The 133,119-nt window shown below is 40.1% G+C and overlaps 11 protein-coding genes, 1 long non-coding RNA gene and 1 other non-coding gene across 16 annotated transcripts; 10 read left to right on the top strand and 3 right to left on the bottom strand.

The window, feature by feature from the left end:
- Window positions 1–24,587: 24,587 nt before the first annotated feature.
- LOC142962474 (uncharacterized) lies at window positions 24,588–25,334 on the top strand. The gene is made up of 3 exons (XR_012957321.1): window positions 24,588–24,712; window positions 24,804–24,862; window positions 24,964–25,334. It is a non-coding gene; the product is annotated as an uncharacterized LOC142962474 (long non-coding RNA).
- Window positions 25,335–28,104: 2,770 nt separating this feature from the next.
- LOC142962817 (uncharacterized) lies at window positions 28,105–31,293 on the bottom strand. Of its 2 annotated transcripts, none has more exons than XM_076103468.1 (5): window positions 31,079–31,293; window positions 30,660–30,995; window positions 29,156–29,272; window positions 28,883–28,938; window positions 28,105–28,530 (listed from the first exon to the last, which is right to left on the bottom strand). In XM_076103468.1, the coding sequence occupies exons 1-5, from the start codon at window positions 31,284–31,286 to the stop codon at window positions 28,408–28,410; spliced, it is 840 nt and encodes a 279-aa protein (XP_075959583.1). In that variant the 5' UTR covers window positions 31,287–31,293; the 3' UTR covers window positions 28,105–28,407. The 2 variants fall into 2 exon arrangements, with proteins under 2 accessions (XP_075959583.1, XP_075959582.1); XM_076103467.1 differs by having other exon boundaries at window positions 28,880–28,938.
- Window positions 31,294–37,582: 6,289 nt separating this feature from the next.
- LOC142962818 (integrin alpha-6-like) lies at window positions 37,583–39,340 on the top strand. Its single transcript, XM_076103469.1, has 6 exons — window positions 37,583–37,807; window positions 37,903–38,025; window positions 38,138–38,248; window positions 38,442–38,546; window positions 38,712–38,837; window positions 39,107–39,340. Exons 3-6 carry the CDS (start codon window positions 38,207–38,209, stop codon window positions 39,191–39,193), a joined length of 360 nt encoding a protein of 119 aa, XP_075959584.1. The 5' UTR covers window positions 37,583–37,807; window positions 37,903–38,025; window positions 38,138–38,206; the 3' UTR covers window positions 39,194–39,340.
- Window positions 39,341–41,846: 2,506 nt separating this feature from the next.
- gpc2 (glypican 2) lies at window positions 41,847–54,931 on the bottom strand. The gene is made up of 11 exons (XM_076103475.1): window positions 54,742–54,931; window positions 52,843–53,001; window positions 51,490–51,624; window positions 49,821–49,996; window positions 49,624–49,704; window positions 48,491–48,656; window positions 47,635–47,765; window positions 46,391–46,537; window positions 45,441–45,577; window positions 42,261–42,433; window positions 41,847–42,124 (listed from the first exon to the last, which is right to left on the bottom strand). The coding sequence occupies exons 1-11, from the start codon at window positions 54,917–54,919 to the stop codon at window positions 41,847–41,849; spliced, it is 1,761 nt and encodes a 586-aa protein (XP_075959590.1). The 5' UTR covers window positions 54,920–54,931.
- A 2,035-nt stretch (window positions 54,932–56,966) lies between these two features.
- stag3 (STAG3 cohesin complex component) lies at window positions 56,967–72,853 on the top strand. Its single transcript, XM_076103444.1, has 31 exons — window positions 56,967–56,995; window positions 57,590–57,686; window positions 57,955–58,143; window positions 58,994–59,090; window positions 59,398–59,474; window positions 59,857–60,061; window positions 60,995–61,146; window positions 61,354–61,551; window positions 61,796–61,894; window positions 62,419–62,498; window positions 63,104–63,211; window positions 64,148–64,244; window positions 64,638–64,740; window positions 64,929–65,032; window positions 65,489–65,581; window positions 65,829–65,921; window positions 66,095–66,295; window positions 66,861–66,928; window positions 67,052–67,139; window positions 67,284–67,364; window positions 67,812–67,904; window positions 68,116–68,284; window positions 69,279–69,412; window positions 69,745–69,846; window positions 70,405–70,538; window positions 70,771–70,893; window positions 71,123–71,301; window positions 71,995–72,181; window positions 72,315–72,416; window positions 72,549–72,645; window positions 72,803–72,853. The coding sequence occupies exons 1-31, from the start codon at window positions 56,967–56,969 to the stop codon at window positions 72,851–72,853; spliced, it is 3,630 nt and encodes a 1,209-aa protein (XP_075959559.1).
- Window positions 72,854–74,093: 1,240 nt separating this feature from the next.
- On the top strand, window positions 74,094–82,842 carry mcm7 (minichromosome maintenance complex component 7). Of its 2 annotated transcripts, none has more exons than XM_076103688.1 (15): window positions 74,094–74,285; window positions 76,428–76,507; window positions 77,096–77,260; window positions 77,405–77,529; window positions 77,616–77,796; window positions 77,883–78,020; window positions 78,127–78,276; window positions 78,434–78,548; window positions 78,673–78,804; window positions 79,035–79,118; window positions 79,430–79,641; window positions 79,730–79,995; window positions 80,118–80,286; window positions 81,479–81,588; window positions 82,244–82,842. In XM_076103688.1, exons 1-15 carry the CDS (start codon window positions 74,255–74,257, stop codon window positions 82,467–82,469), a joined length of 2,184 nt encoding a protein of 727 aa, XP_075959803.1. In that variant the 5' UTR covers window positions 74,094–74,254; the 3' UTR covers window positions 82,470–82,842. The 2 variants fall into 2 exon arrangements, with proteins under 2 accessions (XP_075959803.1, XP_075959804.1); XM_076103689.1 differs by lacking the exon at window positions 74,094–74,285 and adding an exon at window positions 75,742–75,867.
- Window positions 82,843–84,506: 1,664 nt separating this feature from the next.
- and4 (actinodin4) lies at window positions 84,507–86,391 on the top strand. The gene is given in 5 exon segments (XM_076103606.1): window positions 84,507–84,561; window positions 84,657–84,701; window positions 84,793–84,953; window positions 85,458–86,033; window positions 86,035–86,391. Coding segments are annotated over 5 exon segments (1,047 nt in total). The 3' UTR covers window positions 86,245–86,391.
- Window positions 86,392–88,095: 1,704 nt separating this feature from the next.
- On the bottom strand, window positions 88,096–94,432 carry cops6 (COP9 signalosome subunit 6). Its single transcript, XM_076103178.1, has 10 exons — window positions 94,353–94,432; window positions 92,566–92,691; window positions 92,299–92,430; window positions 91,810–91,898; window positions 91,364–91,426; window positions 91,221–91,268; window positions 90,993–91,107; window positions 89,796–89,888; window positions 89,473–89,573; window positions 88,096–88,549 (listed from the first exon to the last, which is right to left on the bottom strand). Exons 1-10 carry the CDS (start codon window positions 94,393–94,395, stop codon window positions 88,409–88,411), a joined length of 951 nt encoding a protein of 316 aa, XP_075959293.1. The 5' UTR covers window positions 94,396–94,432; the 3' UTR covers window positions 88,096–88,408.
- Window positions 94,433–94,537: 105 nt separating this feature from the next.
- On the top strand, window positions 94,538–97,560 carry LOC142962596 (uncharacterized). Its single transcript, XM_076103175.1, has 3 exons — window positions 94,538–94,711; window positions 94,855–94,930; window positions 95,347–97,560. Exons 1-3 carry the CDS (start codon window positions 94,611–94,613, stop codon window positions 96,388–96,390), a joined length of 1,221 nt encoding a protein of 406 aa, XP_075959290.1. The 5' UTR covers window positions 94,538–94,610; the 3' UTR covers window positions 96,391–97,560.
- A 144-nt stretch (window positions 97,561–97,704) lies between these two features.
- Window positions 97,705–102,818, top strand: aurkb (aurora kinase B). Of its 2 annotated transcripts, XM_076103177.1 has the most exons (9): window positions 97,705–98,541; window positions 99,334–99,372; window positions 99,560–99,641; window positions 99,723–99,768; window positions 100,392–100,580; window positions 100,915–101,053; window positions 101,277–101,425; window positions 101,570–101,744; window positions 102,221–102,818. In XM_076103177.1, exons 1-9 carry the CDS (start codon window positions 98,536–98,538, stop codon window positions 102,392–102,394), a joined length of 999 nt encoding a protein of 332 aa, XP_075959292.1. In that variant the 5' UTR covers window positions 97,705–98,535; the 3' UTR covers window positions 102,395–102,818. The 2 variants fall into 2 exon arrangements, with proteins under 2 accessions (XP_075959292.1, XP_075959291.1); XM_076103176.1 differs by having other exon boundaries at window positions 97,705–99,372.
- A 342-nt stretch (window positions 102,819–103,160) lies between these two features.
- trnal-aag (transfer RNA leucine (anticodon AAG)) lies at window positions 103,161–103,242 on the top strand. The gene has a single exon. It is a non-coding gene; the product is annotated as a tRNA-Leu (tRNA).
- A 632-nt stretch (window positions 103,243–103,874) lies between these two features.
- Window positions 103,875–116,195, top strand: bod1l1 (biorientation of chromosomes in cell division 1-like 1). Its single transcript, XM_076103228.1, has 28 exons — window positions 103,875–104,118; window positions 104,854–104,978; window positions 105,113–105,303; window positions 105,392–105,868; window positions 106,506–106,655; window positions 106,813–106,973; window positions 107,159–107,255; window positions 107,430–107,556; window positions 107,655–107,709; window positions 107,817–109,638; window positions 109,730–109,800; window positions 109,941–110,070; window positions 110,224–110,337; window positions 110,421–110,464; window positions 110,552–110,603; window positions 110,691–110,755; window positions 110,908–110,989; window positions 111,194–111,252; window positions 111,357–111,432; window positions 111,660–111,703; window positions 111,881–112,049; window positions 112,555–112,604; window positions 112,814–112,940; window positions 113,318–113,370; window positions 113,486–113,552; window positions 113,768–113,897; window positions 114,374–114,445; window positions 115,264–116,195. The coding sequence occupies exons 1-28, from the start codon at window positions 104,002–104,004 to the stop codon at window positions 115,391–115,393; spliced, it is 4,857 nt and encodes a 1,618-aa protein (XP_075959343.1). The 5' UTR covers window positions 103,875–104,001; the 3' UTR covers window positions 115,394–116,195.
- Window positions 116,196–126,857: 10,662 nt separating this feature from the next.
- Window positions 126,858–128,586, top strand: nkx3-2 (NK3 homeobox 2). Its single transcript, XM_076103894.1, has 2 exons — window positions 126,858–127,469; window positions 128,162–128,586. Exons 1-2 carry the CDS (start codon window positions 127,097–127,099, stop codon window positions 128,584–128,586), a joined length of 798 nt encoding a protein of 265 aa, XP_075960009.1. The 5' UTR covers window positions 126,858–127,096.
- Window positions 128,587–133,119: the final 4,533 nt, after the last annotated feature.

A 133,119-nucleotide genomic window follows, 5' to 3' on the forward strand; every position in this document is an offset into this window, starting at 1 on the left:
TATCTTCAGTAGACTGGACTACTGTAACGGTGTGTTTACAGGTCTCTGTAAAAAGTCTGTCAGGAAGCTGCAGCTGATTCAGAACGCTGCAGCTCGAGTCCTCACTAAGACCAGGAGGGTGGATCACATCACTCCAGTTCTGAGGTCTTTGCACTGGCTTCCTGTCAAACAAAGAATTGACTTAAAATCCTGCTGTTGGTTTACAAAGCACTGAATGGTTTAGGGCCAAAATACATCTCTGATCTGCTGCTACCTTATGAACCATCCCGACCCCTTAGGTCGTCTGGGACCGGTCTGCTTTCTGTTCCCAGAGTCTAGTTCCCAGAACTAAACATGGAGAAGCAGCGTTCAGTTTTTCTGCTCCACATATCTGGAACAAAGTCCCAGAAAGCTGCAGGTCTGCTGAGACCCTCAGCTCCTTTAAATCAAGATTGAAGACTTTTCTGTTTACTGCTGCCTTTAATTGAACCAGATTCAATTAATATATTAATCAATTTCCTGCATTTTATTACTGTATTTTATTTCTTACACTGTTTTTTAATGTTGTAATGACTGTTTTTAATGTTTCAATGAATGTTTTAATTGTTTTTAAATCTCCTTTTCTTTTGCCTTATGTTTTGATGCTTTTAGTGGTTTTATGTGAAGCACTTTGAATTACCTTGTTGTTGAAATGTGCTATACAAATAAACTTGCCTTGCCTTGCCTTGCCTTACCAGAGGGGAGGAGTTGGAACAGTCTAACACAGAGGAGCCATTCACTGCAGAAAAGAGAGGACATGTAATAGGACTTATTACTGCGCTGTGGCCACATGTGGAGAGATATTATTTGGAAACGGAACAAAACGGGAAATTGAAGGTAACGGCAGAACATTTCCATCTAAATCAAGATTAATTTAGATCATGTACAAGGGTGTCAAACTCATTTTCACTCCGGGCCACATCAGCATCATGGTTTCCCTCAAAGGGCCGGTTGTAACTGTAAGACTGTATAACTGTAACTACTCCTAACATATTGTTAAATAACTGTCTCTGCTTTTGATTATTGTTTATTCAAGTGTAAAAATATTGTACATGCAGTTATATAAATGTAAAATGATATTTAAGCACATTTCTGTTATTATAACATAAATCATTTTAATTTAGGGTTAAGAAACCCACATTACTCTATCAAAGATCAAACTTTTAAAGAAAATAACAATCATCAAACACAAGTTATTACATTAACTTTGTTCAAAGCTATTTTTGTCACCTCTCTGCATCACTAATGTCCCTCCCTGCCGTTGTCCCGTGCATGGCAGCTACATCCAAGAGCTCCTCACTGACAGTCAAGTCTGCCTTGAGCCTCTTACAAACATTGATAGATGATGTATCTCGTCTCTTAGCTAGCTGTGTTGTTAGATTGCCTGCTAGTTCCTGAACTCGGTCTGCGATGGTGTTTCTTCACAAACTGACATTTGTAAAAGTCTGTATCTGGTCGGAGCTCACCTGCTCACATACCTTTAGCATGCACTGGGCTGTAACTTTTGTAAATATATTCTGCTGTGATTGCAGTCTGCCTTTTAATTCTTGGACAATTTTATGTTTTTCTTGGAGGCTAAATTTAGCTCCGTGTTTGGTGTCAAAATGCCGACGTGAATTGTATCCTTCATCACCGACACGCATCATAACACAGAAGACAGACCCGTTTTTCTCCCTGAAGCACAGACATGTATTCGCTTTCCCATCTTAAATTACATTTTCTTCCCTCTGCATCAATTTTTCTCTTCGTGGACATTTTGGGATTATTTGTCGATCTTTTTCAACTCAATCACTTGTTGGAAAACCGCTTTACGGGCTGTTCCCTCTCCTGTCCACCTGTTGTGATAGTTTTAATGTCGGTACACAGACAACATGCTATCTCATAATTTCAACTTTCTATCTCATAATTTCGACCATGGGGATATTTTTATTTTCAAGTCTAACTTAAATTTTTTTTTCCAAAATTAAAATTTTATTTTTTTTTATTTTTTTTGCTGGTGGATTCGCGGGCCACATAAAATGACATGGCGGGCCGGATTCGGCCTGCAGGCCTTGAGTTTGACACGTGTGATGTATCACAAAGCAATTGTACCATATGCCTTATATCATCTTGTCAAAATAGTTGTTAACTTCAATTATTTGCTCATTTTCATATACTTTCAGAACTCAACATGGGGGATTTGCAGAAGACCTACACAGTTCTGATTCTGCTATTTGTAGTTCTGGCTATGAGTCTGATTGTTATTGCCTTCCTGATTTATACCATCAAGATGAAAACGTGTGATCGTTGCAACGGTAATATAAGTTTCTAACAGTATCTTGTAAAAGCTAACTTTCCAGAATTAACACAACTGATATGTGTAAATTAACCTTCAGGGTCTTTCATCCTAAATCTCTGTTTTTATTTTATAATACAGCTCGGCAAACAAATGCTGCAACAGCCAGCGGTGACCACCAAGGTCAGCAGGTAAGGTTTATAAAGAAAAGTTCACAATGGAAAAGTTATTGGCATTTTTTTTCCACTCTACATATATAGAAATTAAAATATGCTGTTTTCATATTTATTCAGAGAAATGAGGACATGTTGGTTTATTCTGCACCAACCTTCACCAAGAGGAAAACTGGCAGAGCAGAGAGAAAGAATGTAACAACAGCAGAGGGAGAGACCGTCTACACTGATGTCAGGACTTTAGTGAAAGATTAACAATCTACTGGATTTGCTAATTAAAGCTAGTATAAACTGTTGTTAATATGCTGCTACACATCTGATATCGGTTACAGTCTTTTACTTTTATAACCTTGAAAAATGTTTTACGTTTCATTTTGACATGTTTTAATGGCTTTTGTTGATATTCTACAGCATCTCATATCTCTTAATTCTTGTTTAATTTTATGCATTGTTTATTAAATCTTTGACGAAGTTTCCTCAAATATTTGACCATATTCTACTACCGACCTTAAAAGAGTCAGAGGGTTGAGGAAGGTTTCCATCTGTGTTTCGTCTGATGTGCAGTTTTAAGGCTGTAAACTTCTCCTATGTATCAATGCTAAGATGTACCGTTTTCAGTCTGTTCAAAAGTTTTCTCTTTTCTTTTATAATGGCATAATTTCATTGATAATGTTTAGTCAGAATTGGTTTATTTTGAAAATAACTTTAGTTAGTTGATCTTGTATAAGACAGGGAGATTGATTGATTTTTCTTATTAAATGTTTGTAGCGCAGTAGAAACTAGTTCAATACTTTTACAGAAATAAACCAGGAGGCTCAAACAGCATAATCCTTTTTTAGTGCTTATTGTTTTTGCTCATGCTGATCTCTTACCACTCTTAAAATCCGTTGATTTTCACAATTTTCATTGTTTTGAAGACTTCTCAGAGCAATGTGCTCACATTTGCTCCTGGACAAAAAAAATGTACAGACTACTTTGAAAATAGAATTTGCATGAATAAAATCCACAGGGTTCATCTAGTATAATGAAAAAAATTAAATAAGGATTGCATACATTTTTCATAATTCCTGCAAGTGAAAAGCAATGTGACATACAGTAACCCTAAATGAACTTGAGATCTAAATATTAAGTGTTTTAAATAATCAGGGCAAAAGAAAAAACAATTCCATTCCACCCTATCAAGCCTCTCAACAAAACTATACTGTATGTCTAAATCTATTTGCAAATAAAGACAGTATTTGAATAAGTAATGTGTTGTGATTCCTATAAAAATGATTTTAGGATTGTGCCTATAAGTTCAGGTGGTATATCATAACCTTGAGCGTTGTTGTGAAAAAGTTACATTGAGCTATAGTACTGTATACAGTGGTGGGCCGTGTATTTTATACCTGGGCCTTCAGTGCTGTCCTACTACAGTTGAGCCATCTCCTAATAACCTCATTATGACGCCACAGCTACAGGTTAGTATTTGTTTCCAGGGGTGTAACAATACCAGTGACGTGCGGTGAGGTTCGTGGCTGGTGAGGCACTGACTCTTTAAGAGTCAGATTTACAAATATATGAACCCAATAGAGTAGCTTAAATCACCATTCAATTGGCAGCTTGCACATTGACTACTGGTTGTTTTTCATATTTATAACAAGCAAGAACGTTCAATTTATAGCGGCTGAGAGAAAGAGCGCATTTCCTCTGCACCCTCCGTGTGCTTTTAATTTGCCATCACAATTCCACAATTCATACTCATTCAATACAAATAAAAAATAGGTTACTGCAGTGTATGCATGGTCTTACCTTTACTTGTAAATTAAGTCCATTCGTCTATCCTTCTGGACAAAAATCTCCGTGACTTTGTTGTAAAAGTCCTCCTTATCTTCTTTCAGTTTTAGAAGTCTCTCCGTCTCAATGGAGATCATTGCCAGGGATGAAAGTCGTCCTTGGTCAGTCCGATTCCGACTGTATGTTTTGAGTCTTTTCAAAGCAGAGAATGACCTTTCCACAGACACTGTTGTAGCCGGTATAGTGAGCACCAGCTGGAGTAACTTTGTTGCCTCAGGAACAGTCTGCATCAGATCCTTCTGGGCCAAAAAGCAGAGAAGCTGTCACAAGTACAGAGAAGTACGCATATTGAGAAAGGCCCACTGTTTGCCTCCCCTCTGTGCTTTTTCACTGCGGTTTCTGTCAGATTAGCAAGACTAAATATGTTCTACACATACGTAAAATACATGACCTATTCTATGGAAAGAAAGGACATATAATAAAAGTGTCAACAAATATTACAGTGGTGACTAACAATGAGAAAGCAAAAGGCACGCGTTCAACCCAGTTTGTGAGGGATTGTGCAATCTGAGGTGAGGCACAGCTTGTCGCTGCCTCACCTCGCGTCTCCTCTCTGTTTGAACAGGAAATGCGCAAATTCAGCGATTTTGATTACAAAAATGCTTGAAATGATGGGAATCATACAGAAATTACATTTATAGCACAGATCAGTAGATAAATATTCATTTTTATTTTATTTTATCATTATTTGTTTTTTACTTTTCATGATGACAGGTGAGGCTCTGCCTCCCCTGCCTCCCCTGACCGCACGTCCCTGAACAATACACGTATCGTATTCAACCGTTTGGTACGAGGCTCACGGTTCGGTAAGCATTACGAACCGAACAATACGTTTGAATATTGCATTTGGAAAATGCATGGCCTAAATTGTGGGAAATATGATGTTCCCACCCGATGTAACAGGCAACGTGCTGTCTGACACGCCCACCACAGAAGAACAACATTGTACCCTGGTGAGGCACGTGTGTTCTGGGAGGCCCGCTATGCTAAACTAGCTTAGCAGGAAAACCAACAGCAGCACACACGCTACAAACTCTCCCCGCAGCGTTTAGGTAGATTCAAGCATGGCTAAAGTAATCGCCACACAACCCCCATTTCTCCAGACCATAATTCCTGCTTTGTAAAAGAAAACAAAAGCCCAAACAGAGAATCAAATGTCCGACCCCTAACCCCAACAGGTTATTTGTTTTGTGTAAAAATGAAGCTCAACTCCTACAAATAAACTAACGGCAGAGTGCAGATACATGCCCAACATGTCAGGCTAGCCCACTGACCAATTACGTATGGCTAGGCTAGCTAGCAGGCTCTGGCACGTCAAAGAATACGCTCAACATGTCAAACTAAAGATCTGATTGGTTGAACACTACGACAATCAACAATATCGTCCCCATTCACTTAAACTGCAAAGGGATTCACTTGTGAGTCTGCAGGCCTCAGGCCTCTCTTCTTACCTAGAGACACAGGTGAAATCTGATTGGATAAACTTAAAACTACTACTCTACTTAAAACAAGCTGCACTGGAAGCAGAGCAACTGAGGAAGACAGTAGCTGTGCAATGAGAAAATAAGGTAATGGGAAAAATATTTTTATAAATTATAATACATGTAGTGTATTTAAGAAAAAGTATTATATTATAAAATAGCTATAACTTTGTGATTCTGTTTAGGCCAGCAGAGAAGGCCTTGCAGGCCCTGATGGTCCACCACTGGGGTCCAGTGAAGGATGAGCACCTCCCCCTCTGACAGCAATTACAAATGAACAGCACAAAACTGCAGAGGAGTGTGATGAAAAATGGTCAGGACATAGCGTGACTGGGTGCATCTGTCCGACCCTCCTGAACCCTTAACCTACTCCTGTAAGTTCATGTGATATTAATAACAATCATAAAAACAAGTGTGTTATTAAAAGGTAAAACATCGTTCAAGCCGAGCTTCCTGAGGCTAAAACAGAGAAAGGTAGGTTTGTATTGACACCTTAGTTTGAGGCCCGGCTACAGCAATGCTTAAGTTTCCACGCATCATTTGTTTGTCAGTGGTGACTGTGAATGTGTGTCTATTTCTGTCCGTTTGTGTGTGAAAGTACAAAGCGTGTTTTGGCTCGTTGTCAACGATACGTTGAACCTGATGAAGGCCACAAACCACAACGAGCTGGTCTAACAAGTGTGACGGAAGTTTCGGTCCTAAACTGTAGATAGATAGGTTGTCTTTCTAATTTCTTTCTCCATTCAACCTTCAAGTTGTCAGGAAACCGTAACGCTGTTTTGATAATTATTTTAACGCTGGAGTTTGTGGTGTTGTACTGGGCTGCATTTTAATGTTAGTGTGAGGATGTCAACTGTAAATAAAGTGACCCAGGATTGTTTCATGATAATCACCTTGTTATTGATTATATTGTTTTATTTGTGGTTTTGTCCCAGGTTCACACTGGACAGATAAATATATACGAGTCAGAAACTTTAAATCGCCTCCAGGTGAATGTGATACTGTGAGAGTGGAGCTCTGCTGCGGCCTCTCACCAGCCCCCTGAAAAGAAGTGATGTGAGTATAGAGGAGGGATGGTTTAACCGCCCTCCTCTGTACGCTGTGCTCTTCCTGCTGATATGACTGACAGGCAGGAGTGGGCGGGTCATCATTGATGATGTGGAGCATCTGAATTGGCTAGCGTGCATAACATTTAACATGTCTCTATCTCTGTGTATCGTGATGGCAAATGGATGAATGCTTCTTTTCTGCACACAAATCAAACTGATCAATACATTCCTGATTAACTGAGTGCTGCAGACAATGTTGTAGAATTTTCTGTTTGGCCCAGAAACATAGACCTACATATTTACAGACACATTAAGTGTCATGCATTTATATTCAATGGGACAGGCCAGTTTAAAAAAGGTTAATTGTAAATCTACCGTTTGTTGAAACACTTGACTTTCACTAAAAGATGGCGGTGATGTAAATAGAGAGCAAATGGCACATGTTATCAAATCCAGTCAGAATTAGAATCAGAATCAGCTTCATTGGCCCTGATGTATACGCATATATGGAATTTGGTTTTCACATTGCTCTCAACGTACATACATAGAATATACAAATAAACAAGAAAAATATAAAAACAAGGACATTAAAGACAACAAAGTAGAACAGAGAAACTAAACTTTAACATTTACCTACTATGTACAATATAAATATATATCCAAGAACATATATGAACATAAAGAACAACAACAATGACAATGGACAATGGATTTGGGGTATTAGTGCAGATAATAGTGCAGTATGTCTGATTAATTGTACATGAGAGTGACAGCCAGTGGAAAGAAGCTGTTCCTGTGTCTGGTGGTTTTGGCGTACAGTGCTCTGTAGCGCCTACCAGAGGGGAGGAGTTGGAACAGTCTAACACAGAGGAGCCATTTACTGGAGAAAAGAGAGGACATGCAATATGCTGAATATGTGCACAAATACAAGCACTTAACTGTGTGAAGATTACACAAACAAAGGCTTAAATTGGCAGAGACGCTGGATTGTAAAGCATTTAGAGCTTGGCACTCTTCTTTAGACAGCATCCCGACAAACTGTTAGTATTTTGAATTAAATAGTTTTGCATATTTTACACGCTTTGAATCACTTCGAATGAAATCCTAAAGCTGGACATGTTAGAGCCATGAGTTAGCACAAAGCAACTGAATCTCAGTTTTGATGCATAAATGCTACAATCCTTAAATGTGTAAGGTAACACACAAACATAATGAGTGGCAGTAATTCAGTCTGGTTTGTTTGCAATTTGTCATTTACATCCATCAGTGGGTTTAGAGAGAAATGTATAACAAAAATTCTGCACTGCAAACTGGAGCGTTTAAGTTTAAGAGACTTATACTCGTCAGTGAAGCTCTAATGAAAGACTCTTTTGAGTTGCACTAAAGGAAACGTAGGATCCAGTGTTTTTGGAGCTTGACTCATTGTAGAAACAAAGAATCAGGATGTCTTTTCCTCTGCTGCTTCAATTTTGACCACAAATTTAATCCATCTCTTTTAAGTTCTCCAACTTTTTGGGAGTGTAATACTTAATTGCTGGATTCCCCCTTGAATCTTGTTAATTTGCCATTTCAATGATCATAACCTTAAAGTCTTTATTGTTGCCTAACTTTAACCACACCTTAATCTTTCAGGAAGGAAATGGCTTAGTGCATCCTGGACAGGGATAACATCTCACACCATGAATCACAAAAGAATGCACCAGCAATCTAGTTTAGGGTTTCTAGAAACCAGGCTACATCCTTCATAAATATGGTAGTACACGAGTGAATGAATTATTTTTAACCAGATTGTTTCTGGATAAATGTGATTCACATTAGTATTAAATCATGTCATATTTAGTCAGTGTCAGTTGTAGAAACCCACCATGAAACAAAAGTGCGCTGTTGGTGTTGTTTCATTAGTTTAGGTTGGAAAATAATGACAGGCCAATCAGATTGCTCTGAAACTGTTCCCTCCCACATGATATGATTACATTAAGACGCACCATCTTCTAATTTGATCTAATTTAACTGCAGTCTCAAGTGGATTAACAAGAAAATGATGATCGTATTTTATTTACTGCTGATTCTCAGAGTGGGGCGTAAGTACATGTAGCAATGTCAGATTTACTTCAGATGTATATTTATATCATTGTCATGTTCTTACAGTAATTTAGCAGGACATACCTGATTCTTTCTCTGTTAATAATCACTGAACCATGTTTCTCTTCATATTTTCAGGATGCACAGATGATCTGATCATTGAGACAAAGAGTGTTGGACAAGATGTGACTTTGACTTGTGTTCGCAATACATCTCTGGACATATCAACCTTGTTTTGGATCAGGCTTGTTTCTGGAAACTTACCTGAATTCTTTAAAGGAACACATAATTTTGATGATGATGTTGTTAATACGACTCCTCGCATTACATTAAAACAAGGACCTGGAACATTTCTCCTGCATATTCATGAAGCAAAGCTAAGCGATACTGGAGTTTACTACTGTTTAAGAGTGAACCAACTTGATGTGATACTTTTGAAAGGAACATTTCTGAGAATTGGAGGTAAACATTTATAAAAGTAGTTTACATAATTTAATTATCCTACATGTATGAATGAAGATAGTACATGTTTCCATCATTTATAGGAAAGTGTGTGCCATTATATATACAAACATTTTTTAAGTACTTCAATGCTCACTAAAGCATTATTATCATGTTTGTATTTCTCAGGACCAGAACCTGATATCACTGCCGTCATACAAGAGCGTACATCTGATCCAGTCCGTCCAGGAGGCCCCTTGACTCTGCAGTGTTCAGTCCTCTCAGACTCTGAGAATAAAACGTGTCCAGAAGAACAGAGTGTGTTCTGGTTCAGAGCCAGATCAGATGAATCTTATCCTAGTGTCATCTATGCACATGGAACCCGTGATGGATGTGAGAAGAGTCCTGAGCCTCACTCTCCACAGAAATGTGTCTACAGCTTCTCTAAGAACGTCAGCTCCTCTGATGCCGGGACTTATTACTGCGCTGTGGCCACATGTGGAGAGATATTATTTGGAAACGGAAGACAACTGGAAATTGAAGGTAACGGCAGAACATTTCCATATAAATCAAGATTAATTTAGATCATGTATCACAAAGTAATTGTACCGTATGCCTTATATCATCTTGTCAAAATAGTTGTTAACTCCAATTATTTGCTCATTTTCATATACTTTCAGCACTCAACATGTGGGATTTGCAGAAGGCCAACACAGTTCTTCTGATTCTGCTAGTTGCAGCTCTGGCTATGAGTCTGATTGTTATTGCCTTCCTGATTCATACCATCAAGGGGAAAACGTGTGATCGTTGCAACGGTAATATAAGTTTCTAACAGTATCTTGCAAAAGCTAACTTTCCAGAATTAACACAACTGATATGTGTAAATTAACCTTCAGGGTCTTTCATCCTAAATCTCTGTTTTTATTTCATAACACAGCTCGGCAAACAAATGCTGCAACAGCCAGCGGTGACCACCAAGGTCAGCAGGTAAGGTTTATAAAGAAAAGATCACTATGGAAAAGTTATTGGCATTTGTTTCCACTCTACATATATAGAAATTAAAATATGCTTTTTTCATATTTTTTCAGAGAAATGAGGACAGGTTGGTTTATTCTGCACCAACCTTCACCAAGAGGAAAACTGGCAGAGCAGAGAGAAAGAATGTAACAACAGCAGAGGGAGAGACCGTCTACAATGATGTCAGGACTTTAGTGAAAGATTAACAATCTATATAATAATATATGTAATAATATAATCTGATATTGGTTACAGTCTCTTACTTTGATAACCTTGAACAATGTTTTACGTTTCATTTTGACATGTTTTAATGGCTTTTGTTGATATTCTAGTATAATGAAAAAAATTAAAAAATGATTAAATATATTTTTCATAATTCCCGCAAGTGAAAAGCAATGTGACATACAGTCTGTCTTAACCCTAAATTAACTTGACATTTAAATATTAAAACTGTTTTAAATAATCAGGGCAAAAGAAAAAACGATTACATTCCACACTATCAAGCCTCTCAACAAAACGATACTGTGTGTCTAAATCTATTTGCAAATAAAGACAGTAATTGAATAAGTAGTGTGTTGATGTGATTCCTAGTATTGACGTTCAGGTGGTATATCACAACCTTGAGGGTTGCTGTGAAAAAGTTACATTGAGCTATATATTAGATATTTAATGGTGATTAAAGTTGGCTTAGTGGCATATGTGTACTTTGTGAGATGTGTTCGTGCTCATTTGGTTTGTGTGTGATTGTCCCAGCTAGAGATAGATGGAGGCCAACAGATGGATCATTGGTTTACGTAAGATGAGAACGCAGTAGCCACAGCCTTTTCTAGAACGACACTGACAGGAGCTACTGACTTTTTTTTTTTTGCACAGTAACTATATTGTCCTGCATGTGTCAGTCACTCACTCACTCACTTTTTGTCAAATTTTTAAATGTGTCTCCCGTTAATTCTGACTTTGATGAAACAAGTGGGGCAAACTAAGCACGCTTATTGCTTAACATGAGTAATTTTAACCACAAACTAAACGTATCCAAGTGACTATAGATGCAACCGTCAGAGCTAGTGACGTAGTTAAATGGGTCAAACAAAATAAGACTTTCAACCCCGAGACCGGTGTTCGTCCGTGGTGCCGACATGCAATTTTAACACCTTTTGTTCCACAGCCACATAATGCGCTGTTCAGAGGTCGTGGTCATTTCACCCACTTCTGTGAAATCACATCGTGTACCAACTTGATCTGAACAAATCCAGCTAGTTAGCTATCTTTACAAAGCTAGCTAACTTCTAGTAAGCAATTCAACATCCATTGATGCTGAATACTGGAGACAAACTAGGTGTAGCCAGTTTCAGGTGTGCACTGAGAAAGTAGAGAATGAGGGGGCGTTCTTGGACCCCACGAGCCAATCAAATCAGCTAGAATCACTTTCTACTGGAGCAAATGTGACAGTAAACCTGTACATGAGAACACAGATTGAGAAGGCATTATCTAATTAGAGCCTAATAAAAATATTTTTTCTTCAAATAAAAAATATGTCACTGATTTAAACATTAATTCGTGGCAATAGCAATTTATATGTCAAATGCCTATTTCAGCTACAATACTGATCCTTACTGTAATGTCTCAACACATGTTGAATGGATTTAAATGAAAGTTTATAGAGACAGTCAAGGTTTCCAGAAGATGTGTCCTAATCGATTTTTCGATCCCCCAACTTTTAATTGAGCGCCACTAGCAGGTTGACATTTCTGGTATTGTGTGATATGTCTACTGGCTGGATTGCAGTGCATTTTGGTACAGACTAATTAATGAAAGAAACGCCCTGTGGCCCAGCTGTTAAGATGCCGAACATGAACTGTGACGTCCCCAGTTCATGTGCATGAACTGCTGCATCTGTCCCCCACAGCTAACTACAAAATCATGTTGACAGTATGAACAAATGTTGGAGGACAACCACTCAAATGAATAAAAGCCTCTATCTGTCTGGTCTCACAGCACCTTGTAGAGGCCTACTTAATGTCTTGTGAGAGGAATTACAAGCAAAACCACATGCAACAGCTACACTGACATACACAGGCTGTGGTGGGCTGATTCTCCACCCTTTGACCAATCATCATAGCCGTTTACTCGGAACAGACCCGACTATGGGCTTCAACAGGATGTGCAGTGAGTGTAAAGTTGCGGTGAGAGAAATGACTGATTTACTTTAACATATATCTCAATGTGCTCAGTCAAAGCACAACTGTCCTAATCTGTCATGTCTTTCCAAAGATGCAATTATCTACCATCGTATACATGTGCAATCTTGAAATATCGCAGATGCACATTAGTTCATGTTTTAATTTAATTTTAACGTAAATATATTGATTCATTCATCAATAATGTGGAAAGGCCTCCAGTCCATCACTGCGCCAAGTGATGCACATCGGAAGAGATTTCAGCAAGGCTGTAAAACTTTTTTGTTGATCATCTGGCAAATGTAAGTTCAGCTCTTGACAGACAGAGGATGACCAGTGAATGTATAGCACCTCCCACCTCAGAAAGGTGTGAGAAGCCCAGCTTTCTGAGGCTATAACGGAGAAAGAGAAAGTTTTAAAAAAAGCCCCTTTGTATTAACACCTTAGATTGAAGGCCAACCACAACGCATAAGTTTCCATGTGTCGTTTGTCAGTGATGACGGTGAATGTGTGTCTATTTGTGTCTGTCTGTTTTTTTCTTTAGACATTTTCCTGCCTCCACCCTTCAGTATATTTAACTGTGTATTATGTGTACAGGGGCTGGACACAGCATTGTGTCAGGGAACTATTGATTTAATTGTATGTTGTTTTCTTTTGTCCAGTAACACTTTTATAAAGAACAACTTAGGTTGGTTTCACTTATGCCTACGATGTGTTTTGGCTTGTGGTCAACAATATGTTTATCTAGACCAGAGGTAGCCAACACGGTGCCCGCGGGCACCTGGTCGCCCGCAGGGACCATGTGAGTCGCCTGCAAGGCATGTTCTAAAAATAGCACTAGGTCCCCATGGAGCTCCGTCTAAAAATTGTAGTTTCTGTTCATTTTGAATCAAAAACGCTTGCATTCATGTAGATTTTAATAGGAAGAGGCCGCCGCACCGCACTAGGTTTTCAGGTTCCGAATGGCGGGCGCTTCCCGTTGGCACCGGACGCACCGCCCCCGCCGCACACCGTCGTCAGGTCCGTCAGTCCTCGGAACAGGCCGCGGGGCAACAACTCGTAGGTGGCGGGGGTAGAGGCGAGGCAACGCAGTACGATCGAAAAGGCCCAGACTAGATAGAGGTTTGAACGCAGGCGACCAAAGACGCTCGCGTGCCTCGGAGGGGTGGATCCCCCCCCCCCTCGGCTATAGACGAGACTTTTTACGAGACTCCAGTTTCTTCGTGGAGAAAAAGGTACCCAAAAAAAAGCTGGCGACTACAGACTACAGGCCGGCATGCAGGCTTCATTGCGCAATGCAAAGTTGACCCAGATTTCCCAAAATGTGGTGATTAGTACTAATGTAATAGGATTCATTTAAACATGTGAAAGAGTTGATTTTTTTATCTTAAATAACTGATCATTTGTATAAACATGGGACAGAGTTCATGATTTGTTCAAAAATGTTACGAAGGTAGTGGTTAGTACAAACCAGTCATGATGTGAAGATATGACAGTTAATGATTTCCTACAAAATGTTAGAAGTGATCATTTTTACAAAAATATAACAGGTGTGATTTTGAACAAAATACACAATCATCGTTCATAATTATTGTGAGGAATAATTAACATTGACATGTGATCAGTCTCTTCACATATATTATTAATATTAAAAGGTGATCTGTGCAACTTTGTTATTCAGGAAGTTTGTATCAAACAAGTAGCCCTTCGTACTGCTCAGTACCCTTGAAGTAGCTCTCAGTTTCAAAAAGGTTGGTGACCCCTGATCTAGATAAAGGCCACAAACCGCAATGCAGCGGTCTGACAAATGTCACTGCAGATTTTCCGTTGTCTTTTCTATTTTCAGTCTCTACACTTTGTGAGTTAAATCAAGGTTTGCTCAAAACCCCCACTCTGTTTTGGTCATTCTTTTGAGAACAGAGTTTGTGGTGTTGTACTGGATTATGTTGTCAGGTGTTCGTGTCACTGTTATTCTGAGGGTGTCCACTTGTGGTTTTCTCTCTGGTTTACATGGATTGTCTTCAGATCAAATAATGCAGGTCAGTTGAATCAAAAACTATAAATTTCCTAAAGGTGAATGACTTTCTGCGACGGTGGTCTGCTCCTTGCCCTTCACCTCCTAAGCTACATAATTATCAGGTGTAGTGGTAGTATGGTGTAACAGCCCTCCCCCACTCTGTCCACTGTGCTCTTCCTTCTGATGTCTTTTGTTACACTTGACTGACTGACTGAGTTGTAGGGTCATCATTAGAGATGGGAATCAGGAACTGGTTCCAGTGAAAGAACTGATTCTAAATTGTCCGATCCATCACAATTGTATGCCTCTAAGGTTACCAATTCCTCTCATCTTTGTATTTTGCAAAAACTTATGTCATGACGTCAAACTCCACGCTGCTGTTACTTGACACAAGAAGGAGTCATGGCAGAGAGGCCGTTGCTCATTCTCTTTTAAAAAGGAGAATTGTAAGTTGTTCAAATGTTACTAGGCAAACATGCCTATTTTTTTAAAGAAGAAATTATGTTTATTTTATCAGTTTTGTTTTCCAAGGTATATCCTTTAAAGAAAAATTTGTATTGTAATGCTTCTTAACATGTTCAGAGACTAAGAGATAATAAAACAGCTGCAAAAGTTGATCAGGAATCTGTAAGGGAATCGATAAAGAATCGGAACGATAAGCAGAATCGATAATGGCATTGGTATCAATAAAATCTTATCAGAAATGACTCTACCTGACAGCTTCTTAATTTCCACCTCCTGCAAGTGTCTCCCTTACACCAAACTTAGACAGGCTTAAATAATTAGAAAAATACATTGACAAAAATTGCCCCAATATTGCCCTGCTGGTCTTTGTTGTATTTTCCTGTCTATAGCACACCTCTGGGTCTGGGTAAGGGGGAAGACTTTCATGCATAGTACCACCCACTACTCGCTCGCTTGGGGGTTGTCATTGGCGACATCATCCAAAAAAAACTGCCCATGCTGACATTCATTACAGCAGAATGATTCTGTTTTTGTTAGCAACGGAGGGCAATTTAAGCAAAGGCTCCACCAGTCAGCGTTTGCTCTCTGAAGCTCTGGTTCTTAAGGGTCCCCGCCGGCTAAATCCTCCCCGTAGCAGCAGCAGCCTCGAGCGGCCTCTCTCCACCTGAATACGGTGGAAAACCTGAGTCAGCCAAAACACTTACGAATCTACACGGTCAAATCTACACAGTAAAAAAAATCCTTGTCTAGAACATCCTCTGCACTCATATTTTCGGACGCCATTTTTTGCTGTTGGAAATGTGACGCAATCGTCGAGAACAAGGATGTTTTTTTACGATATTTCTCCCACGTCTGCTAAAATTAAAGATGCACTCTGTAGAGCTTCAATATACCAAGTATGTCAATAGGATGAGGAAAAACAACTGATTTTACTGCTGCGCCCCAGAATCACAGAAAACATAAGTAACAAATTTAGATGTTTTTCACACTATGTACTTTGGATAGGTTGAGGTAAGGTCATTTAAAGACAATACAACACCCCATGAGTATATCTTGTTCAGGATTTCTGGAAATCAGCCTATAACTCCAACAAAATACTAAAGATATACAACACAAAAATCTATGTTTTTTGTTTTTGGAGAACTGTAGTTCACATTAAGATCAAATCGAATCATCTGTTGTATTTACTCTCAGTATCAGTTATAGAAACCCACCATGAAATGAAAACGGGCTGTTGGAGTTGTTTGATGTATTTAGGTGAAAAGATGTTTGATTTTATTTCCTCTGTGGTGTTACACGCCAAACTACTGTATAAGAGAGACCAATCAGATTGCTCTGAAACAGTTACCTCCCACTTGATATGATTACATTTGGGCAAAACACGTCTTAATGCAGTCTAAATTACAGCAGTCTCAAGTGGAATATCAAGAAAATGATGATCATATTTTTTTTACTGCTGATTGTCAGAGTGGGGCGTAAGTACATGTAGAAATGTCAGATCTTCTCCAGACATATTTTAAAGTATAGTCTTGTTCTTATAGTGATTTTGAGAAGAACATACATGATTCTTTCTGTGTTGTTAATGTAAAATAATGTATTTTCAGAATGCAAAGATCAGATCATTGAGACGAGGACTGTTGGTGTTGGAAGTGATGTGAAGCTGACTTGTGCCCGTGAGTCTTCGGGAAGCTTGTTTTGGATCAGAGTTGTTTCTGGGAACTTTCCTCAATTATTCGGAAAAACACATGGCTTTGAGAGTGATCCTCACATTACAGCCACAGAAGAGCCTGGAACGTTTGTTCTGCATATTAAAAAAGCAAGGATGAGTGATACTGCAGTTTACTACTGTATGAAAACATCCCAAAAGAACTTAACATTTTTGAAAGCAACAGACCTGAGAGTTAAAGGTAAATACAACCTTAATTTCATGACAGCTTTGTTTAAAAAAAAATGTCAACAGTTGTCTTTAGTTTTAAAATGAATTAAGTTCTTGACTTTTTTCAATCACCAGAACCTGATATCACTGCATCTGATCCAGTCCGTCCAGGAGACTCAGTGATTCAGGAGAATTGTTCAGTCCTCTCTGACTCTGAGATCAACACATGTCCAGGAGAACACAATGTGTGCTGTGTTAGCGCTGGATCACATCAATATCATCCAGGTTTTGATTATACTCAAGGAAACAGTCTTGAAGAACATGAAAAGAACCCAGAGGGACTCTCAACAAAGAAATTGATCTACAGCTTCTTTATGAACGTCCCCTCCTCTGATGCTGGATCGTACTACTGTGCTGTGGCCACATGTGAGGAGAGGTTTACTGGAAATAGATCAAAACTTCACACTGAAGGTAACCACATGAAATGTATGAGGAAATTAACATATTTGTGTGTTTCATCATAAATTACACTTTTATTAACTTTGAACTGTCATTATTTGCTCCTTTTCATATTGTATCAGGATACACAATGATTTCGCTGGACAACCCAATTATCTTTCTGTTATGTGCTGCTTTGGCTACAAGTCTGATCGCTACAGCCGTCCTCATTTACGCCATCAAGAAAAACAAGTGTGATTATTGCAATAATGAAGGTAATGAAAGTTAAATCTCTATATCACACATTATTTAGCTGACACTTATTATCATTAGTATTGTAACAAACTTTTTTATTTTATATTTCGTATTGTAGCTGCTGTTTCCATGCTAGAAAATATTGCAAAAAAGAATTTGAAGGTAAGATCAATTTAACAAAAGAACATGTATATTGATGTATATTGATTGGTATTTGTCATCTTACATAATTTGCAATACATTCCCCCAGAGAAATGAAGACACATGGATTTATTCTACTGTCGTCTTTACGGTGATGGAATCTGGCAGTGGTGGAACGAGGAACGCAAAAGCAGCGGAGAGAGAGAAGATCTATCCTGCTGTTAAGGCTTTTGGGTTGGATTAGCATGCAGACCGTTTGAGATCAGTTCGTACCGTATGTGATAGCTGATGTTATTCTTTTTAAAGTTAAAGGCTGTTGTATGTGGCTGATAGGCAGTGTTGTGCATATGATGTATAGCTTGATATAATCTTTTGTTCTTATCCTTATATGTAAAACTAGTTGGTTGCATTAAAACAATGCATTGTGTTCCATTATGTACAGTATGTTTGAAACCGTGATAAGCGCAGCTGATCGAAGGCCTGTCATCCATCTATGATGCCGTCACACTGACTGCATGCACTGCATGCACTTTCTGTGTTCTGTGTTGGTTATTTTTAATCCGTTCTCCTGAAAACAACCTTTAACACTTCTAAAATCAGAGTTCTACCAAAATGTTAGATGTTGCGGGTGAAATTAAATGTGTAATGTGGCCATGTGAAGTATAAACTGGAAAGTTTGTTTTCATCATTAAGAGTAAAATGCAGATTAAGTGCTGGTTAAATGCATGACAGGTAAGGCTACCGCAGTCATAATGATAAGTAAAACCGGTGGCGTCATCATGCAGCTGTCTTTGTCTACAAATAGAGACCACAAAGCAGGAAGAGTTTAAATTCAGTTTTATGTTAAGGTTTAATTAAAGTCTTAAAAGTGTACTTGTGTTACTTTTTTCCTATTGGCGATTTGTTTGACAACTTCTGGGAAATTGTCGTGAACATGATTCAGAATTTTAGCAAACCACGTTGGTGCATAAAACCTGTTGGTCGTTTCTTCTATGACCACCATTCATCATGATGTGTAAGGGCCACATTTAAATAGCCTGTAGAGGGTACTTTTTTAAGGAAACAATCTGCATCGTCATCATGTCGGTGATAAGTAGATTTGGATTGATTTCTGTTTTCATGTACATGAATTAGGTTAGAAGTGGCAGCTTGAGGAAACTAGTACAATAACTAAAAATAGTTATCCCCCTTTTTCCCTTACAATAACTAAGTGCTCCATATAACCAAATTTGTATACAATAATCTTTTTATAGGCAGATGATACAGTTCACACACAAACACATCAAACCCCAAAGGATGAGAGACAACAGAGTAATTTGATAAAGTGCACAGGTGGAGCCCTCTACCGGACTTTATCGGTAATACTCTCCTCCAATCATGAGCATGCATTCTCCCACTGAAAATCTGCATAAGTGTAGCTGGCCAATCAGGACATACCTGCCAAATACATGCAAACCCAACTAAGGAGGGATTTTGGCGTTGTGTAGCCCTGCTGCGGTCACCACAAAGCAGCAAGCAACTGCGGCGCACTGATAGGGCGGATAGTAGGGGCGTGAATCTTTCAGCTTTCTTGGCCATGGCCTGTGTGCAAAGCCATCCACCCCCAGGAGTGGATTGACCTGCTGTGCCAGGGAGAAGCATAGCAGGCAGTGGGTGTTGCATTGGTTAGGTAAACAGATCCACTTCCTTCTCAAGAACACGCTTCTTGATCAACATACGGAACAAATGCAGGCAAAGACCCAGTTTAGGAGGCAAAGTTCCAACACGGGTCTGAAATCTTGTGTATTCTTGTAATCAATGAGTATATAGAATAATAAAGGGTCATTGCATCACTGTCACAGCTTTCTAATTTAGACTTTAGACTTTGGTGCCAGTTTATTGATGTGAATGGGGGCGGGCATTGCAGGTCCCAATAAAACCCATCATATTTTTATTGTTTCACCTTTGACTAAAAATGTTTCAACACAATTTAAAAAACAAAAACAAAGGGATGTTGAATGATCTTTTTTAAATTTAAATAGTTATTTAATATCTTTGTTTTTCTTGTTATTGGTCTCCAAACAGATCATAGCTCTGTCCACCTGCTGCATATAGCTCAACTGGGCATGTACGACCTATTATCGCTGACCAGACTGCAATTACAACCAGATAAATGTATTAATGACTGATTATAACTGGTTGGACTCAATGATTTAGCCTGTCAGAAAAAAGAAAATACAGGACTTTACCTTTTGCTACAATGCCTGCAGTATATAATCACGTTGTTTTACCAACTTGATCTCAACAAATCTAACCGGCTTGCCAGCTTTACAAAGTTATCTAGCTTCTAGCAAGCAATTCACCATCCATTGATGCTAATAATGTCATGATGCCTGTAGCGTTTAGTGGAACTTTGAACTGTGTATGTCACGATTTTAAAGTAAGGAGCCACTTCGGATTATGGAGACAAATAATGTACAGTAATAACTAACATCCAGAACCAGCGGTATTGAGAATGCAGAGAAGAAGAAAAAGTGGGCATTCTTTTGCCTCACGAGCCAATCAAAACAGTGGGCGTTCTCTGTGCTTTACAGGAACGCCTCGCCTCAGCCACAGTAAGATTCTACTGATAAAATGTGACATGGACATAACAACACATAGATTGAGAAGCATTAGCAAATTGCAAAACCCTGCTAAACATGATTTATTCTTCAAACAGAAAACATGTCACTGATTTGACACACAAACGTATTATAAACATGTTGACAGTATGAACAAATGTTGAAGGACAACCACTCAAATGAATAAACCCCTCCGTCTCTCTGGTCTCACAGCACCTTGTAGAGGCCTTCTGCATATCTGTCGTGAGAAGAACAAGTAAAACCACATGCAGCAGCTACACTGACAGACACAGGCTGCGGTGGGCTGATTCTCCACCCTTTGACCAATCATCATAGCCGTTTACTCAGAACAGACCCGACTATGGGCTTCAACAGGATGTGCAGTGAGTGTAAAGTTGAAGGGGGAAATGACTGATTTACTTTAAATGATTTCTTAATGTGCTCAGTCAAAGTACAAATAATGTCCATATGTTTTTAAAGATGCACTTTAGTCCATTTTTTTATTTTATTTAACGTAAATATATCGATTAATTTATCATTAATGTGGAAAGGCCTCCAGTCCATCACTGCACCAAGTGATGCACATTGGAAGAGATTTGAGCAAGGCTGTAAAAGGTTTTTGTTGATCATCTGGGCAAATGTAAGTTCAGCTCTTGACAGACAGAGGATGACCAGTGAATGTATAGCACCTCCCACCTCAGAAAAGTGTGAGAAAAAAAGTGTTCATGACATAGCATGACTTTACCCATAACCCACTCCTGTATCAATTAAAATCATAAAAATTATATTTTACCACTTGCCTTTTTAAAACCACCAGTGCAAGCCCAGCTTCCTGAGGCTATAACGGAGAAAGAGAAAGTAAAAAAAAAGCCCCTTTGTATTGACACCTTAGTTTTAAGCCTAACCCCAACAAGTTTCCATGCATCATTTGTTTGTCAGTGATGACGGTGAATGTGTGTCTATTTGTGTCTGTCTGTCTGTCTGTCCGCTGCAAGAAAAGAAAAAGCAGATGGTACTAAACAGGACTTAAACTACATGAAAGTCTTCACTGCATGGCTTCTGTTTTGAGTTGGTACATTTACAGTCTTTTTCTTTATAGACATTTTCCTGCCTCCACCCTTCAGTATATTTAACTGTGTATTATGTGTACAGGGGCTGGACACAGCATTGTGTCAGGGAATAACTGAATTATCTGTATCATGATTTTTTATTTGTCCGGTAACACTTTTATAAAGAACAACTTAGGTTGGTTTCACTTATACCTACGACGTATTTTGGCTTGTGGTCGACAATATGTTGATCAAGATAAAGGCCACAAACCGCAATGCAGCGGTCTGACAAATGTCACTGCAGTTTTTCCGTTGTCTTTTCTATTTACAGTCTCTACACTTTGTGAGTTGAATCAAGGTTTGCTCAAAACCCCCACTCTGTTTTGGTCATTCTTTTGAGACCAGAGTTTGTGGTGTTGTACTGGATTATGTTGTCAGGTGTTCGTGTCACTGTTATTCTGAGGGTGTCCACTTGTGGATTTCCCTCTGGTTTACATGGATTGTCTTCAGATCAAACAATCAGTTGAATCAAAAACTATAAATTTCCTAAAGGTGAATGACTTTCTGTGAAGGTACTCTGCTCCTTGCCCTTCACCTCCTGGCTACATAATTATCAGGTGTAGTGGTAGTATGGTGTAACAGCGTTCTCCCCCACACTGTCCACTGTGCTCTTCCTTCTGATGTGTTTTGTTACACTTGACTGACTGACTGAGTTGTAGGGTCATCATTAGGGATGGGAATCAGGAACTGGTTCCAGTAAAAAAAATAAAAAATAAAAAATCCTTCAGACTTGTATGCCTCTAAGGTCATCAGTTCCTTTTTTGATCCCAGCTTGTTATTTTCTTTGCATGTTGCAAAAACTCATGCATCATGAAGCCAAACTCTTCACCTACACTGCTGGCTTAGAAGGAGTCATGGTATAGAGGCAGAGAGACAGCTGCTTATTCTCTTTTAAAAAGGAGAATTGTAATTCATTCAAATGTTATGAGGCATACATGCCTACAACTGTGTAGGCCTACTTTTTTTTCCCACTGATCAATAGGGGAATCGTAAAAGAATCTGACCAATAAGCAGAATCGATAATGGGATTGTTATCAATAGAATCTTATCAACTCCCAACCCCAGTCCTTACTGATGATGTGGAACATCTGGATTGGTTGGCTTCTATTATATTCACCATGAGATGGCTCCTCTGTCTTTCTGTATTACTCTAACAAATACCTGGATACATTTTTAAACGGACACCAATCAAACAAATCAATTGAATCCCTATTTAAATTTAGCTGTGATCAATATTATATATCAACAAAGGATCTCATGACTACATATGTAAGAGAGGCCGACACCTGACCCATCAGCTCTATGGACGGTTTCAGCATCTTTCCACTCATTGTTTGGATTTTACGGTTTTGGTTCACTCTCACTGCTCTAATCACAGTTTTCTGCCAATGCAGCATATTTTCAGCTAGAGGTGGAAATCACAAATCACCTTTCGAAATTGATTATGATCATTTCATCTTGTTCAGTCGAAGATACTCACTGACCATGTAGTTTGTTCACATTTTACTTGTAAGGTTGTAAAATTTCATTTAAATTTTCTATAATACTGAGCAGTCCATAAACTGAATGTTTTGTTAAAATACAATCAAATAACAACTCTTCAGACCCTTAGAGCCTTGAATTAGCGTTCCTAAAGCATTGAACAATACAATATTCAAATCCAAGGAAGTAGTGTGCCTTGATGAAATGTTAATCCTTCATTTCTAAATATTTTATTACTATTACTACAATCACTTCCAAACCTAAACCAAGTAGTTTTAGTTACATAACCATAATCACATCTTAACCATCCTGTCAAAATAAATTATTAAAAAAGACGTCACATAGTTCCCATTCAGATCAAATCATCTGTTGTGTTTACTTTCAGCTTTAGTCATAGAAACCAACCATGAAACAAAAATGTGCTGTTGATGTTGTTTCATGTGTTTGGGTTGGAAAGATGGTTGATTTTATTTCCTCTGTGGTGTTAAACGCCAACACAACGAGAGACCAATCAGATTGCTCTGAAACTGTTGACTCCCACTTGAAATTATTACATTGAGGTGAATCACGTCTTAATGCAGTCTAAATTACAGCAGTCTCAAGTGGAATAACAAGAAAATGATCATGTTTTTTTTACTGCTGATTCTCAGAGTGGGGCGTAAGTACATGTAGAAATGTCAGATCTACTCCAGACATATTTTAAAGTATAGTCTTGTTCTTATAGTGATTTTAAAAAGAACATACATGATTCTTTCTGTGTTGTTAATGTAAAATAATGTCTTTTCAGAATGCAAAGATCAGATCATTGAGACGAGGACTGTTGATGTAGGAAGTGATGTGAAGCTGAGTTGTGCCCGTGAGTCTTCGGGAAGCTTGTATTGGATCAGAGTTGTTTCTGGGAACTTTCCTCAATTCTTAGGAAAAACATTTAGCTTTCAGAGTAATTCTCGCATTACAGCCACAGAAGAGCCTGGAACATTTGTTCTGCATATTAAAAAAGCAAGGATGAGTGATACTGCAGTTTACTACTGTATGAAAACATCCCAAAAGAACTTAACATTTTTGAAAAAAACAGACCTGAGAGTTAAAGGTAAATACAACCTTAATTGCATGACAGCTTTGAAAAAAATGTCAACAGTTGTCTTTAGTTTTAAAATTAATTAATTAATTTCAATCCCCAGGACCAGAACCTGATATCACTGCAGTCCCTCCATCTGATCCAGTCCGTCCAGGAGACTCAGTGATTCAGGAGAATTGTTCAGTCCTCTCTGACTCTGAGATCAACACATGTCCAGGAGAACACAGTGTGTGCTGTGTTAGCGCTGGATCACATCAATATCATCCAGGTTTTGATTATACTCAAGGAAACAGTGTTGAAGAACATGAAAAGAACCCAGAGGGACTCTCAACAAAGAAATTGATCTACAGCTTCTTTATGAAAGTCCCCTCCTCTGATGCTGGATCGTACTACTGTGCTGTGGCCACATGTGAGGAGAGGTTTACTGGAAATAGATCAAAACTTCACACTGAAGGTAACCACATGAAATGTATGAGGAAATTAACATATTTGTGTGTTTCATCATAAATTACACTTTTATTAACTTTGAACTGTCATTATTTGCTCCTTTTCATATTGTATCAGGATACACAAGGAATTCGCAGAAGGACAACACAATTATCTTTCTGTTATGTGCTGCTTTGGCTACAAGTCTGATCGTTATTGCCATTCTTATTTATTCAATCAAGAAACTCAAGAAACAATCTTGTGGTGTTTGTAAAGGTAAGCAAAGTCAGTCGTACATCTAGCTATCAAACCGTATTTGGCAAAACTAGATTCACATTAATGCTGGTATTTTTATTTTATGTTACAGTCGCTGTTGTCTTGAAAACAAATGTTGAGACGGCCAGTGGTCATCAGCAGAGTCAGCAGGTAAAAAAAGAAAAGATGAAGCTGTAAAGTTGTCAGCATGTACCTTTCCCTAATTGTATTAATGTTGTCATCTCATAACATTTCTCTATATATTTTTTCAGACAGATGAGGATTTATTGGTTTATTCTTCACCAACCTTCTCCGGTCGGAAAGCTAGAACAGGAGGGTCAAAGAATTCAAAAACAGTGGAAGAAGAGAGTATCTACACTGATGTCAGGCTGCAGGGGTTGGATTAACAGTCCGAACACTGGATTTTATGTCTGCACCCTGTGGGGAGTTCATTTCACCTCTTAAATTATTAAATAATTATTTATTTTGGGTGACTTAAAAAAGCATGTTTTGTATTTAATTTGATATTGTGTGTCTGTTTTGTAAAAATAGTATAACGGCTAAGCTTTGGGCAATATACATGTGCTCTAATGATCCCATATCTATAAGCGTTTGTTTCATTGTGAGTTATTAAAGTTGTGAACTCTGAGAAAATGTTTCTATCTGTCCCTTTGTGTATCATGTACGTTTAAATCTATTCATTTATCACCGACATCTACAGCACACAGCCTACTTTCTGTGCGACGCTATATGTAAATATTAAACTAACAGGAATTAGTGGTTGTGTTGATATGCTGCTTCCTTCTTAATAAATACATATATAAGAAGAGATAGCAAACTGACAGTGAAATTAACGCCTTGACATTTAACCTTTAATACAGTATTTTTCCGTGTGACTCACTGTTTGAATGTCTTAAAAAAAATGAGAACAACATGGTAGAAACAGCTGTTAAAAGAAATAACCCAGTAGACTCAAATAACAATATATGACAGTACTTTTATAATTTTTACTAATTCTAGTGTTACTAATGAAACATGCTGATCTGTTAACACATACAATACAGATTCATGGGCATACTGCACATTTTAAAGAAATCCCCCTCTGGGTATGACTAATAGATTTAATAGAAGTGAAACTGAAGTAACTGTGGCCTGCGAGTTAAGACGGCGATGGGCTGAATTTCAATAATATCAAGCTGATGAAATTTTTTTTCTTTTGGCATTCTTAATTCATTTTAACATGGATATTTCCACCACAGTTTTCGTTTATACCCAGGGACTGGTCATGATGTGACATACAAATACTCAAAACAACAAAAATCTGAAGTGCTAGATTTCCATAGTGAGGAGACGGGAGAGAGGGGTCGGTTGGGACCCTTTTGTATCGACCCAAAATAACCTTCCGTTACACACAGACTACGTGAACAGTAATGAAGATGATTTGATCCCTGAAATGATACGTATAAGTGTCTGCTAACAATTTAGCAGGTTTCTTAGAGCCAAACCCAAACGTGAAAGGCACAATTTTGTGAAATGAACAAGGAGTGCATTTCCCCCAAATCCTGTGTGGGAAGGGTCGTTTTAGGACACCTTGTTGTGGGCTTAAAAAAATGTTTTTAAAATGCAGTCTAAATTTAAACACCTTATAATAACAATGCCACTTGCTCATACATTTATTTCCGAAAAGGAAACATTTGTAAAATTATTCTATTTTCGGCCCAGTGAGAGCAGACACACCTTGGACTCCTGTGCTAGATACCAACAAACAACAATATGTTTGTGGCGTAACGAAAATGGGTATGGTGGAAGAAAAATACCATAGAGCCAAAAATGTACTTACACACTGTAGATTTCAAAACTGTGAAAACAATATGAGGAATAGTCAGAAGGTCTACACTTTGAGGTTGAACGTGAAGAGGGTGTGGCTGAGTATGAGCATGGTGAATGGTGCAGGCATAGTTGCTTTTTTACTGGCTGAAAGGTCACTGTTGCAACTGACCCCCACTCTCCCCGCTGGAGCTCTTTAGCCGGAGTACTCTCAGCTAACCAAGTTTTGAATGTCTTCCCTCCCCAACCTGGAAGCTTCCTCAGACGGAGGTCTACCTCAGTTGATACCAATGTATTCCTAGGACACGGATCTGAGAAGCCACCTCTGGAATGAAATTACTGAAATGGACCAGACAGACTTCATGTTATGAACTTCTGCCACGATAGAAGTTTTTGCCTATTAGACATGCTGACAAAGCAAAACCTACAGGTGCAGGAAGTCGAAGAAAATAAATTGTTGTTGTTGACATCTACAGGGAAGTTCTGCTGATGGATACTATACTACACTTTGTGCTTTTGACTTCCCTATTCACCAAAATTGGACTGATTGTGTTCCCAACACGCCTTTGTTGTGTTAGGGTTAGATGTTTTCAGGGGAGACCCAGACCGCTGGACTTTCCAGTCGCACCAAAAATGAACTGGATCCGGTTAACAATCAAAAAGTATTTAATAAACAAGAGAAGCTAGAACAGTTGCAAACTGAATTACTCTATCGATATCAATATGTCCCCAGGGCAGAGTTCTCACAAGGCCCACTAAATAGCCCAGCCCAGCTGGTAAACTACCCAGAGTGGTAACGGCGCGAACTCTGGCAAAAACCCTCTGGAACTAAGCCTATATTTAAAAGTCTCTGTCCGAAAGTTTAAATGTCCAGTATCAGCCTCTGTGATTGGCCGAAATTCAATAGCCCCTCCTGGCTTGGGGCAGTTATCATCTCAGTGTTTGGTTGAAGTCGTCCGGACTCCTCCTCAGGTCCTGGTGGTCAGTTGTCCATCCCTCTGTTCTCTGCTGCACCTCTGTAAAGTCTCACTCAAAATGTTCCCTTTCTGACCCTCAAAACTATTCATACAGTGTTTTAATACCTTTAGTGACTATACTTCTATGGTTTAATACATTCAATGAGTAAAATACTGTAACATAATATCCTCTACAAGTAAGAATATTGTAAACATAATACATTCCATAAGTAAATATTTTGTGACTTTTTAACCTATTTTGACATTATTATTATTGTGACACTTCTACTCACCACTAGGGGTGTTATTTAATCCTACTTATAATATTTCTAATACTGAAATCCTTAACAGTTGGATGTGATCTATTGACCCTAATGCATAGCGACATTTCTCCCATTTCCACTTCATGGGCATAGCATCCACCAACTTCTACTTTCTGATACTTTTCTTCCTAATAAATAAGACTTCAGCAAGCTACAGTAAGAGTGGTGCCATCCAGCCAACAGTCTTTGATTCAAGACTCTCATCAAATAGATATGCGTCAAAAGCTTTTTGCAATTCTAGCAACTTTAAACAACACATAGTGTCGAACTGAAAAAAATTGATTTGTACAGCAGGTGTTTTTATCAAACAAAACATATTATGAGTGACAAAAATGTCTAATATCACAATGTAAATAACATTTGGATTGTCTATTTAAAGGCAATACGTGTTTTTTCACATTTTTTTTTTATTCAAATTTTGAGTAATCTCACAAATAATACTAAAGCAAAATTATATTGTGAATAATGATAAATACATATTCTTGGTTCATCCAGACAAAATCACAAAACATAAATGCCGTCTCTATTCTAAGATGATCTCATTCCCGGGTTTTAGGACTCCTTCCTGCAGCATTCTATGAAGATGTTCATTCTTCTTGGTGACTTCACTTCACTCAGGGTCTCTTGTGCCAGAGTACAGACACTCCTGTGGTAACTCCCTGTTATTCTTCCATCTTCTAGCACCTCTTGAGGGGAAATCCAGCACTATATAGTTCACTGCTGCTTCATCATCCTGCAGATGATAATTATGATTGTTAGATGTTTGAGCTGTAAGACCAGAACCAATTTATACTGGATTTAATATTAAACATTAAAAGATCACTGATTTATATATTAACCAAATTATTGAAAACAATGTTTTAAAGCAGTTAGTGTAGTGTTTCGTTGAAGAAATAACAAGCTGACAAGCACCAACATATTACGCATTTTACACCCCTGCAAGCTCAGAGGTCAATTGAACTTTGAAGAAAGTTTTTGACGTGTTCTGTGTGTTTGTATCCTGTAAATCAGCATTCCAGTGCAGAATAACCATCTGATTCAGTAGGTGTTCATTAATCAAATTATATTTAAATGATATTTACTACATTGCTTGGTTGATCCTCAGCTGATCTGTCATGTTGAGCATGATTGGAAGCTTCTCCTGTTAATGAAAGCAAGACATTAAAAACAATAAAGTTATTTTTGTCATTTCACTTTAATGTCTTTAATCTCAGGACTACCAACTAACTGATGACATAAGATTGTGGTTACATTTCAAAACCATTGAAATTACTGGAGAAACTGGTTGAAAAAATATCAGTGCTGGCACCTAAATTAGATAATGTATCAAATAATCCACACACTCACGATGAACCTACCTTTGCAATGTTTACAAACTGGCTTTTGATTTCTGGAGATAAGTAGAGCTGCAATCACAATTACACAGCAGCCCAGCAGCGTCCCAACCACAATGAGGAGTGTGTACAGTTCTGGTCCTGGAAGGAGGAAAGAAATCCCAAAGAGACAATTAAAAAAACACTAAAATAATAACTAAAATGTTAATACTTTAACACCGTTATTAATTGATAACAGTTGTCTTCATTACTGACTGTGAACTCCGAAGGTAGTTTCATACAGATAGCGCTCATCAATTGTACCTAATTTGTCTTTTAGGTATAAGCTCTTGTTTGCCTTACCAGACATTTTTGTCTATAACAGGAAAAACGAAAAGCAAAACCAAGTCATTGTTCCACAGCACCAGGAACCTTTTGTCCAATTGACAAATGCTACTTTTCGCCTTTGTAGCTCATGTGGCAAGTACAGCCTTACAAAGTTGCTAGCACGGACCTAGTCTTGTTTAGTTTCTGTTTTTGTCTGGCTTGACCTTCACAGAGTTCAGGATTTAAGACTAAACTAACACAATTAACCAAACAATTTAAGAAAATAAATTATTAAAAAATACAAAACATAAATAAATCAACTTAATCAATAATCTCACAGGAACATTGTTATGTCTCTCTTCACCCACACTGCCATTGTAATTTCAGCCAGAAAGAAAAACCTACCGAGTGGGTGGATACAAAAAAAAGCTATATTTGGACGGCTTAACTTTGTCATAAACATACAGGTAAAAAAGAAATGTACCTATTTTAAGCATTAAAAGCAGTGGGCTGCTGTAAAGTGCCCGGGGAGCTACTCAAAGTGCAGTGTCTCGCTCAAGCACACTCAAATGCGGACAATAGGAGCCAGGGATAGATATGCCAACCTTGTGGTTAAAGGACGACCCGAACTTTACCAGACTTGTATTATTGCAATAATTCAGATAAAGAGAAAGGTTGCAGTCACTGACACACATCACAACAAAAATGATCATATAAAGCACACAGGAGAGCGGCAGAGAGGCCACGATGGGAGAAAGAGGACTGCAGGAACTGGAGAGAAAACACGCACACACAACTAACAAAAGAGAGGAAGAGTAGCGGAGGACCCCAGCTGCACTAGAGATGCACTTAGCATGTGTTGCCGCAATAAGTCCACCGCAAGTAGCCTGTAAATAGAATGAACTATTTCAGTGGTTTTCAACCATCGGGGTTTGTGGCCCTTTGAAACACAAATTCAACTCACCACCCCGCATCTAGGGGTACATACAATATTTATTACTGTGAGCACTTCCAGCTGATCTAATCTAAATCATTTTTAGAGGCCTGAAGAGGTAAAACTGTCCAGTATTTTACAAGAAAGAAAGGCAAAGTCCTAACAGCAAGTATAACTTTAAGGAGCAAAATAATGTTTTTGTGTCTCTTATCAGCACTGTTCTTAGATTGCAACAGAATAATAATCAGTATTGATGCATTATAATTTAAATAAGACTTTAAAACCTACTTGTCTCCACTTTGGTTCCTTCACCAAACAGGATCTCTCCACATGTGGCCACAGCACAGTAGTAAGTCCCAGCATCAGAGGAGGTCTGGATAGTTTTGGACAGACTGTAGACACAACTTCTTTCTTCTTGTTTATCACTGTGAGTGTAAATGATGCCTGGATGAGATTTTCCTGATCCAGATCTGAACCAGTGCACACTGTGTTCACCTGGACACTGGACTCTGTTTTCTTTGTTCTTGGAGAGAAGTGAACACTGGAGAGTCACTGAGTCGCCCGGCCAGACCGACTCAGTCTCCGGACTTTGTTTCACGTAGAAAGATCTCTGATTTTTAAAGTCTGTGTGATTCACAAAAAGGCAGTTAACATGTGGATTGTTTGACAAAGCAGCAAGAAAAAACACTGAAATGAACATACTTTACCATTCACAGCCAGAAGTGTTCCATTTCCGATTTTCATTGTGTATGCCGATCCTGCTTGACAGAAGTATGTTGCTTCATCTTCTTTGCTGACATTTCTGATGTCAAGAACATACTGAGTGTTCACTTTTGTGACTGAGAATCTTGACTTGTCAAATTGTTCTTGAAGTGATATTTTGTTATAAGTTCCTGCTGCAACAGTTTGGACCATATAGCCAAACTTCAGCTTATACCAGTAAAACAACCCGACATCCTTTTCATTGAATGTACATGATAGAGTGAAATTATCACCAAGTTCAAGCAGAGTCCAAGAGACCTGGTGAGGGACATCTGCAGTTTGAACCAAGGCTGAAGAAAAAGGACAAAACAGTTACAAAAACAGAACAGGGAACTACGAACAGAAGACAATGAAATACAAATAGTACCTACTGTACAATACAATTGCATACATACAATTAAAATACATCATGAAAAAAATACCCAATGTTTTTGTTGTATTTTTACATAAAACTAACTGTATTTTAGAACTCATTTTAAAATATAAAAGTAAAGTTACACTCACACAATGTACTGAGAAGAATCAAAGCAGCCAGTCTTCTGATCATGGTGATACAGAGCCCTTCTCCTACACAACTGATGCCGTTTCACAATGGAAGATTTAGTCACAAGGTGATCAAGGTTAACAAAGTGGAAATCCTACTGATTGGCTGAAACATAGAAAATGCACTTCCTGTTCAATTTTGCTAGCCCCTGACCCATTTTCAGTGAATGTAAGGCACACAGTTATATTTCCTTCATTATGTTTGATACAATCATACATAAATACAGATACAACTATTTTAAACTGTTTTATTTTTTCTGTGATGTCCATTTTGTGATGTTATAAGTACACAGGGATGACTTTATTACGATTTAGACAGAACTCAACTTGACCAAGAACAGAATTGAGATATAAATTGGGCAAAAGACAAATGAGTTGTAGACATTAGAGACTGCTTGTATTAATCTTGTATTATTAATGCATAACAATCATTACGAATCCTACAAAGTCATAGAGTAGTATCAAAGCAAAGGGGAAACTGTAAAATTAAAGACAGGATATTGATAGTAGTACTCGTAATAATTTCATTTGAGTATTATATTAAAAAGATGTTGAGGTTTTTCTGGGTCAGTCTGATTGGTTTGTAGAATTCAGGGGGAAGCACAAAGCCGCCTGGAAGAAATGTGTGTTTAAAATAGCTGAATTCAAAATTCAGAGCATTTCTCTTGTATCTCAACGGCCCTCAACATGGCGACGGATGAGCCAGCGGCTCACAGCTAACGATGCTAACGGTGCTGCGCCTCCATGATGATGCTGTCGATCGGGATTGCGTTATCGGCTGTAACCGCCGCATGAAAACAGTTCAGAGCGACGGTCATGAATTAGCACGCACTGACATGCACTAAATGACACGAGCGGCCCAGCTATGTCAACATTCTGTGCTCAGGTAGACATTACTCCACCATACCTTTACATAGTGAATAGTTGTTTGCTGCTTCATTAATGCTCTGAATATCGTAACCTTTAACACTTAGAGTAACGCTCTGCTTGTCCACAGAAATGCTCTGAACCTTTTGCTGCTGCAGTGGACTCTTTTACATCAGGACAATGCAGGGCTGCTGAACGCTAGTGGTGGAAAGCAATTACATTCACTTAAGTATTATACTTAAGTACGGTTGTGACGGTTGGGCAGGTGGCACCTTGCATGGTAGCCTCTGCTACTGTATGAATGGGTGTGAATGAGTGAATGACATGTAATGTTAAAGCGCTTTGAGTGGTGCTACACAAGTACAAGTCCATTTCCCATCCATTTACCAAGTATAATTTTGAGATGTCATGTTATTTTATAGCTCATTTATCTGATGGCTACCGTTACTTACTTTCCAGATTAAGATTTTACAAACATTTGATCACCTAATAAATTATAGTGCAGGGATCTTTTGGAGGGCAAGGGCTTTTTACCCATCATCATCAGAGTAACCTAAGAAAGCCAATGTTTAACAAAGCCTACATGTTATTTGTTTCTTTATCACCGTGTAAGGTGATAAAGAAACAAACGGTGTAAGGTGATAAACCGTGTATTATCTTGATGTGAGTTTGGTTAAATGTGTTAATCTTATAAAATAGTTGCTAAAATTACTGCTACTCTGGGGGATATGTCACAGATACTCTTCCTGTATTAATATTTAAGTTTAGTACAACTCAAACATTGCATCACATGTAGTCTAAATACAATTGTATCCCTGTAGGATTTAATCACATTTCCCCAGAGGACATTAAATAATGTTAGAATCATGTTTGTGTTGAGGCTTTTGAATGAGAGAGCAGGCAATGAACACAGAGACTTGTGATAACAGTTTCTCCTCACACCTAAATGCACATCAGGTAGCCATCTTTGTGCTTTGATGATAAAAGTTTGCTGTATATGTGTCCGTTGGTGGGCTTTACCACTTCAGAGCAGATACTGTATGTCATCTTCTCATCTCAGGAACTAAGTGGCATGCAAGACTCTGTCTACATGTTACAGAAATAGAGCTGAAGTAACCTACTTAAATCTGTCTTTCCTCTAAAGATACAAATACCACAGATTTTTACCAGATTTCACACCGATTGTTTTTCATAAAAGAGATTAGTGGTTTACAATAGTTGCATTAGATTACTGCAGAGAGCTTACATATTTAGATTGGAACAAAAAGAGCATTTGAAATAGTTTCTGAAATGCTAAATATGAATGTGTCATATGTAGCTTCTCAAAAATAGTTAGTTTTATTCAACACTGGTCTTTTACCTTGTTTATTTCAAAGCACTGCGGTGGTCCTATTTGCATGTCAATGTCTGTGAAACGAGCAAAGCCACACACAGCGGCTGAACTGTAGGGTGTGGCTGGCCATTTCTCTGCTTTGACAGACCGCAAAGCATGTTTACTCAGAATGTACTTGAGCATCAACAGGATATGTATCTAGGGTACAAGAAGCCTCCGTGGGGTAAATATAGCAAAAACCGTTAACGTGATAGTTTGGGATTCTGCTGTCCTGGATGTGCACTCGTTTAGTCAAATCAATGTCTAGAGAGTAACCACTCAACCGCATGCAACCAGAATTGTTTTTAAATAGTAGATTGTATGTTTTTTTATAACCATAGTTGGTATTAAAAAAAAAATTTCAATGGGAACAATGTCCTGAATTTGAGGTTAAATTAAGACTACATCCACACTAATACGTTTTTGTTTTGAAACGGGTTTTGCTTAAAATTAAAACAATCTCCGTCCACACTGGCGTTTCAGCATTGTTTTCCGTCCACACTAGCACGCCTGAAAACGACTATCACATATTATTAATAGTATAGTACTTTAATAATAAAAGGTTGTGCTTGATACTTAAGATCTTCCTCTATAGTCTTCCTCTTTATACTCATACAGTTTTTCATATTATTACTGCAAGTTCAATACTAGTAATACTTGGTTTAAGTAGTAGTTCTACTGTTTTATTTGGTGAGATTAAAATATAACCCGCAAAAACAGTAAGGCTAGCAGGTGTCATTTTTACAGAAAAAAAGCGGAGGGTTGAGTAAAGACCAACCTACGGGTCAAAGGAAAAGGCGTCTGAGCAGCAGCTGCCACAAAGATGTAGGTGGGACCAGTGACTGAGCAGCACTCTTCCTCTTCTCAACAACTAAAGAAGAAGAAAACCACATCCCCCAACTACTGCAGTGGAAACACTCTGTGGTATCACTGCCTTGGTATGTGCCTGTGCCTGTGTGTGTCCGTTCCTGCAAGCTGCTATTGTCAAAAAGTTTAAAAGTGTTGGCCTCTGCTCTGAAACTAAAACTAAAAGCTTGACAAGAAACAGAATAGACCCTATAGATTCACACCTAATTTTGACCACACAACCACACTGCTGCTGAATTTTCCATGTGTCATAGTTTGTTTGTCACTATGTGGGTGAAAGCATCAACCAAAGAATCTCATATAAATTACTGCATTATTTTATAGACAGTAAACACCGGGTATGAGTTTATGTTATATCGTTGTGTCCATTCTTTCTTTTAAACATCCATCACAGAGAGACAGGAAGTCGAACAGAGAATGGATGTGATGCATCAGAAAGTATGAGCCAAACTCACACCAACAATGTGTTAATATGTGTCATGAATTGTAGCCCACTGATTCCCCTGAACTTGTTTCTTTCCAAACTAAAGACATTTATCATTTAGTTTCATTTTAAATGCCATGTGTTGTGTTGGCTGCTGTTTTAGTGAAGTGAACCTACAGTAAGTATTGTTGTTTGAAGTACCAAAACGACTACAACAACAGCTGCTAAGTATTACAAATACTACTACTTCTACTACAACATAATAAAGACATTTGAATAATGATGATTGCTGTAATTGGCAGCAATCAGATCTGAAGGCCTGACAAATTTGATCCCTTATCTTCTGTTAACAAATACTCTGGTGCCACCTGGTGAAACAATACACCTCTAATTCCCTGTAGGCCTACTGCAATGTAGGCTGTAATGCTTTTCTGTAAAAACACACATTTAATATGTGAAATTGTACATTTTTACTGTAACCTTCATGTTTTCAATTAGGGTGTCAAAGGGTGTTTGCTGGTCCGCCTTAAAGATCAGTCCACCTTCAGCCTGATTAGGCCCCAATAGGCACCAGGTGTAGCTCATTATGTTTCCTATATATGTGTATGTATATTTGTATATATATAAAGCAAATTCCCAGGCTGTATAAACCACACTGCTCCTCATCCCGTAAGCCTGTGGTGAGAGTTAATTTCAGTTATTTAGTATTGTTACTACTTTTTAAATGCATTGCTTGATTTAATGACTTGTTTTAATGTTGTCTTTCCTTGACTGCAGAAATCCTGTGCCTGCTCAAACTGGGGCTGTGTTCGAGTGAAATATCAAAACTGTTTTCATTAGGTTTGAACGGATGTTTCCCTAAATTTCTCCCCCAGCTTGATGGATGGTGACCCTCACCCTGGTCAGTGGCTACTGGTGGTAAGTTCCGACTCTGTAGCTTGTCTATGAACTCACCAGATTTAACAGTATTCATTTTTGTCCAAATGGTGTTTATTCCATGTTACTATACACTAAATCCTTGTAATAAAAGTAGTGTTCTTTGCTGTTCCTTCTGACATGGTTCAATCCTCTGCTCACAAGTGTTTGTCATTCACAATAAAAACTGTTATAAGTAACTCTTAACACACATGGCTCATTTAAGCTCTTGTCTAAAACATTGTTTTACATTTTTAATTAATACTTGTTTTAAAAAGACAATATAAAAAATAATAATCCATGCTAATGTAAATCAAGCGGACACAAAGTTAGTTTTTTTTTTAATTGAAAAACTTGTGTGAACGGAAAATGACCTTACTTTCTAGCAGTACGGTTACTTACAATGTATTTCAAGAATGTAAAAAGGTTAACCGCCAGTCAACACTAAAATAGTAAAGTTAGACCTTTCATGTACACTTGTGCTCATCGGTACCAGCAGTGGAGCCCGAGTCCGAGCCTTTATGTCTTATTTTCATCAATCTACATAGTAACTAGTATTTAAAGTAATCAAATAAAGTATAAAGGAGAAGAATACTCTTTATTCCAACAAAGACAAATGTTCTTGTTTTCTGCATGCATTTGTTCAAAGGAAACACAAGTGAGTTGTACAGCCAATGACAAAGGAACACTAATCGACTGTGAACTGGGAAACCCGCTCCAAAGAGACGCAGAAGTGAGTAGAACTGCTCAGTATCCTCCTCTTGAGTGTAGTAACATTTGCATGTACTGTATCACGGTAACCCTATTTCTTTCAGGTTACCTTTTACCTTTTATGTCCTACTTGCAACATCCGGCATCTCACTGAGTACAAAAGACGTCAACGTCACACTGCAACTTGAAACGCAAGTAGGTTAATCAGTTATTGATCAGTGGGCTTTAGATGATTATGAATCAACGTGTTGTGTTATTCCTGTGATGCAGGACGAGTATGCAGACTATACAACCAGTTGAGGCATTAGCCAAAGTGTTTTTTGAGCTGGAACTCCAAGTATATGGGTAGGTACTAGATTGATGTTTTCATGTTTTTTATTACCGTTTCCTCATTCAAACACAAATATAAATGACCCAGAGGTTTTTTGTATTTATGCTATTTTTACGTGGAGACTGCCATTTTTTTGTTGTAATAAAAAGTGTTTGTTTTTTTTAAAGAGCATTTCACAGTAAATTCAGACTTGAAAAGTAAATAAAATGCTTTGAATAATCAAAGGATAATAACATTGAAGTCCATTTTTTGTTTGACAGACTAGCCAGGCCCTCTCAAGTGTCACTTGGTGAAAGCTTGAGGAGTGAGAGCGCCATAACATCAGTGGATGAAATTGGAACTCCAGTTCAATATGAATTTAGGGTGAGCCACCATTTTTTGCTTACTGACTTTAAAATGCATTAAATTGCTTTTTGTCCACACAAACTTGTCAAAGGAAACTGTTCTAATATCTTATTTGTCTACCAGATAACAAATTTGGGCAGACCACTGAAATCTTTTGCCAATGCATCACTAAACATCCACTGGCCAAAGGAGAACTCTGCAGGAAAATGGCTCCTGTACTTGACTCAGATCAGCAGTAAAGGTGTACAGTCTGTCCCCTGCTCACCTGTGGATGAGGTGAATCCACTTCAAAAGGAAAGGTAATGAACACCTCCACCTTTTTCTGTTTGACTATTCAAAATACAAGCAACATCTGTAATAATAAACACTCAACCGGATGTTGTTTGATATCAAGGGTTGGCATGACTCCTCAAGGAAAAGACGTGAAGCTGAACATGAAGCTGAACATGAAGCTGAACATGAAGCGTTCTCTGATGGGTTCCCATTACTTCCAAAAAGAAGGAAATACAAAACTTTGGTAAGAAAGCATTATTATCATAAATGTTATTGAAGAAAGAATAGGCTGTAGGAAAATTTAGTTTGCTTCGATTGTCCCATGTGAGCCTCAGACGTGTTGTCCTCCCTTTCAGTCCTGCTCAGATGGACTGAAGTGTGTGCAGATACGCTGCCCTCTGCTGGGTTTGGACAGTGCTGCAGTGATGGTTCTGCATTCCCGCCTCTGGAACACCACTTTCACAGAGGTGTTTAATTTCTGTAAAAATGCCTTCCTCTCATGTCTGAAATGCATCATCTCTGACAGATAACAGTGATGACAATGCCTCAGTTTTGTTGCTTTAAGACCTTGTTTCCAAGAATTATTCAAACTGACTTTGTGGCTCTTTATTGCCAGCCTGTCCAACAACATTAATTGTTCATTGTGCCTCTCCCACACAGGATTACAGCTCTTTGAACTACCTGGACATTGTTGTGGATGCTAATCTCAGTTTGACAAACTCTCCAGAGAATATTGGACTTAAACCGGAGAAGCTTGGGACAAAGGTAACCAAAAGTGTTTTAAAATGGTTTGGTGTTGTTGGAAGACATCTCTACCGTTTGGGCTTAGATAAATGTTTAAATTCCCAGCGTACTTATGCAGTAACTACCATCACACTGATGTAACTAACAGGACAAACAGATGAAACACTAAAATGTATATATCCTCAGATAAAACTGACAGTGTTCCTCGAGAGAAAAGCTGAATATTTCACCAAAGTGGCCTGGTGGATAATCTTCCTGACTGTGATTGCATTGCTCCTGCTTTTGGCAGTCCTTGGCTTCTTGTTGTGGAAGGTAACAAATATAAAATGAATCTATAATATAGTTTTTGTTTTTTGAGAACTGTGGTAAACTATCTGTGGAAAATGAATTGCTAAAATAATACTGCATGTATCAAAGTAATAAAGATTGTTGTCTTTTCAAATTACCTGATTGTTTACTTAAGATTTTCTGATTTCTGCATCCATGTTAAAGATTTACAGTCTGCAAGCATAATATCACAAGGCATTGACTAAAAACAGTGAATGTTGTGTTGACCGTCTTATATTTCCTGTCCTTGTCAGCGTGGATGCATCAACTGCCTCGCTCAGAACAAGAAGCGCTCACACGATGGAGATCCGAACAAAGAGACCACTCACCTCAAAGGCTGAAAGGAAAACACAGGAGCCTCAACGGTATGAGACACATGCCATGAACACAAGCCGTTAAGAGTTTGATTAATGCTCAAATACTATTTACTGCTAGTGCAGAATTACATGATTTGTTTGGACATCTGTGATGCAGAACCTTTTGTTAAAATAAAATAACACTAAAACACATCAATATACTTTTCTTGAGTTATTTTTTAATGAAGCAAAAAATATCACTCGTTTGATACCAAAAAACTGTTACAACATGAAAAAAGTTGTGCTGTACTTTCACCATAAAGGACTGTGCGAGTTGTGGGGATGGATGAGAGGTTGTGCTAAAGAACAATTTACCAATTTACCTGAAATTCAATGGAAGCATTGGCAGCTAATCTGACTGCCGTCAAAAGCACATATGATTACAATACTGTTGCTTTTGAAATACTGTGTTTCACTTGTAGTTGTGCAACATAATACTGTTTGTGGTGAAGTCTTGTATAAGGTCCCTACTTACGTTGAAGGGTTTCGTTCCATTTAACTGAAAAACTCAATTAGATTGCTAGTGATTGAAAGTAAGAAGCAAATGTTTTTCACAAAATTCAAGAATGAAACTCTTCTCTTGCTTTTGTTTGTACAGGTGCAATAGCCCGTTTGACTAGAAGTGTGCTTATGTTACAACCAAGTGAATTTCACAATTCCTCATTCAACAGAAAAGTGTCCTTTTCGCAGCATCTATACATTCTTTTTATATTCTCCATCCACATCTCTGCTGTCTTTTTTTGAGATCGTATCAATTGACTTTTATCATCTTTAACTTAAATACACCCACTTACTTTCTTGCCAAGAGTTGGAGCTGGAGCTAGCAGCTGGTTAGCTTAGCTTAAAAACTGTAAAAAGGGGGAGACAGCTTGTTTAGCTCGGTTTAAAGGTAACGAAGCACCTCTAAAGTTTAGGAATTAACACTTATCTGGTTTAATTTGAGCAAAATATTATTTACAAAAAGTAAATTGTCCATTTTACATAGCATGACTATTTCTTAACTAAGACCAGTAACTTCCTGGAGTATCGGCTGGCTACTTGGCAACTGCTCTCAGCCAAGAAATAGTCCCATAACCCTTTTTACACTTTTATTTTAAAGATTATACAAACGTGACACAAAGTGTTCATTTGTGATCCCGGTGCTGGTAAGCAAAAAGAAAGAAACAGGCTAGCTGTTTCCCCGTTTCCAGTCTTTATGCTAAGCTAACCGTTTGCTGGCTACAGTTTTACTGTACAGACATGAATGGCAAAAAAGCAAATAAGCACATTTCCCAAAATGATAGAACGAATTATTTTAGTTCACTCTCCTCTCCGTCTACGGATGACCACTCATCACAAGTTTTGTTTTTTCCTTCTTGAATATTCTTTGATTTTATCTTCATCAAAACACATCCAGTATGAAAATTAAGAGCCATCGTCTCTCAGTTCTTGACAAAATTTGTCTTTCGTGAACATTCAATCCAATTTTGATTCATGAGCTCTCTTGCTGTTTTCATCATCTTTTGTTGCTTTTAGGAAAAATAAGTACAAAAGCCCCGAATTAAAAAACATCCCAACATCTTCTCAACATGACATCAGAACCTTGAAACCAAAACATACGACAAACAATTTAAAACCATCATACAAACACACATTCACACAGACTGCTCTCTAACTATCTCTGGTTAAGACTGAAAACACAAGTCTTTTGCCCCAATATTGTCCAATAATTAAGAGTTTTGTTGTGATTGGTTCAATAACAATATTTTTAAATGATTGGTTTACAAAAAGTATAAATAAACACTGCTTGATGTTTCCTTTTTTTAACCAGAGAAAGTTAAAGACAAATAGTTATTTTAAAACATAAAATAACTGAACCCTTGCCTTAAAAAAAACAATTAAGTATTATTTTACAAATAAATAAAAAACAATCAATATATTACATTAATTAACCCCTTGTCTACACAAGTAACAGCAATGTAGGTACATTCAAAAAAAGCCCCTTGTTTGGTTTCAAGAATCACACTAATTACGTTTTTTAATCTCCAAGCAAAAATACGAAGGTTTAATTAAGCGAGTAAATTAAATCTGATCACTTCCACAAGATGAAAAATGAAACTCCACCCGACTGAAATCAAGATCAGTTAAATTAATTAACTTAATTTCACGAGAATGGCAGCAAACAAACTCACTCAGATCAAATCAGCTGCTGACTGAAACTAAACGGTTGTTATCCGGCACGAATAACCTCCATCTCATAGAGCACCAGACCAAAGACCATGAGCTTCATCAGCCAAACATCCTGCCAATTCATTTGCTGTTGTACTTTTTGTTTCTCCTTCACCCCCAAAGACGATGCCCCAGCACTGCACACCATTCAGCATCAATACTCCAATAGGTCAAACAAATGCCACTGAAAAAATGGCGGTATCAAGTATTATTGTAGCCTGGTAATACCTCTTTTGTGGCTTGGGCAGTAGGAAAAATATTCACGTTAGCCTTTTTATTTTGTGCTGTAAACTGATTTTTAATTATTGCTAATTTGGCCTGGTTTTGTCTTTTGTCTGCTGGTGTAACCAAATGGAATGACTTTTTATTTCTCTTCATAATGTGCTTGAGACTCAGAGAACCTCATCCACCTCCAGGCTGTAATAACCAGCTATCTCCACATGGGGGCAACAGTGACTATGAAAGGCAATGACAACAAAGGAAACAGGGAGAAAGAGAGCTGGCTGGTTGCAGATCTGTCCCGTCCGTGACCGTTGTTTCTGTTCCACTTGGACCCGTTTCTTTCTCGGACTCGAGGCGGCTTTGCAGGGTCGGAAGCGGGGTTGCGAGGGGGTTTGTTGTTGGGCGGGGAATAAGGCCCATAGCCGGGCCAATCATCATTGTACCTTTCACCCTGATCTCCACCTCCTGAGCCACTGCCCTCCTCACCTGGAACAAGAAAAAAAGAGAATTATCACTGATTCGTGGAACAGAAATAAAACATTTCATAAAAATATAGAGAATAACTAATTGAAATGCTTCATTTAACACTCCCTTTGGTAAATACGAAAGTATTTATACTGACTGTCCATGAAGTCCATGTCCTGTCCACTCTGAGCGTGTCTCAGTTTGTTGGTCACCACCCTCAGCTCCATGATCAGCTGTCTGGTCCTCACATCCGGCCTGGAAATGTCGACATCTACCTCGGGGTTGTTGATCTGGCTGACCAGCCCGTCGCCCATAACATCCGGGAGGTACCTGTACACACACAGAGGCATTCATGTACAAAAACATCATGGACGCAAGCATAGAGCTTTTCAAATCAGTGCTAGGCAACTTCCCACAGTGTGGCTTCAAATAGCAGCAGGGAGGTTTAACTCAAACAAAATTGACGAGCATCAACATTGTGTATTTTTACAATAATCTTCAATGATTCGCTATATTCACCAGCAACTCACTCTGTCTCTCTTTTAATCTAAATGGGACCATAATTTACTAAATGAACATCATGCTGTATTGAAGCTAGCGATTTAAGACCAAAATCAAGTGAGAAGTGTAATGGGAAATATGTTGTAGTATCATGTGAAATTTTAAAGAATGTAAAACTGATTTGTGGAACACAAGCAGACACAGAACAGCAGTTTCTGCAGATGATTTTAATTAGTTTTGTATCCAGGTGTCTTGTTATCTTTTCCCACAAGGGTGAGAAGTGAAGAGACACTGTTTCTTTGTTGGTAAGACGGAGACACAGAGAGGCCTTGACTCCGGAGGTGGATGTCCGCAGAGACAAACGGCCTGTGTCAGAAATACTTTTACTCCCCTTTTGACGCATTATCTGAAGTTGTAAAGGCGTGAACCTTTGTATGCATAAATAATGTTGAATATTGCACTTCGTCGAAGAAGCATTCACGCAGTCTACTGAATACGTAGTTGCTGTGCTTTCTTCCCTCTTGCAAGAGAATAAACGGAAAAAGACAACTTTGAATCTTCTGATGACTTCATTATTGATTTGAGAACAAAAATTTTCCACCACAGAAGTAAGGTAATTTTCCCATTGACTTCTATACAATATGACTTATTTTTGCAACCAGAGGAGTCGCCCCTTGCTGGCTATTAGAAATAATGCAGGTTTATGGCACTTGTGCATTGGCTGCATAGGTTGTTGTCGCAATAGGGCCCATACTTTCTTGTAATACCACTTCTTCCTCGAGAGGCATCAGGCGATATAGTGCATCACTTTAGTGTCAACTCTGCCCTCAGTCCAGAGAACAAAGAAGTAGAGTTGCAACATCTTGTTTTTAAAAATTTGCATAAAACGAGATTGGAAGCATTTCAATTCCATCTCAACATGGCGATGCCTGATCCAGCGGCTCATAGCTAATGGTGTTAGCTATTAGCAGTAAAACTACCTGGTTCTACAGCATGTCAAAATCACCCATGACAGGCTGGACTCTCACCAGTTTTTATACAAAGCCAACAGATCCACAGAGAACGCCGTCTCCACTGCTCTCCACTCAGCACTCGCACATCTTGAAAATAACAACACCTACATCAGAATGTTTGTTGATTTCAGCTCAGCCTTCAACACAATGTCCCCCTTGAAACTGATCACTCTGTCTAATGGTTATTAGACACACAAACCGACCCCAGGCAGTCCAGACAGGCAACCACACCTCCTCCACTCTGGTGTTGAACACCGGAGCCCCCCAGGGCTGTGTGCTCAGCCCCTTCTGTTCACGACTGCTACCCGAAACGTGAAGAGAACTCTGTTGTGAAGTTTGCAGATGACACTACCTTCATCGGCCAGATTACAGTCAACAATGAGACTTCATACCAAGAGGAAATCAACAACCTTGTAGAGAGGTGATCGGAGAACAACTTACTGCTCAACGTCAGTAAAACCAAGGAGCTGGTTGTTAATTTTAGGAAGGGTAAAGACACACACTATTGTCTACATCAATAGAGCTGAGGTGTAACAAGTTACCAGTTTTAAATTCCTGGGAATCGGAATCACAAACAACCTGATATGGTCATCACACATCTCCAAACTAGTGAAGAAAGCTCATAAACTGCTCTATTTCTTAAGGAAATGTCAGGCAAAATTCCTGTGCATGGTTCTTGTTAACTTTTACAGAGGAGCAGTGGAAAGCATCCTGACTGCAAACATTACTAACTGGCATGGGGCGTGCACAATTAAACCGCCTAGAACTTCATTGGTAGCCTGCGAAAAGCTCGAAGTATTTTAAAAGATAAAACCCGTCACAGCCTGTTCACCCTGCTGCCATCTGACAAGAGATACAGAAGTATCACCAGACTTCAGAGCAGCTTTTTTCTTCTGGCTGTGAGACTCCTAAACTCATCCTCCACCCTCCACATATAATAACATTTCATTTTAATGAGCATTTTTTTGTTTTGTTTGTTTTTCTTATGTAGCAAAGTGGGACAACAAACTGCATTTCGATGTGCAACCCTATTGCACAATGACAATAAATGAACCTTGTAGACTTGTGACCTGTGGGGGAACCAGAGGGTGGATGCTACGCATCTGTGACAACGCAGTCGGTCTGGACGGCATTATCAGCTTTAACCGCTATATGAAAACAGTGCAAAGCAGCGGCTGTGAGTTAGCCACTAAACGTTAGTATATAATATATCTATTATATACTAATATATCTATATTTTTACTATATCTACAGAACAGGCACCATACAACTACATATTGGAATGCCCCAAATACATGTTTACCAATGTTATATTATAAAAACAACTGCTAATAATGAATTAATAAGACACCATTAATTCAACTATCCCACTTTAGCATTGAATAATTGCAATGTGCATGACATGTATCATTTTGGCCAAGATAATTATAGTAGTACAACACTATATACCAACACATTTTTTAGGCTGCAGTCACACTTTGTCATTAAAGCTGCTAAGGTGGGTTTACTTTGACATACAACTGCTGCATAATGCAGCTGAAACATCATAGACAAAAAAAATCATCCATTATGCAGATTTGTTTTTCCTCTCACAACACGCACACACGCCTGCACAGTGCCTCTACATCAGTCCAGATATATGGTGTTGGGCTTTCTCTTGTGTGCATAAAAGAAGGCAGACCCACGCAGAGAGCATATGGGTGACTGGTAGTGGCAAAACTAAATAAACTCAGTTCCATCTGTTCCATCCTTCCACCTCTGCACCGTCACTCAGTTGCCCTCCACCTCTACCCAACACCACCATCCCCTCTGATCCCTCTCACCTCCCACGGGTCTGCCCGTTCCAGCATCGGTCCTCATTAGTGACGTCGGAGGCCATCTTCTCATCGTTGCAGATGGTGTGTGGGAGGGACACCCAGAAGCCTCGCATGGGCCGCAGTCGCTCCTTTAGCTCGGTAACCTGCGCGGAGGCGGAAAGAAATCGGTTATGACTCAGACCTGCTTTTAAAGTATCCTTGTTTGGTATGGCTGGCTGGAGGAAGCATATTGAAGCTTCAGTGCTGACGTTGGCCACAGTCAAAAACTGACATGACCCTTCTTCTGGGTCAGTTCTTAAACCACATGTCTTTTATGTAAAAAGAAAAATAGATATGAATGCCTACCATCCACCTTCTCCCTCCTCTGCTCTTGGTGTCAATTCATTTATTTTCTTGGTCTTCTATCTTTCAATACCACTCTGTGGTCACAGGAGTCCTGTCTGGGTTCTGACTGCTGCACTTTGTATTATTAGTTTCCTGTACAAGCCTAGACTTATTACTGTTGCTCATCCTCTATTTGCTTTTTGTATAGATATGTCTATGTCTGAATCCTGACTCATGCACAGTGCAAACATTTGACATTCTTTATTGGTTTCAAAATCAAAATCACACTCAACCCAAGAATATGACCCTTCACAAAACAACATTTTTGAGTACTCAAAGCTTAACTTATCTTTTGTTTTCATACAAACAATAGGGCAAATTACTGTGTGTAATGTAGAAAGAGTTGCTCGTAGAGATGAACCCACGGATAGTTATCACCCGACAGCAGTTTACTACAGCTTTATGGAGAGTTTTACCATATTCCAGCTCATCGTTTTGTTTTTTCTATTTCCCAACTTAAATGTTTTGGTTCACTCTCACAACTCTTATATTTAACTTCTTGAACTATTTCAAAATATGAATGGATGTGTAGCTACGTCACCCCGTTTACACAGGCTATGTTTCTTCTTTACCAGTCGGTCCAGGTTGGTGCCTGCAGCAGTGGTGGGTTTCTCCTCAGGGCTGTAGGTGCGGAAAGGCCTCCTGTTGCCCCCTGACTCTTTGGGTGAACGTTTGGACCGTCCTGGTGCTGGCCTGGGGCTTCCACAACCCTGGAACACCTGGGGTAAACAACAACAAAGCCAAACTAGTGTAAATAGCTGTGCAACGATAGTTTCTATAATTTCAATATACCATAACTTTCATGATAGTTTTTCCACTACTGTGATACTTGCAGGATATGTCCACCCCTGAATATTCTTGCACAGATATTCTTTCATCTCCAGAACACAGTTTGTGATAAAATGTTGTAACTTAACTTTATTATTACACTCACTCTACTTTAAACTGCCTCGTAAACAATAATTTGGGGGTCAAGCAGCCTTCCATGTACAACCGCAATGTCTCCGATTCATTCCCCGACCCCCTTTCTTTCTTAATTTCCTGTCATGGCTTTACAGTCAAAATCTCTAAGAAAGGTATAAACATAATACATATTACCATTTCTCTTAATGGCCTTTAGCAACACCCCAAGAACGGGTCTACAAAGAAGTCGCTCTTTTTGTGGGTGAAAGCATTTTAAGTGTGCTCTCTCTGACACCACCAAACAGCAAAAACAGCCCAAAAATGCAATGTTCTGGGCTGTTGTTAACTGACCTGAATGTTAGTGCTGGCAAATCATAACCTTGCAAAAAAAAGCAGCTTCTAAGTATGCACGAGTGTTGTAACTGAACTGGAAACTTGCAATATAAGATTGTTGAAACGGTGGTCCATAACCTCCACAATCACACTGTTAGTGAAAGGCAGCAAACACACAAAGCTGAGCTGAAAAGGAAAGAGCTCCCTGTTCCTTAAAGGGCTGCCACCACATACCAGGAGCTTTCCTGTTTCTAACGAGATGTGGGTGTCTCTCTGGTGGATTAGCTGCTGGGACGTCTGCCATGTTTTAATCATACTGTGAGGCTGTCATGCTCTCTGTGTATAATTCTTGTCATTTTCTTGCTTTGCATGCTGTCTCATTAAGATTAGAATTAAACAACAATCAGGATTATAGTTTTGATTTGTAAGAAGGCTTTGTTAAAGACGGTAGATGATCTTTGTACACTCACAAAAGGTACAATGAGTACTAGAAGAATAGCTAGTCTGCAAATTCCTGGGAAAAAAATAAAGATGCATCAATGTTTATTTCCCCAGCATCTGATTGTGCCATCTTCCTTGCCTTAGTGGAGATGCTGACGCTGTTTTCCTGCATGTGCATGATGGCCTCTGACACTTTCACAGAGATGGAGTCGGCTGCAAGCTCCATGTTGAACGGCCCCTCCAACTTCTCTGAAACCTGGTACAGAGCATCTGAAACAGGACAGAGGGAAATACAGAAGGGTGATAACGTTTGCTATGACTACACTCTTCCAAGTTCTCATTGTCTGGTGTTGCACGCAGAGAAATAACTGTTGGTGACAATGGTTTCCTGTGACTGGAATCTCTCACTGGCTAAGCAGCTAAAAAGATTTGATTGACATCTGTGTATGAGCTTACAGAACTGGAAGATTAGAAAGCAAGCGAACATCACATGAAGAAAAGTGTGAAGAATAATGGTTGGATAAAAAGGGTACATGAGGGTAAAATGGGTTTGGATGTAGTACACATGGATTGAGCGATGAAAGGTAAGAGGAAGCACTGCACATGAAAAGGAAAAAAAGGAAGGAACATATGGGTTTGATGAAAGGGGAAAGGAAACATAGGAAGACAGATCAATTGTGAAGGAGCAGAGAAGCATGAATGATTAATGAAGGAGGAATTCTTTAGGGGAAAAGGAAGTGAAAGGAAAATGAGGGCAATACAATTACTGTACTTTTAGGTATGCTCAATTTAATAATGATAATATTCAAAAAGGCTGTTAAATGTCATTTGGGCCATGAGATTTTTTTTCCTTAGGATCTATAAACCAAAGGCGTCTTTGGCTCTTTGTAATACGAGTGTGTCAATGTGTCATGCACCTGACCCTAACCCCACTTAACCAACAACAGCACTAGCACAACAACTAGGACGTATTGTTCACCTATACTCTCACCCACCAATGAAATTGTTCCATTCTGTGTCCAGGTCACCCTGATTGGCTAAGCAGCCTTTCATCACGTTAAGGCACAGGGAGTGGCAGGGCCGCAGGGAGGGCACGCCTCGACACAGTGGGCAGTACCACTGACGCATCAGGCCACGCACACACTCTGAATCTGCAGTCAACTGAAACACAAAGCAGTGGGTCGAAGAGGTAGGTCAAGAAGAATAATATTATTAAAAGGTTCTTCATACTCAGAGCATTAATATTTCAGCAAACAGCTATATAGTTGCAATGTAAAGATATAGACCATTTCACAGTTGAACACATAAACATCCCAAATGTGTCCCTGTTGCACTGTATGTGAATGACATAAACTTGCAGGAAGTAAACATGGACCCAAGCTGTTGCAGAGCAATGTGATTCCGTTGAAATGGTCTACAGTGGAGTAATGGCGTCCTGAGAAGAGAATGAAGTCGATTTACGTAGCCGGGGCAGATGCACGTGTCTGGAGGCAATCCCTCTGCTCTGAATATCATATTGAGAACCTGTAACTTTAAACGACTACAGTGTTGTAGTGCTCTGACCTTTAAAGCGTGAAAAACAAGCACTTTCTTAGTTTATTAACTGATTCTGTAATTTGTTGATACTAATAGGGACAAGACTGACAAATGTAGAGCTAAAATGATTTGTTGATTTATTAATAAACAAAATATTTATCAACAACCATTTTGATAATCAAATAATACATATTTTTTAACCAAAAATGCCAAATATTTCATGACTCCAACTTCTCAAATGTGAGGATTTTATGCTTTTCTTTGTCAAATATGATATTTGGATTGTTGGTCAGATACAACAAGCAGTCTGAATATATCACCTTGGGCATTTTTTTTTTTTTAAATGTACAGTCTTCTATTAACCACCTTTATAACTTAACACCAAAATAAGGTGAATCTACAGTCTTTTATGTTGCATGATTGTGAAGCTCACTCCAACTTTGTTTTGAGTTGTTTCATAGAAATAATGATACATATCATTATAAAGGCCCTCACTTTTAGATTTAGGCTATAAAGCATTCTATTCTATACATTCAAATCTTGCCGATGCAGTTTTAAAAGAGGAATAGACAACAGTTAAGAGACAACTCACCTTTGTTGCTTTGTTAACAATATCCCGACCAGTAGCCAAGCCCTGAGATAGAGCTCTGGCTGCAATGAAAGCCCTCGACACCTGAATTTAAACGGGAAGAGAGCACAACAATGTTAGTCAATTGATCATAATCAATCATAACTGTAAATTATGTTGTATCAAAGGCATCTTAGTGTCTTTCATCACAAGACACATACTTGTACACGCAGTCTGCGGGGCACTTCCCCAAAGGGCTGCAGTTGTTCGGCGTGTTTGCTGACACACTCCAGGTAGTCCTCACTAAACTGATACTGGGGATTAACCAGAGAGAAGACTCGCTCCACCAGTCTGGACCAGAAGTCTGAGAGAACCTCTGACAGACTGACACTGCCCCCTGTGGACACAAGAGCAACTGTCAGCATACAGTATCTGTAATCTGTCAACTCAAAAACAGTGTTCCTGTTGGGATTCATTAAAGAAAGAGCATGGTATTTAGAACCATATCCTTATACAGCGTGCTCCAATGATGCCCATATTACTAATATTATTATGTTAAAGGAATAGTTCACCCCAAGTGCCATGTCACCTGATGCTCGTAAACCCAGCAAACACACTGTGAGTTAGTCCCTAGTACTTTAGCATGCAGCGCCTCCTGCTCGACCGCTGTTCATACATATTTAAATGAGTATTGTTGGAGGGAGCCTGAGAGCTAAGATTTGTGTTGCCAACAACCGCTTCTCTGTAAAATAAATAACTTGGTTGAAGTTAATTTTGACAGTTTTGGAAAAGGCTGAGATATAGTTAACTATGGGGTCTAGCCACATTAAGTAGTCCCACCACCATTCCTGCAACTTTTGACTGACATAAGGGGGAACGAACTCTCTGTTTATCAGTATAAAATGATTGTACCTTGTGCACTACTCTTTTAGGTGAAAGCATGGGGTACACAGGATACTGTAATCAAATAAAGTACAAATATATTGGCACATTTTTTTAACCGACTATATAAAAGCGAAGAATTGACTTCCACAAAACAATATCTTTTGCACCATTAATATCTATATGGTCTATTAAACACAACCTTAGCACAATATGTTGTGTTCACTATTTTTTTCACGTCTTCCTTTAAATCCTTGTCAGTCTCTTTGTGCATTAATCAATTGGCGGACAGATTCTGAGAATGCAACTCTCCAATCTGTAGTCTACAATACAGCCTCAAATTAGCCATACATGTTGCTTGGCAGACAAAGACAGGTTCACTAAGCAGCAACAGCCTGCAGACAGACTCGCTAGTGAGTGGCTGCAATGCCAAAATAGAGCGATCCGGAACAGAAATAGAAACAGTCATCCGTGGGATTCCAATTCTCTCTCTATTTTTTTTTCTCCAATTCTTATCGGCATTTTAATTCTCCTCAAAAGACAATACTGCCTCTTTTCTGCTGCCCAGAGCGGCTGTGGATTTACCACAACAGGGATGTGGACTGATAAGACGACACTAGACTCCCACTGCAACAAGAATCATCACAGCTACTTTACCATACTTACCAACTTTAACCAGACCAACCAAACATAGTGTTTTTAAACACGTATGTGCAATGATTCATTCCTCATGGAGGTGATGGAGGCCCATATTGTCGCCTGAAATTTGGTTGTTGTCAAATCAGATGCTGATCTTTTGGCTAACAAAATCGTCCAGTAATTTAGGTTTACATTACTTTTTTGAAAGTTGAGAGTAAAGATGGACAGGAAACATGGGATGAGAGAAGAAAGGGGGCATGCAAATAAGGTAATCAGGTGTCAGTAAGGTACTGGTAGCGCTTTACAAGGACCATTAGACTATCTGAATACATAAGATTAAAGTGGGATGAATAAAGTGATGAAACTAACCAGAATAATATCTGCGCAGCTCCACAAACAGCTCCTGGAAGACGTGTGCATTCTGGGTGAAGAGACGGCCGTAGGTCTTGGTAAACATCTGGTTCATAGACTTCTCTGACAAGTCTATAAGCTCTCTGAAGAACTCTGCAGACAAACAGACAGGAAAAGCAGAGATTAGATATGAATTTGTCACCCATTTTATTCTCTTGTAGTATCTTAGATAGGTTTCTATGTACTGTACGTAGGCGCTCAGACACCCCCTCCGCTCCAACATTAACAGCTCATAGGGACAGTTACATCAGAACCTGCACGCTGGTAAATGAGTGTAACAACGTGTACTCTATTTAGGACTCATATGCAGTCTCCCACTCCTTCAGGATCTTTAAATGATTCATCACGTACATTATGTAAAAGGCTGAGGAGGGGGGCAAAAAAGGTGATAGCAGTCCACACCAGCTGGGAGGAGAAAGTGTTAATTCAGCTCTCTGCTATTGATGCTGCAAACCTGCAGCCATACATACAGAATTTGAGACAACGTGGGCTGAATTCTCTGAAATGCAGTCACTTAAGCTGTCTGGATAAGTTTCCCCACAGTGACCATTTGTTGAAAGGGACATTCCACCGATTTTATACATGAAGTTCAGTTTACTGGCCGTGGTGAGTCCGTGATTGTAAAATGTCGTCTGTCCCTCGAAGGTCTGACAAAATAACTCTGAGGATGTCATTGTGATGTCATTAGGTAACTCAGCTATGCTTGGTGACTACAGGTTTATAACAGAAAGTCTGAGTTACAAACTGGAGGTGTGCCGTTTTAAAAAGAGTTACATTTGTGACGCTATCGAGTTGCTTTATGGCAAAAGGAACTCCAGTGTTTCTGGAGTTTAACCAAAACTAGAGACTAAATGTCAGGATATCTCGACCTCTGCAGCCACAATTGTGACCATTATTTATATTATCTGTCTCTTGTGAGTCCCCCAATTTTATGAAAGTGCAATACAAAACTTGTTGGAGTACTTCTTGAAATTCAGCCTTTTTTGTGTGTTGATTAAACATAAATAAGAAGCATGTTAGGATCTCTGCAATATGCATGCATTGCAGTGTTTTTAGCTTCCAAAGTCAATTTTGAAACTCATAAATCCGACCATCTGAGAGGAACTGTGCAGTAGGAGATCATAAATACGTTTTTAATCAGCTGTCACTCATCAGCACTAACTCGGTAGATAAGGAGGGTGAGACAAGGAGAGGCCGTGTCCCTTTTTTTCCCCCTTAAAATGTACCCATTGTGGCTTCAAGAAGAAGGATTTTTTTTTCAATCAATTTCAACCCATTAAGCATAATCATAATAATGCATCCGTCTCTCACCATCAAACCTGCGGTGTCTCTGCGTGAAGGTAGTCAAAAGGAACTGGCTGTTCTCCTCGACGGCTTTGAGGAAGTCTCTCTCGCTCTGGAGGGCCAGCGTCTCCTCCATCTGACTGGAGCAGCAGGTGTAGTCCTGAGGACAGAGCCGCAGGTGCTCACCTGGAGGACAAAGTCAAACCAGGCCAGAAGAGAAAGAGGATAGGATCGATCATGCGTGTTTTTGTAACTTCTTTGGAGAAATCATTATTTTGGTTTAATCATAACATAATGTATAATTCTGTTTTTGTGGCTAAAAGGTGCTATACAAATACAGTTGTTATTAATACCTCAACAAAAACCAAGGCTTGTTCTCAATAACATCAGTAGGTCTTTTATCAGGTCAAAGCAGATGTTTTTAGTGAGAAAGTCCATTACTCCACTTATCAGTCTGTTCAGTTACTGTGGGGAAATCTTATCAAAGATAAGGGTGTGATAGAAAATTGTAATTTCCCGACATGAATTATTCAACTTCAATCTGTCTTTCTTTGTCAGCTCAGGTTGGGTCTTTGATATGTCAGAGGTAATGATATGCAAACGACAACCAGGGGAGGAAGAAAAAACACGGCACTGTGAATGGGGAAAAGGTTTGAATTCTTTGTTTCTATGATTTTACATCGAGCATGAATATTGCTGCTGTTAATACAGTCGAAACTCTCCAAACTCCACCCTCGCTGATGTTCCCCTCTGCCTCTTTTGTTCTCTCTGTGTGTCTCACTATTAGCCCTCTCTCATCCCTCTATTTCCATTTCTAAACTGCCTCTCTTCATCCTTCGCTCTCCCGGCCATCTGCTCCCCTGGCCCACGGGACAGTGAGCCAAGACTCAGGCAGTAATAGCCCAACGCACACACACACACACACACACGATCAATCAATCAATATTGCAGTTGTCTCAGTGACTCACACACAGAGCTAAATTGCCACAAAATAAATCCTCACACTTGAGATCTGCAATTTCACAAACATAAATTTCACTCCTAAATTGTGGGTAACACACACACACTTACACAGTCATTCTCTCGCTGATTTAAGCAAAGCTGAACCTCCAAGAAGTAGACTACATCTTCAGACACTCAAGTGCTCCAACATTTTTTCCCAGACTTGGTCAGACATCCACATTTAAACAAATGTCCACCTACTGACCCCTCTCCCCTTCTCTCTCTTCTCTCACACCAAAACTTCAAATTATCCAAAATCCAACCGTTTGTAATCCATGTGATGTTTTCATTTAACAGATAAGATTATCAACAGTGAACAGGGCCTATGGGTATATGCGGGGATTTAACAGTGGGCCAGTAGGCAAAGACTAATTAGGGGCGAGGTTCTTTGTTGCTCCGGTGTTGGCAATTTGCTCATCCCCTTAATCATCCTATTTAAACTGCACAGAGGGGAGGAGGGGGCGGGTGTAATTTGTTTTAAACCACCCTGTATAATTTCTCTTGAGGAAAACTCAACATGATATTCCTGCATTGTGTCTCTGGTGGTTATTAGTGAGTTTTGTGCTACCTTGTACTTTTAGGTATGACTTTTCTGTCGTCACTTGTAGTGTGTTTGTTATTTAAAGGGGTTTATAACAGGCTATTAATAATGTTGCCATAATAAATAATGTGTGGTGGTAAGCAGCGAGTTTATATTGACCTTAATGTGCATAATGGTATGTTATTACTGTTGAGACAAACTAGAGCATGCTGACCCACATACATTTCTGCTGAGACATGTATCTTAAATTATAGTATAAACTTGAATTAGGCACATGCTTCTTAACAGATGAAGATGGGACTCTTCTGCGTGAGTCCCCAAAAGATGTCTTAGTTGTGTAATTAATTTATCTCCACCCGCAGGCTAAAGATGAAGCGTCTTACCGGAGATTTGAGTCAGCGGAGCGGTGCCAGTGCTGTACCCCTTCTCTGCGTACACCTGCCGGGTGTCGGCGCAGCTCCTCCCCGCAGCAGCCACGGGGCTCCGGGTCCCCGACAGTGCACAGACCGCACAGAGCAGCACCAGCAGCGGGTACCTGCAGAAAGATAGCCGGGTATCCATCCTCACCTCGGAACTCAGAGAAAAAGCCGGGGAGAGGGCGGGTTTATATAAAACCAGAAGGGTGCGTGCAGCTCCTTTATAAATTAATGAATGGCCGGTTTAGATGCACCCAAAAGTAAAAAAATAATATCCCTCGTTTAAAAGACTCATAGTTTTCCCCAATAAGTGAACAGATAAATCCGGGCTGGTTTTTATATCACAAATATGTCTCCATCCACCGTGTCCAGTTAATTTGTCCTTCCTGGGAGATCCGCTGTTGTGCGTAAATGTAATGTGAATGTGAGTGGGGCACTCCCGTCCCTCAGCATCGTCCAACACACTGAGTCAAGCTCACATGAGTTGGCAGCATACTACCGGAAACGTGACTGTTTTCAAAATAAAGGCAAAGGCAAGGTTTTTTTGTGTGTAAAAGAGACAAAACTAAAACCAATGTAAAAACAGAGTAAAATAAAATGGCAGCAATAAATTTGGTTAAATTGAATGAAAATGAAATATACAAGATAATAAACATTGTTATGCTCTAACGAACAGCTCAAAACTACAGCGTTTAAAGCCTCTTGAAATGTTTTATTTATTGTTAATTTCATTATTTTTGTATATTGGATGATTAAACCATAAAAATATATTGCAACAATTTTGAGCAGGTGTGATACAGGGAGCTGGACATGGGCCTAAAGGGTGAGCTGTTTTTCAAGGGCCCAAAAATTGCAGCACCAGTTATGTTGGATAACCTGTGTTGCCCTATTCCCACTAATTGCAAGCATATATGTTTTGCTTTGCTTATTGCCTCAGTGGGACGTCTTATAAGTGCCCTAAAACATTTAAACATTTTTTTTCATTTAAGTTTCAGAAGATGTGTCACTTTTTAAATGTCTCTCACCTGAAACAGGTAATTTTGTAAGCAAAAGCTGACAGACTAATTGGAGCAATATAATTAGAATGTTTAGTAATAATTCATTTTAGCATGTTGGCTGCATTTAAACGTTTTATGCTACAAACCGACTTGGACACTGATGCTGTTTTACTGTCACTGTTGAGCAAAATATACAGTTGAAGCACTTTTTCCAGGCCAAATATGATCCTACAAAAAACACGGTGAAGCAAGTCCAATAGGTATTTTATTTTTAAGGTTTCGACCAGAAGTTGTGTGTTTCACCTCAGCTGGTTTGACCATAACCCGTCAAACCCAGAACAATGGGCCGTGCTGAGGAGCACCAACATGGGAGAGTTTGTTGAGGAGCCTGCGGTTGCATGGCGGGGAGCAGCTGAGCCAACCACCTCAGGGTCCTAAATACTGGACAGACAGGCAGACCAGACAGACAGATTGAACATAGATACAATACCATATGGCAGTAAATGTAGAAACCTATAGAAAACATACCAATAAAGAGGGTAAAGAAAGTTACCTGCAGATATGTAACAAGTATTTATACCCTTATATTCAGCAATAGTTAAATTCGTAATTTTAATAGATTGTATTGTTTAAAAATACACTGTGGTTAATGGACGTGTTTGATTTACGCCGTGTTTTCTGTCTGGTGTAGCAGAACTACTTGTTGTGTGAATAACCAATGATCATCACGTGACCTTCTCGAAGGACCAATCATCGTCTGATCTGAGAAGGTTCTGGCCAATGGGCATCGCGTATCATATTGCGTACGTTTGCGCGCCCTTGAATCTCATCAGGCAGTGAAGACGGAGGAATAAATTACGATAAGCCTTTTAAGAAAGGGACAAAGTGATCGGTTATTATATTATCAGGTAGTAAAAGTATGTAAATGCTTTGCTAATGATGATTATCGGGTAATTTTCGCTGTAGTAGATAGCTGGCTACTATTTTAAGTCCGTTAACGGACATTTGAAATACTGTAAAGGAGGCTACGCAAGTAGCTAGCTAACGTTAGCTAATGCTAGGAGTTTATCTCAAGGGCTAAATTAGGTATTGTGGCTAATTGTGTCTCCTCTCCCACATAGTAGCGTCCTAGCAAAGACCAGCTAACCTGCAGACCAAAACCACCTTTATAATCCGTGTCCTCTTTCAGTGAAAATGGCAAGTGGAGACTACTTTTCGGACAGGTAAGGTTAGCCTAGCCTAGCATTTGTTCTTACTTGTGCAGGTACATTTGTTTTGGCTAAGGTAAACATAACTCTTAAGACTTGTCACAAAGTATAACTTGTTGTTGAACATATTGTATTATGGAGCATTTATCAGGAACACATATTCAGCTAATTTAAGATGCATGTAAATAAACGAGGAATAAAGAGCTGTCAAAGATAACACAATGTTCCATTTCTCAAACTCAAACAGTATATATCCACATATCTCAGTCCTGATTTAAAGGCATCTGTAGCAGCTATAACTAGCTGGTAAAGTGTGCTGAAACAGCATCCAATATACAGTCAAAACTGTATAAAAAAGATAGTTGAAGAGACGAGGACAAATAGAATAAACCCAATATTGATAATAGTTTGCGGGACATTGGGAGATTCTACCTAACTGACCCGACTGTTGGCCACAACAACAGAATGTTACAATGACTAAGGGGTACAAATTATCAACGTTTGTATCATGATATCTGTCTGGCTCTGTAGTCTTGTTAGCTTGACCAAAACATATTTGTTAATGCTGAGATTTGTCTTGATTCATTTTTTTTTTTACTTGTCTGTTAGTGTTGAGGAGTTTGATGACTTCTCAGATTCTGGCAGTGACTATGCGGCCACGCTGAAAGTCTCAAAGCGGAGAAAACAGGCAGTAACTGGACCTCAGGTAAATTATCTTATTCTCTCTCAAGATGGTTCACTCATTCAGATATTTTTCATTGTGATTATTCAGAATGGAGTATAGTTCAGGGTGGAATCCAGTAGCGTTCATCTCTTAGTTCTTATAAAAGATCAAAAAAAGCTTCATCAGAGTCATATTAACTGCAACACTGTGGTAAGCCTCCACCGTATCTTGCCATGGCTACCGCTAATTCAGTTGACATCAATTCCCTTTCTCCACTGCTGAGCTATCCTCCCATCTCTTTCATCTCAAGCCACCCAAGAGACCTAGGCATAAAGCTGCATTGAGGGTGTCCAGCCCCAGTAGCAGCCCCATCCCCACTTCTCCAGACCCCTCCCAGCAGCCCTCTCCTAGACCTGTGACAAGAGTGAACGAGGACAACCGGGGCATCAGTGCAGAGAATATCTATGATGCTGTCCGCTCTGGAAAGAGTGCCATGGTGGTGAGCAAACCGTCAGCTGAAGAGCAAAGGGGGAAGGGGATGTAGAGATAAACACATGAAGGGAGGGAGGTGCTGTAGGAGGAATGTGTAATGAGAAGAGAAACAAGGCTCTATGAGCAACAATGAGAGAGATTATCCTCTGCTGTCAGTGGCTGACTGATTTGACCCGACAGAATCGGCTTTGATACGCGAAGAGGAAGAAGTGTTTTCACTGGGTTGTGTAGTCAATGATTGACAGCATGTGGCCATACAAACCTTTGTGGTGCTGTGCCCAGTCTCTTCTGGTTAAAGACTACAAAAAATGCATCACATAACAATAGAAAGACCAAAAAAAAGTCTGTTGAGCAGTAATAAAAAAAGTCTGCCACTACAGTGAAGAGCAGCAGCACAATGCAGATGGTGATTCCGGGTGAAGGCTCACTTTCATTCAGCACATTCAGCAAAACTGCAGTTAACTAATCTTTAATCTGTTACGCAAATGTTTCTCAGTTCTAGTGCACTGCTATATTTTTCTATGTTCTTAATATACGCTACACTATCACACAACAGATGTTCTAAAGTAGTGTCCATTTAGGTTCAATAGTGCCATGGTTGCCAGAAAGGATTATGCAAAGTAGATGGCGAATAATACTGGAATTTAAAATGAGCAGAAAATAGAAGTGTGTGAGATCGTTGGGGCATACAGACCCACATATGTTACTGAGAGAAACCTATGGTAGGCCAATGGTAGGAGGAAAGGTGAAAGCTGAAATCCATAATATTTTAATGACATATGTAGTTATTATATTCATTCACCCTTTGATCTGAGCCCAGCGTTCTCATTGGCTGCTATCTCCCTGTCAATCTGAAGACGGTGGTGGACGAGTGGCTGGACAGCTACAAGCAAAGCCGAGAGGCGGGGCTGCTGGTGCTCATCAACTTCATTGTTCAGTCCTGTGGATGCAAAGGTCAGAGGTCAAGAGGGAGCCTGAGAGATAGGGGGAGGGAGTCAAAGTTCAAAAGATTATCCTTCCAATTTCAGCTCAGACGATGATCAGCAGTCAACTATTGATCTCCCAGTATGGTAACGATGCAACGTGTAGGAGCTGTGTTAATCCTCTGTATATTGACATCACAGTATATCAATATTTTGTGAGCGTGGAGCAAAAAAGAAACAGAAATCATGATGCCATTTCATTTTTGGGTCGAATACAAGAAGCAGATTTAATGTATTATCACACTTACTATGTTCAGGTGTTAAATTCTTTTGTCCAGGTGTGGTTAGCAGAGAGATGTTGGACAGCATGCAGAATGCTGAGATCATCGGCACACTAACCAAAGAGTTCAATGAGGTGAGACATAGTTTAGATTTGTTTAAATATATCCTAAAAGTAAATATGGCTCTTAAAGATGATAGGTACATATCTGCAAGTTTGAATCTTGTTCGTAGTCTTTGTCATCCCTTCTTACTTCTAATAATCCTTCTTGAAGATGCTGAGAAAGTCAAACAACATATCCTCGGAGATTACAATCTGAAGGATGGAGTACAGCGTGATGGAACAGACTAATTAGAATCTATGCTTATAAATGGACACATTAATGAGTTAATCACTTTGGTTTGCCACTGATGTAATTGTCATTAGAACAGCAACCACTTTTGCCTCAAAGAACTATACAAAGCACACAGTGTGTGATGTCTTTCCTCCATTTCTTTTGTTTCTTTACGTCTTCCAGGATTCAGTGAACTACCCTCTGTGCACTCCAGGCCCCCAGCTGAAGCATTTCAAAGCCGGCCTGTGCGAGTTTGTTCGGGTTCTGGTGAGATCGTGTCGGAATAGCCTCATTTATGATGAGTACCTCTTCCCCTCCCTGCTGGCTCTGCTCACCGGCCTCTCTGACTCCCAGGTCAGAGCCTTCCGACACACCAGCACCCTGATTGGTAAGCACGTCGGCACAATACTGGTGCATGAAATGCTAGAAAAATATACACACACACACTGACTTCACAGGGGAGTTTTGATTATGGATTAGAGGCTACACTTGTTGTTCGTTGGTAAGGACCTCAGTATGCTAGTAATTTAAGTCACTTGCTTTAGTTTTTGAGGCTTAGAAACCTGTGTTTCTCTGGGTGCCAGAAATAACTGCTGCATTCAGCTGACATCTGTTTTTGTTGCTGGAGAAGTTCTTTGTTTTTCAGAAAGTATTCCTTCTGTATGGCTGGCTTTTATTGTTCCTCATTGTTTTCTTTTGAACCCACAAAATAGGATTTAACAGCTTAACCATTATGTGGTTAGGTTGGTAAGTAATGTACGTTATTACCAAGGATTCACTTTTTATACTGGAGGTAATTAAAAGGGACACAAGTCTTTAGATGTTATTAATCTTACTATTGGACCCATGCAGTTGTGTGGATGTTGACTGTACCTGATGTGCCTCTCCATTAAAATTGTAAAATCAGATTAAAAGATGAATAACCCCGACACTGAAGCGACTGTCTATACCGGTTCGGTCTTGTCGGCGAATTTCAAAGTATCAAGGATCAAAGGAGATGCCAAACTGTCTGCAGCATTGTCTGTGGAGTTCACTGTTTTCCTGTGATATATGTGAATATTCCTGATATGTTTCCATCAATACTAATGCATATGATTAATTCACAATTTTACTTTTAACCTACATTTCACCGGAAACAATACAATCAAAGAACACGGTCAGATGATAAGAAAAGTATCTTTATTTTTAACCTTGCCTTTCCGTGCGTAAATAAAGGTTTCAGTTACGCCTGTGAGCTGTTGATTGAAAAATCAACCCCAGGTTGTGTGTAGTCCTGTCGTTTCCGTCTAGCCGTGCTAACCTGGATGCTTTTCTCTATTAGCCATGAAGTTGATGACTGTGCTGGTGGAAGTAGCTGTGATAGTGTCTGTTCAGCTGCAGACCACCCAGCGGCAATACGACATGGAGAACGGCAGGGGGGCGCATGACAGAGCCCCTGGCCGACTGGAGGAGCTGCAGGCGACCGTCAGTGAGGTGACGCATACACAAACACTGTCATGAGTGCAGACACACGGCCACTTTCACATACTAAACAGGCAGGTCGGGACATTAAAGTGGTCCATCAATCCATGAGTAATTTAACTTTTTTTTATGTAATCAGAACACTGGAATCTGCGTTTGCTTTTAACACGGTCTCAAGTCAAGTGTACCGATGTTTTATATATATGTGTGTGTTTTTAGATGCAGGAGAACAGAGAGGAGCTGTCTTCCATGATGAACGCCGCGTTCCGTGGTGTGTTTGTGCACCGTTACCGTGACCGGTTGCCTGAGATCCGGGCTACGTGTATTGAGGAGTTGGGCATGTGGCTGAAAACGGACCCTGAAGACTTCCTGAATGATGGATGTCTTAAATACCTGGGGTGGACCCTGCATGACAAGGTAAACACACATATGCAGCACTACATCTGCATTTCCACAACATCACCTCTGTCACAGAGCATCTGTCTGTCTGCAGCCCTCCGCAGGCCAGCAGTGGAGATAGAAATGTCTGCACACAGACACAGGAAAGACCACATACACACACACTTGCAAAAAGAGAAATTATTAACTAGGAACAGGCTGATTCAGTCTGTATGTAGGTTATACAGTGTGTGGTACTGTACTCTCTTCTTCTTTCCTTCAGCAAAGTCCAGTGCGTCTGCAGTGTGTGCGTGCCCTGCAGGGTCTGTACCAGGAGAAGGAATTCATTGGCCGCCTGGAGCTTTTCACCAGCAGATTTAAAGTGAGGCTTCCCTCTGGATTGGCAACCTCATTTAATGCCTCTTTTCTCCTCCTGTCTGTCTTTTTGTCTGTCTGCACAGAATCTGTGTTTAATCTATTGTTTCAGCCTATTGTGTTGTTTATTTTTCGTTGCCTGCCTATGTCTCACTTCACAGTATTTTGTGGCCCCTCCCCTTATTTCTTTGCCTTTCAAATCTTTCTTTTTTCACCATTCCTGTTTGTTGTGACGGTCTCATCCTTTGTCTGGGCGTGTGTCTGGAGCGTTAATTGCTGCCAATTACTGATGGTTAATAAGCTTTTCTCAAACACAAAAAAACCTCCTAAGCCACATGTGCTGAGGCAGATAAATGGTTTTCATGGCATGGCTTAGCGCCTAATCAGTGTGTGTGCATGCATATCTGTGGGTTTGGGTACATTTGTGAGTCATTTTTATGCATTGAAGTCTGCTGGCAGGATTTTCCATCATTTGTTTGCCACTGCATAACTGTGTGTGTGTGTGTGTGTGTGTGTGTGTGTGTGTTTTAGGAGAGGATGCTCACTATGGTGCTGGACAAGGACTCAGAGGTGGCAGTGGAAGTGGTCAATCTGTTGCTGCTGCTCCAACAGTGAGGGCTTTTTTTTTTGTCTCTGATGGTTTCTCTGAGCCGCTATCTGTAACATACAGTCTAGGAATTTCATTTTAGTGGATCAAAACATCCCAATTATAGCAAATTTTATACAATTTTAAATGCATTTTCTCTGTTTTGCATTGATTATTTTGAGCTTTATTTACATAAAAGTTCTACTGAAAGGCAGTTAAGAGCATTAGTAACAATCAAATTGTGTCTGAAATGTGAAAATAACTAAATACTGCAAATATATCCTGGTTGTCCTTGAATCCAGTTTCTCAACAATAGAAGTGTCATGGTTGCTCATAACTGTTATAACACTCTTTGCTGATGAATCAGTGTGGTTGGCCGACATCTCGCACCACTGACTTACTTGTAAATTAGCTGTTTTTAGGATTAGTTAACAAAATAGATGAAAATGTGATCATGAAATTTAAAAAAAAATCCAACTGATGTCTATCTGAAGAAAAAACATATTTCAAAATTATACACAAAAGTCTGCAAGAATAGTTCAGTCAATTAAGTCAAATGTTTTTTCTCTTGTGTTGTTAATGTTGCTAACTTGATGGTCTGTAACTGGCTTTGTGTGTTCTCGTGTGCAGGAGGACAGAAGAAGGTCTGAGAGAGGAGGAGTGCGGTAACATCTATCCTCTGGTTTACGCTTCCAACAGAGCGCTGGCTTCTGTAGCCGGCGTCTTCCTCTTTAACAAGTACATCTTCATCCCTCCTTTCTGCACATTGTCCGACTAAACGTTTGTTCAGACTGCCAGACCAAATCCAGTTTTTGGCGCATCCAGATTTATTTTGAAAGTCTGGACAGCAAAAAGATTAAAACACAAAATATTTGATTTTTGTAAATCGGATCCAAACCACATTTGGGGATGACCCTCCATTTTTCAGATTTGCCTGCAGTCTGAACGTAGCCTAAATGTTGTAGTCGTGTCATTAAGCTGCACCCCCGTACCTGTGGATCATTCCATATTCAACAAATGTGTTTAAATTTCTATTTGATTTCCTCAAAGACATTCCACCAAAAACAAAACATCAAAACCTTTTTTCATGAATTTTATTCACACTAAAGCTTGGATGAAATCTTATTTTTGTTTAAACATGCAGCGTAGATCACACAAATACTTTCCTGTATAATGGAGCATGTTATTGCTGCACTAATGGGACTTCAGACTTCAATCAGTGAGCTAATTTTCCATCTTGGTTAAAGGCAGGATGAGTAGGATTATTCTGTTAACCCTGGCTTCCTGGCTCAACGACGCTAGCCAGTGAGTTTAGCGGTCTCCCGTCTAGCTAGCTAATGGGCGTAGCATATTTTTTTCCAGACAGGATAATTTAGTGGAGCTTCCTAAGCTTCTGAATCGGATGACAACAATTACAGTGTCACCCGGGGTATAAGAGAGTCCCAGGGGAGGAGAGGCAGAGGAGTGACAGCTGGAGGCAGAGCGAGGGGCGGAGAAACGTCCCAAACACAGCAGAATAAACAGAAGGAGAACACAGGCAGAGGGTCTCTAGTGGGCCAGAAGGGATTTCTCAAAGGAATTATTTTTGTATCAGACTAAACATTGTTTTTAGGAAAATCCTACTCATTGTGCCTTTAATGTAATTTTTTGTTGTTTGTTATGTTTGTATCTTAGGCTGAAAAGTGTGCTTGCCAGTGACACCCAGGAAAATGATAAAAGTAAAAATGCAGCCTTCTTTCAAATCCTCATCTCCTTCTTCATCCAGAGTGAGGTAGTGTCTCCTTCAGTCCCCGCCTCCGCACTATTCCAATCATTGATATTATGTTTTCACGAATAAAGGTAGACTAACCACAACACAGTGTTTATTGTTCAAATCATGTTTTATTTTACCCACAACGCTTAGCAGGACATGTTATTCTTACAACACAAACAATAAAACTACATTACGCCCAAAGGGCCAATTTTCTCAAGTAGCGGAGTCTCGCAGCACATCTTAAGTTATATATACTGGAACCCTCTGAACGACGGAGAACATGATTTAGATCGTATTAAACTGCAATCCATCCCTTGTGTCATGGCTAAAATAAATGATGGCCATTGAAGTTCAGAAACGCGCTGTGAAGCTAATTTAAAGCAATTAATTAACCGTCAATTCTCTTGACAGTTCCATGAGCACGGGGCTTACCTGGTGGATAGTCTGTGGGGTGTGGCAGGATCTGAGCTGAGAGACTGGGAGACTATGACGACATTGCTGCTACATGAGGCTGGTGAGGAACAAGATACGACTTACGTCTTAGCTGCATCAGTGCATTGAGCTCCCCTTAACACCAATACACCGAAATAATTTATGCAAGTCATGTTTTATCACAGTTAGTTGTTTCTGCTCCCTCGCTGTCCCTGCATCGCGTCGTCTCAACCATCACCCACTCAGTTTTGCAGCTGTCTGTGTTGTCAGGTCTGGTGTATGAGGAGGAGGGGGCTCTCGTAGAGCTGATGATGTGTGCCATCAGACAGGCAGTGGAGGCAACCCCACCTGTCGGGAGGACTCGGGGCAAGAAGGTGGTGGCACACACACAAATGCACAATCTTTTTTTTCTTGTTTATGTTTTAAGGAACAGTGGAGCTCGGGGGCAGGAGAGATGTCAGTCTTTGTTTTTACTTCAAATGTACCCATCATACAAAAAGTCATAGTTTTAAAACTACAAGATGCAACTTTGTGACACTAAACTGGAATAAATTAAATTGGATATTCCACATCAGCCTGAATCATGTGTACAAATGTTTGCCTCTGTTCTCACACATTTGTTTTTGGTTAGCTTTCAGGTTTCATCCTTTTTCAGCATAGACAGTTTATCACAATGAGTGCAGGGCATGAGTCTGCCCACTTTGTTTATAAGACTCAAAGTTTCATATTTTACATTCACAAACATTGGGAAATGTTCACAATGCTTTTTGTCTTCACACGGTTGAACTGCTGCCCGGTTCTGTTCACTGAACGTGCGCATGTGGGATCAGATCGTGGGCATGAAGGATAAGAAGCTCCAGGAACAAGACAGGAGACGTATCACCACACACTTCATCCCTTTACTTCCACAGCTGCTGGCCAAGGTACACAAGGTTCACTGAACATACTTAATATAACATTTTATTATATTGTACACAGGATTTAATTTAATAAGTGTTGACGAAGCATCAGAAGCATTGCCACCGTACTTACTTTAATTATATGTATATACTGCTGCCTCATATTATATTTCGAGTGAAGGCTAAATTACTATGCCAAGTGTACTTGTGCTGTGATTATTTATTTCCGTTTACTGTTTTTTAATGCTGAGCCCGTGTTGTTCCCCCTCAGTACTCAGCCGATGCAGGGAAGGTGAGCCTCCTTCTCAAAGCTCCCCTTTACTTTTCTCTGGAGATGTACAGCAGCACTCCGCGGCTGGATAAGGTAGGAATGGAGGAAATGGGGAGGAAAATCAATTACCTTTAAAAGATTGTTAAAATCTCTTTAGGAAATTACATCGTGTTCCTTCGTAATCATTTCCCCTCTCCCATACTTTCCTTCTACTTAACTTGTTCTCCCTCGATCTGTCCCCCATCACACTCTCCTCTCCTTCTCAGCATCTGGACCTGCTGCTGGCTCAGGTTTGTGGTATTATAGAGAAGCACACAGATGTCACCGTGCTGGAGGCTTGTGCCAAACTGGTCAGCACCCTTTGCGCCGATTGCTACACCTTCTCCTCCCGCACAAACCTGGCATTCAGCCAGCTGATGGACGGCCTGACGGAGTGCCTCAACGCCTACTTAAGTGACCTGGTGCAGGTGGGGGAGCGTGTCAGTGGAGCTTGAACACAGTCAAATGTTGCTCGTTATAAAAAAGCATGCTCATACTATTTTGTCCACCCCGTTTATATCAGTGAGGGTTATAACGGAAACACCTCTGTATAATGCAACACAGGTCAACGTGCACCACAAACTGCAGCCTCCATAATTATAATTACGTTTATTCAAAGCCATGAATAGAAGTTCTTCATGTATCTTTATTACATTAACAACAATTTCTCACTCTGGGATGATGTTCAGTTAATATAGTATGTTGTATTTAAGTTGTCCTTAAAGCATAACCTCATCAGTTAAACGTTGTAGTACATGAATACATGCATATCAGCTGTTTATAACTAAACTATGAAAACACACGATTGTGTTCCAGAACACCGAAATATGGCACACAAAAAAATAAAACTGACAGGTGTGATAAATGTGAGCACGTCTTTCTAATTAATTTGTGTTTTTTAGTCTGAATGTCAATTTTGTAGGGAAAGAAAAAAACGTATCGGTGAGCATCTGTTCCCTCTAGAGTGAGTCTGTGTGTGTTTTGTGTATTTAGGGTACTGCAGATGAAGATCATGTCTACAGTGCAGCCACTGCTTTGAAAAGGATTGCAGCCCTGAGCAGGTAAGTGTGTTCATATGGTACGTGTGGTGGTGGTGGTGGTGGTGGTGGTGGTAGTAGTAGTAGTACAGATTATTTGTGACACAGAAGTGTGCGTCTGTGTTGTTGCTCGTGTTTGTTGTCCAGTGCCAAAGACCCGACAGGCTGGAAGCTGTTCGACTCCTGTCTGGAGCTGCTGAAGAGCAGGATGGAGTCCAGAGAGTTTGACAATGAGGTCTGTGATACAGTCACACATTTCAATATTTGAGGGGGAGTGTTGTGTTGTGATAATAAAGGCCATAGTGGAAAATATTTGTTTGCCTTTTGCACCTCGATCTCTGCAGATACTGGTTGTCATTTTCCTTTTGTGAAATTTCAGCTCATGGTGTCGGCTCTGAAATGTGCTGCCTTTTACCTGATGTGGGCTAAAGTGAATGCAGTTAACTCCACACCAGCTGAGGTGATCATCTGACTGATTATACAACACTGCATTCATCCTTCTTTGGATGCTTCGTAATAGTTTGCCCTTGACTCAGTCTTTCACACACCATGTTGGCTCCTGGAAATGCCAGCCTATGTGATCACAGCCAACCCACGGAGGCCATGTTGGTGGCCTTCCTGTGTATTTGTGGAACTCTTCTCGTCTGTTCAACAGTTCACCAGCTGCGCAGACGGCAGGCAATTAATACAACAATCTGTTAGTGCGCATCCAAGCCCGGAGTGACTCTCAGACCTTTATTTGTCACTAGTTCACACTTTTTGAATAGTTTATCTCAGCTGATCTTCATTCCCTTGAGCTCATTTTCACTTTTTCTGCAGTTTCTCTCACTCATTGATTCACACTGAGCACGTCATTATAACGCATTCTGTCTACCTCTTACCTGTGTCCCTTCACCATCTGCTCCAGGGGGAATTGAAGCGTCTGAAGAAGGAGATGCGTTCGTTCTGCAAAGTTTGTGAAACGTGTCTGTCTCTGAACCAGACTGAGATCAGAGATCAGGTAAGTCATGTGTGAAGTAACAGTCATTTTGAACTCTTAAGACTGTATGTGAGTGGCTTATTACAAGTTAAAACGTTATTTTTATGTCTTTGCGTCGGAGACAGGCCCAATGTTTTTGGCTTGCTCCTCTTTTGCCCATTGACACAGAACGACTTCTCAGAACTGTTGGCAAGCTGAGCTGAACTAATAGTTTGTTTCCTTCCATCCTCAGGCATTTGAGCTGTTGTGTGACTTGCTGCTCTTGTACAGTACGAGTTCAGCCCGCTTTGAACCCGACCTCCAAACGCTGGTCCACCTGCCGTCTGATTCCCTGCGCTCTGAGATGGCGTCGTTCCTCCTGGACTACGTCTTCTCAGACACTGAAGATGCTGAGCTCGATGGTATTTTTGTCCACTTCAGAGGAAAACATTGAAGTATTACATTTACATTAACGGATAAATGTTACTGGTTACCTTGCAGTTTCAGTTTTGACACAATATAACAACTATAATATGAGTCATTATTATGCATTAAACTAAACAGCATCGTATTAGAATTGAAAGCTCCAACTTGAACAGACATTAAGTGAGTTTAAGTACATTTTGCTGACAATGCTTCTTTTATTCTACGATTGCAGAAAACATTTCAATGCAGGACTTTTATTGTAAGGTATTAATAGTTTTACTAATAATAGTTAATAGTTTTACCTTCATCTTTCCCACTGCCAGTGTTGTAGGTTTGTATCAAGTCTTACACTAAAGAAATAGTCTTACTCACGAGGGCAAAACGTACCAAAGTCGAGGCTTACGTATGAGTCTGCAGAGCCCTGAAGCCCCGCCCCTGCTGCTGAACAGAGCACTGTTGGCTAGTTTATTCAAAGTTTATTAATATTGAAGTCTTCGCTAGTCTAAATTGTGCCAAATTCGACACGGCACTCCCCGGAGATACACCCGGCAAGTGTGAAGGACAACGGATGAACGGTTGTCGAGATATGCGAAAGACATCCGCGTACAGACAGAGATTCTTGCTTTATCGTTAGATGTCAAATAGGATAAAATGATGTCGTGATGACATGTGGATGCATGCAATCGCAATGTGATAATTCTAGTTCAACTACTGAATGTTCAGAAAATGACTTTGTTTTCCTCGTGGGTGTGTAGTGTTTTGCAAACACACACACTGCCAAAGTTCTCCCAGAGGCCCTTCCCTTTATTTAATGCACCACAAGCCAAATACCAGTCTTTCATCGCGCGCTCTGGTTTGCTTGTGTCTTATCAAGACTTCAAGGTTTTCTCCCTGCCTCTCCCGTCTACATCTTTCAAGTTAATAACCGGTTTGTTACTGTTACTCATGCTCTCCCTTCCCTTCTCTTTCCTCTGGCTTTTTTTTCTCTAGTTGAGGATGAGGAGACGCTGAAGATAACTCTTCTCCAGAGGAAGCGCAACCAGCTGGCCGGCTACTGTAAGCTGGTCATCTACGGGGTGCTGGACCTCACCGCGGCCACCAACGTCTTCAAGCACTACAGCAAGGTGGTCCATTTGATTAGCCTTGCATATTATATATGTTACTGTTGGTTGAACATGTAAGCAAAATGTCTTAATAGTTAAATTGGTGAGTTTAGAAATTGTGGAATTAAAAGTGAATCAATTGGATTAGGAATGCAGGAAAGGAGTTAATAAAACATTAATAATGGAGAGGACGTGTAAGAAAGTGGAGGATGGTGAGAAGATCTCAGCGAGGTGCTGAGAATGAGTCAGAGCGGTTAAAAGAAGCACAGATGACGAGAAGGCAGTGGATTATTCCTACCTTTTTAGACAATGCTGTTAATTAAATAGACTATCGATGACTACTTTCTCTCCAGTACTTCACAGACTTTGGCGACATCATTAAGGAGACTATGAGCAAGAGCAAGGTCATCAATCCCGTACAGAGCGCCAAGACTGTCTGTCTGAGTCTGCAGCAGGTGTGCACCAACAGGAGAACAAGCAGCCTTTAAGTATTCATGAGAATGAATATCATGCAGTGTGAACTTTTAATGAATGCATGAAATGAACAGTAATCACATCTTTTGATAGTAAAATATTTGACGTTAGTGGTGTTTTTAATTTGTTTTCATAATTGTATCTGCTTCAATTATTGTGTATTGTTACGTACATACATAATGAGGCAATTTTATCATTTTATTGCTTTATTTCTACATGTTGAAAATGTTTCTTTTGTGAGGCACATTTGCATCTTCAAATTGTGGATTTGTGGATTTTGACTAACATTTGGGTTATGCCTAACAGATGGCCAATCACAGAAACTTCTATAAAACATATAAATCTTTTTCATTTTTAAGTCAATTCAGTGTTTCATGTGGCAAACTTCTCTTCACCAACCAAATTAAAACCAGCGACTGAACTGCTTAGAAGTATTTTTTTTTAACGAGTGATCAAGTGGAACAGTTCGTTCACATCTGTTTGTACGGTATGCCTTTTGCGTAACACGTCTATTTAAAGTCATGTTTGTGTATCGCTAGCTGTTCTCAGAGATGCTTACGGAGGACCACAGCAGGCAGGATCTCGGTGAGATCAGAGACTTGGCCAAGAGGCTTGCCATGAGCTTTGGCATCGATCTTAATCGTGCCCGCAAACCACTGGTGGCCCTGCACACGTAAGTAACTCTTGTGTCCCTGCCAAACACATGTGGACCAGGCCTGTCAGCCCTTTGCATTTGACTTATTTACTTTCTTACAGCCGTGAGGGCGGTTTAACCGGAAATATTTTTCCTCTTACATGATCATTTATTTTTTGATGAATTGTCACACTTGTAGGGTGTACATTAAGTGTTTTTCACACTGTAGCTGTTCATTCTGAGCTCTTTAGTCTGTTGTGTCTGCTCTTAGGGAAGGTGTACGTTTTGCATTTCGAGACCCACCAGAGGGAGAAGAGCAGCAATCCAATGTGGCCTTCTTGGAGATCCTCAGCGAGTTCAGTTTCAAGCTGCTGCGACAGGACCGCGCTGTGTTGTAAGAAACTATCTCAACTCATCCTTACAAACATGTTTGGTCAAATATGATATGAGTACTAACTTATAAATATAAGCATTATATGCCATAACAAAATCAGAGTCATATCAAACAGTGGCCCTTTTACTTGAACCCAGTGCTTGTGTTTTACATTTGACAGCTAAACATTAACAAAGGTTTCTCTGTCTTTGTCCTCATCTCTCTGCCTCTCTATCTCGTCCCCTCTCAGGGTAGCGTTTCTGAAGTCGGAGTGTCCCGGTGCTGCCCTCTCCTGGCCGTCAGTCAGACTGTATCAGCGTTCCTTGGATGGCCGATCCTCTGCTAAAGCCAGGCGACGGGAGGAGAGAAGTGATGCCGTCTCCTCTCACGATACCCCTGTAGCTAAACGCAAGAGGACAACTCCTCAGGGTGAGATGGACACACATGTTACACACACAGACACAACAAACGGTGTGTATGGATTCACAGCTCTTCATGTTAAATGTAATAACTGTAAAAGGTGATTTAACTTCAACAGTTGTTGGAGTTCAAAGTAATGTGGTGAAAGGAAGGTTTCTCTGACCCTCAATGGCAACTCAACTAGAGCTGCAGCTAATGACAATTTTGATAATAAGTTGATTATTATTACTTTAATATATTGACACACAGCTGACTGCATCGCCGCCATGGCTCTGCAGTCAGATAGTTATTTTGTGCCATTTTTTTGGGGCATCTACCTCACGTTTACATACGTTTTGTCAAAATGAACTTGAAGCCTAAATATATGCTTCAGCCATGAGACAGAGCTGAGACGCACTCCTGCACTGACACCGGAGTGTATCTGTTGTGTGAGTGAAAAACATGTCTGATAAACCTGTGGTCTAGACGGGGGTTCGACAATTTTGGGTTGTATTCATTTCATCAAACATTACAGCAGCGGTTGTTGCAGACACACTTAAAGAGATTTTATATAATTTATTAAAACCATTCAGTTTTCTTTTGGTTGATCATCTCATTTGCTCTTTCGTGAATCCATATTTACCTTCTCTGTTGTAAAACACTTAAATTTAACGAAGTGTCACAGGTAATGAATAACCTCCTCTGCTCTTCCAACTCCTCTAGGTTCAGTGGCCAGCACAGTCCGAGGATCCTGGTTGGACAGCATAAGTATCCACAGCAGCCTTCCCACTCCAGCACTCACCTCCACTGTACAGAGACATCCAGCCAAGCACCTGGCCTCCAGAGCCACTGAGTCTGATATCAGCAGCGGCTTAACCGATCCGGAGTCTGGGGATGAGTTCGCCTTAGGGTAAGTTTTATCTGTCTGACAGGATAATGAACAGATACAAAAACAAAGCAAATCCTCATTCCCGCAACAAATATTGGTGTTTTACACGTTTAGTATGGCTACCTGCTAGAATGTAATTGCTGCTGTTCACCAGGTCCAACATGAGAAAAGTGAAGCCCGTCAGACGAGCCCAGCTCTCCTCCAGCCAGACCGGCCCCCCTTTGGATCAGCAGGACCTGAACTCTCCCCTCACCTTGTAAGACTGATTTTTAAAGGAGAACACAAACTGTTTCACTGCAGAATTGTTTTAATATTTGGAATAGTTGTCTTAATTTTGTGATTCATCGGGTAAGAATAATTACATGAGAATAAACTGTTTTCTCTCCAGACTATCTCTGATTGAGGATGACAGCGCAGAAGAAGAAGAGGAGCCTGAGATTGAGGATTACGAGAGTGACTCTGACCATGAATCTGCATATACACTGGTAAAAAAAAAAAATCTTTACAACAAATTACACACGTAAGTTGGGACAGTGCCTCTAGTAGTACATGAATTCAGTTTTGAATGGGTTTTCTTTGCTTGACTAAAGATTAAGGACTAACCTCCTGGCAACTTTTTCCTCCCTTGTTTTTGCTGTGCAGCCTTCCACGCGACACACGTCCGCCAGCGTCCTTGATGAGCTCTTTGACTGAGGGCACAGAGGCCTGGACCGCCCGGGGAACCACAGTTCTTTTTCATTAATGCATCGCTTCAACACTAGTGTGTTCAGTGGTTTCAGTACATTTGAGTGTTCGGGCCATCTGTTCTTTTTCATGACCCCTTACGGAGTTCCCTTATCACATCTAATTCAGTCTTCATTTTGTTGGAGGAAAAGAGAAAGACGTAATTGATTATGAGGTTTGGGGACAAAAGTTATTGCCATTCACTATTACGAATGTTTATGTTTTGAACAAAAGAAATGTTCAGTTGTTAAGTTCAGTTAGATCCCTGAAGGCTGGCAGCCAGCTGAAAGCCTCCCCTCCTGTTTCCCACGTTTTGAAGTTTGTGTCATAATATCTGTTTCTGTTGTTGACGGCATCTTTTTTGTGTGACCCAATTTAATGTTACTTAAAATATGGTTAATTCAGCAAAATAAGACTGAAAGTATCTTTAATAGGATCACAAGGAAAAAGTGTTTACAAGTGGGCAAAACGATATGCCCGGGGTTAGTAAATGCTAAGGAAAAAAAGTAAATACATAATAAAACTTGAAGATAACTAATGATATTAAAAGCAATACACTCACATTCAGCAATACACGCCCAATATATTGCTCACATTCATTCATTCACTGTAGAGAAACAATTGTGTTCAGTTTACAGAAATTAAACTGATCTAAGATCATTTTAAGATTGATAATATATGCTTGTTTTTCTTTTGGAATTTATTAACCCAGTTGGGTTAAAGATTTAATTTATTGTCATTGTGCAAAACAAGCATGAGCAATGAAATGCAGTTTGTGTTCCCATCTTGCAAGATAAGAAACACAAAAAGCAAAGCCATATAATATGTGGAGGATGAGTTTAGGGTCTTTGACCATTATGTCTACTAGTATGAAAACACATTTTCAAATGTCACAATAAGTAACATAATGTATGCGTCTAATCTAAAAAATAAAGATTTATTTTGGCGATGCCTTAGTATTAATATACTGCATCCTATCTTTGAGTCTACAGTATCCTGTCTTTGAGTCTACAGTGTTTGAGTTCACTCTGGGGTCACTCTGTTGTATGAAATCCAATCATCGCCTTTCGCGCCAAACCTGACTAACAGGGCGGAAGTTTGTTGAGTCACGTGACACACAATCGCCCGCAACTTTCGCGCCACCACTAGAGCCCGCCCCTCGCTGTGGAAAGAAGCGATACGATTGGACGCTGCAGACGTCAGACTCGCGCCACTTCTTGAGGGAAGAACCGCGAGCTGCTCGTGAATGAACAACTGGTCCTCCGGTCACAGTGAAGCGTTTAAATCGTGAATTTAAACTGTATTTTGGGTCCGTTGGAGGCTTTTTTAGCATTCTAGTGGTCAAGTTATCTCACCTGAGGGTCTGCAGCCATGGCTCGTAAGGATTATGCGGCAGAGAAAGGTAATAATGGGTTAACCTAACTTTACACGTAACGGCATGGCAGCAACAGGTTGGCCTAAATTACTGCATTTCAACTTAAGTGCGCTCTCTAACATGCTTTATGGAAACACACGTTACTGATTTATATCACTTGGTGTAGTGGGTATAAAGTCAGCTCATCTAAACAACCGTAATTCTCTGCAGTGACGTTACAAAGTATTCTGAACTAACTTACGTTTATTTAGACCCACACCCTGTAAGTTATGCATGTTAGTGTGCATGTATCGTTCAATGGGTGACAGATCGATGTAGCACTAACCTTTCTGAACGTTTGCTAACTTGTTGGTAACGTTAACTAGTTCTACGTTCTCTGTGAGCTTGTGTAACTATAACGTTACGTAGTGACCCGGATGGAGACGTTTAAACAAAGGAGCAGGCGCGCGACCGTGCAAGCACATGTTCGACAATAACTTAAACAGAGTTAAGTTAATGAAAGCGGGTGGAATTTGTTAGGAACACAATTTTTTATTTTATTTTACAGTTGACATCACATGCTCTTTTTTTTTTTGTTAATTGTGCAAACTTTACAATTTCAGATAAACAAACACAACTTCACAATAACGACAAAGCAATTGAAGAATAGTCGTAATGTTGGTCATCGACATTGGCGTTTTATAAGTAACTAGATTACGATTAGCTAGACCGGCATGATGGGTAAACCGTGGACTAACGAGCGTTGTTGTTCTTCTGTAAACCCGCGTTTCCCCCTCGATGAATCTCCACTAAATAACTTAAATAGATGCAACCAGCTCTCTTTTGACTTATGAAGACCCACAATACCCGTGTTGTTTCAGGCCTTTTACCGGTCCTGAAATCAGGATTGTCTTTCACTAACGTCTCCTATAGCCTCCACAACCAACGGCACATTAGCATGCTAGCCAATGAGCTAGCTCTCTTTAACGTTCTGTCAGTAACACAAGTTAACGTGCAGTTTAGATGAAATGCTAGCTGGTAAGCCGGCCGCTGTGCCTTGCTTAAGGGCACTTCGAAAGGCTGGTTCGTGGGGGTTTTGACTCTTGGACTACATCCTTTATGTCTATGTTACACAAACAAACAGTTTCGTTTTAACGCTCACAATAACTGTTATCTGCGCCCCAACGGCTAATATGTAAAACTCTTAAAAGCAACGGAAATAGCTGCTAATATTTGAAACTCGTTCCAAATGCCCGTTGGAAATGTGTCGCTGTAATATTGTATTTAGATTAATGTTTTATCCTTCAACTTAAAATCCAAAACTTAACAATGGATATGTCATGACAATGGCTAATATTTAAGGGAGCGGTCCATGTATGTTTAACACAACTCCAGCTAACCTGAGCTAACGTTGGAAGATGGCTGGCCATGGTTTGAAAACAACAGCCGGGACTATTTTGAAGAGCGGATGTGGTGGTGGTGGTGGGGGAACGGGGGGGGGGGGGGGGGGGTCGCGTAGGGATACTCGAGTGACGAGGCACAAAAGCCATGTGCTGCTTTGTTTACAATAACATCCTCGAAACACAGAAATATTAAACCGGAGATACAGATTTTCTGCCACAGCGTCAAAGTAAGTGGAGTATTTTATCCGTCGAGCGGCGGATAGTTTCGTTTCTTGTTACGGGGAATTAAACAGTGTTAGTAGTTGTGGCTCTTTGGAGAAGTGAGGGGATATTTTCTCAAAGAAAAAAAAATGGACACTGAACTGAGAGCGTCTGTTGTATTTACATTCTTACCCTCAGATATCAGCTGCGTAACATCGGTTATTTAACTCTATACAACTATGATAGTCGGTGCACTCCGGTGGAATTTGATTCACGTAGTCTGCCGGTGGCAGTGTGAGCTCTACTGTTGGCAGTAGTGACTCATCGAGATTACAGGATGCCATGTTACTCAACAAAGGGGGTCGTCGCAGGACAACAAACTAGCTCCCAGTTTCTAGGCCCATTGGTGTTGTTGATCCAGCTTTTAAACCCCTTCAATGTCTAAACAGACCAAAAGATAACATCAGTAAGCTATTATTTATTCTTGTGAATATACAGTAAACACCACCTAGTGTCTGCTGGATGTGGCTTGCCCATTTCTGCTGTGAAATAATGCTGACGGTGTTGTTTTTGTTTTGTTTTGCAGACAAATGCAAAAGGTTCCTGCAAGAGTTTTACTCAGAGGATGACAATGGGAAGAAGGTTTTCAAATATGGAGCTCAGCTTGTAAGTATAGTAAACAGTGAATGTGTAGCTTTTAAAGGGGGCTGTTGTGGCCTTAAATAGCAATGTTCTTGACTGAAGGATGATATTGACATTAACCTAAATGTATTATGAGTGATGAGGGATTTATGTCAGACCGGTCAATTAGAAATTATCAACCAGTTATCTTTTTGTCCTCTTTTTATAATAATTTCAGCAATTTGCTAAGTGTCTTTTAAACTACAGTTGACACACAAAGTGTTTACTTACACTTTTTTATAATTTGTTATTTTTAGCTTATGAAGCTACCTTAAGGCAACCATACCAGGGTCACCATGAACCACATTGTCCCCAGCTCAACAAAGGTCTGGCCGGGGACCCTTTTGTTGCACTTCACTCAATTGTGTCGTGTCATCTTTTCAATATAGCTATTTAATAAAGGCACAACGTGCATTAAACTAATATGAAAATCAACAACTTGAATATTGCTGATTCACACATCTGGTATATGCCAGTATATTAGTTAAATCTAGCATCTACTAAGCTATATAGTGCAGACATGATCGTGTAATCAAGTGGCTCACCTTCTCACTAAGTATTCTGTGCGTACAGGTGTCGCTGGCCCACAGAGAGCAGGTGCCCATCTTTGTGGAACTGGACGACGTGGCGGAGGAAGACCCAGAGCTGGTTGAGAGCGTCTGTGAGAATGCCAAGCGCTACACCGGCCTGTTCGCTGACGCCATCCACGAGCTGCTGCCAGAGTACAAAGAAAGAGATGTACGTGTGCTTACACATTGATCCTGGATGGTTTTTAAATAAAGTCAAAGCATTTTGATTCAACCAGCTGTCGTAAATGAGATAGCACCAATGTCTTTGTGAAATACCTACTTATTAAAACATAAATGCTTTTGTTGTATCCAGATTGTGGCCAAGGATTCTTTGGACGTGTACATTGAGCACCGGCTGATGATGGAACAAAGGGGTCGAGACCCAGCAGACACCCGGGACACTCGTAACCAGTACCCACCTGAACTCATGAGGAGATTGTAAGTTGAGTTCGGGGTTGGATTTGTATTAACATTTAACTATTGAAGCAGTAGGTGTACTTATTGTACTTTACTTTCTTCCACAGTGAGCTGTACTTTAAACCTCCCACCACTGCTAAACCCAAAGTGGTGCGAGACGTACGAGCGGACAGCATCGGGAATCTGGTGAATGTTCGAGGCATAGTGACCCGCGCCACCGAGGTCAAGCCCATGATGGCCGTCGCTACGTACACGTGTGACCAGTGTGGTGCTGAGACCTATCAACCAGTAAGATGGGTTTGAGTTCTGTGATCTTTATATTTTAAGACGATACATTTATCAGGTGTCCCTCACTAAGTATTTTTGTGCTTCAGATCCAGTCTCCCACCTTCATGCCCCTCGTCATGTGTCCCAGCCAAGAGTGTGTCACCAACAAATCTGGAGGTCGGCTCTACCTGCAGACCAGAGGCTCCAAATTTGTCAAGTTCCAGGAGCTGCGTATCCAGGAGCATGTAAGTAGCTTTATACAATACACTGCTCACTGTTGCCATGAATTGTATTTTTGATTTGGGGTTTTAGGAAGTTTCAATTGTCTCATGAGTTTCTTCTGTCCAACAGAGTGACCAGGTGCCCGTTGGAAATATTCCACGGAGCATGTCGATTTATGCCCGTGGAGAAAACACGCGTCTGGCCCAGCCAGGAGACCACGTGGCCGTCACCGGGGTCTTCCTCCCTCTTCTACGCACAGGCTTCAAACAGGCCACTCAGGTGTGTATGTGGCATCAAACTTAAATTCAGGATTTGTCTGTTTTTACCCCATTTCACGTTCAAGCGTCTCTGACTGACTTCTAATCTGTGGCGAGAGCTTTTTTTAAAGTGTTGGTATGCAAGTATCTAAAGTTAATCCTGATTTTGGTCATTTCAGGGTCTTCTGTCAGAAACTTACCTGGAGGCTCATAACATCACACTCATGAACAAGTCGGATGATGATGAGCTTGGCAATGACGATCTGACTGAGGAGGAGCTGCGTGACATTACAGGTTGGCGCTTGTGTGTTGGATAGCTGGACTTCAGTAAAATCACTGCCGTAACCGATATGAATGCCAAAACCGGATGATGCTGATCATTTTCACGCTCTGAAGTGATTGTATTTTTCTGTTGCAGAGGAAGGATTTTATGAGAAGCTAGCTGGCTCAATAGCACCAGAGATCTACGGACATGAAGATGTAAAGAAGGCTCTGCTCCTGCTGCTGGTTGGAGGGGTGCAACAGGCACCTAAAGGCATGAAAATCAGAGGTGAGCACTGACTCAAGCACCCTTTTAACCTCTTATTAAACAGGCCAACTACAAAGATAAATATAAATTGTCCCAGTTGCAAATCATAACACGTCCACACAAAAGGAGGTCATTCTGTCACATTACTACATTTGTTCAGATCACTGAGCTACGTGTAATGTTTTCTCAAAAACAAAGCGTTTGCCGTTTTATGTAATTTTGCACTAACCGCAACACTCTTCTCCCTCAAGGTACCATAAACATCTGCCTGATGGGAGACCCAGGAGTCGCCAAGTCCCAGCTGCTGTCCTACATTGACCGCCTGGCTCCTCGAAGTGAGTACAGTCCTGTCCGTGGAGTAAATGTCCTGTATCTGGTTAATATTTTATCCAGTAAGGCATTTTCTTTCCAGTAAGGCTTAGATGGTAAAATATTAACTTTTTATGTGATTTTTTTTTTTTTTTTTTTTTCTGACTGGAGAAGAGTAACGGCTGTTTTCTTTATGCCAGGTTTTGGACACTTTAGTTTTGCCTACATTCTAGGGTTTTAATCATTCTACTCTGACAACCTGATACCAGTATCTGACTGTCTTGGTTTGCAATTTAAAAATAAAATGCATTTCTCTTGTCCCCTCTCTGGTCTTCAGGCCAGTACACAACAGGCCGCGGCTCTTCTGGTGTCGGTCTGACTGCAGCGGTGATGCGTGACCCTGTCACTGGAGAAATGACTCTGGAAGGCGGAGCCTTGGTGCTCGCTGACCAGGGCGTCTGTTGCATTGATGAGTTTGACAAGATGGCCGACGCCGACCGCACAGCCATCCACGAGGTGATGGAACAGCAGACCATCTCCATCGCTAAGGTAAAGACAACGGCACCGGTGGATTCATTTGGAGAAACATTAATATCGAACGGCACATCTCAAACTAATATTTTTCGCTCTTTTCCAGGCGGGCATCATGACCTCCCTCAATGCCCGTTGCTCTATTCTAGCAGCAGCCAACCCCGCCTATGGCCGCTACAATCCCCGGAAGAGCATCGAGCAGAACATTCAGCTGCCGGCTGCTTTGCTCTCCCGTTTTGACCTGCTTTGGCTGATCCAGGACAAGCCGGACGCTGACGCCGACCTGCGTCTAGCGCAGCACATCACCTACGTCCACCAGCACCTACGCCAGCCCCCCACCCACTTCACCCCCATCGACATGAAGCTGATGAGGTGACGATGATCCGCCTTATATTTCAAAGTGTTTCAGCCTCACTCTGCGATTTCTTTTTCTTTTAACAGTATGTCAAAACTACCAACTAAGTGCAATTTTTGTGAAATGTAAATCCCTTCAGACGTTACATCGCTGTGTGTAAGAAGCGGCAGCCTGTGGTGCCCGAGGCGCTGGCTGATTACATCACTGCTGCTTACGTAGAGATGAGGAAAGAGGCCCGAGTCAGCAAAGACACCACCTTCACCTCTGCACGTACCCTCCTGTCCATCCTCCGTCTGTCCACTGCCCTGGTGAGAAATACACCGTAGTGAACCGTGGGTGGACGGAAACTTTAATAACTTAAACTGCAGGAGATGTATTATTTGTCATACAAATAAAATGTTGTCGACATTGTTAATGGAGTAATATAAAGCGTGATCATCATACTTGCGTGTCTTGATTAAGAGTCCATTGTGCGATAAAGTGCTTACAGTGCAGGTAGTGATGATAACCTGGCCTACTGCAGTGTGAGCACTTCTTTCCCACGCTGGACAAAAGATCTCTCGTCTATAGTCATCATTCTTCATCATGACTCAGCAATAGCAAATCATCTGATTTGCTATTGCTGAGTCATGTACACGTTTATTGTTTTTGTTGCTGCTGTTTACATTCCTTATGATGCAAATTTTAGAAAAGCACTACAGGAATGTAATGCTGTTTTTGTTTTGTTTGTCATGTGTTACAAATAGGCTACGACTGAATTTCGTTTTGCATCTCTGTGTTGCATAATGTCAAATTATCCTGTTTTGTTCTTGGATTTCTGAAAAGGCATCTATAGAAATGTGTGTTTCCTGAATTGAGTGTTTTTGTGATCTGGTGTCGGCCTCTGGCTGTCAAAAGTGCTGTTTGTGCAGGTAGCAGTCATCCACCTACTGCAAAACCAGCACTTCAGGCAGACGGGTTGGCAATGTGCTGCACACAGATGTCCACAAGAGGGCAAACTGTAACTGAGCGGTAGCACTGAAGAGAATCGAAGAATGTATTTATTTGAACATCGACTGATCTCTGCGTTTGTACAGATGTTGCATCTGGATAACCGTATGAGTGAGCCGAGGTCCGTCTGATCCTGACCAGCTTTGCAGGGTCGGCAGTCAGCCTGTGTGCGTTAAGAGCAGCTGTGCAAACCCATGCAAAACTGACCATGGCCAGAACTGTCATCACTATGAAGATCGAGTTTTTTGCAGTTCATTTTAAGCCTTTAGTTTGGTGTTTTTTAATTTCAACCTGTAGAGAGACTAGCTGGTGTTGAGAGGCGGAGACTTGGGCAATTGCCGGCCATCCCAGAGGGCATTGCACTTGTCTCGGTCTGACAGTGCCGGCACAGCGCAGCCTTCGTAATCGGACAGATCTGACGTCGAACTAAATTTCTACTATGATACACATTTTCTTGATCTCATTTCCGTCTCAATCACAATTCCCATTTGTTTTGTTGGCTCTCTGCAGGCTCGCCTTCGCATGATGGAGTCTGTGGAGAAGGAAGACATCAACGAGGCAATGAGACTGATGGAGATGTCAAAGGACTCGCTGCAAGCCGACAAGTCCAGCGCCACAAGGTTGGTGTTAACACTGTCTGAAGGATCTTGTTCATTTAGCTCCGTGTAACATGAGGGACCGGACGTCGTCCAACCCAGAATGTCCTTTATGGGTTCCTTATGTGCCCGTAACAGTCGCTGCATATCCTGGAGGAAGCTGTAAAACGTCTGTTTTTATGGAGCTCTCGTCACACAGGAGCCGGTTCTGTGAGGCAGGCGTCAAGACTAGTGACGTTGTTGTACGCCTTACCATATACTTTTCTCTTTTTTTACAACAATGAGGGAAAACAGCCAGGTTTCTTTTTAAAAGGGCATCGGTTTGACAAATACGAGTACTTTTAACATCTGAAGCAAATTAAATGAAAAGTCGTTACACAAATAATGCTTATTTGTTTTTACGCTGAAAGATTTATATTGCACTCATGTTGAGAATGAAGCTAACTGATCACAGATCAAAATCACCTCCCAACCACTCAAAAGTAACTAATTCATATTTGTTTTGTGTAATCTGAACAAAAAAAAAGCCTCAAAATGACAACTTGTGGTTATGTGCCAGACAGAAATGCATGAGTGGTATCTATCATTGTATTTTACAAAGTGTCAAACTATTGAAACTCAACAGCAAAAGGCAAACAAGTCTCTCAAATCACAAATCGTCTCAATTCATTCCGCACAGGACTCAGCGTCCGGCCGACGTCATCTTCTCTCTGGTGCGTGAGCTCTCCACGGAGGGCGTGGCCGGCCGCGGCGGAGCCGGCGGAGTGGTTCGCATGGCTGAAGCGGAACAGCGTTGCGTCACTCGTGGCTTCACCCCCGCCCAGTTCCAGGAAGCGTTGGAGGAGTACGAGGAGCTGAACGTTTGGCAGGTCAACCAGGCCCGCAGCCGCATCACCTTTGTCTGAAGAAACCTGCAACGTGCACGCTGCGTTTCAGTCACCTGAGAGGAAAACTCTTTATTGTAGGCTTTCTGCAGACTTAACTTGGGGCGTTGCATTTTGCAACACAAGTCGAGCAGAACCTGGACATTTTCTAAGTTCGACTATTTTGCAAGAATCCCTGCTGTTAAACATCCATAGCTTTTTTTTTTATGTTAAGATTCCTGTTCACCAGTAAATCTTTTGTAAATATGTATGTCAGAATTTGGAATGGTGTAATATCTGTAATTTAGTACTTAAAGCTTCTAGGTTCTTTGACAAAGAGCATTTCTGTACATTTACACTGTGATGCAAGATAAAAGGTTGAGCATTGTTATAATAAATTGATGGTTCAATCGTTTGCTTTCATGTGGTTCATGTGGACCCCGGTGTGCACATTAAATGAAGAAAGTTGCAGCCAGCCCCGATTAACTACTGCCATCCTGACATAATGCTCGTAAAACATGCTTAAATACAGTGCTGAAACTGACTGCTATTCTCATTATTGTTTTGTCTATAAACATGTGAAATGTCCAAGTTCCTAAAAGCCCAAGGCCATGTCTTCAAATATTAATAGTTGTAGTTTAGAGCTGCGCTAACTATGCAAACTCATTATCTATTCATCTGGAGATTACATTTCCCCAATTAATCATTTAGGCTAAAAACTGTTAGAATGAGTTTCTAAAAATACTTTAAGTAGTAACAAGATTTTGGCTTCAAATGACTAGTTTTGTCAGTCGGTCTAAAACCCAAAGACGTTCAGTTTATTGTCACATAAGACAAAGAAAAGCTTGATCTGAACTATTAAGAGGCTGGAATCAGGTACTGCTTAAAAGTGACAAATCCATGAGGGTCATCCACTGCACCATCAACTGATGAGTGCAAAGTGTGTGTGTGTGTGTATGTATATATATATATATATATATATATATGTGTGTGATGTGCATTAAGTTAATGCATATAAGGCTTCAGCTTCAGCCTAATTCCAAGTGCTTCAAAAACGATAGTGAACATGTAAAGACAAAACGAGCCTCTTTGTTGCTCAGTGAATTGATAACCAGCAGTCAGTCACAGAACTGTTAAAAGAAAGCAGGTGTTCTCTGGGTAAAAATACCAGCCTTCTGGTGCCGACAGCGATTTACAAATCTCTAACAACTCATAAATGTACATGTAAGGCAGCGCAGACCGTCGTCTATGATTTTTACTGTCTTTTTGGCTGAGTTATTGTGTTAGTAGGCAGCATTTTCCCCCACAGTTGCAGTTGTCCCAGCAGGTGATGCTTTCCTTCCAGATTTAATGGGGAGTTTCCATTTGAAGTCTGTTTTTATGGCTTTGCAGCTAAAAGTGCAGCTTTTTTTTTTTTTCTTAATTGGCGCCAAAGGCCACATATTAAAGAAAGAGAGAGGTGGAGACAGGATTCTGGTGTCAAAGTTGGTGCAGAACTATTGGACAGGAGATAATGTTTCAGGGGGTCGGACACAGAAATCTGTATTTAACCCACTCTGCTCAGTTAGTGCAGTGAAGACCGATTCCTGAGACGGGTGAGTCAAATATTGCAGGATGATAATTTCTAGCTTCTGAAAGTGCTGACTAATTTAACTAAAAACTGCATTTAATTTAGCTAAATGGTGTAACTTCTCCTGTAGCTGCTTTGTTCAATACTTTCTACTGATCAATATGTATTTAGCATCAAAGTAGGACAATAAGTTCACCTTTAGAAGTATAGTTTGTCTTGTAATACTGTGAAACATTAGTCTGAATAACTTTTTCCTATCTATTATACATTCAAATTCTAGGGAAAAGGCCTGCACTTTTAAATAAACTGTGAAATAGGTCAAGAAGTTCCATACCATTTTAAATGCGTCTTTGTTGTGAGTAGAGGTGTATATATATTGTGAATTTTGTTTTTGAAGGATTATAATCAATATTTCTTATGTAATCTAATAGCAATGGTTTTGTTAGAACTGTACTATTTCCCCGTAAATGATGCAAATCTATTATTGCCATGAAACACAGGAGTTCGCCATGATTTCTTCATTATGGTTGTTGGGGGCACTCTGCTGTCTGATGGCGCTCTCAGGTAAGTTCTGGTTCTTTATTGAACAACTACTTCAACAAAAATATGTCAGAAGCAAGATGATCGATGTCCATCTCATGCTTTGTCTCCTCCTCCAGGCCTGCTGGAGGCCAAATCTTTTTCAAACACCATCAAGCAGGAAGGTAGGTGCAGAGCCTAAATAACTTCAGAATACATTTAAATAACTGTTGAGAAGTTCTCTATCGGACTGAGCTTCATCTCCTCTGTTAACAGAGATGGTACCCGTCAGTGTTGTTGGTATTGACTCAGAAAAAGCAAACGGCTTTCTGAGTCACTCCAGGCTGAAGCGTAACGCTGACCCCAGGTGGTACAGAGGAAACCCAGACTTCCAGGCTTACTACCGCTACTACAGCAGCATCGGACACACTGAGGGGGTACGTACATTGGGTACTTTGTGTACACATTCTTATCCTGGGAGACTCCAGTGAGAATCAAATGTCTCTGGGAGTATGAACATAAGCAGAATCTAAAACAGAATCCACACTGTGTTAATCTAGTGATTCAGGACAGTCGATATCTACACACAGACGACTGATGTTTCCCCCTTGATTAGACAGTGAACAGTAGAGACTTTACAGGAAATGAGGGGAGAGAGTGGGGGCATGAAATGTTGCTGGATTCAAACCAGCGACGTTCTCTTTACATCATCAGCATCATCTGGATAATTTAACCCTAAACCCCTACACTGTCTGAACCTCATTTTGCAGTGCAGACCCTACTTTTCTTGAATATTAGTCATGAGATTTGGGTTATGATGTAGCCTCAAGTCATATTGAGTGTTGGCAGTCCAAATTCATGAATGAAAATAATATATGTATGTATGTATTGATTTATCCCTATTAAATTCTTTAAGCTTTTCCTTTTCCCCTTCCTCTCAGCTCTATGAGATTGACAAGTTGCGGATGCTCTACCAGCAGATGAGGTACCTGGAGCACACCTACGGCCCCGACGCTTCCTATTTCCAGAACAAGCTGGGAATGCCGACCATGTGTGACCCAGCCACAGACAAGAAGTGTAAAATCTTTCCTCTAGCTCCAATGAAAGGGGGCCCAAAGCCCACAGAGCCCCCAGCGACCCCTCCTCCTCTCCCTCCTGCGCCAGTCATTTCCCAGGCTGATGTTCTCTACCTGTGCAACAGGAAAGACCCCCTCTGTAAGCCCCACATCGTCTACCTGCCTACCGGCTCCGTGCCTGTGCTCTGCGACCCCCGCCACCACCCCCACTGCACCCCCCAGAAAGCTCCAGCTCCAGTCATAGTGCCCCAACCTCCTCCCCCTCCACCAAAGAAGTCCGCCCCACCTCCACCGCCACCAGTCCTCATCAAGAAGTCTCTGCCGGCGCCCATCCGCCCCTTCAAGGGCATGGAGTACGACTGTGACCCTTACTGGGACCCTGATTGCCTGGTTGAACACCCACCCAGACCCATGAAGGGGAAGATCATGGTCCCCCCGCCGCCACCACCCCCCCCCTGTGGAGGAGGAACAGATAGAGGAACCAGTGGCGGTGCCAGCTCCCCTTACTCCCATCAAGAAGAAAGGCCTCTACCCTTACTACTACCCCATGCCCTACAACCCCATGGATGATCTGTACGACCCATCCCGCTTCCAATACCCACAGCCCTCTGCTGCTGTAGATGAGCCTGCAGAGTCAGGCCACAGTCAGTAAGACATCCAGCAAGTGATGGAGGAAAAGGTTTTTTTAACAGACTTTAATTACAAACATCAAGGTTGAACATTTTCATAGTTTGAGGGATTTTAACATCTGCAAATGTACTACAACTTGTACTGAAGCTTTGAAAAGTTGCATATTTGTTTAAACCTTATACAATTGACAACTGTTAAGGCATTGATGTGTTTACCATCATCACTGTCAGAAAGTAAAAAAAACAAAACTGTTTTCAGTCAACACAAGTAATGCAAATTATTTTTCATTAATGAGATAATAAAGTTTTTCATCGGTGATTGAGTAGTATTTTGTCTCTATGTATACTTTTTTAAAGGTGCAGGAAGACAGAAAGGAAAGAACATGTTTGCTCCACCTCGAGCCACATGGCAGGTAGTAAAGTAAAAGTGGCAACTTGCATGCTGGGGGTCTTTATGTCTGGTTCCACTGTACATTTAATACCCATTAAAATGCTGACTCCTGTTAGACCCCCGACTTTGGAGCTGTAACTCTCCCTGCCCCCCTTTCCTGTTGAGTATGCTCGTCTGCTCAAACCTCCAAAGGCAAACGACTTCAAAAGACGAGCTAACTGCAAACACTGCTGACAATAAGCCTGCAGCTGCACAGAGCTGACTTACATAGACTCATTTCAGAGTGCAGCTCTGACATTTTTACTAGCTGCATGTTGTGTACAGTTACTATAATGTCTACCCTACTACAATCCTTCAAGCTTAAAAAGAAGAGCTGTCACATTAAAACAATCAGCTGATCCCTTATTACATACAGAAACATGAACAATAAGATAAACTGGGTAAAATAGTATATTCACATACAGTGGATTCGTTTCTGTGCATAACCAAGAAAAGTTGAGCGACTTTTGTAATCAAGTGCTGTTTGATACACTTCCTCTCAGTCCTCTCAGCCTCCAGCTGATTCCCTGTTCATTGAACAGGATTTTAAACTTGTTGATACTGTTGCAGGTCTTGGTGATGGTGCCTAAGTAGGCCATGAGGCCCACGTCGTTACATAGCTGCAGGGGGAAAAGAAAGGCGTTATAAAAAAAGCACTCGTTAGGGAATACAACACAGGGTGAGACTGTGCTAAAACAAACTGTGATCATAACAGGTCTAATATTTCATTTTTAGAAGTTTCTGTCTGATGTGCAGATTCAAATCTTTTAATGTAGCTAATTGAATAAACTTCCAAGCAGAAGTGTCTATCTTTGCCATTACAGTGAAAAAGTGAGGAGAACAGTGTGTTACAGTAGTCAATGCAATATAGAAGAGCTAAAGACATGTATAAGCAGCTCTAGTTCAGCAGTTGAACACACTTTTTAAAGGATCTGGTGGTTAAATGGCACCTCTCATGCGGTACATGGAAACAGAAAAAACAAGTTATGGCTCAATATATGAAAACATCAAGATAAGTATCAAACAGGGGCTTGTAATTATGGAGTTGAGTTCGAGGGGCCTCTCCTAATAGTATACAAGTGTGGAAACAGCTGTTTGCCAGACGACAAGGTATTTTAAATGAGGCTGTAATACAGCCTCATTTAAAATACCTTGTCGTCCTCTCACCTGATTCCACGGCTTTCACATACTTCAGAATAATCTTCACCCGGCTGTAGAGCATCTTTATTGCACTGTGCTTTTTTTATGACATTTTTACATCCTATCCTGTGACTTCTTTTTGCATTTTGATGCATACTATACATCAAAATGTATTTAAGGGCACAAATTGAATTTTCTATCACATGAATGGCAAACTACACCATGACATACTTTACTATTCCAATTTTATAAGTTTTTTATGACATACTGTACAATCTTAGAAAGAAGAGGAGTCAAAGTCCAATGAAAAAAATCAGCAGATCATTTATTACATACAACATAAAACAAACGGGGTAAAATATTATAATGATGTATAGTAGATTAGTTTCTGTGCGTAGCCAAGAAAAAGTTTAGCGATTTTGTATATATAGCTCTTTTAGATTTGTGTAATTAAGTGCTTTTCGATACACTTGTGGTTGAAAATAGTAAACTTGTTTGAAAAGTTACTGCAGAATTTGTTTTAGCAAACCAAAAATACAAACATATCCAAAAAGAAAAAAAAACAGAAAAAGAAACTGCAGTGCTTGTTTGTCTCTCTGCTTCGGCTTACTGCCGGCTCAAAAGAAGAGTCCTCTCATCCTTCGGCCGATTCCCTGTCTGTCGTACAGGACGTTGAACTTGTTGATGAACTGGTTCATGCTGTTGCAGGTCTTGGTGATGGTGCCTAAGTACGCCATGAGGCCCACGTCGTTACATTGCTGCAGGGGAGAAGAAAGACAGCTTTAGAGAAATTTGCTCGGACGCCTGCTAATAAGAAATTTCCTTTTAAAAATCGCAAATCAATGATGAGTGCAATGACAGCACAGTCATGTTCACAGCAGCAATTTTACACACAAACTATATGAAAACTAAATTTGGTGATATATGCACAGTATTTGAAGTTAGTATTGAAAACTGCTGCTGCTTGGTTTTGCAATTCTTTAATGCTATTTGATGTTATCCTGGATTCCTAAAACAACCGATTATTATCATTTTAACCCTTTCGTGCACGAGTACAGGCACCTCAAGAGGCCTTTCAAATTGAATTTCTAATCAGCATCTCAGTCCATAATGTGCATACGCATAGGTGAGAGTTTCTGGACAGGTGCGCACATTCTCCAGTCAAGTTGTTGATGTTTTTTTACATCACAACTTTTGAGTGGAAAGTGGGGTACGTCTCCATCAGGCACCGTTTTTTTTTGCAACGGTTATAAAAGTAGACCCCTGGTACAGTTAAATACAGTGCTCTGCTGTTTTATAAAATAAAAATGCATATCTCAGTTATGTGCTACTATTCATATAACACTAGGATCCACTAAAACAGACACGGACCATCTTTATCATTTACCGTAAACCCATCACTGTACTCATCCCTGATATCTCCTCCTGTTTGTGTATTATTCCGGTTTTGTACAATATATTTGTGGTCAGTAGGAATCAATGTGCTTTGGGTTAAGAGCCACAAACAGACTGGGTAAGTCAAAGTTTTAAGAGATGGACTAACTGTTTGTTTGTTTTAGCCTTTTCTCTTGATATGTTGATGAGAATGCCGACCTTATCCTTTGACATTTAGATGAAAACATCCAACGTGCATGAGGGTGTAAAAACCTTTCGTGCGTTAAGGTACAGAAAGCTTGCTTACATCATAGAAGTCAGTTTTGAATTTTATGGTACTGAGGACCGGCAATCTGTGGCACAGGGCGTTGGCTTCTCGAAGGATCTCGTGGTTAAATGGCACCTCTCCTGCAGGACAGAAAAAAATAAGGTAAAGCAGAGCTTATTAAACAGTGAGGTAAGATGATGCTGTCAAGACAGGGGTTTGTAATTATAGAGGTGCGCTCAAGGGGCCTCAAGGGTAAAAGTGAGGAAAGGAAACATCTCATCTAAGAACAGCTGTTTTCCTGACTTATTTTTCACATATTTTGCTCTCAAAGCCTCAATTAAAAGACCCTGTTGTCCTCTCACCTGATTCCACGGCTTTGACGTACTCTAGAATGATCCTCACCCGGCTGTGGAGCATCTTTATCGCACTGTGCTGGGCTATGAGGTGTTCGGCAACTAACAGAGAAGACGAAGAACAAAAAGTGAATATTGGTCAGTTTATAGTCAGTTTGCACCTTAACCATCTTCTTTAAGAATAAATAAAGGACATTTTGTGGAGTTTAAGATTTGATTGTTTCTTTGTGTTTATGCATGATGTTTGTACCCATGTGTGTATTATCCACTGTTGTATTTAGGGCTGTCCTAGACCAGAGACATTCTTAGTCGACTCATCGCTTAGTTAATTTAAATCGGCAGATCAGTAAAACTGAGATTCTCCACAAAGAATCACACAAAAGCACTACTTTAAATCTTGTGTTCACCAAAGATGTTTCTTGGAAATAAGTCATTCAGCATAAAAAACGTGATCAAAACGACCAAATAGTCGACTAATCGACTAAGAGGGGGAAGCTAGTTTTACCGAATTGATTTTATACGAGACGTCTCAATATGCGGCAAAGAATCCCAAACATCTGTAATTCTAATGAATAATATGCAAGGAATAATAGAGCCTGTGATCTGTTACAGAATGATTCAATTGTGAATTATCTTTACTTGTCACATTAACATCAGAGTTTGATATTTTTTCTCTGGTCAGTATTAACTCTGTGTATTTTACTTTGGTCTACCTAATACCTTAATAAAATAAAGAGCCGATACCAGTATGTGGCAGAAATATAAGATCATATAACCACAGATAAAACACACAACAGAGAGAAATCAATTAACAATTGAATCCTAAATACCAGCAGAAATGAGTCCTTTGTGAACGAGGGATTATGTTACATCTTGAAAAACAACACAGTCCATTACAGACGAATCTTCTCCTGTCTTTTTAATCTATAGTTTTGAACAGTCTCTTCATATTCTGTTCACAAATATAATAGTCATAACATTGCTGCTGAAATGGAAGTAATCCTAACTGTAAAACACTCCACCAGTATGTAAGATAGTCCTAGCTGTAATAGCCATTTCATTTGGATTCATCATAATCTGAGATACGAGCTGAGAGAACACCTTTTATGAGTTCAATAAACAATGTTTATAAAATCAACCGTAAAAAACAATACATTAGTGCAAATGATTTATAGCTGATGTGACCCACAGAACATTAACTCTTACCTGTTGAGTTTTCTCCTGTGCCAGTGGCCGTCATCCGAGCTACGTGGTCAACACCGATTCTCTCCGCTTCTTCTGTGGCCAGAGTGTACGTCAGCTCAGCAAACAACATGGTGGCCTAGAAAAACCCCAAAACACGTTCAAAATAAAACATTGACAATTCCGCATGGGAATCTGTCTCACTGCTGCAGGACAGGATTTGTAAATGATGACATGAAATGTAAAGATTACCTCGCCGTTGATGATGTCAATCACAGATTCATAAACACTAACAGGAAGCTGAAGGAAAAAAGGACACATTAATTAAAGCAGCCGTGTCTAAATACAGCAGTGTGGTGTTTTCTCATTTTTTAAGTGAAAATGCAAGAACTCACATCTGTGTGCTTGGTCAATGGATTGAGCTTGAGGAAGAGAGGACTCTCAATAATTTCACACACCTGGCAGAGAAGAAGGAAAGTAAGTAGGAAACAACTATCAGGCTTTAAGATGATTTTACTTTTAATAAGAACAGCAAAGTCAAAATCACCTGCTTGTTAAATAATCATGGCATTGCATGTTGTTTTTGCAATGTCTGCATTGGTTTAACATGAATCAATAACACAAAATGTCAGAATCTCTGCAACATTTTTGTTTGATATTTGCTTTCAAAGTAAAACGTGTCGCTCAGGTATCTGACCAATCGAGGTGAATGTAGGACAACCTTGATGTACACTAGCGGTGTGCGGTTGCCACTGACTCAGTGAGTGAGATTCTGTGAGAAGGTAAAGATGTTCGTTCATTCAGATTTACTGTACGTATTGCCCCTTGAACTTTTGCCTACCTGCTTGTGAATGTGGATGTCTGATGCCTCAGGGGGGCCGCCTGTGGTGTACCAGCCCAAGAACTCCATCTCTTTAAAGACCTGTTTAACTGAGAGGCAAAAGGGAATATTAAGGAAAAAATCTACAGCAAGCACGTTACTTTGAGTATTAACCACCGTTGACTAATGAATAACACGTTATCAATAACTGAATCTCATGTTTCCTCTGTGATGCAATCTGTCACTGACGTTTCTTTAAAAGGATTTGGGGGGGCGAGTACGGGTTCGTTAACCAAATCCTAACTTAGACAATTTGCGCCACAGATTTTATTCATTTCAGCAAGTCACCTCCAGACTGTTACAGGAAACAATGAACTTGTCAAAGGAGAAACAAAACACGTATGCATTAAGGAATGGCTGCACTGCGTTTCATAAAGGAGTCATAAAAGGAGAAACCTATTAGATAGAATAGAGCTGTATTCTTGCCCGTAACAAATACAAACCACTAACATTGTTCCTCCTTGGTGTAGTAGTACTCTTTGTCAATATGCACTCGTTCATCTACGGTCTGAGACAGCAACTCAAAGGAGTTCATCACCTCGATGTTTCTTCCCTCCTGCTTCCCGATCAGGGCGCCAATCACTGAGCAGGAGAAAGAAACACAATAATATATAATAACCTGTTTAATTACACTCAGTTACAGAACGACTCAGCTGAACATTAGACCAACTATACATTACATCACAGCTTACGTGCCATTTTTTCCTCAATACGTACCCTGCATCGGTCGTCCCTCTTGTGAGCGGATGCGTATCCAGTGGTCGGATATGTTGAGGATAACCAGAGGGTGTAAGGCCACAGAAACGCTTCCGGTGACCCCTGCAGCCATAACACTGGGGCTGGCTACAGTCACACAGAGACACAAAATAGAAGGCTTCAACACTCCAGCAACTATTGAGTTATTGATGGACCAAAACAAGCAATTTGAGGACGTCAACCTGAATCCTGGAGACTTAAAAAGTACATTTTACACTATCCTGACAGGATATAGAGGATTGATGAGTTAAGTAGGAAACAATCAATTCATAATTATTTACCAATAATAAATATAACTAAAATAAATGAAGATAATTGTTGCGAAACTTCCCAATATGACAAGTAGGGATTCAGTGATGTGGGTTTTTCCATCTTATGTTTGGAATGTTTATGTTATGCAACAAAATCAAAATACAAACATTAACATTTTGGAAAAACATCAAAGAAGAAATGGAGAAAATTCTGGAAACAGACATTCTTTTAGTATTATAAAAGTCAAACGGTAAATACTATACTATGACATTTTCATGACGTACTATACTCTGACTTATAAATGTAATTTTCTGTGAAATATTTTACGACATACAATACAAGCCTATTTTGATGCCCCATGTTGCCAGATATGAAACAAATTGGCACACGTTTTGCAGCCATGGAAGCCAGCAATAAAGCCTCAGCATCTTCCTAAAACGCTACTTGACCAGAGACGTGGTAAAACGTAAATAATCGAGATGCATGTAAAAGATGGAGGCACCTTAGAGCCCAGAAGGATTTTAAGACGTATTGTTGGCTAAGGTTACGGAACCGTAACTAATTTATCACGACTACTTGTAGGGATACTTTGACGATTTACAACCGACTCCGTGTCAACACAGCGTGGGCAGATGTGTTGTATATTGTTTCTTTAACTGCCTTTAATGTGTGTCAATGGCAACAACGTGCTGGCAGAGGGGACCAGTGCCCCGAAAGGGATCAAACCACCAACCTTTCGCTTAGTACACTGTTTCATTTAATTCAATAAGTTAATGATTGAGAGTAGGGTAGGCAACAGTAGAGGTTGAGGAAGATAAGGAAGACTAGGGAGGGAGATGAAGATGGAAATCAATGCCTTATCTGAGTCATGTCTCTATTGTTAGAGTTATATTATTGCAGGTCTCTTTAATTTAGTATAAACATCCATTTTTATCGTTTATGTATTTTCACAATTTGCTCATACTGCTCCATTTTGATCTGTGGATGTAAATGAAAGTGATTATTTCATATAAATTGAAAGGAGCATTGACACAACAATATACCGTATGTACACACTTCTTTGGCTTAATGAATCTAAATGTGTGAAAATACAATTATTGAACGAAATAGATCACATGGCCAGCTGACGTCCAAGACCAGCCCTGATTCAAGATCGGATTGTTGTCAAAACGAATCAATGTTTTCCTTAAACCTGCCTGAGCTGACAGACTTAAGTCAAGATCATTGATGCCAACACCAGTAGGAAAGCAACAATATACGTATAAAAATACCGACTCAAATATCCAAAGTGATGAATTTGTTGACAGCTTTATAAGCAGAGCCGTGCACGTTACGTGAACCCGCTAGTCAACAAGCTCGCTACCTTGCCACCTTTACCACCACTGATTCATTACTCACACCCATCCATAACACACATGTACGACACATGCGACAGTCTGCATACAGGTTCGTGTTAATATCAGGCAGAAATTGTGAGATAAGTGAGAAATACTAGCCTGCCCCATCCACTTCCATTCCTCCACCATTGCTGGTCGCCATCTTGTCCGGTAAACCGCGCAGGCGCAGTGAACTGTTCGCCTAATGAACGTTAGGTGGCAATATAGCTTCATCGGTGTTTTTTTTTAAAACCGCAAACACCCGCTAGGTCCGACAGTCAGTAGGCAGCGGTTTCCGGGGGACTACCGATGAAGGCGCAACCCGTGTGCGTCGCGATATCGGTCCGTGTCCATGGTTGAAATAGTTTTGTTTACAAAATGGATGAATTTAAAGCCTGTAACCTGGACTACTTTCCAGAAAACATTTTAATTGACGTGTTGTCGTATTTGAGCGTACGAGAGCTCGTTAGAGCTGGAAGGTAAGGGGGAATTTAACTTAACCGACAGTATTTGACCAGTTATTCGTTTTGTGAAATAATACCCAGTGCCAGTTTTGTCTTTCTTTTTCCGTGACTCACGTCACATGAGGAAGTTATTTGTTGTGTTTTGCGGTGTCATTTAGAGTGTGTAAGAGATGGAACCGGCTTGTGAAAGACCAGCGGCTGTGGAGGTTTGTCGATCTGACTGCATGGAAAGGGGTAAGACTGTTACTGGCGATTTAGCTTCACTCTTTTTCTTTTAACGTATTGTTCCATACAGTCTAGTGTTTATTTTATTTGGGGAACATAGCCACCTCATGTAATCCGCTACAACACATGCAATTTCAGAAAAATGAAAATCATATGTTGCCTGCCATTAACACTTGAACCAATAGCAATGACTTTTAATTTGGATCACAATGCTAGTAAGTCCTTTTCGTTGTTTTTAATGCATTATTTGAAGCACTTAAACAGCCTTTGTGTAGGAAATGTGCTCTACAAATACACCTGTCTTGCCATTATGAAGTAAATGCTATTACATGTGGGTTCTGTATGTCTTTACAATTATTGACTGTCTCTCTTTGGCCTCCCATTCCCCACCCTCAACAAATGCATGACTGTCCATTGTTTGTTAGGTGACATCCCGCATACTTTGGCTCCTGCTGCGTCATTACCTGGGTTGTGGACTGAGGTGCCTACGGTTACGTGGTTTGCTGCTTTCTGCCAGAGGGGGCACCTTTCTTTCCGAGTCTTGGCTCAGAGCTGTGGCCACAAAGTGCCCTCGCCTGAGTAAGCTCTATCTTCTGCACGCAGACCTGCGAAGCCTTCAAGGTTGCCAGCTCCTACCTACGTCTTTGCAGGTGCTTGAGCTGCGTGGTTGTGAGCTGCCCCGTGAATTTTTCAACCAGACTTCCCCTTCACCTGACCAAGAAAGAGCAGAAGCCACATCCAGTGTTGGTGCTCAACAGCAAGGAAGGCATCGGAAAGGGAAAGGGCTTGGTTCTCCATCAGGGATTGGTATAGGGAGGTTAGTCCTTAACAATGTGCCCTCTTTCACGGACCAGCATCTGAAGAGTCTGACATCATGGGAGAGGCTCAGCCGATTGGAGCTGCGTGACACCTTCCGTGTGACTGCCAACGGGATCAGGAAATGTGCTGCCAAGGACGGCGTCTATGGGGTGGAAGGCCTTTCCAGGCTCAAGTTTCTGGAAATAGGCATCACTGGGCGGCAAGGTTACCAGTTACAGATGGCCTCCCTCGGGCTGGGTGCAGGATGGCTCGGACTGGAGGAACTGAGTCTGGGGGGCAAAGAGGTGGGCCCAGGCTTGCTCTGTGCCAGCCGCTTGAAGAACCTGAAGTGTCTGTGCCTGTGGGCCTGCACGCTCAGCGAGATGCAGATAGTGCGGAGCTGCAGGTTGCTCCGCGGACTCAGCCGGCTGGAGTTTTTGGATGTGGCCTTCCAGCCTAAGCAGAGTCCACCAGCCGTGGAGGGTGAGGGTGGTGGAAGTGGAGAAGAGCAGGACAATGAGGAAGCTGCAGGTGTAGATAACAGCAATGATGAAAACAACACAGTAGACATGAACGATCCCATTCCAAGTTTGCGTCGCTCACTGGCTGACCTGCTGCCATCCTGCACACTAGTTTTCACCAACTGCTCTGTTCAGATCAGTGCAGACTAAATGAGGTCTCTACTACTGGCCAATAAAGATACAATTCCCTTTTACTCAGCCATATATCATTTTATTTCGTGTTATGGAGAAAATGAATGACTATGTAAGTTAACTATGCCCAGCCCAAGATATCAGAAAATCATCGGAGCCAGCTCCGGATGTGAATCAGATATTCAGTCCTTCAAAAAATCACATAAACTGTATAATACTGGAGAAATCAGAGTAAACTCTAATGAATTTTTTTCTCTAAATATTCAATCTGCCAACCTCAACAGCCAGAGCAGGAAAATCAGTTTTAAACTGTGCTCTTCAAGATGTTTGGCTTTTAAATAATCAAAATGTTACATATGATTCAGGGCCATACTTATTAAATATATTTCCTTAATTTGGGTTTTGACAGGATATTTTCAAACCATATACTGTCAAACTTGAATAAAAGCTTACTTTTAATTGTACTATATTTTGTGATATAGTACATTTTTACTCTTTATGGATGAAATAACCAGGCAGGATGTCTATTGGCTATTTCAGCAAATAAAAAATTCCATAACACCAAATTAAGCTTCTTCATCACATTGAGGATGACTCATCTTGCTACAAAGCAATCTTGCTCTTGGATCTGCAACATTTCCTCAGAGATACTTGTTAAAGTTAGAGCGACCACGTTACAAACGGTTTGGAAAAATCTCTGAAGGCAGTCTCGCTTCCAAATTTGTTGCTCATACGCAGACAAAAACAGACAAGTTTTTTTAACATACTCTTTCAAACTCAGTCACAATAAAAATACACAAAATATGAATCTGTCATAGCTAGACTGTAAAGCCACAAGCAGGTGTCAGTTACAACGGCAGATAACTGAAGCATGCTGCTGGCAATGATCCACCTGTTTCCTGTTCCTTCACTCCTTTTCAGCTATGTATACATTCAGAAAATATATATATGTCACAAGCAGGTGTTTGACTTTGGTGTGACAGAAAAACAGCACAACATATTGAAATTATTATTCTGTCTTATTTTCTTTCATTGTAGTTGTAAATGTCTGTTTATTGTATTAATTACATGGAGTATCTGTGTCATTGACGTGAATTGTATTGCAGCAAACCAACCATTATAATTTTAACCTTCTTAATAATTATAAATGAAAATGAGTTTTAAATAAACCTATTTTTAACAAATGCATCTTGAAGTATAATTTGTCTTTGTTGTTTTTATTCTATCAGTCAATTGCATAATTCTACACAAAACTAGACCCACTTCTCATGAAATCCACAGATTAATCAACAAGCCTGTAGATACCAACTTAACTCATTAAATACAAAATAATAGCATGTGCTGCTACTGAATGAGGAAATATGATATGTTTAACAATGTTAAGCTCTCCTGAAGCTTATTTTTGTTTATCTTGTCCACACTTCCACAAAAGGATGTAGTCAGCGCTAAAACTATTAGTTAATTTATGAAATAGTTGATAGGCAGACAATTTGGATAGTGAATTAATTGGGTCAGCCATTGCTCCATACATTGTTTGTTCCAGCTTCTGTAAGGTGTGTGTTTTCTGCTTTTCTTCATCTCTTTATTTTATATCATTGTAAATATAATATCTTTGGATTTTGGACTGTTTATTGGACAAAACAAACAATTTGATGATGTCACCTTGACCTCTGAGAAATTATTTAAGAGTGATATTTCATAAAGATCATGACTGCTCTACATGTTGTCACTAATTTTAACATCACCTTTTTTAAGAAACTGCACAGCAACCAGAGCTCATAATCGGGCGAGACTGGTCTGGCTCTAAGGTTTTTAAGATAGTTGATGGAATCAGATACATAAACATATTTGCCATTTGTAAATGGCGATATGATTAAGTTAATTTGTCCAGGCTGATAAAGAAAGCAATGGCAAGGTGACAGTAGCCATTACTGAGGAAGTGTAGGAAATGAGAACGGGACTACGTCTGACTAACAGGGTGTAAACCAATCACACGCGTTCTCTTTCAACAACTCTGGCCAATGGGAGCCTTTTGTTTGTCGGAACACCCACCAATCAGGTTTAAGAAGGTTAGCTTTTTGAAAACGTTGGCGGCCGAGGAAATTCAAAATAGTAACGCTGGGCTTTCCCTACTAAAACGGTGTACGACAATTCCTCACTACAATGCAGGTAACGTTTTTTTTTTTTTTTAAATGTTTGATAGAGATATAACACTGAGTAACAGATGAAGTTAACGGACGATTCGTGTAACCGCAGATTATATTGCATAAATAGAACACAGATTTGAGCTAACTAAACTAGCTAACGTTAGCATTAGGTTTGCTATCTTTCTAAACTAACTGTATATAACGTACGTATAAACACATATGCATTGCATGGTATTATTTAAACTGAATTAACCCGTGGAGTAGTAGGTCGCCCGTGCAATGGTGCCAACGGTAACTTACTCAAACAGTGGCCTGACGTTACTGAAGCTAATTTTAAAAGTGACGTTAATGTTGTAAGCTAAACGTAGCTTAAATAATACTGTAACTGATAATATGACAATCCTTTGGCGTCAGTCTTTGGAAGCTTTAACGTTAAGTTACTTTAATGGTATTGTTGTGGATGGTGAACGATGCTTACTATTTTGTCCAAGGTGGGCAAAATATCAGGGAAAAAATGAGTGACACCACAAAGAAACTCAAAATGGCTTCTCTTGTAAACACCAAGCTGTTATTCCAAGCAACTAATTACGTACACATTGAGGTGAAAGTCACAAGGAAACCAGTTGAGCCTTAACACCACTGACTCAAAAACCAGAAACTTTGCCCCTTGTGGAGTCTTTTCAGGATTAATTCTTTAAGCATTGTTTAAAAAAACAAAACTACTCTAAGATAAAAATAAGTCTGACCTTCAAGAAAAGATAGAAAAGCTAAAATGTATTGTAAGTTAATGTTCTTTGTATGTTTTTCTTTACAGAATAAGGAAAATGATGAGCCCAGGGGTTTCCAGCGACCGGTAAGATGTAATAATTGTAAAAAGATGTGGATTTGCCAGCTGTGTTAAAGCAACATTTGATTACCAGCAATTGTTCTACCACTGACAAATTAGAATGCCAGCATTGCTATCAAACAAAATTGGTCACTATTATTGGCTGATTAAAATAAATAATGCATTTCTAAATCTGTTTGCTTCTGAATACCAGTTTGCAACCCCAAGCATGGTGGCAGGCCCACAGCGTGTTCAGGTGAAGCCACGGATGGAGATGGACAAAAATGCTGTCACAGGTAATATTAATCTCCTCGCATACAGACGGCAGTCAAACACTTCAAGAAATGTGCCTGTTTTCATTGTGTTATCATTTTCAGGCCCTGGGAGGGAGTGTGTTGGCTCATCCTCCAGTGCAACCGTGAAGTAAGTATATTCCCTCTTATTCTCCTCGAGTTGTGTATTGATTGCCAGTTCTGTTTCTTGTTATGCTTTCATACAGGGATGAACCGAATATCATTTTTCTACATTCAAAGCTTCTATTGGTTATCGAATGCAGCGTCAAATGTCTGTCTTCATATTTAATGACGTTGTCTTAAAAAAGGGAATAGATTTAGATATTGTGGTTATATAAATGTAATTCATGGAGCTACTAGGCTGCTGGTTAATATGTGACTATTTTGTCAGATAATGACATGTTGTGAATTTTGGATCTATATTTTTCAATCTATTTTGGCTTTTGGACTTAAAATTGCTCAAGAGTTATTTAAAATATTTGGGAAAAGGAGTTTAAAACAATCCTACGCAGCCACCACTGGAATCTGCAAAAAGTATAATGCTATTAATATTAGTTTAGCCTTATCTGGAACTGTGCAAAAATACCGTGTTTAAACACAATTATTAGACATGAAAAAAAAGTTTGGCAGCATTCAAATGTTGATTTTAGAATTTGAGTGTCAATGTTACGAAGCTTCCAACAGTTTGGTGCAGCTTTACTTTCATACATTTAAATGATTAACATGAGAATATCGATCTTTGTACTCCATCAGGAAAATCTCCATCGATGACTTTGACATCGGTCGGCCACTAGGGAAGGGCAAATTTGGTAATGTCTACCTTGCCAGGGTGAAGAAGCTGCAGGCCATTGTGGCACTGAAGGTGTTGTTCAAGTCTCAGATGGAGAAGGAGGGTGTAGAGCACCAACTCAGGAGGGAGATTGAGATTCAGGCACATCTCAAGTGAGTATCCTGAAAACATTTTCATATTTTTAACAATATATAGACCTTCCTCAAACTAACCGTGGAGTAAGGAGTACATAATAGGCTTTGATTCTTGGCAAATGTCCCAGAGTACAACTTCTCAGTGTGTCTTTGTTTTAGGCTATTTGCCAACATCTACTAACGGGAACATTTATCGGCTTTCAAGAATTATTTGTAGGTTAGATGTGCTTTGAGCTACATGAAAACAGTAGTACATTTCCCCACAGACTAACTAGGTGCTGCATTTTCCACAAACATTCTCTGCATTTTTGCATTTCATTTAAGAACATGCTGACTTTAAATTTCTCCTCAGACACCCCAACATTCTGCGCTTCTACAATTATTTCCATGACCGAAAGAGGGTCTACTTGGTGCTTGAGTATGCCCCACGCGGTGAATTGTACAAGGAGCTGCAGAGATGTGGAAGATTTGACGACCAGCGTACTGCGACAGTAAGACCTCCTACTGCTTTCAAAAGATAACTTTTTATTTGTGCTATTATTGTTTTAGTAAATTAACCTAGTTTGTTAGTTATAATGGTAATCGGCAATTCCTCAGCAGCAGTTTGATGCCTGGAATTGATTATATATACAATCTTGTTTTAATTATATTGAACACTTTGTAAAATGTAAAGTCTTGTTGTGATCCAATGACGACCTTTCTTTGTATTTCCAGTACATGGAGGAGATATCTGATGCACTGATGTATTGCCATGAGAAGAAAGTGATTCATCGGGACATCAAGCCAGAGAATCTGCTTCTCGGCTATCGTGGAGAGCTGAAAATTGCAGATTTTGGTTGGTCCGTCCATGCACCATCTCTAAGGTGAAGAACTGAAGTGACATTAAGGCTCTATAATGTCAATGCACCACTGTGTTCTGTCTGAAACTGCTGTATCATGTCGCATGAATATACTTGTTGCTGCCTCTCTGCTTGCCCTGCTCATCTCTTTGTTCTAAACCCATCCAGACGTCGTACAATGTGCGGGACGCTGGACTACCTCCCTCCAGAGATGATTGAGGGCCACACCCACAGTGAGAAGGTGGACCTGTGGTGCATTGGGGTCCTCTGCTACGAGTGCTTGGTCGGCAACCCACCTTTTGAAACTGCCAGCCATACAGAAACGTACAAGAGAATTACGAAGGTTAGTGTTGGACGTGTAATGCCTCAATTCCACTAAGTTGTTCGGCTAAAACCTTGGTTGAGTGAATAAAGAAGATTTTGGGCATTATTGATGGAAGCTTGGCTTTTTAAAAAGTGGCATGTTTGTGCAGGATGTCCTTCGTCGTGCAAATACCTTTTCTCTCTGACCAGTCTGTGGTCTGCAGTGTTTTAACTCCACCTTCCAGTATCAGGTACTGGTACTGGAGTATAGCCGTACCGTGCAGTGGAAATACGGCACAATCTACCCAATTGGACAAATGTCATTAAGTTATGTTTAAGATGACTTTAAGGTTGTGTATCCCTAATGAGTAGAAGCACAACCACATTGTGCCTTACATCTCTGCAACAGCTAGCATTAAATATTTTTCTGACTGTCTTCAATCTGAATTGTCATAGTTTCTCCTGCATCAGTCATTGTTCACATTTCATTAATAAATACTATCTTACTGCTTGCAGGTGGATTTGAAGTTCTCTAAAAATATCTCAGATGGTGCACGGGACTTGATCACCAAGCTGCTACGCTACAGCCCCATCGCTCGTCTCTCACTACAGGGGGTCATTGATCACCAATGGGTGCGCACCAACTCCCGCCGAGTCCTACCGCCCATCTGCCCCGCCAAGAAATCCTGAGCGCCTGCCTGCGTACCTCCCACTGAGGGGTGTTTTATCTGTACTTCACAAGAGACTTTGGGCCAGCATGTTTCTGTTTCACTGCCATGGGCTTCAAACTGCCATTATTCTGGCACACTTTATGATGGGTATAAATACATGCCCACTTTTTTATATTGTACAGTGTGACGTCATTATCTGTCTAGTATGTTTCCTAGAGGTGTCCACTGTTTTTATTGCCATTTCTTCTCTGACACTTTTTGAAATGGACAAGGCTCTATTTTGGATTTCTGTATCTGACGGTGTTGACACCAAAGTGCTACTGTTAGACTGATTTATAGCTGCCTGTGTTCTCAAATAGTTTAAGATGAGATGTTGGGATGGAAAGCATTTATTTTATTTTTTATTCCTTAAGCTATCCTTTAAATTTCTAATAAATATTATAAAATAATTTGTGGACATTTAATGAAAAATTGATTATGTAAAAGTTGTGGTCACCTTCCAAACCCAACAGTACATAAGATCAGGACACGTCGGCAATAACTTGTGAAATGCAGTCAATGCCAGTTTATAAGATTCATCTAGCTAAAACCACTGCAGTATCATACAAGTCTGCGCTGCAATAAGCCCTGCCTTTCATAAAATCTAAATTTAGTTATTAAAACTGTTGCGAAGAGTCGCTGATTCAAAACACATTGGAGTCGTAGTGTGTAATATACCGTATTTACGCCAATGAAGCAAGACTTTTAAATGTTCTTAAACGTATCTGACGGTCAGTGCCGCACACGGTAGCGTGGCCGAGCGGTCTAAGGCGCTGGATTAAGGCTCCAGTCTCCTCGGAGGCGTGGGTTCAAATCCCACCGCTGCCATTCCTTTTACGCTCTCCTTTGTCAAATATCGGCTGTTTCTTTCCCATTGAAGGCGTGTTGTCGATGCTTTTCTGACCAGGTTACGCGTAATGCGAACAAAAATTACACAAGATACAGTAACTGAGAGCATAAGACTGTAACGGAGTATAAATACCCTAATAGCGGTATAATATATGGTTGTGTCAATGAAGTGTGGCTATTTCTTGCGGCGTTCAAGCCGCTAGAGTTCGCCAAATATAACGTTACCCGAAGCACTACTATGTTGAATCAACGGTCAACTGATAAAGTGGCAGCTAACGTTAATTAGTATTCCTGTGTAGCTATCGTTCCTAGTTGTAGCGTTAGCTAATCGAAATAATTTCCTTTGGCTTTCAACGTCTTCACTATATAATTGTTTGGGCCGGTTATTTATACAAAAATATATATTTTTCTTGCATTCGGCATCTTTCTGTGACAGCATAAACTGTACACAGTTATAACCAATATCGTGCCCAGCCCACCCGTACTTAAACGGTTGTTAAGCAGATGTATAATATAGTGTTTCTAAACTTTTATTTTGGTAACCAAAGCCCTCGCGTTCAAAGAGCTTCCGGTTTAGTGTAACCGTTTTTTTTCTCTTCCGGGTCAAACTTGCTTCGAACTTCCCAAAACCACAACAGAAGCCCGGTGCGTTGAAGTCGGATATTACCTGATGTGTTGTCAGTATTGATATATTTTAAATTAACCGAGTCCAAGCTAAACCCTCAGCTACATTCAGACATGGCTGGTTTACCACCCGGAGATCCTCAGCTCGTCTCAATGATCGTCAATCATTTAAAAACACAGGGTCTCTTCGACCAGTTCAGGAGGGACTGCCTTGCAGACGTTGACACAAAGGTAATGGTTGAAAACGGTTATAACGTTTCATCTTTGAGTACTAACTGCCGTCCAGGATACATTCTCTGAGATTCAGCATTATCTTTTGAGCCAGCCAATGATTTTCATTAATTTATGACTTGGTAAGATGTTAATCCATCACATTTAACAGTTAATCACTTTTAGGGACCTTTGTGTGGGGGTTGGCATGACTGAGTTATTGGTTTGGGACAATATAATAATTGCAAAGTCAAACAATTTCTTTCTTTCACTTTTTATTAAAACACAACTTGTAAGAGATTATTGTAAACTGGGCCTGTACTGTACTGTACTTAATAGCATTACATGTTGTTATTACACCAAATAAGGAAATATCCATGCTTTATAAGGGTGATACATGAACAAATTCATTTAGTTTGATAAAAGATAATTCACAAAGAGCATTAATCCTACATAGTGATGTAGGATTACTGGATTTCTGTTATTGAGGAGTTTACGTCAGACTGATCTAATTTTGACACAAACAAAAGGCAAAGGATTGAAAAGGACAATGTGAGTTTGGTTGCTTTTTGTATTTAAAAATGTGTAATTTGGCAGCTGACTCAGGTTTGCTGTTATAACAAAACAGATGCTAAACGAACTACTTTCATCCAACAATTAAATGAACTTACTTAAACCAGTAACTACTTCAGAAGATGAGTTTATACTGACGTGATATTTACTAATTCTTGTTTTGTTTTGTTCTTTTTCTTGCAGCCAGCTTACTTGAACCTGAAACAAAGAGTGGACAACTTTGTCTCTAATCACCTCTCTAACCACACATGGAGCCCTCATCTGAATAAGAACCAGCTGAGAAACAACATCAGGCAACTCGTGCTGCAGTAAGTGACAATGGAGCAATATCTCCTTTCCACCTTTTATACTTTTTCAAGAATAGCTGTCTTTTTTGTTGTGACGTTTTAGAAGTAAGTTTATGTAGAAGGAACCCAAAGTTAAATCAGACTGTTCCTCTTAGATCTGGGATGCTGGAGCAGGGAGTGGACAGGATCGTGGCCCAAGTGGTGGATCCCAAAATCAACCATCTCTTCAGGCCGCAGGTGGAGAGGGTGGTCCGTGAATTTCTGTCACCTGGTAGCTGCTCTGAGGAGCCACCACCGCCACTGCCTTCAACGGAGACCAAACCAGACGTCAGCATTCCTGAGCAAGGTGCACTTTTGATCCCTTCATCAGCCATGACAAACAGAATGATGAGTGTCTGGCTTAAGCTTACCTTGTTCACATTATGTTTTCACAGCCTCGTCGTCTGCTCCAGCTACCACGTCTGCCAGCAACGCCATGTCCATCCTGGACACCATAACCTCTCTCAACCAGGAGGCCAGCGTCAGGGCCTGCTCAGATAAAGGACGTAGGGGCCAAGATGAGCCCATGCAGCTGGTGGAGGACGGCGAGCAGGACATGAGTGTCGATGAGGAAGGAGACGGCCACCATGATGGGAGGACACTCGAAGAGGCAGAGGAGCTGGCAGCAGAGGTCCAGGCGTTAGAAGTGAAGACAGAGGATGTTCAGGAACACATGGATCTGGGAAAAGAGGGATTAATGGAGGAGGTGAAGATGGAAGAAGATGAGTCCGGAGCTCAGGAGCAGACAGAGGAGGAGAGAGACAGAGCTGCCAGCAAAACAACAGGAAAACCCACAGAAGAGAAAAATGATGACGATCTGCTGAAATCTACGAGTCAGGCCAAGCAGAAAGCCAGAGACAGGATAAAGGAAGGTGAGCTGTTGTACCCTCACCCTCTGTATGTGCTTTAAGAATATTCTTAATAAAACTACACATGATGACATGGTAGACATGGATATAAAGATAACGCAGAAATGATTTCTACAGAAAACTAATCGTTGAATTTGCTGTGTTTCTTTATGTCTTTGTAAATTTAATATCTTTTGGGTCTTTCATCAATCGTTGGAGAGTTTGAAGTCATTTTGGGAAATTGTGATTTTTAGGATATTCAGATTTGTTAGAGAAACAATTCAACGATTACATTTTAAAAATAACTGACAGATGAATTGATAATGAAAACATTTTACAGAACTAAAAATGATTAACGCCATTGATTCTGAACTCATCCAGGTAGTTTCTTTATATCCTCACTATACATAATCTACTGCACTTGAGTAACATTACAATGGATTGTATCGAAATATGATATTTATTGATATATTTATTTGATCCACTGTTTTTAATCTTTTCCTGAATAATAATAATCCGGGTTATTGCAACAAATACAGAATACATGTTCAAGACATACGAATATACAAAAAACACAATGCTCACTTTGATATGTTAGCGTTTTTTTCCCCCAAAGTAGTGATAAAAAGATTTAAAATGCTGATGTGTCTTTGCTCTGCAGAATACTTTTTGGAGGACTCTGACCTGGACGGCCTGAGTGACATCACAGTGAGCTCTGTCCACACCAGCGACCTGTCGTCGTTCGAGGAGCAAAGTGAAGACGACGAGCTGCAGTCGGATTCTTCTGAAGAGGGGGAACTTCAATCAGATGGTCTCAACTTTTTATTCCTGACTGAGACTAATTTACTGTCCCATTAAATGTGAAATATGGTCTCTATCTATTACCACAGATCATTACAAGTTCAACTCTGCTCCGTTGGATTATAACATTTTCCTGTGTGTGTGTTTTTTGTGTTTTTTTCCACCAGATCAAGATGAGGGAGCAGAAAAGAAACAAGCCAGTGGAGACGCAGAAGAAGAAGAGCGTAAACCTCGCCGCAAGGCTTACGTTCATAAGCCCTTCCTCTACTCCCGCTACTATAGCGACTCGGATGATGAAATCACTGTGGAAGAACGTCGGAGAAGTGCGGTGAGTTGTTTCAATGTTAACATTAAAGGTACAGCGCTAGCAGAGCTTTAATTCTATTTATAGATAAATCAAAGGCTTTACTTGGCAAACGAGTTGATCACAGAAAAACACAGAGTTTTAAGGTCCTTTTTTAAAATTACTGGCTTTGGTCATTGCTGTCTCGGTCCACAACTGTGGTCTCATAGGCGAAGGACAAAGAGGAAAGGCTGCTCAAGAGACAGCAGAACAGAGAACGAATGGAAGAGAAGCGTAAACTGAAAGCAGCGCAGGCTGAAGAACAAGGTATGTTCTGTGTGTCGTGTGTGAGCTGCCTGCTGTCAACTGCTTTCATAGTTGTGGGCTTCGGGGTTTCTTGTCACCCACTGTTTTCTTGTCTCTTCCATTTCGGGTGGGGACAAAATAGCCTCGTTTACTCTTAACTGTCACGTCATTTACCCGGTTCTGTTTCCGACACAGATCAGAAAAAACAAAAGGGCGGAGACTCTGCCGGGCTGGACGGCCCCCGAGCCAAAGAGGCTCGCAAAGAAAGAAAAGTTCTGGAGAAAAAAATGGCTCTCAATAGGAAGAGGAAGTTAGACTCAAGGTAGGTAATCAACTGCTGCCATGCTGCTGCTTAACAAAATAACCAAATGTTTAGATATACAAAAGTCTATAAATATATTCATCAATTTCCCCCTTCAGGAAAGAAGATGTTTCAAGCAGAAAGAGAGGAGATACAGAAGGATCCAAGAAAGCGGTACGTGAAAGCCGTCATGGATAAAACTGATTTCATAGGTAACAGGTTTGTCCTTCGATTGGCGAGTTGTAAACAAGCATTTTTGTGTTTTGTCGTTTAATAATTAGGAAGTGAAATATACAGCCTCAAAGCCCCCACAACCGAAATTGATAAGAAATCTGTCCGAATCGGCATCGTCCGATGAAAGGCACAGAAGGATGAGCGGCAGCATCTCAGAAGACTCCAGTGAAACCAAAAAGCTGTCTGACAAAAGCCGCACACACTCGTTCATCCTGGAGTTGGAGCAGGGTTCCCAAGAGGCTCTCAAACAGCGTTCAGTTGGGAAATTTGATAGGTTGTCCCGTAAAGAACTTCACTTTAAAGAACGGAAAGAGAAAGAACGCAGCTTGTCAGATGAACGCGGCAAACTCAAACAAAAGCAGGAGAAGAAATCCGAACATCAGGCAGATGAATCTCAGCAGAAGGAAGGTGCTGCTGTTAAAGTGACCTCTGAAGAGAAGGGTGAGAAGAAACTTAAGATTAAAAGTGAGAAGAAAATGGCTGCAACCACAAGAGAAGGAAAGTCGTCTTTGTCAGAAGGTGTGGCAGACGAGGGTCCTAAAGATGCTTCTGTCAAGAAGTCAAAAGCTCCATCTGTGGAGACTGTCAAAGCAGAGAAGGACAAAAATAGGGAAAAGGAGAAAGATAAGAGCAAAGAAAAGGAAAAGGCCAAAGGAGAGAGAACTTCAGCGAAAAGTGATTACAAGCAGCTGCTCCGTCTTGATTCTGCCTGCTCTTCTGAGGATCGGTCTGACATGGAGCCCGGGTCCGACAGCAGCAAGAAGAAGGATAAACACTCCAAGGAAGTCCTGAAAAGGTCAAAGAGCCACACCGAGGACAGGCCAGGAGACAAACCCAAATCTAAAACCGATAATAAAGACAGCGAGAAGGAAAAGACTAAAGCTGATCAAGACAGCCAGAAATCAAACAAGTCCAGCTCTGAAACGGACAAAGACCCAAAAAGGGCCAAGCCAACAGATAAAGGAAGAATCGTGGAAAAATCTAAATCCAAATCCAAAGAGGAAACAAAGACTCAATTGTTATCGAAGACAGATAATAAAGTTCAGAGTTCAGAAGTCAAAAGCACAGGTGTTGCTCCCATCAGCAAACCTGAGACGACAAAGGACAAGAAAAAAGAGGGAAATGCAAAGGAACAGCGGAAAGTCTCAGAGGAACCTCTCCATGAGAAATCAGAAACTAAGAGTGGAAAGAAAAAAACGGAGAAGAAGGATAAAGTCCCAGAGAAGAAAGATGATGGCCAAGAAGAGAAGAAAACACCCCGAGAAGACAAACTGGAAAAGTCTGATAAATCTTCAAAGTCTTCAGTTTCCTCACTTGATGCAGAGGAGCAGCCGAAGAAGCACTCTCTTCTCCAGGACACGAGCACAGACTCCGATCCCGTCACCACCACGGTCACCACCTCGTTCTCGGACGATACGTGCGACGCACTAAGCGACATCACCCCTGAGCCACCGGAAGGCGAAACAGAGTCGCAGCTGAGCGAGATGCCGGCTGTTCCGGCCGACGCTCTGCTGGCTCTCATGGACGTTTGTGCCTCAGCAGAGGCGAGACTTCCACCCGAGAGCAGTCGGGAGGATGCGATTCCTGAGATGACTCTGCAGGATGTTGATATGAAGATGAAAGAGGCAGCTCTGACTCTGCTCTCCATGGATCCTGACAGTACAGTGTCCGCCACCTTAATATGCCACGACACCAGGGAAGACAAGGAGGGGAATCCGACCGCCCCACCACAACCTATGGTAACCCCTGCAGCTGAACCAGAAGAGCCTCCTATGGATGTGCAAACAGCTGCTGAAGCTGAGTTTACAGCCTCTGAGCCGTCACCAGTTGCACCTCAGCAAACTGTCGATGAAAAGCCAAACGCTGCAGGTAAATACAAAACAGTGACGGTAAAATATGTGTTATCCGTTACCTGAACATGTCAGAATGTTTCCCTAAATACAATGCATCTCCCTCACAGATGTGTCTGAAAATTCAGAGAAAGAAATGGATGTGGCAACGGCTGAAATGTCTGAGTCTCTTGCTCCACAGGTAAATAAAATGTCACATTCATTAGATGTTACGGATGAAGACATCCTTCCTTTGGCTTTTATTTAGCCTTTTTGGACTATTTCACTAGTCCCTAAAGTGTTATTGTGCTGTGGAAAAACGTTCTTCCGTCTTCTACATAGGAGGAGGATGACACCACCTCAAATGACCGTCGGGCTCTTTTAAATGAAGAAGAAGCCAAATGTGCAGAAATTGCTCCTGAAACGCAGCCAGATGGAAACATGGAACCACCAGCAGCAGCTGGCCAAGAAGGTAACACTTTATTTTCTCCTATTTAAGTGTTTTGCACTACACAATTATAACTTCTTGTGATTTCCAAAGTGAAGTTTGTGGTTTGATGAAAGACATTTTTACTGACCAGGCGTCGTCTGTGCATCAACCTTTTTACTTTCTATAACATTGCAGCAGCTGCTGCTGTCGTGTCTGAAGCAGAAGAGGTCAGAGGAGCCACTGATGAAAGCACAGCTGCAGTTGCTTCTGAAACCACTGAACAAGGCTCAGACATTACCACTAAACAAGGTGAGTGCTTGAAAACATTATTTTTGAAAAGAATAATATTAATATCCTCTGACTGTTAACTGAGCATCCCGTCGCTTCTTTAGAGCAAACTGAGCCAGATGTTACAGAAACAAAGACGAGCCCAAAGGTGAAGTACCATTCATGATTTACAAATTTGAATTTTTAATATTTTCATGCCATACTAAACTTTATAGCCATCTCTCTTTATAAATAGGCAGAGGAGGTGGTAGCTGAGCACAACCAGGCCAACATGGACGTAGATGATAGTAAGTCTGTTTATCTAACTTAGATTAAAACCTTCTTAATACTGTAAGTGCATTATGTTTAACCCTACTGCTTCTTCTCACCACCAGGTGAAGCTGAGAGTAAGACAGTGGAGGAAGAAAATGTTGCACCGGAGAAGAGTGATCCACAGACTGTGAGTGTTCAGCCTTAGTCATGCTCACGTACAGGTGGTTTACATCTAAACAAAGTGTAGCAATGGCGCTCTGATCTATGTCTCCTGTCTGCCCACTGTATCTGTATTATGTTCTTTTTATTTAATCTATGTATCTTGTCATTTATGTACAGATGGAACACAATGTCCCACTGAAGACTGAGGAGATCAGAGAAAGTGGATCTGAGAGTCCGTCCAAACTGGTCAAACAAATCAGTGAGTTGTGACTTTTTATGAAATGCCCCTGCTGCCGACATCGGCGTAAAATTGAGATGTTTACGGTTTAAAAAAAGTAACGCTGTCCTCTCAAGAAGCTGAAACTGGGACTGAATATTTTCCATGTTATGTTTTAATCTTATTTCTCCACTGTAGACGTCTTGCAGTTGATTTCAGTCGTTGATATTTGTTTGTGTTGCTCAGGTGATGTCTCCAGTGCAGACAGCCAGGAAGATGAGAAGGGATCAGACCTCTCTGAAAAGGTGACGCCAAACAGTTTGTTTGAAATTCAGCTCTTACATATTTGATGGATCCAGATGTTCATACAGTACCCTACCCTCTGTGCTGACACGTTTTTGTGATGTAGGAAGAGAAGACGGAGGGACGAGGAAGATGTAAACGAAAGTTGTCCACTCAGAAAGTTGCAGCAGTGAAAGAATCTGGTGAGATTAACTGGATTTGTCAGTTTATGAACATTTGAAATTGTCATTAAAATGGAAAAACTATTATTAATCAGTTAACTGAAGACATCGGGTCACAAAATAGTATTTTTTTAATCCAGTTAGTAAATAACATATTCACCATTTGTGGATGAAATTATTATTATTATTATTTTTATTTTTATTTTTTATTTTATGGAATAATGTTTGATGTTTCTGTAACTGATCAGGTGATGAGAGGGATGAAAATGAAAGTAAAGATCAACCATCTGAGGTAAATGCAGCCTTTTACATCAAATAATCCTGTAATTGTAACATTTCTGCTGTGTTTTGTTGTTTGGGGTTTTGAAACCTTATGAAATACATAAATGACAATTCCTGCAGAAATCGTTTGTTTGCATGTTTTTATTTGACATCTATTGATTTGCTTTTGGACTTTTCTCACCTTCAGGAAACGGATCAGGAGAAGTCTGTGGAGGTCAGAACTCCACGCAGGGGTCGATCATCCAAAACCACAGAGGAGGCGGAGAAGGCCCGACCTGAAGAGCCGGAGGAATCAGAGGAAACTTCAAGCTGCGCGGGAAGACATTCAGAAGCTGCTGCCAAAGAGGCCACTGCTGGTAAAATGATCCATTGTTTAAGTCTGAAAAAAGTTTTACCATTTGGTATATATATATATTAGGGATTGATGAATATTTAGTGTTTTATTATTCAGGAATTTTTAAGTTTACTTTTCATCCCAGTTAAGATCCCAGTTCAGATCCATAAAATGGAGTTGGGAATGTTTAGAATAGAAATGGTCAAGGAACACTGAAATGTTTAATACTGCAATTCATTTTACCAAATATTTTACTGATCAGGATTTGCTGGTTTTCTCTTTCGGATGGCCGACGATGATGAAGAATAATTGTTCCCTGCTCTTAATTCAGCTCTGATGATTATTATGAAGTTATTTCTCTGAGAATGTTGATGCAAAAATGTTATTATAACAAAGTCTATAAAGAATTTAGTTTGAAGAATTGTACTTTATAATGAACACGTTTTTCTTTTCTGAGCTATAAGTGCTGCAGAGTAAAATAATTTAAATCTGGACTCTTTTGTTGTTATTATTTTTTTCAACCTCAGATAATCAGAAGGATGAGGATACGGACAAGGAGAGCACCGAAAGAGAGGAGGTATGTTAACAAACGTCCAACATAATACTTCACTTCACTTCACCATGTTTATGTTGGTCCATATTTCTGTAGGTGTGACATTGTGAGTTAGCTGTTGAACAATAGTCACCACACTGACTGAATTCTGTCTGCAGACACAATGAATAGTATTTTGTAGAGGACATCGAGTGCAATCCACTGTATCTCGTGTTTTTGTTTCCCATCGGTAGAGAACTGAGGAGGAAAGTGGACCGAAGAAAATTGCACGGCGAGGAAGTCAAGTCAGTCTGCCGTCTCCTGTTCCAGAAGACACTGAAGCTGCAGGAGGCTCCGACTCTAAAGAGACCGCTGACACACGTAGGTCTACTTTTAATTCCTTCTTGTTTTGGGTTTCCTAAATGGTTTAAAGAACTGTGCGCACTATAAATGGTGAATAACATTAGGAAGAGGTGTGGCTACATGTCTGCCAGGGCATGCATTACAAACTCACAGACTAAGTGAGCCAAACCTCAACAACTCATCGGTGCATTTCACAACATGATGTGTTAAACAGATTTTATGTTGGTGTCATCACTGTTAACAGATTGTAAATTAGTATGAATGAGTAATTTGGCAATGAGAGTTGACACGAGGGAAGGCTGGTAGTTTGGCTACGAGTTCAACTCGACAAAATATTTTTTTAGGAGGTCGTATGTCAATTAAAAAAAATCAATTTGATGATATTTCTATTCCAGGTAAACCAGCACTGAAGAGGAAGAGATCAGAGGAAATGGAGGAATCTGTGGAGGTGAGATCATCGTGGATTAAAACATCCTGGTCTGCAATTCCACCATCTAAATTCGTTTTAATTTCTCTCAATATGTGTCTTGATGTGTATTGAAATATAAAACATAATTCTACAGGCTGAAGAGGAGGTAAAGCAGGACGACAGTCAACAGGAACAAAGTGTGGAGGAACCTGACAGTGGTGGTGAGAAAGCACACACGCATACGGTGATATGTTAGTGAAAGATAAAACTGTTTCTCATCTCAGTGTTATGGATGAGCACATAGGAGTCATTACAGTTTGGTAAATTGTTATTAAAATACTTTTACTTACATCAAAGAATTGTAAAGCTCCAGTGAAGTGTCTGAGGGTGACATATTGATGATGATGTCTGCAACCTTTTATCATCTTGCCCACAGACAAAAAGGCAGAAGAAAGCGAGCAGAATGATGAGGAGGAGGACGACGATGATGGTGAGAAAGAAGAGGAAGAAAAAGGAACCGCAACCAGAGCGACCACACGGGCAGCATCTCGCCTGGAGGCCGAAAGGTAATTCAACCGCTCACGGACGCAAATGAACCAGAACAACAACAATGATACTAATATGTACCGGTGGAAATGTCATCACTCAAATATCAAGACTGCGTATTATTACGGACCCATAATTCAAACTTTACTGGAACTTCATTATTTGGTCAAAAACAAAGTTAAAGCAAGTATTTAAAATGTAATCAGACCAATTCATTCTTAAAAATGAGGTTGATGACAAAAACACAAGGATACCTGCAGATAAAATCAGACACTAATTCATATTTGATGTAGTGTCACAGTTTTATACACAGTCACATTTATGAGACGCTGTCATCCTCTGAAGTGATGAATGAGGCTGTTTGTTTTAGCGCTGAATGTTAGCACTCTGAAGCACCCAGCAGGCATCATCACTGTCACATCCTATTAAATTAAAGCAGGGGGGGGTTTAGCACTACAGCAACTGTTGTTCCACATTTGTTTTTACTGCTCCTCAGAAACAAGCCAAGTAAACCATCCACCCGGGCAAGTCGACAGAACGGTAAAGAGGAGACCGCAGCTGGCACACGGTGAGTTTGTCTCATTGAGGTACAGCAGAACGAACAAGCTGAAAGGAGAATCCGACCAGAACTGGCCGCTGGGTCGCTGCTCTGTGAAAGACGACATTTTACCAAAAGCTTTCCCGGAACGGCCAGCCGGCAGACTTGATGCACACGTTCTCGCTGTGAGAACGATATTAGTAAGATGTTTGACCCAGTGTGCGCACTCTTTGGTTAAACATGAAAGGAATCCCGTATTTATTACCAAATAAAGCCGGTGTGGTCACAGCTTTCACCGCTCTCCTTACTAGACTTTTGAGCCTTTTTAAAATGGAAGCAACACGCTCCATCAGATAGAACGGAAAACAACTTTTCAAAATGGGTTTAAAATGGTTGAAGTTCCAGTTTAGGTAAATCTCCCTCTCTCAACAAATATACCTGATCAAGTCCTGTATATTTAAGGGAAGAGACTTGATGATTCATTTCTATTACTACAGTATGCAAACGTTTTTAGAAAAACTATATATCCTTTCTTAATTTTTCTCTGGGGTTTTGTTTCTTTTAATTGTGCCCATTTATAGATTCCAAGGAGATTTTGTCACAAATCTTAACATTTTGTTTCTGAACTAGATCTGTGTCTTTTAAGAAGTTGTCTCATGCCCACGGTTTTTTTCTATTTAAGGGGAATGTGGACACACCAAGTTCACTTGCATGTTGTAAAGCAGTACTTGTTATTGCAACACTTTCCAGGAGTTACTCTTGAATTAACAAAGACGTGGTTTTACGGCACCTAAATATGACACTTAAGTCAAACGAGCTGACACTTGTTCCTTGTTTCCCTCCCGCAGCGGGACGAGGGGCCAGGCTGCAGCGGCGGCGGCGAAGGGGGGCCGTAAACGGGAGGCCAGCCCCCCTGCGGTGCGAACACGGGGTGGACAGAAATCAGAGGAGCCCCCTTCCAAGAGAGCCAAACGCTAAAACATCAGACAGCGTTGGACCGATTCACCGCAGCAGCGTTTTCTCTGCCTACCCGTATTCAAGTCAGTTTTGTTATCGGGGGTGAAAGAGCCTCTACAGTCAGTTAGCACGTAAAGCTGTTTCTGCTTCATTTACTGTAGATATTGAAACGCTCTGGATAGTATTAGGTTCTCTCTCTCTGATGGTTGAGCGTAAACCTGAGGATCTGTGTAGGAATCCTTCTACTGCACTACGCCCATATGGTTTGGATCAGGCTTCATCATTCCTCCGTTTATTCAGTAATGCCCAGTGAACCATAGTATTTCGGCCCAATCAAAGGCCCAACGTGCAGCCGAGTCGTGCTTTAAAATAAAGAGGGTGAATTCAAATTAGAGGCCAGAGTTTGTCTCCGTTCCAAATCCAAACACTTGTATATAGAAATCACTGTGAAACATCTTAGCGTTCATCGTAAATTTTATTTTTCAATATTCATTCTGTGAATGAAAGGAGTTTTCCTCCCACTTTTTTAAGTTTGTGTTTTTATACTTAATATCCCCCAAAAAAATTTTAAAAGTAGTTTTCTTCTTTTTTTTTAAACAGCAGTTTAGGTCACAGACAGGAAAAACGTAAAGTTTTTCAATAAACTGTATTTTCTTCATAAGATATTTGTAACAACACGCACTGCAGACAAAGAGCTGTTTCTAAATGGAGGTGATCGAGTGCTTTATATTGTTTTAGAGTTAAATGTTTGTCAATACAATTGTGTTAGATCGTCTACCTGTCAATGTAAAGACATGTTTTTCATAAATGCAGAAATACTGAATATTGCTTCCTTTTTTCATTGTTTCAAGCAACTTCAGGTTCTTACTTGTGGTCAGTTATGAATTTTAGTTTGAAGTGAAATAATGGGAGACCAATGTTCTGTCATTTGCTTCTAAAGTGACATCTCACTGTTTCATTTTTAGACTGGCGGTAAATCCATGGACCAAAACAGAAAACCAAACAGTTTATTTTCTTCAGATGATGCATAGCAGTTCAAAACTGTGTTGCTTCTGTTTTTACAAAACTCCAAAAATCTGAAATATTTGTTTATAAGATAAAATAGTGCACAGGGTAGAATATCCAGATTTGTATTAATTCACCCGTATTATGTCTTGAACGTTATCTCCTCAGTGTTTCCTAAATGGATGTGCTGTCTGTGAATGTGTAAATAGCCAAAGACATTAACCAATTGCCTCTGAGCGGAGGAGAGGAGAGGACATTCCTGCTTGCTAATGGGGGATAAAACTGACAAACTCAGAATGAAATATTCCACCATCATTAACACATTAGAAGGCTTTAATCGCTGCACCTGAATTTACGGGATCCAAAAAGCTCTGCGAGGGCTTACGGAGAGAGAGAGAGAGCTCTCTGGGTGAGGTTGTCGGACCATTCCTGTGGATTGCTAAATTTGATTCCTTAAAGGTGTACCTCTCCCAGGTATTTCCTGGAGCCTTAAAATATCACCTCTCATTTAAAGGTTTGGATCAGCTTTCATTTAGCCACCGGGTCTGGCAGACAAACAGCGCTCCTTTCACTCACTTTACACTTCATTTTATTATACGTCGTTTGCATTGTAGTCCAAAATGATTTTTTTTGGAATTTGCCCAACAGGGTTGTGCTGCTGAGGATCAGCAGTTTGAGGCACATTAGAGTGATTTATAGGCAGCGTGTTTTATGTACGAGATGGAGAAAAGCTTTCAGCTCAGCGGGGACCTCCTCGCACAGCAAGAACTTAGAAAGGTAGAGAAAGCAGCAACACAAGCGAATAATCTAAATGTATCTAATTAACTGCTGCTGCGAAAATACGGACAAATTTACTGACCTGCTTTTAGGTGCTTTGACTCTATTGTACCTGAAACATTTTTACACATAATGTAGGAAAAGTAGTGTCGGCTCTCAACCACAACCAAGTTAAACTTTTACTTGTCTTTCAACGTCGTCTTCATCAGGATGCTGTCTGAAGTGGTTTTTAGTTTAGTCCATCGGTCAGTTATGTTACTGATAGATCAACTATACAAAAATATTACCATCATGTTTTTACAAGTAAAATATTTACTTAAAGTGGATAAAGAAAATCAACATAAATAAATAAAATATTGATAGTCATTAGTAGATATACAGAAAATGTATCAGTAGTTGTTTTAAGACTTATTTCTTTGAGTTATTTTTAAGCAGAAATGCCAAATATTTGATGTTTCTAGTTGCTTCTGAATTTTCTCTTTGAATTGTGCCCTTTTTTTTGCATTTCATAGACATTAAGAAATTGATAGAATACTCAACAGATTCATTGATAATGACAATAATTGTTGTTTGCAGTTCTACATATTACAACCAACTTTTCACAACATTCTTTAGCAAGTACAATATTACGTCAATCCATCGACGAGTAAGAAGGCAGAATTACGTTGTGATTATCCATAAACATTAAGAGAATACTCTTTCTGAAAAATAAGAATTTAAAAAAGGGTTGAAAGACTTTAGCATTTGTATTGGTAGAGCTTCAACCTTTTTACTCGCTGACTAATGGTTACGATGAAACATTGTATTTGGCAATATTGTATTTTGTCCCATACTAGAGGGTTTATTGTATTTACTATATGATCTATAAATCACATGACTTATCAACAGACTGGTGAACTCAACACCACTGTGTAGAAATATGTAATGTATAGATGCATGTAGAAGTCCTGCATTCACATCTTTACTGTCGTAAGAGTACACAAGTATTAGTATCAGAATATATAAGTACCAATGTAAAATGATAATGCAGAGTGGTGTGTATTATATTACTGGATTATAACTGTGGTTGTACACAGTACCTCAGAGTTACAGTACAGTTTGGGGCTCTTCATAATGGGTGTAACAGGCCATGTGGATTCTGGCAGGACACACTGCACCGGCCTCACTTCAGCATCTACATGTGAAGGAGAAGAAAAACTGTGATACAAGACACCAACAACATAAGCCACCTCAAACCTCCTCACATCTCCCCACTTTCTGCCGGTGGGTCGCGGTGCAGTTTATCCAGCGGAGAGCTGTGGAGAGATGGCGGTTTCACACAGCTGTCAAAGGGAATCGAGGTAACTGCCGAGGGGATCCTCGCCGGCTGCAGGGATCAGGATCAGGGGGCTCACTCACTCCTGCTGCTGCCTCTCTGCACTGGGAGTGGTCTTTCCTCTACTGGGGATTTGGCCAGCACTGCACATAATGCTCCCCCATTCAGCCACTCCTCTCTCAAGACATAAAAGTTAACAGGTGTTTAACGTCAGAAGTGTTTCATACGAGAGTCATACAAATAGCCAGCGACAGGCAGCAGGGAGGGGTGATGGCTTAGAGGTTTTTTTTTCTCATTTCTTTGCAGTATTGAAATAGTTTTGCAGTCGAGTTGAGATTTGGAGCGACTGATGACATCTGAGGCTGCAACAAACACACGCAAGAGTGCAGGATTGCCTCTAAAATACATGTTTACTTACCAACATTTTGGGGTCAAATGAATAGTTGCGGTACGACACTATTGTGTGAAGTCAAACTAGCATCAAATGTTTGGTCTTATGTAATATAGAATTAAAAGAAGAATCTACTTAACCTTGATTCTTAGCTTTATGATGCAAAGTACTTTTTGCAAAGTACATTCTGCTTTCTGCTGCAATGTTTGGAATGTGAGCCAACGTCCATTTACTTTTTTTAAATGACAATAACAAATTGCTGGTGGTAGTTTAGTAGTTTGCTCCAAAAGAAATGTAACACAAAAAAGAAAACGATTACAAAGTTGTCAGTGTTCTCTAGATGATACATTTTCAAACTGCACTATTTACTTCTGTTTGAGTAACGTGATTAAAAACTTCAGTGCCCAGCTGTTTCAGGACAATTTTTTTAAATGGAACTTTATATTTGTAAATAGGTTTTTAAAGATTTATGTTTTCAAAGCCAACCATCAACAATTTTGATAATCGATTAATCGCTTTGTTTAATCGAGGGTTTTCTGCTTTTGTCCGTTTATCATCAAAATGTATCTTTGTGTTTTGGACTATTTGTCAAACAAAACAAGATATTCAAAGAGGTCATGTTGGAAAACATTTTTCTTTTTTTTCTGACATTTTATGTTGACTAAATGATTAATCAATTTGAACAAAAAATAATCCATAAAGTGATAGATAACAGCCCTAATTCAGTACTCCAACCTGTAAACACCTGTGAGGTAAATCTGTCATCTGCAAATATCCAAAACTCAGAGCTCGTCTGCTGCAGCTGCAGTCTGTGACACCCACTCCACCAAGAGCAAAGGCCCATGATGTCTCAATTTCTAAATGATGCTTGAAGTTTTTATAACTACGTCAACTCCGATGTTCAAAAAGTGGTATTTAACATGTGACACGAAACCCCCTGAAAGCAGACCGCTGCTTTGAAGGACGTCTTTATTTAGGCGTGAGTGGAGGAGAAAAGAAGCCGGTCACAGAGACCTGAGCAGGCAGCCAAAGCCTCTTCAGGACCCGACGCCTTTCATGATGTGCTTGAGCTGCACCCATTATCTGTTGCGTGCCAGAGGCGTCTGGAAGCTCGTTTGTCAGCACAGCAGAGCCGAAAAACTAACTATAAATCACGTCTGCGCTATCTACACACATTAATTGGACTGTAACAGCGGGCTATCCCCCCCACTTCTGCTCCTGTGTCTGCAGTAATGCAATCATTGCTGAGATGTTTTGAATAGCTTCCAAGAGACGCAGGAACTTCTCCCCGCTCGTCTCTTGCTTCAGTTTACTGTATTAAGTGTTCTGTCCCAAGGGCTCTTCCATTTAGTGCTCCATCGCATGCGAGGATACTTTTTCTTTCGGAGAGAGGGTTCAATTGTAACTTAGGCGACTAAAAGCATACTTAAAGCTGGCAGTAACACCCCCCAAGGTTCCTTCCACTTTCCAATGTTGAGGTTGATTAAGGGTGCTATCATGGTGGATCTGATATTTGGTGAGAAATCTAGAGAGCATTTTGGGAGCATTTACTGCAAATGACTCTTGGCAGTGCCCTCTCATGTATTGCTCCATCTGAATACAATTTGGCAGCTATTCTCACATAAGAGGGGGGGGGGGGGGGGGGGGTTGCATGGCGTGCTGTGAGCCTCCTTCTTCATACCAGCACGCAAGAAAGAAGAAAAAAATCAAGACCTGTCATGAACACACCCAGGAGAGAGGAGGGGAAGCAGAGACGTTACCCCAGCGACTGGTATGTTGCTGCATCAGGCGTGATTTCTTATTTCAAACACCAGATTACAGTTACAAGAAGTGGCAGGAAAAAGAGGAGCTGGTGGTGGCGGTGGGTGGAGGAGCAAACGTAATAGTCTTAATATGCCATTAAAGTTTATTTCTTTACTGGAAAGGTGGTGGGATTTTCACCCCGGTGTTAAACTGGAGGAGAGCAGACAAAGAGTCTGGGGGTATAAGGGAATGGTGTCATGGATAGAAAATATACCTTCTTCCCGGCAGGGCTATTATGTAGCGATCATCTCATCTTTCAATGACGGCAGCTTCTCGTCCTCACCCAGCAGAGGGAGACGTCTGGTCCAACAACACCGAACCAGGTTCAGCTTCATGTTGACTGTAAACACACAAACAAGTTTATACAAACAGCAAAGTGTCTTTTTCATGTTTATTTCTCTTCTTTTTTGGTTAACCCAATATCAGTGCAGAAATAATGAATTGATTGTTCCTCAAGTTATGTTCATACATAAATTAATTTAGGTAATTTATTAAGTAAAAATATGATAAATCCACAGGTTCCAGCTCCTCAAATATGAAGATGTCCTGCTTTATATTATTGTAAATATAATGGTTGGGGTTTGGACATTTGAGGACTTCTGGGGCTCTGGGATCATGTAATGGTCATTTGATCAACTATTATCAAAAAATAGGCTACTAAAGGATAAATGAGATTTACTAAAATGAAATTTAAAAAATCAAAATAATCCTTAGCCGCAGCTCTACTGTTTATGTATCTTTCCTTTATTTATTGTATACTGTTTAATTTTTTCCAAATATGATTTGACATAAATAAAATTAAAAAATACCTTTTTCTACTTTAAAAGTATTCCTGTTACTTCTCCTACTAATATTGTAATGATGGCTTGATTAATCCATGAATTATAAAAAAAATGTATGCATGTCCAGAATGCAACCGTTCACTCCAAAGTGTCAATCCTTAACATTTCAGTCCTGGTTGATTTAGAATTTATGTTTGACTGAAAACAAAAGAATTGTGCCGAGAGTTTACAGTCTGGAGTCTTTTTCTTGCTACATGAGTTTCAAGTTTTCAGAAGTGTGTGCAAAGTTCCATTTTCATGTGTTTACGATGGAGAAAAACTGTAATAGAGCTTTTTTTCAGTGAATGTCGCCACAGACACTCAGTTTATATACTGCAAATATATCCTGAGTCACATTGTGTTACCTCCTTCAGCAGCAGATAGTGACTTCAACATTAGTTTAAATGAAAATCTCACAATAAAAACACATCAGTTTATAAAATGTAAGGCATCATTATAGATAGTACTGTATTAAATTAGCTCCACCTCAACTGACTACAACATTTAAGTACTGCTTACTGACTGTAAAAGTTCTGTAATAATACTGAATACTATCATATTACACTGACAGGGGACATTCTACATAATGAGTACTTTTGATCCTTTAAGAACATTTTGTTGTTTTGTTTGTACTTCTAAGCATTTTGAATGCATAACTTGTACTATAATAGTATTATAGTATTTTAATGGTGTGTCTACTTTGACTTAAGTTAATGATCATTACGCTGCACATGAATTGGCTTTTATTACTGTCATCCCCTTTAAATGGCAAAGACAACCTGCTGGCATGAAACTAAATGTTACAGTAATTACAGAATTAAATGTCAGGAAATATGAAAACTATTTGTTGCAAGTTACTTTTACGTTACTGTCTTTAGAGATATTATATAGCAGTGGCGGCTGGTCAATAGAGGCCTGGCCCCACCTTGAGCCACACAAAAAAAAATTTAAAAATATAATAATAATTATAATAATCGTAAATTATACAAATTGTCAATATTTGTGTTTTTGAACTATGGAATGTACCCAGGAATATTTGTAAAATATGATATCTGCGCAAAATATATGCTTTTCCTGCTCGTCCTCTCCGCCTGTGTGCTCGTCTGCTCGTGCTCTCTGCCTGTGTGCACGACACGTCTCAGAACGCGCAGCTAGGGCGGCCAAATCGTTTTGGCCCAAAAGAGGCGGGTCTATGAAGCAGTTTAGCCTATTGCTGATTAAAGATATAAATGAGCGACATACAAGTTAGCCAATCAGCGTCCTCAAATAGATTCAGCGTGGCCCCCCTAGCTGCGCGTTCTCGTCAGGAGAAGTCTCTACAGGCGAGCGCGAGCGCCAGCGCGAGCACTACTCCTCCAAGTCTCGTTTGAGCGGAGAACTTTTGGCGGAGATTCTGCAGGCCAAAGAGCTGATATCAGATCAGCCTGACCCCACAATCAGACAGCAGACTAGCGGGAAAGGGAAGCAGTACATGCGAAGCTTCTGTACTAGCTGAACACCAGATAGGTTTGGCTAGCTGGATGACGTCATGCTAATAACGTATTTAGCTTTTTAAAACAACGGGGACAGATCCAGCACGGACAGTTACGGGAGTGAGGGATGAGGGAGTAAGGAAACATGAGAACACCAGGACACACATGAGAACTCTGTCAAGCTACATATTAGGCAAAGTGAACATCTTTTCTTCTACATTGTTGTCCTCATTCTCATCTGCTTAACTTGGTCATGGAGACATCAACATTTAATTGAGATGGTAAATTAACAGTGAAACTCATCATAGCTTAATTTAACATCAGTATTCATAATTACACTTCATGTTTACTTCTCCTGATCTTTACCTCTTATAACAAGGTCCATAGGGGCATCTCAATAAATAAACATGTTATATTATATATGTGTTATTTACTGCTTTTTTTCGTGTTGGAATAAATGTTAAATATTTAACTGCAAAGTAGTAATGTGTGTTTGATACTTTAATTCTTTTGCATTAAATCATACTGGGATGTTTGCTGAAATTGATAGGATGGCCCTACCTAGAACATTTTCCACCAGCCGCCACTGTTATATAGTAAGAATAGTAATAGTTTCCTCATATGTTTTTGAAGCTTATTCAAATGAATAAATATGTAAATAAATATGTTTTCAGTTGCTCAGATGATCACTTTCACTGTACTTTAAGTGTGAATCCCATCAAACCAGCGGTGTATCTGTTTTAAATGCTCCTGCAGTTGTCTGAATGAAAACCAAGCTGCTGTTTACATTTCCTGCCACTTACAGCTACTTACTGCTTATTACTCTTCCTCGCAGTGTGGTTACCAAAACACAGAGTAACCCGTGGAGCTCTGCTTGACATCACACTGATAGGCGCACACTGACTCACTTTGTTGGAGAATTGGCAGACAGATGTATTTATTTTCCATTTTTTCTCTCAGGGTAAAGCAGACTGTGTACGGGTCAGTGAGGCTGGTTTTAGGACAAAAGACAAGAGTATAAAAGTAATGCATGCAAGGACAGAGAAAAAAACAATAACCTCTACATGACAATTTAAAAACGATTTGATGGACCACTTGTGTATTGGCCTTGGGAGGAATGAGTAGTTTCTAAAGGGGTGTGTGAAAATATCCAGACATGTCAGTGGTTTGTGCTTTTCCTTTTTCCAGTTGTGTTTTCACTGTGTGGTGATCCAAGCTTTCATCCCCGAGATCACATCCAGCCAGAGACAATGCCACATAATTTCATCCAATTCATTTCTGAGCAGCACCATACAGTTAAACCGTGTGAGTTTAGTTGATTAAAATAAGTAAAAGCAAATAAAGAAGAATCCGTCTTTGTTGCAGTAAATCATTTCAATAATGTCCCAAAACCTAATGATGATATTATTAATAGTGCATGATCTATTGCACAGAGTGAAGTTCAGTGTGTTTTGACCCCAAAGGAAGATGTCAAAAAGTCAAGATGAAGAGGTATTTTCAGTGGCCACTAGATGGTATAATATATGCACGCAACGGGTTTGTACGAGGTGACAGCAGCAATGAAGTTGGATTAATATTATGAGGCATGTAGCCGATTAAAAAAAATGTATTTTCTTTATCATTCGCATGAAGTTGAAGACTACAGAGATCTTAATGAGCTTAATAATGTATGCACCACTTGTGTTGGTGCATAAATGTTACAAGTAAAGTGACATTGAGGAGAGAAATTATTCATTTATTTTACGGGTCAATGTTTAAAACACACGATGATTTAATCCGCTTTTCATAGACTTTTACCAGCAAACGCTACATGAATTAGGCCTCAAGCGACTAGGAATAATGACAACGCTTGAGAGATTAAAATATATACTTTTAAAAAGTAATTTAGGTTGAAAGTCAAAGTCGTTTGTCTCAGAATCAGCTGTTAGGCGCTCAGTCTGTTGGTTTATTCATAGCGGGTCACGTGCAGAAAATACAACAAGTCTCAAAAGACGAATGCAAATTAAAATTGAGCCAAAATAACAAAATAAAAATATGTTTCAATTATCTTCTGCACTGACGGAGCTTTTCTTTAGTTTTCGATTTTAACGAAAACTAAAGTAAGATTATTATAATTATTACTGTGATTATTATCATTAGGCCTCCTATGATATTTAAATTGTGTTGTAAATGTATTATTGATTGCCTTATTTTATTAAACATCACTTTTATCGATTCAGCACTGAAGCCATCAGGATGATTCATATCATTTATTAGACCTGATGAATTTAATTTAATACTTATTTAATACATTAAATCATTAACAGTCAGATTAGCCCGGGGTTAAGTATAGCTGGTTAAATAAAATGAATACTGATAAAGCAGGTGAAACAATTCCATAAAAACACTATTATAAAGAATAAAACATAAACGTTTACGAGCCTGTTGGATATAATATGAAGGAATGAATCCATCAAAGCCTCCACACACTAAGACAGATTGTCAATTTGCCTAAATAATAGCTGCCTAATATCAATTTAATAAAATACGCTGTTGTCAAAGCAAAATCATTTTAACGTTATTTTCTAAAATATAGTGTTAAGAAGCATTTAAATTGTTATTGGTTGGTTAATAAAAAACAGCAGAAACGCTGTGAAGTCCGCTCTGGCGACGTGAAACATGGCAGAGGTCAAGATCCGGACCTGCAGCAACAGATGTTTGTCCACTTAAATCCCCGAAACAGAGCTGAGTTCTACACGAAAAAGCTAAATAATACTTAATAATGCTCATGCACGCCATTTCTATGACGTTTAGAGATATATAGTAAACAGAGGATCAACAGCGGGTAACAGAAAACAAACAAGCTTTCCTTTTACGCTGCAAAAATTAAATATGAGCATTCATTCTTATTTACAAATCGACTTATATGAAGTCAAATGTGCTGAAAGAGATAATTTCAGTGAAAACCTGTGTATATGGAACGTTGCACAAGCTGCCTGGTGTTCAAATATAAGCAGCCTTTCACCTGTTATCAAATATATTTGCCTCGTTTAATGAAACAGTTTCACGAGTCAACAGGAGGTAACAGAAAATGGTTGATATTTTTAGTCATATTTATAGAAAGCAAGAATTGGGTTTGTGCACCAGCTGAGGCCTACCTGGTCATGGCGATCCATGATGCAGGCCGCCAAGGAAGTGACATCGATGACGTTTACGTTTAACCAAACGTAGAAATGGTAAATTGTTCATAACCTGACACACGTTGGTCAGTGCCCAAAATGTTAAAAACCGTCATGTTACGGGTTACTACGCACGGGACTCCCAGCAGACCTGTTTGGATGGTGAAGGGTTAAGTAAAAAAAAAAAGATGACATATCCTACGAATTTATTGTCCTGATGCTGCATTCAAGTGATAGACGGATAATGGGAGACAAGATTTCCCGTTTTACTTTTCGACTGGTATTGCTGCCGATTATGTGCTTCTTGATCGCAGACTTTTACGCATGAGACTTTGCCTTTTCTGACAAACTTTAAACATCATCAGCACACAACATTCGGCACTTAAGCCAAATTAATCATAAATTACAATGTACAAGACATTTAAATATCAGCCATGCAGAGATACAGTCTGCCCTTCCTGATCTGGAAGAACTTTTGGGTGAAATATGTTGAGTGGTTGCAACCTGCATGTCAGTTCAGCCTCCTGTGAAAAACTTCGACCAACATGTATTTAACTTTTTCCCACCCGGTTGAAAGCAACATGACGTAGTTTACAGTGGCCAATCGTGAAACGGCTTTCTTCCTCTCCGGGCCAATAGGAGGCGACGAGGAGTGCCTGTGTGTCACAGGTGAGGGTGGATGGTAAAAGAAAAATTGGGTGAAAAGGGCCAGAGACTGGAGCGAGCCCGGGCTGATGGCAGAGCTATGCGGAGGAGCAGCATCGAGCCTGCGGATGTAGCAGAACCTTTCCACGGCTTCTCCCGCTGGGATGCGACCAGGAACCAACACTGGGGGGAAAACATAAGCCAGAGCAGTGCTCCACGGAGGGAGTAGCCTAAAATGTGGATGAACTGATATTGAATCTTCTATCCGGGACGGTTAATTACTCAACTTGAAGAACTGAGCAAACTTCGCTTTTTTTTTTTCTTTTTTTTTTTGAAAATGGCCGTTCGTGGCAACTCGCTGATGCCTTTCTCAATCCAAGCCATCCTGAACAAAAAGGACGACAGCCGACACTTGCCAGATTTGGACATGTGCTTCTCCAAAACGGCGTGCTGGAAAATATTTGGGGAGATGAACGGCGGGTCTCGGAGAGATGATGGGGAGACTTGTGAGCCGACGGACCAGAAAAGCTACGACTCGGACTCGGGACTCAGCGATGACAACGACAGCAAGACTCTGGCCGTGTGCAAGTCGGAGAAAGACGGAGACAACGTGTCCGATGTGCCGGAGGAAAGTTTGCAGGAGGAGACGGACCACGAGTCTGCAGCTGCGGAAAACGCAAAGAGTGACAGTGAGCCCAATAATGCTACGGGTGAGTAGGACTGAAAGACTAATATGCAAATGTACACAAAGTAAAAATAAAGTGGTGCTCCTTGATTTGAATAAACTGTATCTTTAAAACAGACATGTCAAGAACCAAGTGGCCTGTCAATACTGCAGTTTAATACTGCTGGTACAGTTTTGCAGAATCTGGTGTGCTCCGATTGTGTTGTTGACGGATAGCAGGCCTGTTTGCACAAGATATTTCATAGTACAAAATCTCTCCGCATCTCTCCTGCACCTTTTACGCACGGATTGTTCTAGTCTTACGCGCGATCATTAATGGATACCCTGACTCATAAAGTCTGTTATGGTCCCATTTAACTTTGGACAAAAGTTAAAAACGACAAGACCCACGCGGATAATTGAAGCCTATTTTAAAAATAAACTCCAGCTCGTCCCAAATAAACATCTGCACATTAGTTGTGATGTTTAGGCCATAATGAAAACCCTGGTCAAGCATTTTCAACTGTCATTTCTAACAACTTTCTTTAATAGAAAATTGAAACATACTTTTGTAAAAGTGTGCACACTTATATGAATTCAGGTTTCCTTTGTCACATCCAAAAACACGCACCAATCTCATATTAAACCATGCAGCACGCGCGATTCCAGCTGTATTTAAATAACACACAAATGCAGGAATTGATTTGCATGTTCCATCTGCGTATCTCCCTCTCCCAGACTCCAGCACCCTGGACGAGAAGAGCCAGGACCAGCCCAAACAGCGGAAAAAGCGCTCCAGGGCCGCCTTCTCTCATGCGCAGGTCTTCGAGCTGGAGCGTCGCTTCAACCACCAGCGGTACCTGTCCGGGCCGGAGCGGGCGGACCTGGCGGCCTCCCTGAAACTCACAGAGACTCAGGTCAAGATCTGGTTCCAGAACCGTCGGTATAAGACGAAACGCCGCCAGATGGCCGCGGACCTGATGGCGTCGACCCCGGCGGCCAAGAAGGTGGCGGTGAAAGTTTTGGTGCGGGACGACCAGAGACAGTACAGCCCGGGAGAGATCCTGCGGCCCCCGCTGCTCTCCCTGCAGCCGTCCTACTATTACCCTTACGCCTACTGCCTCCCTGCATGGACACTCTCTGCATGTGCGGGGAATCAGTGAGAACTCTGTGACTGTATTTATTCATTTTTGTTTGATTATTTTGTTCCTAGAATCAAACTAACTAGACTTATTTTCTAACAAGAGGATGAGACCCGAGGGGACTAATCTGCTCATCTGCCTCCTCGTGTTGCTCCAGGCCAGACCATGGGTTCCCAAACTGTTTTCACATCCTCAAATACTTCCAAACGACTCATTCGTTTATTTAATACGAGTCTGTCCCGAGGAACCTCGTTCAAGAAGACGTTTCTTATGATTAATGCTATCAAATCATACTGTTGGTGAGCGGGGAGAATGGACCTTCTTTTAAAATGTCAGTATATTAACCTCTGAGGAGTGACAAGGCAATCACTTTGAAGTATTCCTCTCTTTGCGCGGGAGACCCTCAAGGACCTCTGAAGCCCCCCGGACCTCACTTTGGGAACCGGCGGCCTGAACAGGCTGAAAATGTCACCATGTTGGTTTATATTTTACATGCGCCTTCCTACCTCTGCAGTGATTGGAAATAGGCATATTCCATTGAATTTTCATATAACTGTCTCAGTTACAGGTTGTGTTTTTTTCTTTTCTTGCTGTGTTTGCAAAGGTAAGATATTTCAGCACTTTTGAGCTATCTACGTTACATTACTTCAATGTAAAATGCATTTTAGTGTGGGCATAGTGTCTGGATGAGAGGAGGCGGTCTCGTGTGTTATTGGCCTAAAAGTAATCTCGTGGCAGGAAGCAGGCTATAAAACAGGCCTACTTCTAATTAAAATGTACATGTGTTATTTGTGTAAAATGACTGTTTTAGATCGAAAAAAACCATTAAAACATATCAGGCATTACTTTCATTTGGATGCAATTTCATTTTAAGGTTTTTATTATCAAGTGTAACGTTGGAACAGGAACGTTTTACTGTCAGATTTGACGAACAATTATAATAACTAACATATTTACTATTTAATGATGCACTGGATTACAAATGAAGTTTAATTTGACAACTCAGTGACAGGGGAAAAAAGAAAAATATCAACTCTGCTACAACCTGGGTTTTTACAAGCCTCGCTTTGATGTACAAACGGATACAAACTTGATGTTTTGCGCTCCTCTTTTCTGACCAAAGGAATCTGGAGTTTTAAATAAAAAACCATTGGAGGACATATACGACTGAAATGGCTTATAAATAACTCTTTAATAGTTACATTTTCATTAGCGGTTGATTTAGGCCAGCTTTTTGTATTTTGAGAGCAAACAGGCCAAATACAGAAACTCACACGCACTTTATCCTGCGCATTTTCTCTAGTAAAACAACTTTATTATTATCGAAACGTAAGCTTTTAACACCTAAACTTCCCCATACTGTTCGTGCTTTACACTCACTGTACACACCTTGTAGGTGTCATCTGGGCCACCATGGCTTTCTTCCCAAACACACCTGTCAAACAATGATGAATTGCTCTGTGATTCCCGGACAGGGCAAACTGACAGCTACCTTTAGGGCTGCATGTCAACACAAGGAAAGGAGTATTCCGGGGTTAAGGAGGCCCATGTCACTGCGCCTTAAAGTTGGCAGATCGTAAACAATACATTTTTGTCAAAAGGGAAAATACTTTAAGCTCTCTTTCCTGATTTAGGCTTAATACTGGAATTAAAGTATTACGGGAGTATGTTATTCTGTCTCCACTGCCGCCTGGATATTAAGTCGGGGTCAGTGGGGAGCTGCCGTACATCAGCCATCCATCTTTGGCCGTAAAGAATACCTACATCCCTTGTAGACACTTATACAGGCTGCTGCTGTTTAGCAGGAATATACAAAGGTTTTATGTGTGAGGTGAGGGAAAATACAGAAGAAAGATGTCCAAGAAATTCTAAGCATCAATTCTATAAGATGTGGACAATGAAAGAGCAACACGTTATCCTAAGTCATTTATGTGGACACAAGTGGGAACATCTGCATTCTAGCCCTGACAGCACTGCGCTTTTACGCACCAACACCAGGGCATATGTAGGGTTTTTGGTGGATCAGTGCCCCATCTTCTTTAACCCTACATGGTAAAAACCGTCATACTCACAGACGGCGCCTATGTCCTAAAATATGATCTCCTTGATGCAGGTAGCCTCTCGAGGCTTTCTCCAGTGGCAACGATGCTGCTTATTGGCTGCTCTGAAGGGGCAGAGAGGGATACGGAGGAGTGGACCGTCCCACATAACTTCCTTTCATACCTGCATGTGGAGATATCTGATAGAGGGACATATTGCGGCTGTTTTTCCTTTCAACCTGCGATCGTTGAAATGCAAACACCCCCATCGGTGTGCATTCACCCCATCACGTCTCCCCGTTATTTATTTATTTTTTTTTTGCAAAACTGATGTGTCCGTGGGAAACATATGTATTGTAGTCATTAATTAGGATGTGACTTGATTTCACGTCGAGGCTTCACCAGAAAAGAAAAAACTTCCCCGGAATGTGATTTTTTTTTTGTTGCACCCTTTTACATCCACTAAATCAATTCCGCACTTTATAGTTCTGCCCATATAGTTAAACAAAAAGTAGCACTTTCTAGATTACGTTGAACCTTTTTGTCGTTTCCGGAGTAACGCGTGGAGTTTGGGAATCGTGATTTCGAACAAAAGAGAAACTCTGGAATTGCAGTTGCTGACTATGGATTTCCCCACAGAAATGTTGTCCAACAACACATCGTCATTTGATTTTTCTATTTATTTTGAAATTATACGGCCACGAGCTCTTTTTTCATTTCAATTTTCAATTTTCAACGGTCCTGTGAGTTAAAGATTCAGTCTGCTCTTCACTTTTACTCAGCAGTAGGATAATTCATTTAATTCATTCATTCATTTGCAGAAAATTTCAACAGTTGTTATCGACCAGAACCAATTGCCATTTAGACATCATTTGACGCACATATAGCCGAGTTATAGTTTCCTTGACAGACACTGCTTCCAGCCGGGGTCCTCTTTGGAGATGTATTCCTTCTTTTTGTGGCGGAGCGACCACAGAGAAAGATGGGAACGTTAAAAGAAGCATAAAATGGCCTGATGTCTCCTTTAAATGTCCCTGTAAATTAACGGTTAACCACCAAATTGCACTGCAAAGAATGTGCACGTGACACAACGTAAAGTCTTATTTCCTCAAATATGAGTTGGTTTTGATAAGCCTGCTATTTCTGAATTTGCTTTTGTTAAAACTATAAATCGATAAATTGAAGATTCACACTAACCAGAGCTCCTGAGGCTGAAAACTAAGTTTAAAAAAAATTGATTTCTGAGCCTTAAATGCAATAATTCAACCGGTTAATACATGCTCATTTATTTGTGTAGCTTAAATCAATAATATAATATTTCTCCCTCTGTAACTTCAGATGATACTGTGTAACCTCTGTAGACCTGCAGTAACGTTTACCAACCTGATCGTGTCTAATAAACCATCAAATCAAACATGTTACAAAATAAGACAGATATCTATCATGCGTTTAAATTCGTGTCCACAGGTCAGTTTTCATGTGTTTGAACACTATTGTTTACTTTGCACCACAATGTACAAACATCTTTGTAGAAACATGGTAACAGTCTATGTCTTTATTTGCATACATGTTATTCATCAATATTTCGAGGCAATGCAGACTGAAAACCCCGTATGATAAATTGGAAACCGCAGTTCAAGAATATTGGAGTTTCCATGTCATTGTCTCAAATGTTGATAATATTACCACAAAAGTGATCCAAAAATGTTTTTTTGTTCGTATTTTTTCACTTTTGGTGCGTTTTTGTGGAACAGTTGAGCCTAATATTTAAGATAAGATAATTGAAGATTTAATTAACTTGTCTTTAATCCATTTGGTTTTTATATTCCTTGTTCCTGAAGGGTTAAAATGCTTTCATTTAGACGATAAGGTTTAATTCAAAAATGAATTAGGCTAACAGACAGAATATTTCAAACTGCTGTCTCTCTCTTCGCCTTTCTGCCTTCAACCTCTTTTCAAAAACAATTAGGCTTAATATCCCTCGAAAGCTTTCTGTCCGGTTGGAGTTTACTGTCAATCACACCCTCATAGTCCTGTTGGAGGACACTGACCTGACAGTCACTGCCACCTGCTTCACAGTGGCCCAGGTGCAAATTCCTCTCCATCCCTCATGTGGCAGCGACGTCCCTCCCCCTGCGGTGAAAAGCAAGTGAAAGACGAGGACCGTGATTCAACCTTTTGGTTTGTAAAGAACTGCAGCGCACAATTTTACAGAAATATTACAAAACATATGCATGTAGACGGGAATTAGCGGGAAAGTAGCGAACACTTCCACTAAACATAATCCCACGACAGAGCGGATTTAAGAGGTTCAAACACAAGAAAACTGAATTCACTTTTTTTAGAGCATACAGTAAATATATCTTAGTCGATATCACACTTGAGCTACAGCTCACACAGTTGAGATAAAGTTAATTCTTAATAAAAAAGCATGGGCTAGAGTTTAAGGTCATGACACACATGTGTAATTCCTCATGAATTATTTTGTTTTATTTTACATTTCTTACTTTACTTA

The sequence above is a fragment of the Anarhichas minor genome, unplaced genomic scaffold, assembly GCF_050575085.1.
Source record: "Anarhichas minor isolate MPS153535 unplaced genomic scaffold, ASM5057508v1 ptg000028l, whole genome shotgun sequence".
Classification (NCBI taxonomy): Eukaryota; Metazoa; Chordata; class Actinopteri; order Perciformes; family Anarhichadidae; genus Anarhichas; species Anarhichas minor.

Coding starts and splice junctions, on each gene's coding strand:
- LOC142962817 (XM_076103467.1), bottom strand. CDS start 31,286: ATGGTCCAAACTGTTGCAGCAGGAACTTATAACAAAATATCACTTCAA. Junction 30,996..31,078: donor AACACTTCTGGCTGTGAATG/GTAAAGTATGTT, acceptor TGAATCACACAG/ACTTTAAAAATCAGAGATCT. Junction 28,939..29,155: donor AGTTTGTAAACATTGCAAAG/GTAGGTTCATCG, acceptor TTTCATTAACAG/GAGAAGCTTCCAATCATGCT.
- LOC142962818 (XM_076103469.1), top strand. CDS start 38,207: ATGGTTCTGCATTCCCGCCTCTGGAACACCACTTTCACAGAG. Junction 38,249..38,441: donor GGAACACCACTTTCACAGAG/GTGTTTAATTTC, acceptor TCTCCCACACAG/GATTACAGCTCTTTGAACTA. Junction 38,547..38,711: donor CGGAGAAGCTTGGGACAAAG/GTAACCAAAAGT, acceptor ATATATCCTCAG/ATAAAACTGACAGTGTTCCT.
- gpc2 (XM_076103475.1), bottom strand. CDS start 54,919: ATGGATACCCGGCTATCTTTCTGCAGGTACCCGCTGCTGGTGCTGCTC. Junction 53,002..54,741: donor TCCGCTGACTCAAATCTCCG/GTAAGACGCTTC, acceptor TTTGTCCTCCAG/GTGAGCACCTGCGGCTCTGT. Junction 48,657..49,623: donor TTGTTAACAAAGCAACAAAG/GTGAGTTGTCTC, acceptor TTTGTGTTTCAG/TTGACTGCAGATTCAGAGTG.
- stag3 (XM_076103444.1), top strand. CDS start 56,967: ATGGCAAGTGGAGACTACTTTTCGGACAG. Junction 65,033..65,488: donor GGAGGACTCGGGGCAAGAAG/GTGGTGGCACAC, acceptor ATGTGGGATCAG/ATCGTGGGCATGAAGGATAA. Junction 67,905..68,115: donor AGACTGAGATCAGAGATCAG/GTAAGTCATGTG, acceptor TTCCATCCTCAG/GCATTTGAGCTGTTGTGTGA.
- mcm7 (XM_076103688.1), top strand. CDS start 74,255: ATGGCTCGTAAGGATTATGCGGCAGAGAAAG. Junction 78,805..79,034: donor TAAAGGCATGAAAATCAGAG/GTGAGCACTGAC, acceptor TTCTCCCTCAAG/GTACCATAAACATCTGCCTG. Junction 80,287..81,478: donor TCCGTCTGTCCACTGCCCTG/GTGAGAAATACA, acceptor GGCTCTCTGCAG/GCTCGCCTTCGCATGATGGA.
- cops6 (XM_076103178.1), bottom strand. CDS start 94,395: ATGGCGACCAGCAATGGTGGAGGAATGGAAGTGGATGGGGCAG. Junction 92,431..92,565: donor AGAGGGACGACCGATGCAGG/GTACGTATTGAG, acceptor TCTCCTGCTCAG/TGATTGGCGCCCTGATCGGG. Junction 89,574..89,795: donor CGTCAAAGCCGTGGAATCAG/GTGAGAGGACAA, acceptor TCTGTCCTGCAG/GAGAGGTGCCATTTAACCAC.
- LOC142962596 (XM_076103175.1), top strand. CDS start 94,611: ATGGATGAATTTAAAGCCTGTAACCTGGACTACTTTCCAGAAAACATT. Junction 94,712..94,854: donor GAGCTCGTTAGAGCTGGAAG/GTAAGGGGGAAT, acceptor GGTGTCATTTAG/AGTGTGTAAGAGATGGAACC. Junction 94,931..95,346: donor ATCTGACTGCATGGAAAGGG/GTAAGACTGTTA, acceptor ATTGTTTGTTAG/GTGACATCCCGCATACTTTG.
- aurkb (XM_076103176.1), top strand. CDS start 99,292: ATGTATTGTAAGTTAATGTTCTTTGTATGTTTTTCTTTACAGAATAAG. Junction 99,373..99,559: donor CCAGGGGTTTCCAGCGACCG/GTAAGATGTAAT, acceptor TCTGAATACCAG/TTTGCAACCCCAAGCATGGT. Junction 101,745..102,220: donor CGTACAAGAGAATTACGAAG/GTTAGTGTTGGA, acceptor TACTGCTTGCAG/GTGGATTTGAAGTTCTCTAA.
- bod1l1 (XM_076103228.1), top strand. CDS start 104,002: ATGGCTGGTTTACCACCCGGAGATCCTCAGCTCGTCTCAATGATCGTC. Junction 110,338..110,420: donor AGACATTACCACTAAACAAG/GTGAGTGCTTGA, acceptor TCGCTTCTTTAG/AGCAAACTGAGCCAGATGTT. Junction 112,050..112,554: donor TGCCAAAGAGGCCACTGCTG/GTAAAATGATCC, acceptor TTTCAACCTCAG/ATAATCAGAAGGATGAGGAT.
- nkx3-2 (XM_076103894.1), top strand. CDS start 127,097: ATGGCCGTTCGTGGCAACTCGCTGATGCCTTTCTCAATCCAAGCCATC. Junction 127,470..128,161: donor TGAGCCCAATAATGCTACGG/GTGAGTAGGACT, acceptor TCCCTCTCCCAG/ACTCCAGCACCCTGGACGAG.